The 139,132-nt window shown below is 38.6% G+C and overlaps 11 protein-coding genes and 1 long non-coding RNA gene across 15 annotated transcripts; 8 read left to right on the plus strand and 4 right to left on the minus strand.

The window, feature by feature from the left end:
* Positions 1-208: 208 nt before the first annotated feature.
* Positions 209-15,830, minus strand: LOC136256920 (uncharacterized). The gene is made up of 11 exons (XM_066049990.1): positions 15,707-15,830; positions 11,138-15,640; positions 5,641-6,032; positions 5,242-5,326; positions 4,948-5,097; positions 3,641-3,739; positions 2,654-2,764; positions 2,494-2,592; positions 2,281-2,382; positions 1,425-1,516; positions 209-402 (listed from the first exon to the last, which is right to left on the minus strand). The coding sequence occupies exons 2-10, from the start codon at positions 15,623-15,625 to the stop codon at positions 1,433-1,435; spliced, it is 5,610 nt and encodes a 1,869-aa protein (XP_065906062.1). The 5' UTR covers positions 15,626-15,640; positions 15,707-15,830; the 3' UTR covers positions 209-402; positions 1,425-1,432.
* Positions 15,831-16,066: 236 nt separating this feature from the next.
* On the minus strand, positions 16,067-17,949 carry LOC136256921 (N-sulphoglucosamine sulphohydrolase-like). Its single transcript, XM_066049992.1, has 2 exons — positions 17,837-17,949; positions 16,067-17,787 (listed from the first exon to the last, which is right to left on the minus strand). Exons 1-2 carry the CDS (start codon positions 17,862-17,864, stop codon positions 16,265-16,267), a joined length of 1,551 nt encoding a protein of 516 aa, XP_065906064.1. The 5' UTR covers positions 17,865-17,949; the 3' UTR covers positions 16,067-16,264.
* LOC136256922 (caspase activity and apoptosis inhibitor 1-like) lies at positions 17,927-19,267 on the plus strand. Its single transcript, XM_066049993.1, has 2 exons — positions 17,927-18,051; positions 18,105-19,267. The coding sequence occupies exons 1-2, from the start codon at positions 17,978-17,980 to the stop codon at positions 19,186-19,188; spliced, it is 1,158 nt and encodes a 385-aa protein (XP_065906065.1). The 5' UTR covers positions 17,927-17,977; the 3' UTR covers positions 19,189-19,267.
* LOC136256923 (uncharacterized) lies at positions 19,248-32,587 on the plus strand. The gene is made up of 10 exons (XM_066049994.1): positions 19,248-19,387; positions 19,433-19,544; positions 28,626-28,729; positions 28,808-28,850; positions 28,948-29,090; positions 29,143-29,178; positions 30,210-30,315; positions 31,026-31,172; positions 32,144-32,292; positions 32,349-32,587. The coding sequence occupies exons 1-10, from the start codon at positions 19,364-19,366 to the stop codon at positions 32,502-32,504; spliced, it is 1,020 nt and encodes a 339-aa protein (XP_065906066.1). The 5' UTR covers positions 19,248-19,363; the 3' UTR covers positions 32,505-32,587.
* Positions 32,588-33,887: 1,300 nt separating this feature from the next.
* On the plus strand, positions 33,888-58,625 carry LOC136256587 (uncharacterized). Of its 2 annotated transcripts, XM_066049561.1 has the most exons (19): positions 33,888-34,045; positions 34,100-34,211; positions 40,568-40,671; positions 40,982-41,024; positions 41,079-41,212; positions 53,522-53,557; positions 53,608-53,713; positions 55,014-55,160; positions 55,215-55,351; positions 55,406-55,456; positions 55,716-55,830; positions 56,585-56,685; positions 56,734-56,776; positions 56,956-57,089; positions 57,135-57,176; positions 57,921-58,035; positions 58,081-58,230; positions 58,318-58,445; positions 58,499-58,625. In XM_066049561.1, exons 1-19 carry the CDS (start codon positions 34,013-34,015, stop codon positions 58,502-58,504), a joined length of 1,737 nt encoding a protein of 578 aa, XP_065905633.1. In that variant the 5' UTR covers positions 33,888-34,012; the 3' UTR covers positions 58,505-58,625. The 2 variants fall into 2 exon arrangements, with proteins under 2 accessions (XP_065905633.1, XP_065905634.1); XM_066049562.1 differs by lacking the exons at positions 33,888-34,045; positions 34,100-34,211; positions 40,568-40,671; positions 40,982-41,024; positions 41,079-41,212 and adding exons at positions 53,240-53,277; positions 53,332-53,469.
* Positions 41,285-43,907, plus strand: LOC136255600 (uncharacterized). Its single transcript, XM_066048401.1, has 7 exons — positions 41,285-41,299; positions 41,350-41,465; positions 41,638-41,699; positions 43,072-43,218; positions 43,275-43,411; positions 43,466-43,678; positions 43,727-43,907. The coding sequence occupies exons 1-7, from the start codon at positions 41,285-41,287 to the stop codon at positions 43,835-43,837; spliced, it is 801 nt and encodes a 266-aa protein (XP_065904473.1). The 3' UTR covers positions 43,838-43,907.
* A 2,711-nt stretch (positions 58,626-61,336) lies between the features above and the next one.
* On the plus strand, positions 61,337-68,166 carry LOC136256490 (uncharacterized). The gene is made up of 4 exons (XM_066049464.1): positions 61,337-62,391; positions 65,746-67,678; positions 67,738-67,871; positions 67,919-68,166. Exons 1-2 carry the CDS (start codon positions 61,381-61,383, stop codon positions 66,652-66,654), a joined length of 1,920 nt encoding a protein of 639 aa, XP_065905536.1. The 5' UTR covers positions 61,337-61,380; the 3' UTR covers positions 66,655-67,678; positions 67,738-67,871; positions 67,919-68,166.
* Positions 68,167-70,078: 1,912 nt separating this feature from the next.
* Positions 70,079-73,266, plus strand: LOC136256885 (uncharacterized). 2 transcript variants are annotated; one of them, XR_010701707.1, is made up of 3 exons: positions 70,079-71,810; positions 71,854-71,895; positions 72,766-73,266. It is a non-coding gene; the product is annotated as an uncharacterized lncRNA (long non-coding RNA). The 2 variants fall into 2 exon arrangements; XR_010701708.1 differs by having other exon boundaries at positions 70,079-71,791.
* LOC136256884 (ATP-binding cassette sub-family D member 3-like) lies at positions 73,201-97,081 on the minus strand. Its single transcript, XM_066049941.1, has 27 exons — positions 96,929-97,081; positions 93,124-93,157; positions 93,018-93,070; positions 92,185-92,236; positions 92,048-92,136; positions 91,322-91,391; positions 91,246-91,272; positions 91,124-91,194; positions 90,438-90,561; positions 89,981-90,037; positions 89,592-89,644; positions 89,364-89,453; positions 87,857-87,926; positions 87,738-87,807; positions 87,593-87,690; positions 87,101-87,192; positions 86,943-87,049; positions 85,569-85,635; positions 85,458-85,521; positions 85,335-85,412; positions 85,218-85,283; positions 80,929-81,042; positions 80,831-80,881; positions 80,335-80,379; positions 80,183-80,287; positions 73,443-73,499; positions 73,201-73,395 (listed from the first exon to the last, which is right to left on the minus strand). Exons 1-27 carry the CDS (start codon positions 97,027-97,029, stop codon positions 73,318-73,320), a joined length of 1,983 nt encoding a protein of 660 aa, XP_065906013.1. The 5' UTR covers positions 97,030-97,081; the 3' UTR covers positions 73,201-73,317.
* LOC136256883 (NEDD4-binding protein 2-like) lies at positions 97,060-108,992 on the plus strand. The gene is made up of 21 exons (XM_066049940.1): positions 97,060-97,272; positions 97,728-98,096; positions 98,443-98,524; positions 98,748-98,810; positions 99,893-99,948; positions 100,002-100,090; positions 100,488-100,564; positions 100,674-100,796; positions 100,849-102,407; positions 102,465-102,550; positions 102,647-102,695; positions 102,742-102,899; positions 102,949-103,044; positions 103,100-103,221; positions 107,265-107,373; positions 107,591-107,636; positions 107,684-107,841; positions 108,225-108,292; positions 108,342-108,436; positions 108,483-108,582; positions 108,630-108,992. Exons 1-21 carry the CDS (start codon positions 97,176-97,178, stop codon positions 108,676-108,678), a joined length of 3,651 nt encoding a protein of 1,216 aa, XP_065906012.1. The 5' UTR covers positions 97,060-97,175; the 3' UTR covers positions 108,679-108,992.
* Positions 108,993-109,776: 784 nt separating this feature from the next.
* Positions 109,777-129,861, plus strand: LOC136256886 (leucine-rich repeat-containing protein 40-like). 2 transcript variants are annotated; one of them, XM_066049944.1, is made up of 17 exons: positions 109,777-109,876; positions 115,606-115,926; positions 116,365-116,438; positions 116,539-116,668; positions 116,760-116,865; positions 119,674-119,733; positions 119,783-119,871; positions 120,186-120,289; positions 122,459-122,527; positions 123,920-124,010; positions 125,274-125,322; positions 125,397-125,463; positions 125,633-125,740; positions 126,232-126,339; positions 126,751-126,898; positions 129,440-129,555; positions 129,669-129,861. In XM_066049944.1, exons 2-17 carry the CDS (start codon positions 115,612-115,614, stop codon positions 129,772-129,774), a joined length of 1,740 nt encoding a protein of 579 aa, XP_065906016.1. In that variant the 5' UTR covers positions 109,777-109,876; positions 115,606-115,611; the 3' UTR covers positions 129,775-129,861. The 2 variants fall into 2 exon arrangements, with proteins under 2 accessions (XP_065906016.1, XP_065906015.1); XM_066049943.1 differs by lacking the exon at positions 109,777-109,876 and adding an exon at positions 114,654-114,770.
* Positions 129,807-131,797, minus strand: LOC136256887 (uncharacterized). The gene is made up of 3 exons (XM_066049945.1): positions 130,605-131,797; positions 130,277-130,552; positions 129,807-130,211 (listed from the first exon to the last, which is right to left on the minus strand). Exons 1-3 carry the CDS (start codon positions 130,839-130,841, stop codon positions 129,978-129,980), a joined length of 747 nt encoding a protein of 248 aa, XP_065906017.1. The 5' UTR covers positions 130,842-131,797; the 3' UTR covers positions 129,807-129,977.
* Between the last annotated feature and the right edge of the window lie 7,335 nt (positions 131,798-139,132).

The following is a 139,132-nucleotide window of genomic DNA, read 5'->3' on the forward strand; positions in this document are numbered from 1 at the left end:
AGTCCCTCACATCATTGTTGTAATCCAACCGAAACCTTGGCCACTACATTACCATCAGTAGTACAGTCAGTTAGCACTAAATTGATGTAAATCCATATTTTTGTAAAGTTGCTCAAAATAGTGGATTATCCGATTCCATTTGACTTATTGGTATCATCAGACTTAGATGCACTGTATTGCATAAGAGCAGTGAACGGTCTAAGAACAGTTACTATTTCTGACAACAGATGAAAACACTACTACACTTAAGGGATAAGTACCAAACACATCAGATTGTGATCTTACACACAACAGAGAAAACAACATACACAATATATTTCAATTCTGTACATAAATATAGTAACTATTTCAGTAATTCTGGAGGAGCAGGGCAATGTCGTGGGATTAAAATGACGGTAACTCCTGTAACAAGAACAACAAGTAAATTCATCCACACCAACATGTGGCCCCAATAGTTGTAATACAAAACTACCAAACAATGAAATGAATAAACCAATGAGCCTTATCCAAAATTACGTCACAGACATAAAATGGCTGCTGTAGTGTGGGGACATTTGTAAAATTTATATTATGGGAAGAAAATTTTTGAACGGCGATATCTCAGCTAAGACGGAAGATATCAAGCTCTAACCAGCAGGTATGGTTATAAATTAGCTGAAAGAATAGGAATCTAGCGTTGTTTTGAAAATCAACCAAAAATTGCTTTTACGTACTTATCGTAATGTCTTATAGCCATACCTGCTAGTTAGAGTTCAATATCTTCCGTCTTAGCTGAGATATTGCTGTTCAAAATTTTTCTTCCCATAGTCACCCATACAAATTTTACGAATGTCCCCACACTACAGCGGCCATTTTTATGTCTGTGACGTGATTTCGGATAAAGCTCATTGTTGTTAATGTTACTATATCATGTGTATTGTCTGCAATCACTTCAGCCAACAGCAGATCTAGGAGAGGAGGGGCACACCCAGGCTAAGATGTCGGTGGTCATTGGAAAAGGTCTCTAGTTATAATATTAATGTACAGTCAGCTTTACAGTGAGACAGTTTACTGTTACTAAACCTCAGTGGTCTGAACGTGGCAACATATTATCAGTGACTTTAAAGATCTTGTTGAGCATATACTAACTTAAAACAAATATGTGGTAAAGTACTGACTGCATTACTAGAGTTATTCACTGACCTATCTTGGCTGTGTTTATGAGTAGCGGTTGTCTAGTTAAACTGGAGAGGAAGGCTATGATAAGTGTGTCCCTTTGAATCCACCTCGCATATAAACACAGCCTTTTTATTGGATAATGCAAACCTATCACATATATTGATGTTAGTGAAAGACATGTGACCCATGCATTGCCACATTACGGCAGAGCAGAGGAATAAGAGAGAAGGTATGATATAATACTCTAGTACCCTCCTACCACTCACCATCACGTTCATGTGTTATTGTGTGATTGTAGAAGAGTAACTATATCAGGGTGACCTGCTTCCTTGGCTATCTGTAGTGCCATCATGTCATCCTGTGGAGACAGTAATTACAACAATACAAAATAGTGAGCATTATTTGGGGGAGTGTTGACCAGTTAGGTATGGCACAGGGTAACTGCCTGCTGATGAAGGTAGACTGGGTCTTAAGAGAATACGCTTTCCATAATTTTTTAAGAACCCAACAACCTAGAGGTCTATTACTCTGATATAGTTACTAGTGCTTGGCGGTATTGAAATTTGAATACATCATATTAGTAACAGGACATTATTGCGGTATATCAGTATATAGTTAGCTTGTTACAGAGACTATTGCATCATTTCTTGGGCCTAACATGAAGTGGTATGCATCCCAAAAACCAAAGAATGTAGTTCATTACAAGTAAGCAGGTGCATGTAATGTGACAACCTCAGTGTTCGTTTAGGGTGTGGCTTGCCTAAACACTAAACGATCAATCCTATACCATTATTTTGATACACTGATTATCAAAGACTGTCATAGTATGATAACTTGTGTTAATTTATCACGATAAATGGTATTACTGGTATATCGACGAGCAGTAACACAACACAGTATATTTGGGCCCTCAGTAGAGCTAACTGTTTACTAGGGATGAGAGATGATGCTGGGCATCTAACATGTACACCACAAGCTATTGAAAATGGTTTATTACTAGGACTTGTTGTAATATCACACTACAACATCAAAACTACTAACAAATTGGGCAGATACTCTATTGTAAACATCATCACATCATACACAATGACATCATAATGACATCATGTACTGTTATCTCACATTGTCCTTAATGGTGACATCACAGTTGGGATGGGCCACAAGTGATCTGGTGATCTCTAGGTTGCCGTGCTCACATGCACACATCAGCGCTGTAGATCCATCCTAATAGAACAACCATCACATGAACACTTGTGTCCCCCCCCCCCCCCCTCCCCACTAGTGTATACTACACTATGACACACTACACTACACACACACACATTACACACTTACAGCGTCTTGTATATTAGGGTCGACATCAGTTTCCAGTAGCAGTTGTAGCATCACATGATCTCCAGTGCATGATACTAACATGAGAGCAGTCTGATTATCCTAAAGGATCACGTGATCTATGATATTACAACATGACACACACACACACACACACACACACCTTCCCCTGAAAGTTAACATCACTCTTTCTCAGCAATCTTCTCAAGGCAGCCTTATGACTGTCAGATTCTATCTTAGTAACCATTGCCAACATGGTCGGTGAGTAACCAGCCTGCAGGAAATATCACCATGGTAACCAGTATGTGTTGTTAGTATTTCAACTGATAAAAAAGATTTAGTTGGTGATTGTTCTATTAGAGTATTTGATCATTCTATTAGCGTATTATTAGAGTACTAGAACACAGCAGGAAATTTTGACGAAAGAAAAAGTTGAAGAATTTGACGAATCAATTAAATTGTCAACTATAATGTGTACTTTTATAGATCTGTAATTTCCGTCAACTTTTGAATTGTCAAAGTGGATTCACCAACTTTTCCTGTCATACCATACAGGCATCATCATATATTGCAAAGCTTTCATGGTTGCTGCTTCAGTTGTAAAGTTTTACTCGTAAATTGTTGCCTAATAGTTGTTAGGGACAATACTGTATCAGTGAAGGGTGAAGTTTTACCTCACAAAAATAACCTGTGTAGTATACCATTCTTAAAGTACGGTAACTTCAATTTCAATTATGCAAACATCAAGGTACAGTGTCCTGCACTAAACTCAAGATTTGATATTATTTTTTCATGACTGCTCACTAGTGAAGCTGAGCTATCTGACACAATCCTTGGAAATATCCCATCAGAAAGAAAACAACATATAAGATGGCAGACGGGATCACAGTTTGTTGCAGAGTTTGGAAAAACATTTAATATAGTTTATAAGTTTCTAGTCCATAACATACTAGTGCTACCTCAAGTAAAAATCAACCCTTTATTTTTTTATAGGCAAGCTACAGCTACTCTTGTTACTAACTACTGCAGTCAGTCACCATGGCAATAGAATAAGAAATCATTGATACGGAGAACTGAGTTAACGTGACTGAAGTTGAATTTGTTATTACAACACAACAGTACTCCAAACCACATACTCCAAACCACATACCTGGTTCTTAGAGTTGGTTTCAAGTCCCTCACAACTCAACAAGATATTCATCACTCCATGATTAGCTGATGACACAGCATGATGTAATGCTGTGTTACCCTACAGGTGGAAAATACATGTCTTCAGGGAATTGTACCACACAAGAAACTATGATGAAAAGCAGTTAATGAACTTGACAACATAACTCGTGTTTAACATGGCAAATATCAATATGCATCTTTAATGTCAGTGTTTAGGTATCAAAATTAATTTGTCAACACTGATGAGTTAGGATTCATTAACCTATCAAAGTTTAGTGTTTTACATAATATAGCAGTAACAACACATCTAATGATAACAAACTATTATCATTGGTGATCAAACTCTGCAGTGAATCATTTCCACTGCTAATACTTCATATTACACTGTGTTACATCAATTTGTATTACAACCCCTGAGGCTAACTGTATCTAGTTATCAGCCTGTAACATTTTGTTGATATTTAGAGTCTTGTATACCTATAGTTTGATTTTCAAGAATCCTGTACCACAAGAAAGTTAACTGTGCTTACACTTACCTCATATCATGCGCTGGCTTGGTCCAGCATCAGTTATCACTACAATATAAACAGCCACCTAACTGAGCCAAACGATACCGGGACAGCCCTCATAAATCTGCCTACCAGCACAACTCCATTTGGTTCAGTTTTCTACATTCAATATGTTCACTACACATCAAAATAAAGCTTTCAATGGATAAAAGAAACCCTACAATTCAACACTTCACAGCAAGAAGACCACAAGGTTACTGTAACAGCTAGTATAAGCTGACATAAGCCATTAACCATCTTTAGATAGAACACAACAGTGCTAACCACCTGTCAACAGGTTCTACTTTACGTCATTTTCCAGTCTGAGGTGAAGGCCTGGCAGTACTTCACTGCTACAAGCTAGTGTGATGTCTGTGACAGTTTTGTGAATTGTAAAAACAGCCAGTCAAACTGAACTAAGGGTTTTACAAGTGCCCTAAATTTTGATTACAGAAACACTTTTTTGGGTAGGAATTTTGTCTTCATGCAAGGATCAATCAGTTTCCTAAGTACCATGTGGCCAAAATATTTTGAAGAGGAAAATTTTTGCTGATTTCAAGGTTCTGTTAACAGCAAAAATTTTATCCTTGAAATATTTAGACCTCCCTATAGTCTAATACATTTTGGGGTTGTTTGTAAATCCATGAAAAACTAACAGCTCAACCATATTAGGCACCCCTAGTAAACCTCTATACATTAGGCACTCTTAAACATTAAGCACCATCTATACAATAAGCACCTCTCCATCAGCACAGTTCACTATTAAGGTCAACAGGTCTGGTGATAGTCGATGAAATGTCGTCATGTAAGACTCCACCTGGGTTGCTGTGACATTCTTCTGAGCCACACAGTTGAACCATGATGTTTTTACTGCTGAAAAGTGCTGTTGCTATGGTGATCAAAAATAGACATTCATACAAATGTTAGGACACCAAATCTTCATACTATGTAATATCTTTTAATCCCAACATACACACATAAACCTCCCTACAATTTCTAGTTATACACATAATAATAGTACAGGTCCACATACCATATTAGGAGAAGAGATGTCCTTATTGCCACTGCTCAGAGCATCAGCCAACAGTGAACATGGTAACAATACCTCCGTGGGGACACTAGGGTGGGGATGTGATGTCATGTTACATCATAATGAGAATATGCATTATACAAATGTGTATGAACATGTTTGTGATTTGTGCATAATAGAAACTGATTATCAAGGTATCTTGATTTGTCAGGTCAGTTTATGTAATAACTAAGTGTCTGGATTGTGTCCTCAAGTGTCCACATTAAAAGGTTCCAGTGTAATAAGCACTTATATACACATATACTATACTACACCCAAAAAGCCACAACAGTTGGGAAATTGCATCCCCTCTTAGGGCACACACAGACAAGCATGTACGCATGCACACACACACAGTCCTACCTATCCTCAGGGGTACCATTCTCCATATTATGCACAGATGACAAAGCAAACAACACTGATGGCTGTCTTAACACAAGAGGAACCTTCTCCTTGCCACTACCAACATGAGCCTCAAGAGAAGTCAATTTCTTCTTCAACATTTCATTCTCACTTAGAAGGACACTAATTTCTGCAGCAATGTCTGATTGGCCATTGGTGGTAGCCGGGGTAACACTTTTGCTACTACGATTACTCTTGCTCTCTGAACCGAGTCTCTTACGTCGGTTCCCCTTGCTGGTGGGAGCCCCTCCCCCTCCCATGTCCTGCAAGATCACATCGACAGATGGCTCTACCGGACCAGAGTGTTCCAACTGGCCGCCAAGTGAGATCACTTGTTTCTGCAGCTGTTGCACCTGTAATGTCACCCGATTGGTTAGATTGTTGAACCCCACACCACTCATAACATGCACACCTGCTAAGCAAAAGCCCGACTTGTTTGCATAATTCTGTTGAGATAAATGCCATCGGAATACATAAGGCTGAAACTTTAACATCTCATTTTGGTTTTTCCCTCTAGACAACAAAAAGAAGTCATAAAATGAAGTTTGAGGAAAATGCAAACAAGTTGGGTTTTCGCTCAGCAGGTCACGTATACTACTCAAGACATATTAAAAATGTCCTTATTCAATGTTTTGAGATAAATCAAACATCATGTAAATGCCAAAGTCTGCATCATACACAGTATCAACAAATGAGATCATTATATGTTGCAACATGTTGTTGGAGTGAAGACAAATGTTAAGAAATAAAGAACAGTCGTTTAGAACTAACCAGTATTAAAAACTGTCATACTACACCACACAGGCACACACTGCAAATGAGTGTGTATATATTTGAAGTATGAGTAGCTTGAGTTTGCTGGTAAGAATACCAGCCACCCCCTTATGGTCATGATTACAAGCCACACCTTGTATAAGCAGCCTCCCCATACAATGTACACACACACACTACACACACACACACACACACACACACACACACACCCACACACACACACACACACACACACACATCACCCAACCATCATCAACTTTTGTCTAACCATCACAAGAAGTAACAGTAGTTGTACGCTACACTAGAATCAGGTAGATGGTCCCTATCCTATTCTAGTTGAAAATTCCAAATTTTTTGTGTACTTGTCATACAATAAAGCAGTACTGTATATTAGGGATCATAGACTTCTGGGTTTTTCTGGCCAAAAAATTCACCCAAAAACTAGCTTTACAACTCCATCCTGGCACCTTGGCAGTATTGGTTAGGTATAACCAAGTCCTAAAATTGTAGCTACCAATTAGAGGCTTCGTTCCATATCTACTTTACGGAAAGTGCTGTACACCAATGGCGCATACACCACTGACTGAAGTCGAGTAGAAAAGAAACAAATGTTTTTCTAGAATGATGATATATGCCATGGAGGTTGACTGGAACAGGGAAAGAAGAGAAGGTCAAGTCATTGTAAAGTGTCACATGTATACCACACACTGTTTATGCTGTTACAAAATCTACACAAAGTGTACATTTGTTATAATCCTTTACTATACAACCTGCTGCATAAGGTGAACGCTAGGTTCATACATTAGCACCCCTGACTTTCATTTAAGGCACGACACTTATTTGAGTACACAGTGTATGTTGATTGTAGCTTGTAATTTAGATTATGACAAATTGGTTCTCGTCCCAGGTTCACATGATATTCAACTATGATAATTGTTGCCAATGGATACCGTACCTACCTGTGAAGAACTACAAGTTGTAGACCTCCTTGTGTGCATATACTTTTCCCTTTATAATGCCTCACATGAACATGAGCGTGCATACAAGCTATGCCCAACCATCACAAATTGGCTGGCTACTCCCCTGACACACACACACATAATCAAGTTACTCTTGTAAATGGTCTCATTTAAGACTCACTGCTGACCAACACTGGATGTTAATTGAGTCAGCTAATAGCTGAGGTATGCAACAATAACAGCTAGTGTGTGCAAACATGACATGAGAACTTGTATGGCTGTACAGTACACACACACACACTTGTCAGCAGCACAGAGCATACTGCATTAGGTATACAAATGATGTGATATTGTAATTAGTGAATTTGCTAACTGAACTGTGTGACATCATAGTATGTAGACTTTGAGCTGGATTCTCAAAAAATAGCACTGCTTGATCTGCTAAAATATTTCATTTTTCGTTCAAATACTTAACAGAATATTTAAAATTGATCAAAATTTCCACCATACATTTCCTATGGGAAGCCATAAAAGTGTAATATCTACTACAGTGCTTTCCCGACCTTGTAATGGAGCCAAACCACACATGTCTGTTGTTGGCACTTTTACTCACCACCAATTATCTCGTTGGCTGAAACGCTTTTGAGAGAAAAATCCAATTTTCATTTTAGCTGTTTTTCAGGATCCAGCTGAACTTGTACCTACTAGACAGGAAGCAATGGAGTTTGATCTGGCAGGATTTTAGTTTGGTGGGTATACACCTAATTTCATCAATCAACAAATTTTTAGCTTTCTTGTCAATTTTATTACCACATAAGCAGTAATAACACTATCGTATGAAGCAAAGTGACTTTGTTTATGAAAACGAAGAATCTATCACTTTCTCAAAAGGGAAGACCATCACTTTGGTGCTACAGGTATCAACCAGAAATATGTAGGTTGATCTTTTTAAAAAGAAGGGACATCATTGTAGCCTACAAATGGTTCATGTGTAACAAAGTGTTTATGGGGTCAGCCAAATACGCAGAGTCAGAACTTGGACAGTGATAAATGATTGTTCCATCCAAAATTCCACACCCTAGTAAGAGATCAAACGAGCCATCCGATAATCCCACAACAACCAACACTTGTAAGGCTGACATGAAATGGAATGAACAATTTAACTATTTCACAACTAGTACCGATGACATCTTAAGGGAGGGAGTTGTGTAGAGACAAATTATTTCTCACAAGCTACTAACCAGTTAATAGTGTTAGTACAGGAAACAGTTATCACAACAAATTGATCAGTTACAACTTGTACTCTGAGATGAGGTGCAGGGAATTACCACATGTAGCGTGAAGAAGTGTTCAAAGACTTTGAAAATCACACGGACACTTTGAAAACACTACAGTGAAGCCTTGGACCAAACAACATGCCACAATGTATTGAGTGATAAAGTCCAAATACTGACACAAGATTCAACACGTAATGAGGTGCGATTTTTTATACTATTTGGGAAGTGGACCTGCTACTAGAGGTGAATGATAAATTGTATATTTGAAAAAGAAGGAAAGGGTTGCTGCATAAACTGCTTCTTTCGAAACAAATTCTCTGAATAAATGAAACTGCATATAGACAACCTCTTTAACCCTTAAACCCGCATAATCCAGAAAACTGGATTTAAACTTAATCAATGCACGTGCCTTGCACAAAGTGCTGTAACTTTAGAAGTACCTGTCCTAAGGTTTAAAATGATACCTAGGGTTTTACTCTAACACTAAACGGCAAGGTCAACTAGCTGTGTAAGTAACTTTTCGGTAAAACAACACGTAAACCCTTTCCATACTTTTATAAAATGATCCATAACTTGGTGGTTGCTCCTATCACCTTGCAACAAGTTCCATTTTGATTTGCTGTTAAATTTCCATATATGACTCACGTGACTAAACCCACAATCGAAAGGCTAGAATTTTGAAACACAGAGATGCAACCTGCTGTTGTTTATCAAGTAAGCCGCTGTAGTTACAGCGTTCGTTTAACCTTCTCCAAGTAGCCCAGTGAACACAGACTTTTAATCAAAGTGTTGTGGGCTACAAGAATTAAGTTACCCCACCTGATGTCGCCATGCGTGCCCATATTGTGTTGAACACGCATTTTCCCCAAAGTTCTTTGTGGGTTTAAAGGTTAAATTCACAAGACTGCTCCAAGTCACTGATACAATACTGAGGGTAGAAGCAGTTTTCCCTTATTACCACAAAAGCTTGTAAAGGAAGCCACGTAGCTGCTCTGCTGGTCACATGTGACTGACCCACTAGACACAAGACACTGGTGTTTTCCAGGTGACTTGAAAGTAGAAACATTATCTTACAAAATGGAACACAAAATAAACATCTTGAGCTCCATGGTAGAAAATGTTCTTGCTTACATCAACACTGAAGATTTTGTGTGAATAGTTAAGGGCAAACAGCTAGTACATTAATATCAGATACTTTTCATTAGAACAACATTAACACAGGTTGGGTTTCATTATGTCTGTACTCTCAATATTTAAAACAACTTTACAAACATTTTGACCGATACAATTACACTGTCGATACTGGGCCACCACTCAAACCTCCTAAGACAAATTAGACAATATTCTAATACATTTTCTCTCAAACAACCCGAGCAGTTGTTTTGCAATGAAGTAAGGTGGTAACAGCAACAACCTTGGTATCATATATTGCCCAAAGCAAGAGAGAAATTTGTCAGTGTTCCCAAGGTGACAGAACAATAAAATGGAATTTGAAAAATGTGGCAAGAACCTCTACAAAAATAATTACATTGTAAGTGGGTATACAATTAATTTTCAAGTAGTTGTTGAGGATATGCACATCAATACATCATCTTCTATAGCTAATCATTGTACTGGGTACTGAGACACCTGTGAGTTAGCACAATTTAGGAATGGCCAAGCCACATAACAAGCCTGCAGGCTTTTTGTCAATATATGAAATAAACTTTGAGTTCAACTTTAGTTATAAAAATGGTGCAATGAGTTAATTGGTGGGCTAAGCTTTGGTGAATTGGTAGTGATCCATTAAAGTTCATCACCAGGTTCCCCATATATGGTCAACAGTTGTTTACTCATGTTAGTAATGGATAATGGTAGAATTAATTATCATATCAACAGTATTATTATGAACTCTTGATCATATTGATTACATCATAATATTGCCACCACAACAATGGTACTATGACATCACTAAGGTGATAGCAAGCAAGTTACAAGTGTGACAAGCAAATGACAATAACAACATTAAAATGATCAAACACCAAATAAGGGTAATAAGCTATACAAGAGAATACAATGTACACACAGACAGACAGACAAATCAACTAGTACTGAATGGACACATTGATGATGTTACAGCATGTCCCTGAATGTGCACACACATTGGCGTTAGGACATTCATAGATGATTTGACTAGGAAATTGTAATAATTTGATATCTGATATGATCTAGGTATAAGCCTTGAAGAAAGAGTTCAATTGCTGATAAACATTACCTGGCTTAGAAGGTTGAAAACCCCCTAGGACAGACGTACACAAAATCAAAGCCTTCAGCTTATGTATGCACAGTCATACCTACTCAGTTGCTGTAACAACCTGTACTACTCAGATGTTGTGAGTCAGTGAAGGCAAATACTTACACTGACTAAAGGTGAGACTTTAGCCACACACATATACACAGACTGCTCACCTGATCCTGTAGTGACTTGTTATGGTCATTAAACACAGCAACCAGTTGTAGTTGAGCTTGTAACTTCATCGATAACTCCTCTGAGTCTGTTTTGCTCTTCAACACTAAAACTTCCTGCTCAACCTCATGTAGCTCTTTCTTCAACTGTTTGTTTTCTTGTTCAAAATTCTCTTTCTTTAGGAGCTCAGCAAGGAGTTTCTGTTTCTGGTCGGTAACACGTGACAGTTTATTCTCTAAAGTTTCAAGTTCCTGTCTTTGTTTATCATTCCACTGGCTCAACACCGATATTTCCTTCTCTAATTTCTCATTTTCTTCCTGAATGGTTCTGGTTGCCTCGCTCTGTATTGACGGCATTTCTCCCTGTGCTGACTCCAATAATCTAAACAACTCCTTGTTATCAGCTTTTAATTGTGAGGACTGGCCGAGCTCCTGCTGCACACGATGTTTTAGTTGCTCGTATTCCATCTCCAAATTGTCGTAGCGGTCTACTAGACGATCACGGCTTGTTTGAGTAGCCAGAAATTCATCTTTAGACACTTGCAGTTTTGCTTTCAAGTCTGTTATTTCTTTACTAAACTCTACAGCCTTGTCTTCAGCAGATTTGAGCTTATCTGTTAGTGACTTAGACTGAGACTTTAAACTGTCAAGTTCTTGTGTTAGCTTATCATTCTTTAGTTTAGTCAGTGAAAGATTACTCTCAATATCTATGACTTTTGAGGTACTAGTGTCTCGTTCTTGTTTAAGAGTGGTCAATTCACTAGTAAATGATTCTGTTGTCAATGCTAACCTCTTCTCAAAGTCTTCAGATTTCAATAAAGCTTCTTTCTTAACTGAGTCAGTCTCAGAGAGCTGTTGTTGCATTTGAAACAACTCTGCTTCTAATTTCTTCTTGGAGGCAATTAATTCTTTATCTTTCTTTGTCAACTGTGACCGCAGCTCTTCAAGCTCGCTGCTTCCTTTAGACTTCTCTAATTCCAGGGAGGAATATTTTTCTTCCAATCCAGTCACTTGTAGTTGTAATTCAGCACATTTTGTTGAAGACTGATTCAGTTTGTCCTGTAAAGATGTCACTAGAGTCTCTTTCTCCTTAACAACCTGTTGACTGGCAGTCAATTGTTGTTGTATGGTCGACTGGTCAGTAGAATATCTTGACAGGTCATCTGTTGCCTTGGTGTGCTCCTTTTGGAGGTCCTCCAGCTGCTTAGTAATACGTTGTAACTCGTCTGTAAGTGACTTGGCGTGTTCTTTCTCTGATAAATGTAACTTCTCTGTCTCCTTCAGAGAAACAATGATAGTTGAATGTTCTTGTTTTGCCTCTCGGAGTTGTTCATCCAACTTATCACATTTCTCCTGCAGTGATTTCTTATCTTGTTCAAAGTTGTCAAGTCTTGTTTGCATGTTGCCAGTGGTGTTAGTTAGTGTTGCTTCCAGTTCAGTGACCTTACACGTCTTAACATGGAGGTCTTGCTTTAATTGATGTATAGTTGCCACAGATACCTCCTTGTCCGACTGTAGTGACGTGTGGTCCTGTTTAAAGTCTTGTATCTGTTGCTGTAGCAACTGGGACAGTTGCTTGGCTTCTGCTGTCTCCCGCTGAGCTTGTGAGAGTTTCTGGTTCAATTCTTCTTGCATGGTCTCGCCAGATGTCTTTGCCTTCTCCAGTTCCTGACACTTTGCTGCATACCCTTCTTCTAACTCAGTGACTTTCTTTGCCACCTTATCATGTTGGGATTGAGCCTGTGTTCTTAATGCTTCTTCAGTGGTCAACTGCTCTGTGAGAGCTTTAACCTTCTCTGACAACAGCCCCACTTCTGACTGGGTGTCTGACTGAAGCTTTTCTTTCTCTACAGAAAGTCCCTCCAATTGAACTTGTTTGGTAGACATTTGTCCTTGCAGCTCAATTAACTGTTGTTTGCTCACCTCTAACTCATTGTGCAGCTTGTTACACTCTGCCTTGCTGGTATTAAGTTCTGTTTTAGTTTGTGTTAGTGATTTGGTTCTTTCCTCTAATTCCCCTCTTAGTGATTGTCTCTCTTTATTCATCGTTGTCTTCTCTTCTTGCCAAGAAGCTGCTGATATTTTCCACTGAGACATTTGATTGTGGTATTCAGTTTCCTCAGCTTTCTTATTTGCTAGGTCCTGTTTAGCTGTCTCAAATTCCTGCTGCAATCTGTCCATCTTCTTGCTGGATTCTTTTACTTCATCTTCCAGTTTTTCTTTTCTAAATTTCAGCTCAATATTTTCTTGCAGTAAAGCAGGAGACTCGGCTGATAAGGTTTCCAGTTTCCTTTCAACAGCTCGCTTCTCACACAGCAGAGTTGAGATTTCGTCTGACAAAGATACTATCTTTTCTCGGAGCTTGTTTGTTTGTGACGCAAGGGATTCCTTCTCCGCATCGCTTGCAGCAATCCTCTCTTGAGCAACAGCAATCTCTGATTCATGGTCAACCTTTAACATAGCTAGTTCTTCTTCCAGCTGGTTCTTCTCAGAACAAAGGTCATCATACGAAGCCTGAAGGTCAGATAACTTAACCTCTGTCTCTTGTACTTGTTCACCGAGGGCTGTAACCTCAGCACTGGCGTTCTCAAAATCTTCTTTGTATTGTTGTAGTTCAGCGTTGCTGCTAGCTATTTGTTCCTTTGCCTTATCATAATTTTCCACCAGCTGGCAATATTCATTGCTAAGGGACTCATATTTAGAGGCAGTTTCTTTTAGTTGCGATATCTCCGAGTCCTTCACTGTTAACTGTTCTTCAATGGTTTCCAATTTCTTCTTTAATTTGTTGTGGTCTTTTTGAGAAGAGTGGAGTTCCCTTTGAAGTTTTTTACTGTCCTCATTTGCCTTGAGAGCTACCTTTGCCTTAGCTAGGCCATCCTCTAATTCTTTTATGCGTGCTTGGATCTTTTCTTGCTCCAAAGTTGGTCTAGTAATCACCCCACTAGTTAATAAGGCTTCACTATGAGTACCCTCTAGTTCAGTGACAATACTCTCCATCATACTAACACTGTTTCTGTTGCCTGAATCAGTTGCTGTGTCTGATTTCTTCTCCCGGAAAAGCTGTGTCATTTTCCGTTCCAGTTCCAGCCGCTGTGTCAGCAATGTTTGGATCAGAGATTGTGATTGCTTGTTTTGTATCTCAAGTTGTTGTAATCGTAACTGCTGTTTCTTCATTTCAGTAATCTCGTTCATCCCTGGATGACCATCAGATGATCCCTTCCCTTCTCCTCTCACAGTTTTTACCTGTCGCTCCACCTCGCACACACTAGCCTGTACAGTTATGGCTTCCATGTCAAATAATTTCAGTGTAAACTGCTCCTTCTGCTGACACATGTCACTTTCAACTTGCATCAGTTTATCCTTCAGTCTCAGCACCATGTTACGCAGGGAAACATTCTCCTTCATTACTTGACTATAGTTTGAGTCTTGTGTCACCTCTGGGGTTGTCTTCAGTTTGGCCACTTCTTGCACAAGTGACTGCTTCTCCTTTCCCAGTTCAGAAATGTGTTGTTTCATTGTTGTCATGGTACCATCCTCTTTTTCAAATTCTTCCACCTTGTACCGTAAACCGGAGATCATGTGATCCACTCTCTTTAGCTCCCCCTCAACACGCTTAAACTCGCCAGGTAACCTAGCAACTGATGGTACTAGCCTCGGGCTGGGTTGACTAGTATTAGCCAACTGTTTTTCTAGTTCAGTGATTTTGCTTTTCAGCAATGGAATTTGCTTGTTATCTTCTTCCACCTGTTTAAAACGGTTGATACTTGCAACAAGTGTGCTCCTGATCACATTCAGGTCAGATTCAGTAGTAATACTAGAACTATTGGTAGCTAGCTGCATGTTATCTGCTTGTAGCTTCTCAACTTCTTGTTTTAATTCTTCTTCTCTCTTTACCTCCAGCTTGAGCTGTCCTTGAAGGTCGGAGTTGACATTCCTTAGTTGTTTAATGGCTGACTTCAGTTCAGGAATTTTCTTCACCTTCTCTTCCAATTTCCTCATACGGGTCAGACTTGTCAACATTTGCTGGCGAATATCATGTAATGTTGAACTCTGGAGCTGTAGATTAACTGTTGACATTGAACTAATTGACTCACTCTGAGAGCTGATACTGCTTCGATTGCTGTGCAGTCCTGGAATCGGACTTGTAGATTTAGGACGACTGGAGGCGGTGGAATGGGGATCAGAGTTACTTGACAGCGAAGGGTGTAATGAATGATGTGTGAATGCAGGTCCTGACTTGGGTCTGGCCTCTTTATGATATGAAGTAGTACTACTGGCAGGTGGTGGTGATAGTGAGGAACCTTCTCCAGTCGCTTGTGAACTTGTTGGGCTGTCCGGTGGACTAGCAGTACCAGACTTGGTACCGCCTCCACCTGACTGGCGCAATTTACTGAACGCGCCATCCACTAACACCATCCCCCGCCTGTTCCTCTTAATAACACTAGGACTGGAGGTTGGCAGGGGACTACTGCCTTGTTGATTGTGGCTCATTATAGCTGTATACCCCTATAGGTGATAAACACGTGCCCAAGTGACGACTACCACCTTTACCACCATCCCCAAGTCACTCACTTGTTACGATATAACCTATCAAATCAGGTAACTGCGATATCGTCCAGGCATTGTTTATCCGCGTATTATTTTTCACTATGGTCGCAACGTCAATTAATTTATTCGAACACAAAATGAATCAAACGCCAGCGCTTATACTGATTAGCACCATTAACGCACGTGTGTCGGCATATAGCTAGTTACAGTAGAATAGAACTCTTACAACAGTTTTGTGTATACAGTTCTGAGTAAAAGAATTACAAAATTTTTCATATCTCATTTACTGTGTTATTCTATTCAGTAGACAAAACCTTTCAACACTTGACTGTGGAATGAATAGCACTACAGCCAAACAGGTGCTGTAGCTATACGAGGTGTGAATTCAAGAGAAAGCAGCCTGATTGTGATTACAAAACAAACACAACTAGCTACAGATCACACACTGCATATACAAATTATTACACATACCACGTATGTTGTGAGAGCAGCTACATTGTAATCCCATATGTGTAACTAAACAAATAAACATTTCAGTTTTCATTTGAAATTGCTTAAATCTTCGCCATGGCAAGTCTTGTGCTACAAGCCATTATCAAAAGGTAAACAAACCCCTGATTTAGGATAGATCCCAGAGTTCTCTAGGATACCATATGGTGAACATATCCAAGGGTCTTGTGTTGCATTCTGCCATTGTAGTAATGACTGCTTCATCTCTAGCAGTAGCTGTGAGTGTGAAGGGTCACCAGCTAAATTATTCAGCTCCATTGGGTCACTACGCAAGTCATACAGCTCCCACTGAGCTCTGTAGTAGTATTCATTCAAAGTCTTGTACCAGTGAGTAGCCTGGCCAGCCATTGTGTTCTTAAGAATATCCTGGAAGGTCGGAGATACGTAGAAATCTTGGTCTATGCTGAATGGCATTTTGAAGTTGATGTTGTGGATCAGTTTGTGTGTGCTAGTACGTACCACCCTCATAGGATAGTACATAGTGACCTCATGAAGGTTGTGACTAGCAAACACTTTATCCCATCCAGACTGTGGCTCATCTTCAAGAATGGGCAACAGGGATTTCCCCTGAAGTACCACAGGCCCAGGTCCAAATAAGGTATAATTAGGGTATGGTACTCCTAGCCAGTCAAGTATAGTTGGAACAATGTCAGTCAAACTGGGCATTGCATCACTGATCTCTCCCCATCTCTTTTTAGAATCTGGAGAAGACACAATCATTGGTTCAGCCATACCAGGGTCATAGAGGTTGGTACGTCCTGAAGGGAATGGTATTCCATTGTCAGAGCTATACATAACTAGTGTGTTATCAGAGAAGCCATAGTCATGAAGAGCTTCCAGAATCAGCCCCACCCCTTGATCAAGCCGACCAATGGTACGATACTGTGCAGCAATGTCTTGCCTTGCCTGAGGTGTATCAGGAATGAAGTAGGGTACAATGACATCATCAGGGTCATACTCGTCAGGATGCCAGTCAGGAATACTGCCCATATTAGGAGTGCTGTCTCCAAACTTCTCACAAAACACACCAAATTGAGGGTTGGTGTGTCCGCACCTGTGTGGGTCATGAAATGCTACATAAAGGAAGAAGGGTCGTGTATCATTGCTTTCCTCTGATAGAAACTTGTGCACTAAGTTCTTAATCAGAGTGATATTCCTGCCTATCTGGTTAATGGGATAATTTTCTTCGGTGTAAGAGAAGTCAAAGGGGTACACATAATCGGGACCGACATGTTTTTTGCCAATAATCCCAGTACGATATTTCCCAGCGTTATTCAGGATAAGTGGTAAGCTTTGCACAGCATCAAAAGAGTTGAAGTGATGTACTGTGTGGTGTAGCCCATACATGCCATTCTGGTGTTGTGGCAGTCCTGTTAAAATGGCAGACCTACTTGGCGAGCAGCTACTAACTGACGTGAAGCCACGTCTAAAGGTAACCCCACGTGTTGCTAGCTGGTCCAAGTGTGGTGTCTTACAAACTGTATTGTTGTAGGTACCCATCTCAAACCCTCCATCATCTGAAATAATAAGCAATACATTCCTGGCCTTATCTCCAGACACTGGTGATGGTATTGAGAAAATAATGATAGAGATTGCTGTGGACAGAATTTGTACACATCTTAGAATTACACCAACAATACTAACCTGCAATTGTTGTTAACACCACTGTCATATTTTACTCTTGCACAAGATCTTCAACTGCTAGCTACGGCTACGTAATCGCCTTTGTTTACATTCTAATTAATTCGCGACATGTGTATTCGTTTTAATGCGCACGTACGTTAGATGGGAAGGAAGCGGACAGCTTCGCCAGTTAGCAACGACACGAGAAAGAAGAAGAAGAAAAGAAGCTCAGAAAAGTGAGTGGTAATGGCGGCATAGTAAACAGCATGTTAATGTGCATACATTTCAGGGACCGCCATAGTCACAAACACAAGAAGCACGGTCACGTTACTAGTGGTAGCAGAAAACACGAGTCAGTTAGTGAGTCAACAACACACCACAAAACTATTGCACTAGATAGTATACCAGATAGTCTACTACCTCATCGGTCACTTGTAAACTACATCGATGACTGCCCCAAACTATTAGATGAAGTGTTCTCGATATTTTCTGAAGAAGAGATTTCCAGCATGTTGCCTGATATATTGAAGGGAATTGAACTTGATGAGGTGAAGAAGTTGTGCTATGATCAGCTGAATGGAATGGACACGTTAGCCATCAAGGACATTATCCAGTCACCTAGTGATGGAGTTGGTGAGAATAAGCATGGTGAGGTTAGCACTGGAGGTGATTATAAAGCAGCATCACGTGATCCCCATCATGAATCACATGAGCTGTGTAAGGAAGTGGGTGAGCATCTGCCAACAGAACTACTGTCACCTGTAAATGAAATGGACACTTCTTCTGTGGAAGTGGACACATTACTTGCTTCTTGTGATGAAGCTGTAACCAGCAATGCTACTGATATCTTGTCGTCCATGGTTGTTGCCTCAAGTGTGACAGAGGCCACTGGTCATGGTGAAGACAGCATCGAACTATCTGCCACTGTTGGTGATGATATTGACAGAGAACTGACGTTGAGTGTGTCATCACAAGGAAGTACTAGTAGTCATAACACAACAACAACAACAACAACAACAACAACAACAACAACATCACAAGTCTCTAAACCATTCACAGAACCAGATAAAGCAAAGACATTATTGCATAAGACTGTAGCAGCACAGCCGGTCGTCAGTGATAAAGACGTAATACCCTCACAAGAACCAACCTCACAGCCAGCTGTGCAGTCAGCAGTTGTAGATAATAATGATGTTAGTGAAGCTGCTGTGTTAACAGATCTTGAGCAACAGTTACGTCAGAAAGCTCTCCAGTCACAGCTGAAGAAACAACAGCAAGATAAGCTGTTGAATGAGTTACGAGCTAAAGAAGAACTCTTACTGAGGCAAAAGGCACTGCAGTCAATGCTGGCTGCTAAAAAGAAGAAAACATGATATTTATGTAATATAGTATGTATATAACCATAGATCTATGATATAACCATAGAATGATAGTAGTTGCGTAGTGACGTCACCAACCCGCAAATCTAATCTATCGGTAGTGAGCAAGATACTCTTTAGATAGCAAGGTATTTAGTGCTTGTCATTGTTTCGTTCTACTGTACCAAGCATGTCAAACTCTACCAAAGCATCGGTAAGCAATGTACTAGATGAAAAGGCTTATCAGTTTGGTTTGTAGGCGCTACTCTGTGATGGAGCTACGATATCGCTCTGGTCCAAGTCCCGCGGGATGTTCGTTATTCTGGACGAATCCGGCCATCTTAGCGCAAATGGAAAACGACAGAAAGCTGGTAAGTGATTTTATTAATCTGTATGACTAAAATATATCCGAGATTGTTATCCTTTTCTATTTAATATGAAATATTTCAGAAATACCTGCCGGCATTGCTAAAGGCACGAATTGGCTTATTTTTTTTAAAAGCAAGAAATATGCTGCAGCTAATTTGCTGATTTTTAAGAGTTATAACAATCAACTTTTTTATCACCAAGAAAATTGACATCAATATACTCTAATAGAACAGTCAGCCAGCAAATTATTAATACTGAGCAGTCATTTCATTGTTGCTGGGACTCCTCCCTTAATCTGAATATTTCATAGGACCACAATGTAATTACCAGTTGGAGTGGCCTCATAGGTGTGGTCACCTCAATGGTAAACACAAGGGCAAACCTACTAGCTAATTACAGCCACATGCATACAAAGAAGTTGTGGAGATTTACGAAGTTTTTGCAGATAGTTTTTATTGTATTGAAAATTTGTATTCACATATCTTTTCATTCAAAATACGTGTTTCAGATTCGTAATTATCATGAGAAGCAATTCTTGGTGATCAAGATGATACCAAATGAAACACTTGGTATATAGTTCCGGTGAAGCATTCTCGTGATCCCAATAAGTTATAGTTATATCTCATTACGAGGGTGATATCATTGTTATTACACGAGTCCGAGGCGGAGCCGAAGACGAGTGTAATAACTATGATATCCGAGTATACGGGATATAACTATTTTATATCCCAGTGCGCAGGAGTGTGCAGACGTTTACGGATAGTAAATTAAGTTCCAGTTTGAGTTCCTGTCACTGCTCAAGATTTCATCTGAATTGTGTGGAGATTCTACTTCGTAGCTACAAGAGAGACCTTACATACTGCCTACAAACTGTAGCGAAGGGTGGTGTTATGAAGCAGCGGTTCCAGGTACGATTCGCCTTTGTCAGAAGTTGGTATGGTGGTGTCGCGTAGTGTGCAAGAGAAAGTAAAGACCAACAAGTGGCTACTGTAGTCCGAGATAGAACGATGAAGCTAGAGGAAGTTAGTTCTTCACCATAGTGACCGTTGGGAGTGATTGCTGGAGCGAAAATCGTCACGGACTATTCTTGACATTTGTTAAACTATCGTATTGGTAACTTGTAGTGTTATTGTGTAAAGGATTAACAGTTTTCTTGTAAGATTTAGCTAGTTTAAATGCTGTATTAGTGTGTTTTGTATCAATATTTCCTTATTTGGCTCTTTGTTCCATTGGTAAACAATGCCATTCGTGGTTATTATGATGTCACGAACGAGACTGAGTGGCTCCGCAACAGGGTGATAAGTTAGTTATCACTGAGTGATAACTAATATATCGTACAGTAGCAGCGCCGCTCTGTCTAGCTGTAAGGTAGTTATAACCCAGCGCGGCGCTTTGATACTCCCACGCACTAGATTGATTTGTCATGACATGTTTGGAATGATTTCCCTGCTAGCCTATTGCTGAAGGATTCTAACAAGCCATAGTGAACATGTGTAAACTATTGCTAGTCAAAATGTTGCCAAATTTAGGGGGTTAAATTTCTGAGCAAAATAAATGCTGTGTTTTGGCATTGTCTCTGTTTGGCTAGGCCTGACAAGCGATGCACAGTGAAACTTTAACTCCCTAGAATCAATCCAGCGATTTGCAAAGATTTATTAAAGAAATTTTGTATGTGTGCTAAAGTTGAAATATTATCATGAGCTGCCGACAGCGTAGCCAGTCTGTGATGATACCTATTAGCAGAAATGTCCCAAAACCTACAAAATTAAAATAATCAATAAATATACAAGTTGCATTATTTGCAGCTGCTTAATTGCTTTGATCTTGATTAGACTTATCACCCTAATTTTGCCATTGCAGGCTTTGCAGTGGACCTCTATTCTCCACTTTGGAGCCAAACTTCTTGATAATATGGTTGTAAATTTACCAGCTAAGAGCACATCTCTGTGATCATACAGTACGGTAGTACTTTATATTAGGGATCATGGAGAGCGTAACCAAGCCCAAAAGTGCCTTCGGTATGATCCTAAAGGCTTCCAATAAATAGTTACGAAATTAAAAGCCTGCCTGTCTGTCTGTCTGCCTACCTGCCTGCCTGCCTGCCTGCCTGCCTGCCTGCCTGCCTGCCTGCCTGCCTGCCTGCCTGCCTGCCTGCCTGCCTGCCTGCCTGCCTGCCTGCCTGCCTGCCTGCCTGCCTGCCTGCCTGCCTGCCTGCCTGCCTGCCTGCCTGCCTGCCTGCCTGCCTGCCTGCCTGCCTGCCTGCCTGCCTGCCTGCCTGCCTGCCTGCCTGCCTGCCTGCCTGCCTGCCTGCCTGCCTGCCTGCCTGCCTGCCTGCCTGCCTGCCTGCCTGCCTGATTCCTACAGGCAAACGTAACTCGATAATGGCTAAGGCTATGGGCTTGATTTTTTCATCGTTCGACGTTGCTTTGTCCCGAGACGTGCCTTTTGGCACACCGCAGTACGTACAATGCACGCATCATGGACTTACCTTTGTCTTCCTTTGTGTCCCCATTTCTATTTGCTGACAGCTTAAGGTGTCGATTCGCAGTAGCATGATGCATGGCTTCCCTACAGTATGTTTGTAAATGGGAATCGTCTGTATTTTCCGTGGTGACTGGACTGATTGCAGAGACGATTCTAACACTGTTCTTCGTTTGTATCGTTGTGTAACATAGTTGAAAGTGAAGCGTAATGACTGCTGCACTTTTGAGGCAGTAATTATAGTTGGGGGCACACGAATCGTTGTATTTTTGAGGTGACTGGATTGTTGCAGAGGCACTTCTTCTGTTGTTTTTTTTGTCTGTAGCACTGTGTAACGGGCTGAACATAGCTGAAAGCGAAGCGTAATGGCCACTGCACTTTTGAAGCAGTTTTTGATAGCTGGGCGCACGTTTAGACGAAAACATTTCAGAAACATTAATTCAGGTACCATCCTTTCTTTTGATGCAGTATGCGTGGGTTCACCAGTCATAATAATGTTACAAAAAAAGTAAGCAAACAAGTTTAAGGAAAAATTAAGTTCGATTAGGGATCATAGAAAAAAAAGTAGGGAAACAAGGGAGGTCGCCTACACCTGCAGATATACTAGTGAACATTATTCAGTCTTGGTCTTGGGGTATATATATAGACTGAATTAGGGATTAAATGTTCGCTAGTATATCTGGAGGTGTAGGTAACCTCCCTTGTTTCCCTACTTTTTTTCTATGATTCCTAATTGAACTTAAATTTTTAAACTTGTATAGTTACAAACACATCTCCGTTGTAATATTGATTCATACTCCTTATAAAGCTAATAAACAATAGACCACTAACCACACAATATAGCTATAGTTGAGTCTTCTATAGTAGGCACACAGCTAAGCTGCTGCAAGTGATGTTGTACACCTGTAGCTATCTCTATATAATTAATATTTTACAAGGCTGCATGTACAAATCAAATTTATTACTTTTCCAACTGTCTAGCACTATAACTCCAACATAAAAGGCCGAAACCTTGGCTGTCCACTCTTTGTTACTATATATAGAAGCAATAAAATGAAAACAAACAGTCTGGTTTTGCTCAACTGATCACAATTGACACTTGTTTCAAATAGAATCATGATATAGATTTGTATTATAGTTGTAGTGCAAAGTTAGCAGAAGCTAAGTAGCATGGCCTGGGCCCTACCAACTGACTCTGGTGCCCTACCAGTAGTTTTGTACAATACTCCACTAGTACAGTCAAATGCTCTAATAGAACAGTCAAAACACTAGGACTTGTATATATTTGTTACATGTGGGGTTGCAACCCCTGACTACTGTTTCTTGAACCAAACTTCCACATTGCAACTTCCATACTAGTTCCTAGATCAACCACTGGAATAGTAAAGAGGGAAATATCTTATAGTAGGGACATATGGACAAGGTTTCTGAGCAGGAATTCCCCCCATAGTTTTAGCAGTAATCAAATATACCTTTTAATGACTTGGCAACACAAAGCTGTAGTGAATAACACCATGTAGCACAACTGCAACATACATGTAATAGTTGTAACACGGGCATGAGGGCTTTGCCTGATATGTATGCCCGACTGTTGAAGGGCTGGAGGGCATACATATCAGGTAAAGCCCTCATGCCCTGTGTTACAGCTAATAAGTAACACTTATCAGGCTGATAGCCTGTACAGGGCAATCAATCACTCTAGCCAATATGAGTACAGCCACTGGATGTATTATATATGCATACCTAAAATTTTAGATTATGGGTCAGCAACTAGTACATTCTGGTTATGTTCAGTTACGATGAACGGACATATCCTAGAGATATCACGGAGAATTTCGGTTACGCGAGTTTAAGGTTTTAATCAGTACTATTGAATCATTTTTGGAAAAAGTACAGAGTTGACTAAAGGCCTAGATAGATAACCTTACTTGTAGAGTGATTATTCCGTGCAAAGTGGTAGTTTCATGATGGGGGCATGTCCATATTCGAAAACATGCGGAAACGATCAGTGAATAAGCTATACCACTAGTTCTCACCTTAGCCCAACGTTTTTCAACTCGTAGGATGGTGAAGATAACAAAACGCTCTCTGTCTGAGTAGTTTTTATGGCAAAATCCAAACCATGCATCCTAATCACGTGAGTATTAATCGATCCCCACAATTGATTTCAGCCTCAACATCTATATAATCACTGCCCAGTTGTAGCCTGGCTACATTTCATATGTAGTCCGGCTAGCTGGGCTACATACGAAATGTAGCGGCTGTTTGATCTGAGGTGTGAAAGTGTTAACATTGTATAATGTATAATAGTAATTTGGAGTCCATTCCTCAGAAGGATCTAGAAAGTGAAGATGAGATTGAGCTCTCTTTTTGTATTTAAAAGATCGAGATACTCTAATAAAGCAGTCAGGAAGATTACACTATACCACATTTTTATGTGTTTAAACCATATGCTGTTCTTTTGTGATCCTATTTGCATGTGATCAGTGTAATTTTGCTATTGTTTTTTAGTGACAACATGATTCCTAACATGTTATTTTGCTACAAGGTGTCTCAAGTCTTTAACAACTACACATATTTGTGTTGTATCAATAGAACTGTGGAAATCTTTGTAGTTAGAAAACTAAACCATCTGATGATGTACTTTTTTATATTTATGGGATGTTCCGGACCATACTAGATTGGGCTTCTTTAATACTGTTATGTGTATATACAAATTTTCGAGGTGCATAGTTTTTGCAGATTAAGGATTTTCACAGTATGGATCACTTGCTTTTCACTATTATAAGAGTTGACTTGATAATTTTTTTTAGGATGAAAATTTTACAGACGGCTAAACAACCATGAAATCCACGAAAATTACATCCGTAAAAATTTGTGTGCATACAGTAGCAGGCAATAACCAATTTGCCATATCAGATCATCTATATATGTCGCTGTGAATTAGAGGGATTTAACATCTCTGTATGCAGATAGCATCCAGCAACTGGGGAGTAATGTTCTTGTTATCGTAATACAGTTATGTGCAGTATAGTTAAATGAGTAATGTTCTTGTTATCGTAATACAGTTATGTGCAGTATAGTTAAATATTGTTGACTCTTTATCATTGCTAAAGGTTGAGCCGGTGTTTTGTGTTATTAGATCAACTGTCATGTTAGTGTTGCTGTTCTGCAAGTCTTGTAGGAAATTTTAGATAGTTACTAATTACAGTTCTCTCTCTTTTTGAATAATACAGTAGAGGTATAATTCAAGGGATCCACAACTCCCTTGAATCTCGTACAGCCCTCTTTGAATCTTGTTGAAATCTCTGGTTTTGAAATATGAAATCTCAGAAAATTGTGCATATTTCTTGTATACTTCTGTATTTGCAGCATCACGTGCTCTGATTTACATGCTATGAAATCTTAAAATCTTGTCGTAAATTGCTTGAAATCACAAAGATTTGAAATCTTGTACAGAGTTGCAGACCCCTGGTATAATTGTGCAGATCTTCTGGTCAACTTTTAAAGTACTAGCTGACCGAATTGCTCCTCCAGCCTGAATTAAAGAATTAATAAAAATGTCACAACCCATGTTAGTGATCATTAATTTTGTGTACTGTTACGTTGTTTAGCTTTATAGTGGCTATACTGTTACTGTCAAGTCTGATATGAACTTGTTCCAACAGTTATTTACCATCTAATCCATAAAGCTCAAGAAAGTCACCAGATGGTATTAATGACTATATAACATTACATGTAACCATAATGTTATTATAACTACCTGACAATTGATAGATTAATTGGGTTGTTGTAAATTAAATTTTACTGACCAGTAACTACCTCAATAATGATAGTGCTGGCTTCCCACATATAACTATATAGACCAAACCAAGAGTTCATAATATGTGACCTAATTTTAGAAAACCGTCGATATCCGCACAATTTTCAAAATGCTTTTTATTTGTTCTTTGTTTTCTACAGGGACAGAGGAATGGACTAGCTAAGTTTCAGCTTCATAAGTTAAGCAGCATTGAAAGTACAGCACTAGACAGTCGGACAAGCAAATAAATTGATATGTACAGAAGCTATCGAGAAAAGAATCTACAGGTGCTTACATAAACCATCATAACTTACTGATACAACGACATACGGAATTGAATCTTTGCTCATTGTGTTCGCCATGAATTTGTGCATCCACCAAGGTATAGTTTTTGCCCCAGGCATGCTTCTGTATTTGAGAAGGAAGGCAAATTCACTGAAAAACGATCGTCGGTAAATTCTTTCGTCACCGCAACATAAACAAACCTCTGTAACTTTGAAATCCGTTCATGTATGGAGATGAAACAAAGATTTTTGTACTCCCTATGAACAGGTGAACACGATGATGCCCAGGATTTATCCATTGGAGGCTTAATTTGCCCACCATTGAAGCGATAAAAACTTGCATAATTTTTTTTCTGGAGCTGCATTTTTTACCCCTAGTTTTTAAATGCGTTTTATTACAAAAGTACCATTGTGCGTATATCGACGGTTTTCCAAAATTCGGTCATATATATTATGAACTCTTGACCAAACCAATAAATCAATATTAAGGACAAACATGCAGTAGTTAATGACCACTGTCTACCAAATTTGTGATAATCAAAAACTCTTTTCTAGTGTGGGAAAAGTTTGATATTATTGTTATGACAACATCATTATAAAGCCATGGCTGGAATAGGTGGGGATTAAAATTAATATCCACTTGCATATCTGCAGGTGTAGACAACCTTCCTTGTTTATTATCTATCAAGCTTAAAATTCCTAATTTCTTCTTGTACTTTTTTGTTTACCTTTTCACAACATAATTATAACTGATGAACCTGTGGCTGCATATATACTGCATCATAAGATGGTGCCTGATTTATCGTGAAATTAATTGCGTCTACACGCTCTCCAACTATTACAGAAAAATAAGGTGTTTCAGCTATGTTCAGCCCATTAACCAGCATTACCAGCAAAGAACAGTGCCCTTGCAATCAATCCATTCAGTATGTAAAACATGGATGAGATAGTCAACACCAGGAAGACATTACAGAGTATTGGAAATTGACACCTTTTGCTGTTAGTGAAAAAGAATGGGACACAAAGGTTGCATACTGTGGTATACTAAAAGACACTTAATTGTCGGTCTGAAGTAATGTCTTACAAATCAAGCCATTAGCCTTGGCTGTTATTGAGTTTCACTTGTATGGAGGTATTAGGAAGCAATTACGTCAGTCAGGTCAGTCAGTAGAAAATTCCACTGGATAAAAAAGAAATTCGTAACAATCAAATGGAAGCAATTCAGGTCACATACTTTTGGGCTTGGTTTTGCCTAGCCAAAATGCAAAGGTCAGGCTGTTTTCTAAGATTGTATATAAAGCTGGCAACATTTTTATGAGATTTGTGCATATTTCCATGATCCCTACCTGCTATGGGCCATGTATGATCGGTGATCACTAGCATACAGGGTTCTGCCCACACTGGTCGGCTGTGGTTCAAAGCAACCAGTACCTTTAAAAACCGACCAGTACCCTCTTAAATCCGACCAGTACAATTACACTGATACATGTGCAATATACCCTAATATAACACACAGCATTAGGGCTGTACCGACACCGATATTATATCGATATCGGTACCAATATTACGAGTATCGGTATTGGTCAATTGCAAGTCTACAGTACAGATACTTAACTTGAGTACTGTCAGTACTAGTAAAAGTACAATAAGTACTATTAAAAGAACATAATTAGCATAAGTGACTTTGTGTACAAGTGGTAAGATCCTGGACTATACTGTGAGTTGTCCTGGGTTCAATTTTCCAAGTGGTTATGCATTTTTTTTCGTTTTGGAGGGTTTTTTGTACCACTTTTTTGGTAATACATTTTTGTTGTATGACACTACTCTGACGTTATACTGGCCAAGTTTGGTTTGTGAACAATGTTTAGTAAATTCAACACAGCCATAGTGATTACAATGTAATCTTATTATGCTATATCTCACAATATTACATATCGGTTACAATTATTAATTATCGGCTGAATATCTAATATCGGTTTATTAGAAAACCTGTATCGGAAATAGACAATAAATATCGGATATTGGTATTGGCTGTAAAATGTGGTATCGGTACAGCCTTACACAACACAGTTCATGCTAACTTTGGCCACTGCTCAGGAATTTCTGGGAAGAACCCTGAACATAGGAGCGTTGAGGCAGGAAATTTTATTTTAAAAACCTTTAGATACTATTTCATAGTTTTAAACTCTAATAGTTACAGTCAACCTCAAGAAATAATATATCTAAAATGGTGGCTATATGTTTGATCAGACAGTCATGATCACATATGACAATCTAGTAGTTGCTTTAAAACCACAAGAAAGTTGTAATTCTTTAGGTAATGAGCTATAGTTTTTATAGTGCAAAGATCACCTCTAGTGAGGTAATGAGCTATAGTTTTTATAGTGCAAAGATCACCTCTAGTGTATACAATGTGTGCATTCTTGTAGTTGTAATGTTAACAGAATAAGATTGATATTTTGTGTATAATATGTTAATGTAATGTCGTGACCGCCATACGCCATACCTTTGTGTAGCTGACTGGACAGTGCATATCAGAACAGATGGGACGGTAGCATTTCAAAATCAGGAACATCAGAGGAAGTGGCTACGTATTAAAGATGACATTACTGACTGTGAGGTAAGTTGATCACATGATCTGATCATGTGATTTGAATTAATTTCATTAGTGACTTGTATTCAACATGTACACATGTAGGGTGTTGGGGGAAACTACTGTTATTTCTCTGCTGTTGACCATGGTAAATATGTATGTATTTTAGTGTTGTTGTAGTTGTTGGTGTCATTGTGTTTACATTGTCAAAGATTAGTTTGTTATAGTGTCACGTGCACTTGTAGACAACAACTACATCTCACTACAATCAGATACAGCCCCAGGTCAACATATCGGATTTCTCCCACACACTGGTGAACTCAAGCCAGCCTCTAAAACACCTAGAGATGACGAGGATGGACAGTTTGTGGTGATTGTTGAACAAAATGTAAAGATAATATATGATGAAGTTGTTTATAATTATTATGTATGTTTTGCAGGCACCTGTACAAGTGCCCATCCCTTCTGGTGTTGAGGTGAGTAATTGATAACCAGGTGCATGCCCTAAAGGCCAACCATGGCTACACAACTGGTTTCCTATAATTGTTTGGGAAAATTGTGATTCAGTGTGTGAGGCATGTCTGTCCAGCGTATCCACATGAAGTTTTTATGTGATATACAGCCAGTGTGTGAAAGGCTGTATTAATTAAGCCTCTATTAAAATTCTGGGATCGTAACTTTGTTCTTCTTTATGCAGGTTTGAACACAGGTTTCTGAGTACACCGTTTCTAATGGCTTGATACACCATTTCAGCAACTGAATGAGGTCAAAATGGGTCTTATGTTTTACTAGGAATGATGACATCCCTTTAAGATGAAAGGATGTGTGTCCCTTTTGTGCATGCACAAAGACAAAGGGATTTTTGTCTAACATATTACGGTGGAACCTTAGTTATCTGGACCCCACTCATCCGGATTCTCAGTTAACCGAACTACAGAAATAACTGCTCTATTAGAGTAGTGACTGTTCTATTAGGGTAGTTGAAAATACTGATATTTAAAAAGATCTTTATGCTATTTTAAGGTTATTTATACACAATTTCAGAGTTACGGACTTATCAGACTTATGGACCACCCCTGGTCCAAAGGGATTCAGATAACTGAGGTTCCACTGTACAAGACAGTTCAAATATTTTTGTAGTGTGACGTTAGTCAATTTGACTGGAAATTTTCATAGAAGAAAATGTGTTAATAAATTTGACAAATCAACTAAATTTGTCATCTTTGTCTGGTACCTTTAACAGTGGGTGTTTAGATCAAATATTACTTCATCAAAGCTAATGGAGTATAGATTGATCGGTTTTTCTTCCCGTCAAAATTTCCTGTCTCAAGGTATTCCATAATAAACTTTATGGTAGATCAACTCCCTAACTGCTATACTTAGAAAAGAGTCATATTAATTGGGCACCTGAGTTAACACATCAACTTTGTTGTTTATAACCACTCCGTAATTGTGCCAAGTTTCTTCTGTCAATTATTATTTGTTTTTTTTGCTGTATATCCCATAGTTACTAACAGATGGGGCTCATGTGATGTTGCTTAGCAGGAATGCTGGTTGTACAATAGTCAATGACAATGGTGTGGTCACCGGAGCAGGGGGTAGTGATGATTCAGGTGAGATATCCCTTATTAGGTATCACAGAAAGAATCAAATAATATTCTGGAATTGATCATAGAGTAGCAGAGCAAATCTGTCATAACTAATAAATATTTTGTGATTCAATTGGAAAAAAGGTGCCCACCAATACCTATACAATATGAAGATGTAGTGGTTTAAACTATTCTATTGCTTGCTGCTTTCTGGTGGCTAAATTTTCATCACAGTATACACTGGCTTTTATTGTATTGGTAGAGTCAAGAGTTGGTAATATACGTAGTAGAGAGAGTGTCATAATTATATTCCTGTAGATGGGCATATTGTAATGATGCATCACTTGTAACATTTCTCTTTGTATATATTGTATACATGTCTAACAACATTACTGACAACTGAAGTAATATGAACTCTCAATGCTTCTCACTGAAGCTCTATGGGTTTAGACAAACAACATAAACATTTCTTGCTAGGTTATAGTCACAAATAAAAGTTATTTTGAGTTTGTGTGTGTGGCAGAATGCCAATTATATTTCACAAAGCAAATCACAACACCTTGTCGTGACGTTTTACGATATACCCTTATATGGGATAACAGTTTAGTGACATAAAATACTTTTTTTTTAAATTTTGTGCAAAAGGGTATAGCTACACTTTTGAAAACCTGGTGATGTTTTTTCCTGCACCAAGTCTTATCCACAGTTTATCAGATAACTGTAATTTTCTATAGCCACATTTGTTGTGGTCGACAAGGGAGACGGAAAATTTTCTCTTCAGAGTAAGAGTAATCCGAGCCAGTTCCTGTGCATCAAGGATGATGAGGTCACCTTCACTGGTGTAGGGGGTAAATACTGCATCTTTACCGTAGTTGAAATTGGTAAGTGTAATAATGATCAGTGTATGTACATAACTGCAGGCAATTAATTGGATTGAGAGCTTGAGGCAAAAACACCCACACTGACATACTATATCCTACACTATACACAATGTGCACACACACACACTACACACACACACACACACACACACACACTACACTATACTACACACACACACACACTACACTACACACTACACTACACACACACACACACACTACACACACACACTACACTACACACACACACACTACACACACACACACACACTACACACACACACACACTACACTACACACACACACAAGACACCACAGTTATACACTACACTACACACACACATACACACACACACACACACACACACACACTACACTACACACACACACACACACACATACACACACACACACATACAAGACACCACAGTTATACACTACACACACACATACACACACACACTACACACACACACACACTACACTACACACACACACACACACAAGACACCACAGTTATACACTACACTACACACACTACACTACACACACACACACACACACACAAGACACCACAGTTATACACTACACTACACACACACACACACACACACACACACACACACACTACACACACACTACACACACTACACACACTACACACACACTACACACATACACACACACACATACAAGACACCACAGTTATACACTACACTACACACACACATACACACACACACACACACTACACACACACACACACTACACACACACACTACACTACACACACACACACACACTACACACACACACACACACACACACACACACACACACACACACACACACACATACAAGACACCACAGTTATACACTACACACAGTGCAGTTGTACACATGCTTCACTACGTACTTGTATGCACATACACACTACATACCTCACTATACTTGTATGAATATGTTTACAGTAGGTAAAGGCTATGTGGCTTTAGAGTCAGTGGAGTATCCAGACTATTATGTTGGCATTAACAAAGATGGCACCTCTAGATCACCTAGTGACACTCGTCGTGGACGAAATGGCCAATTTTATGTAATTGTCAATCAGGAAGGAGCAGTAGTAAGTCACAACACAGTGTAATAGTCAGTGATAACAGTGTTACCATGGTTGTTTAGCCTAAACCTGCAAGAACTATTACTCCTGACACTAAAGATGTTACTTCCAACAATAGGGGAGATAACCCTACCGACTACTGGCTCTGGGTGTTGATAGCTGTTTCCACCGGTTACTGCTGTTATATTCTCTATGATAAGATCAGTGACCAGCAATAGTTCAACTGTAGGAGATTCTGTAGTTCAATTAACTCTTCATGAATATTGAAAGAATGAATTATATCACTAATGCTATGCTGTGATTGGAAAGTGCTTGAGTATGGAAGCATCCCTTAAAAATTTTAGCTAGCTATACATTTCAATAATAATTTTATCTTATAAATGCAAAAGGTAGGGGAAAGTGTAACCTGTTTAATGAGAGAAGGCCAATCACATTTGTAAGAGAACATCCATCACTATAATTGTCACTATAATTGTCATGAAGTATAATATCATACACCTCCAGCACTCATATAATATTGGCCATGCACTTGTATTGATCATGATTGTTCAGGTGACCTGCTTAAGTTGATTTGTGTAGCTATGGCATGCATGTTTAGGTATAAACAAACATGATCAATCACCATCTTGACTGTACAAGTATAACTGTAGTATTGGCATCATGAAGATGCATGTTAGCTATTATGGAGTTATGCACATGTAGATCCATGCATTGAAACTTTTAAAGTACTAGCTATAATAATAGTTATAATACACAATGTTTAGTCAAGCCACTTGACTAACTGTTATGGTGTTGCGTATACTGTACTTAGTGAGTATTCTGCAAAGTAAACCATGTACATTACCCTGTATACTGCTACATAGCAAACTGTGAATTACAGTGAGTATAGGGGTGCATGGTGATGTATAGTCAATGTCCTTCTTCAGTCATATTACTTGGCAATAGCTACTGAAAACTATTGTGATGAATTTTGTACTTCACATAACTATCAAGTGTGTGATGTGTTTAAATTTGTGGTCTATATAATATTATTTGATGGAACCTAGCTATATTACAATTGTCAATTAACCTTTCAGTTTAGTTTTTCAGTATGGGGTATACCACAGCTAAAATATACTAGCCAGAGTGACAGAGCAGATGAAGACCTAAGAGGATAAAGCTCAATTGTGATATATGTTTACTGGGCTGTGGAATGCCAACATATACTAGACTTTACCAGTCAATCTTATCCACCCATACTGGTATGGTATGTACCAGTCAGAGCCGCATGTCAGTGTGGAATGTGCATGGTGCCTCCTCAAGATAGCTTTGAAAAGATGAACTTTCACCCTCTAGGTAGATTGTTCTATAATCAAATTTAATTATAAGCGGGATACTTGTATGCGCTGTGTCTTCTTCCAATAATACTGGCTGTTTAGCCTTTTGTGTTAGCTACCTTTGAATACTGCATGTGCATGGAGGGTACAGTGTTTAAGCTATCTCGACTGTGCTCCACATGAAACACCTGCAGCCAATACAGAGTCCAGTGTTTGCATTAACCCCATCATGCACCCTCGATACGCGCCTATTACCGCGGAAACCCTGACCAATCAACAGAGCTTTGATTGTATAAATCACGTGAACGGCGCAACCTCGGACGTACAGTCAGAGGGCATAGATTATATATTCCCTACAATCCGAGATATAATCTAAGCGTTCTAGCCCGCGATCGTTGTTGAGAAGAATTATGGCTGATTTTGGACCTTATCACTCTGCAACAGTAAGTGAATGTCTGGTATTAATATCGCACTGTTTAATCGTTGTTTTGTTTCAGAGTTTACTATGCGACGGAGCCGTAGTCTCTCTGTGGTCGAGGGCACGCGGTCTACATGTCTTCATCAACGACGAAGGAAATGTTCACGGAGACGGGCAGCTTCACAAGTCAGGTTAACAGGTTGTGTGTTGTGGCGACCTCGTATAATCGGAAACCGCGCGAACCCTATAAAATTGCTTTTGCTTGCAGTCCCCAGCAGTTTTCAGGTTTTCTGTGTGGTTATAGTCAATTTTTTGAGTTTACCTGATCATGGCCCACCACAAAAATGCATAAAACCATTGGGTATAGTTGAGTCGGTTTGATCTACGTCCACAGTTCATGTTGTACACGAGTGATTAGCTCAGAGACGAGGGCTACACATGCTATACTACTAACACCATTGTTACTATAATGATCACATATAAATAGTTCAGTGTCCGCTACCAGTCTGCGACATCCTAGGGGGGGGGGGGGGGCAATGAGTTCATCACACCACAACTTCGTCTGAACTCTTGCACATCTTGCTGAATCTCTCTGTACTTTGTTTACAGCAATGATTTCAGGGTCACCAATATTGATAGGTTCATCCTCATGAGTATCGCGGTCAGTAGTGTCATTATGGTCAGTGGTATCTGCTGTTATCTCTAAAGGGTAAAGTCTTGTTACGGCTCGATTAGTTGGGCCTTTTGCTGTCCGTATGTTCGCAGCTCTCACCAAATTGTCCTTCCCATAAATCAAGCTCTCAACGATAACTAGTTTCCAGTAAATCCTCTTACAGTCATCATGAACCAGAACAATGTCCCCCATTGCTATTCCTGTGTGTTGGTTCCTGTAATCTTGTGGAACTTACGTAATGAAATAAGGTACTCATGTTTCCAATTTGAACAGAAGCGCTGCATCCTTGTCCAGGAAAGGCCTAAGCTGTCGCACTAGTGATAATCGGTTGGTTGATGATTGTGAGGTAAGACTTCCAATAGACTTTCAGTTGACAAGCTTTCAACCAATGCATCTTAGCATTGTACAATTCATCACAAGTAAGCGGTCCAAACTGCTTGTTATTGGGATTCTTCAAATTGGCCAGAAATCTATTGACATATGCAGTGACAGCAACAAGCTTACTAAGTCTACTGTAGTTGGCTGGATTATTGATATGGTTTATCCCAGACTGGTGAGGAGGAGATTCTGCAAGGTTAAAGTCTTCGGCAATTGCTGCAGCTGCAAGCAGTACGGTATTCAATGATAGTGTCCATGTAGGCCATTCTTCTTGTATCCATAACCATGGTGGCCCCTTTCTCCAAAATGTGGATGATTGTAATGTCTTAGCATTTATTCCTCTGATCAAGAGGTCTGCTGGGTTCTCCTCTGTTGGGCAATAGCCCCATATGGCTGATGAAGCAAACTGGTGGATCTCTCTGACATGGTTGGATACAAAGGGAGTCAGTTTCTTCTTCTACTGTATCCACAATTTGGCTGTCAGACCAAAGAAAAAGTTGTTTGTCCTGCAATGATAGGGATGCGATAATGAACACACTTACTCTAGTAGCAACCACTGCAGCCATCAGTTCTAGGCATGGTAGAGTTAACTCTTTCAGTGGTGCGACTCCATGATGAAAGCTGTATGATTGCCAGATATGAAGTAAGCAACAGCACCATAGGCCTTTGTGCTGGCATCTGCAATAATATGTAGTTGATCAACTGTGACTGGGTCTTCGGTGAAGTATTGTCTGTGAATTGGTACTGTTGTGGCATGTTGTATTTCAGGAGATCCACTGTTTTTGGAGAGATTGTGGCAGTAGTTCGTCCCACTGTACATTCCTTTGCCAGAGTTGTTGCAAGAGGAGCTTTGCCTGGATTGTCACTGGGGATAAGTAACCAAGGGGATCAAATATCTTGGAGGATTGCTGCAGGATTTCTCTTTTTGTGATGGTTTTCTGGAATCTTTGTTTTGACTGCAAAATGTAAGGTGTCGTTTCAATGTTCCACAGTAAGCCAAGGACATTGACTGTAGTACTGCTGTCAGCTACGTTGTCTACTTTTGCAAGCGATTGGAGTTTGTAGCAGTTTGCTCTAAGGTTAAAATTTGCTTGTTTCATGGTGTTCCTAGTTTCCTTGTAGTACTGGACAGGTTGTTCTGAGCTGTGACAACCACTGATGATGTTGTCCACATGGATATTTCAGCAGCTACAGGTGAGTTGATGTTCTGGAGGTGGCAACGCAAAACGGTGTGGAGCATGAAAGGTGAACTGGTAGCACCGAAAAGGACAACCTTGAAACGAAGACTACTATTAAGATTGTTGATGTCTGATGGCCATAAAAAAATGTGTAAAATTTCTGTCATTGGAATGTAATTTGACATGTAGAAAAGCCTTTTCTATGTCAGTTGAGATGGCAACTTTATGAGATCTGAAGCGTAAGATAATTGAACATATGGTACCGCCCAAGCGCAATGTTGCACTCACTCGCACACACAACTTTGTTCGAGATTTTAAAAATCGCTAATTAAGGGGCGTGGCAACTGTTTTGCTCACGATTTTCATGTACAAAACAGCTGCCACGTTGTCCTGCGAGCGAAACAGTTGCCACGCCCCTCAATTAGCAATTTTTAAAATCTCGAGCAAAGTTGCGTGTGCGAGCGAGTGCGACGTTGCACCATTCATGAATGGTGGGCCAGCCTCTAAATAGTCATTGAGACTTGGTATGTTCTGTGAGCTGTGACTACTGCTATTCTAATAGGGGTTGTAGGAGAGTCTTTCTTCACAGCATGGTGTGGAATGTAGTGACAGTTGGTTGTTGGAAATGGACTTTTCAATGAAACCTTGTGCTGTCTGCTCACTGAGAATATTGTCATAAGTGGTAAGGAGTTCAGGAGTTTGTGACAATTTCTTAACTAGTGACCGTGTTCTTCTTTCACACAAAGCAAAATTAGTTGGCAATGGTGTGCGGTTAGGTTTCCATGGAAACTTAGCAGTATAGGATCCATCTGGTGAGCGAGTGATGTTTGAACCAATGTACATCTGAGCTGCAGAGTCATTGTCACAGTTGAATGGGATTGGAGATGTACCTGTAGATTCAATCATCCAAAACTTCTGTAAATCATACTTGGTGGTCTCTAGAACATTAGTATTAAGAATAACGGTGGAAGAATCTGATATGTTTGGCATGGGTTCAGAAAGTAAGTACCCTACTTTGGATTTTACAGTTGTTGGTCTATTTCCTCGGACTATGTGATTCTCAATAATGCTCCAGTAGTAATCTGCACCAAATCAATAGTGAAATCTGAAATTGTTGATTGGTGGATGTGCTAGAGGATGGTCATGCACTTAGATATGGTAGTTGGGAAATGTCACTTGCCGCTATGCTCTGTATATGAGTAGCAATTGTTGGCACAATCAATACTGACAGTGGTAGGTGTTCTCCTGAATTGGTCATTAAATGGATCTGTGCCACATTCAAGGTGCAGATGGGAGCAGTATGAGTTCCAAATGTTAGTAAGAAAACTTGACCTGTTTGGTAAGGTTGAAGGTACATTTCATCTGCTAGTGATTGTAGTATGAAGGAACGCTGTGAGCCTTCATCAAACAAAATGTGGGCAGTTGCTTGGTGAGTAGGAGTGGCAATGGTGGTAACTGCAGTTTTGAGGAGGCACTTACTATTTCCTGTAGGAAGGGATTCAGTGTTCTTCTTGCTTGTAGAGATGGTTGTTAGTGAGCTTGTTGGAGTAGCTTCAATAGAGGTGTCTTGAGCAACTGATGTAGCTGGATTACTGCGGGGTAAAATCTGATGACTTTGAGGTGGTACAATACTGGTAATGGGTTTCTCAGTGCAGATGATGTTATGGTGTTTGTGTATACAATTTTGACAATGGTGTTTAGATGTGCACTGGGATATCTTGTGGCGGGCAAGGCAGTCTGTTGCTTAACAATTTCTAGATGTTTTGTAGGGTCTGAGATGGTATTGCAAGTAGATGGAGCATGATTTCCTGCACAGTAGACACAACTCTTCTTTTTAATGCCACTTGCGTGATGTGATGGCTGAAGATTCTTAGTACCGGCCAGTATGGAAGGAGGCAGTAGGGAGTTGGTAAATGGAATGACCACTACTAGATCCAGACTCAAAAACATGTATTTCTGCTTGTATAGCAGCTTGTAACTCTTTGATCTCCCATTTGGTTCCTTGCCAAATTCTTCTTGGTTTCAGTGGGAAGCTTGCTAAGAATGATTGGTACAAGTAATGCTCCATGTGATAAACTGTGTACATGTGACTTTAATTTAATGATTTAATGATTTGAAGGAAGACTACATCAGTTCTAAGAACTGCTTTTCAGCATGCAGTGCCCTATACAAAGTACACAATATTATACAACAACAAAAAATACTTACACAAGACAAAACAAAATTTACAAAACATAAATATGTACAACAGAATAATTCTTTAACAAACAATTGTTTGTAGGTAGCCTTAAAATTTGACAAGCGGTCAGTACCACACAAATTGGGAGACAAGCTATTCCAAATAAGTACTCCACAATAGTAAAAACTACTCTTCCCAATTGATGAACGGATTTGCGGTACATACAATCGATGTTTATTTCTTCCAGTACGCCCTGTATATGCTTCAGTTAAAACAAACCAGTCTTTTAAATACCTGGGAGACAGATGATGTAAAACTTTAAATACCCGCACAGCAGTGTGAAAACATCGCTTCTCTGCTAGTGTTAACTTGACATAAGAAGAGCAAGCTGAGATACCTTTCAAAAAAGGAGAATATTATGGGGTTAGGTTAGGTATTATTGCAGACTTTCTATGGTGTCATGAAATTGTTGAAGACTTGCAAGGAATTAGTGGGATGCGGTACATCTAGTAAAGCTTGCATATGTGCATTAACCAGCTTGTAAGCTTGGCCGAAGTGATTTTGGAGTAGTGAGATGGACTGTTCATAGTTAGCATTTGTTAGAGGAAAACCTGCAATTGCTGTTGATGCATCTCCCTGCAGTTGGGCTCTTAGGTAGCTCAATATCTGCACACCAGTTAAGGTAGGGTTAGAGTAGACTGCTGCATCAAAACAGTCCCAAAATGACTGCCATGCTAAAGGGTCACCATTAAATATTGGTATGGTGAGCTTGGGAAGATGGCTGACTGTGTAACTTGGGGAAACACTGTGGGTAGAAGGAGTGACATGTGCTGTAACTGTTAGGTGTACTATATGTGAGTGTGCTGTGTCACTGGCTACTGATAATGCATCACTCACTACTGGAGGTGTGTCACTCACAACTGTTGCTTGCCTTATAGGGTATCGTTATGAGTTTGCCACGGTACCACGACTTCTGAATGGCTGGTTAGTATACGGAGTGATAAGGCTAGCAACTGGTCACAGCACCAAAAATATAGTTGAGTCGGTTTGATCTATGTCCACAGTTCACGTTGTACACGAGTGATTAGCTCAGAGACGAGGGATACACATGCTACATTATGAACGCCATTGTTACTAATGATCACATAGCTATTACATACATTACGTAATCGAAAATTGGCCTAAATGACGTAATCTACAATAGTAGTCTATAAATAGTTCAGTGTCCATTACCAGTCTGCGACATTGTGAGTGAACATATGTTCACTTCTTTGATGTTTTCATGTTAAACGTGTTTATGTACCTGAATTTTGTGGTAGTTGGAAAAGGCGGATGTGGTCGGACACGGACATTTTCAAAATACATTTTTACATTTATACAACGGTTGTTTTCATACCTAACATTGTTCTTTACAGTAGTCTTGGCTTCCAGACACGGAGATTGTCTTTGAGTAGCGCTTATCCATTAATAAGCGCATGTGCAGATTATAAGCTAGCATGCTACAGAGTACCATACATCATATACATACGCTATAAAATCTAATGCATACTCCCAGGGATTCAGCTGGCATTCCCCAACTTAGCCTCGTGAGCCAGGACCTTAGTAGGTATAAGTGCCTGCACCTTATACTGAAAGCTGTGAGCTCCTGGATCTGGCCTACGACAGTAAATTAGGGTGGTTACATAACTGCTTTAGATTTCTAGAGTACTTGTACAGCATTACATTGTTTATAATACTTGTAGCATGCTAACCAATCCTTGCTTATAAATGGATAAGCGCTATGCGAAGACCATATCTGGGCTTAGAAGTGAAGACAACTGTACTGAACAGCGTTAGATATGATGAAAATTATATGATGAAAATTAACTGTTGTACAGATGAAAAAGTATATTTTGAAAATGTCCATGTCTACCCATATCCACCTTTTCCAACTATATACCCACTTCTACACTTATGAAAGAGAGGAGTCAGTTTACAACATAACTGTGGCTTCTTCACCTGATAATTGTATCACCAATAAGCACTAACCCTATTATGGTAAAGTGTAAAGGTCCATGCCTTCCCATAGGGTGGCCTGATATTCCACCTCACCTTTGAGATTGTGTAATAATCCTTTGTTAATGAGAATTTGTGTTGTAGCTGAATGGAAAGTACATGAACGAGGAGATGGAATGGTGGCCTTCCAGAATGAACAACACCCTGGCAAGTGGCTGCGTATCAAAGACGACGATACCAATGTTGGGGTAAGTAGCAAACCAAGATGTGTGTCCAGTCTGAGGTAGTCTCGTGTTCCTGTGTGGAGGTGGCAAATATACCGTCTGGTCACACTTTCCGCACATGTATGGTATGTGAGACTACCTATGAGGTCATTAGTCTTATAGCCTTTCTAACTGATGTAATGTGACAGTCATAACTTGACTTTTGAATGAAATAATTTATCATGCTATTGTAGTTTGAGCAAATAGGTCAATTACATTTGAGTCAAACTTGAAACTTTAAAAGGCTAGATAAGACTGGTTTTCTCAGACAACCATAACAGTCTATTTCAAATAGGGTGATGGAGGCCCCTGGTGCGACTTCAAAGTCCATGAAATTGGTGAGTGAACTGGTAGCTTTTCTGTCTTGTAGTTTAGTCATTCATGCCATACAGAGGGGTTTATTGCACTGGAGTCAACCAAGAACCATGGTCAACATCTTGGTATCCGTCCTGATGGGTCACTCAAGCCACCGACAGAGACAGGCAAAGGTGAACATGGTCAATTTGCAGTGATAGTCAAATCAAAGGTAATTACTCACTGATGGTTGACACTTAACTAGCTCTTCAATTTAATTTAGGGTCCACATCATCGGCCAATGATGCCATCCACTAATGTGAGTAGTCATACTGTGGTCTATATAGTGCTCACCATCGGATCCTTTAGCTACTGAAGCAAGGAGCACATGTCCACTTGATCAGCAAGAGTGCTGGACGAGGCATTCAGAATAAGGAAGATACTCCAACTGCAAAAGCTAATAGTGGACCATGGAGTATGACTGTGTGTGTGTGTGTGTGTGTGTGTGTGTGTGTGTGTGTGTGTGTGTGTGTGTGTGTGTGTGTGTGTGTGTGTGTGTGTGTGTGTGTGTGTGTGTGTGTGTGTGTGTGTGTGTGTGTGTGTGTGTGTGTGTGTGTGTGTGTTATGTGTGTGTGTGTTATGTGTTATGTGTTGTAGCTCTTGGGTTGGGTTGAATAAGGAAGATACTCCAACTGCAAAAGCTAATAGTGGACCATGGAGTATGACTGTGTGTGTGTGTGTGTGTGTGTGTGTGTGTGTGTGTGTGTGTGTGTGTGTGTGTGTGTGTGTGTGTGTGTGTGTGTGTGTGTGTGTGTGTTATGTGTGTGTGTGTTATGTGTTATGTGTTGTAGCTCTTGGGTTGGGTTGAGAGCTACACTACACTTGTAATGTATACAGTTAGGGTTGAAACTTGGTCAGGTCATTCAGGTATATTTTGTCCTGGTTCAGCGAGTCCATTAGCTTTATAGAATATCCAAGTCAAATATATTGTTCTCACCAAGGTGGTACTTATATACGTTATAAGTGCTGTCTCATAGATTAAACTTCCTGTTATCTATAGTGATAAAGGAATGGTTTCAGCCAGTCTTGAACAGCATGGTACAAATTACTGTCTAATAATGATATAGTTTATTTGTAAGGTTTTCTAAGATGTCTAATTAAAATCCTTAGCTGCCTTACACACATTAAAAACATATGTCCAACTTCTGTTAGCCATGTTTAGCTGGTCAACACTTCAAACCAACAGGAAACGGTAACTAATTAAGATAGTGTCTTGATGACAGTAATGACTGTAGCAAGGACATTTGTTGTAGTTAGAAGGCAAGTTATTAATTCGTTACAGTACAATGTAATATTGTTTCATGCAGTAATGTTAAAAGTAACAACCCATTACATATTACTGGCCCATGAAAAGTGATGTGTTAATATTACTTTTTGCTACAAAAATGATAGGATATTACATAATGCGTTGCCCCCAATAATTGCAGGCACTAATTATTTTATCCAATCATATTTTTTCATTGTCAGTACAGTACACATGAAATATCTTCTGGGTGCATTGCATATATCAGTTCACGTTTCCCTTGGTGCAGGTTTAGCCCAGCTGGTGCACAAATGTGTGTAGGCTTATATGGAGAAATGCCCACTTATTGATTGGTATCTACAAGCAAGCTTGACAGTATTATAGTACAAAAGGTTTCATATTACTCCACTCTAGTTTTCTTCCCCAGTTAACACCAGGTCCTTGTAATGGGGACCTGGGGAAGCAAACATCATGTCTCACAAAATGGGCAGAGGTTTGAGTACCCACACCTTCACCTGTGAGACATAGTGCAGCCTCCTGTGGGTTATTAGTCCTGCCCCAGAGAATTTGCCAGCTCTGCCCCATAGCATCAAGTAGTCCAGTCAACTGTGGAGGTGTGACTATGTATACGGTAGCTGAAGGTTTTGCATGCATATGTGCGAATGTGTTGTGTGTGCAGTGTTGTGTGTGCAGTGTTGTGTGTGCAGTGTTGTGTGTGCAGTGTTGTGTTGATTGTTGTAGAGTCATGTGTAGTGTAGAAGTTCCTAATATGTTGTGTGTTTCTTCAGGTGTTTTTACTGTTGAGTTGAGGGGACCAGGCAGGATAGCCATCCACAGTGTAAAGGAGCACGAAAAGTACATGCGTATTAAGGATGGAAAGTTAGACCATGGTGGTGATGGAGGAGAGTGGTGTGATTTTTACGTACACGATGTCGGTAAGTGATAAAATGTGAACATGTAGCTGTAATTACTACTTCTTTATACACCACAGAAAATGGATATGTAGTGTTTGAGTCTTATCAACATCAAGGGACACATGTGGGCATCTTACCTGATGGTTCTTGTAAGAATCCCAACGAGACTGGTGTGGGAGAACATGGACAATTCTGGGTGATTGTTGATGAAATGGTAAGTGATGTTATTAAAGATGTCTACTGTGATGTCTCCTGTCTTGTGTTCCAGCCTGATCCTAATGCTGAGAGTGCTTCTGTACCTGTAAAAAAACCTACACCTGTAAAACAACCTACACCTGTAAAACAACCTACACCTGTAAAACAACCTTCACCTGTAAAACAACCTTCACCTGTAGAACAACCTTCACCTGTAGAACAAGCTGCACCTGTAGAACAAGCTGCACCTGTAGAACAAACTGCACCTGTAGAACAAGCTGCACCAGTAAGTGTCACCTTGCCTACAACAGCCCCTATTTATTTCTTGAGATAGGTCAACAACAAGGAAGATAAGTCTGCGACCTCTACCAACTACTGGCTCTGGTTGTTGATAGCTATTGTCACTAGTTACTGCTGTTATGTTCTCTATGATAAGATCAAGTGACCAGCAATATAGTTCAACTGTAGGAAATTCTGTAGTTCAATTAACTTTTCATGAATATTGAAAGAATGAATTATATCATCCTTGGGTACTGAAGTACCAGGGCCGGAGCCCAATGCCGGACCACTTTTCAGCCACTTGAATTTGCAAAAAGATCGAGATACTCTAATAGAGCAGTCATCACATTATACTCTAATACAACAGTCATCGTGATAATAGAGCATTCAGTATACAATATCATACTCTTATTACACTGGTTCAGTCTGGTTGATCTAAGCCATTATGTCCATTTTAATTGTCTTCACATTACTTTCCAGTGAGCCATCTGCATAGAATTGCACAATAGGCTATTGATAATGCATGTTATGCATTATCAATTACAATCAAAATTGCTTCTGTATCTCAAAAGAACTAAACTGACTTTGTATAATGAAAGTAAAATTAGCTAATAGCTATATTAAATTGAATTAATTGGTATACAGTAGCTCAAAATTACCTGGATACATTCTTGATGTTAAAAAGCAGAAAGGGACCGTGTATGTAAAATAGCTTCCAGATGCCATTTCAGAACATGTATTTTCAAAAAATTTCCCAGGGAGCATGCCCCAGACTTCCTTAGCTTAGCATGTTAATACATGCTGTAGCTAGCACCACAAAAAAATTACAGTAGCTAATCTGATTTAAATTTCAAATCAATAAAATGTAGTGTGCATGACTATGACCTCCATTGCAGTCCATGAATGGCCTGACCACTCAAAATCTCTGAGCTCCGGCTCTGAGTACCTCTTCAAAATTGTGTCTTATACAATGCAAAGGTTGGGGAAGAGTAACCTTATTAATGAGAAAGGGCTGGACAAATTCACATTTGTAAGAGAACACCCATCACTGTCATATACCTCCAAGCACTCATACCTGCTAATGTGTGTAGCCATAGCATTCTAGGTGTAAACAATCAGAGTGTACAAGCGGCCCACTGCGCAAAAAGATATGTTTCCATGATGGTTCTGTAATGAAACTTAAATAAAATTTTCAGGAAATGCATAAGTTTATCACATCACAAAATCGCCATAATTCATATTTCTTGAAAGGAATTAGGCACATTCGTGTATATAATTACCGAAAGATAAATTAATTGGGACTTTCTTACACAATTCCACATACATTTCCTTTAATTCAGGAATTAGCTACACACATTTGGGTGTTTCTGACTCGAGTCAAGCCGGGAATTGTCATAATTCGTTATGCATGAAACTAGTGATGTGCGATACGCCTGAAATGGTGTATCTGTATCCATAGGCGATTCTAAGGGGGGGCCAAGGCTCCCCCTGTTAAAAAATAACTTTTAAAAAATCTTGGGGAAAAGTTGCTGTATAGATTGGCATTGTTATTTTTAACATTTTTCATGTTTTTAGAACAAATTTTAGGCTGTTTTCAAGCCTTTAAATTGCAAAAATCCTGCAGCTTCTGGGGGTTGCACCCCCAGACCCCCCTGAAAATTCTACTTTATGCTATAGCCAAACAACAATAGTTATGCTGTTCCCTACTGGGCCCCCCCTGTAGGTCAGGTCTAGAATCACCACTGTCTGTATCTAACAGCTGTGTAGTCACGATACGATATCGATATGCGATACAGTGCATCCTTTGTACAAAGAAGCCAGGTTTAATTAAGTGCGTGGGCGGCCGATAATTTTTTATTGTTTAGTATACCAGCCATTACACCATTGCACTATTATATAACAAGCTTAAGGAGTCTAGGAAACAGGTTAAAAACCCAGCTACACTTTTAAATTGAAGAAAGCCAGACCTTCATATTTCCGTGATTGCGCAATCAAAATATGTGTACGTGTGTATCGGTATCGCGATACAGCTGGAGTATCGCGATATTCCGATATATCGATAAGTATCGCACATCACTACATGAAACGTCAGGAAACATTTTTTTTGCGCAGTTCGGTGGCATCATCAAGATTCTAAAGCTAGCTATTATTATGGAGTCATGCTGTATAATTGTATAAACACACAGATCCATTTGGAAAACTTTTAAAGTACTATAGCTAATATGGTACACAATGTTCAGTCAAGCCACTTGACCAACCATTACAGTGTTGTGTATACACTGTAGTCTTAGCGAGTATTCTGCAAAGTACATTGTGTACTGATGTCACATATTATATACTATTAGTGAGTAGTACATGTATGGTGCTAGCTACTTGGCAACAGTTATAGAGCAAAACATTTCAAAAATATTGTGATGAATTTCACACTTCCACATAACTATCAGGTAACATTTTTAATGGTATTGAATTCTGCAATAATTGTTCATTGCCATGTATAGCTATAATTATATGGACACACACACTTGAACATTTCTTAGTATGTGGTGTGATGTGATGTGTTTAAACTTGTGGTCTATATAATATTATTTGATGGAACCTAATTATTATAATCGCCAGTTAACCTTTCAGTTTAGTTTTTCCTCCGGACTCAATAAGCTCCTGGGTATATCACAGCTAAAATATACTAGCCAGAGTGACAGAGCGTGTGTGATGAAGAAGACCTTAGAGAATGAAGCTATAGAGTGACTCCAGACAATTCTGATATAATAACACATTATGCATGCAGGTCCATCCTGCTACCAACCTTGACCACTGGTGTGCCAAGATGTTCATGTGTATAACAATTATTTTAGTAAGTTCATCATCCCAGCTCATTGTAATGTAATTCACAGCCTTTGCTGTGTGACAGTATAGCTGATGATGCAGAATGCATGCGGGCTAAGACTATAAACAGTTGTTGTCAAACATGTGTATGGTTACATGACTCCATAGTTAATTATAAGCATTTAGCATCATGATCAGGGGTGGATCCAGACTTTTAAAAAGGAGGGTTCCACTCTCGAATTGCAACTTTAGCCTAGTCGTGGCTAGCTAAGTCAAAGACCAAAAAAAAAAAAAAAAGTCACCACCTGCTGACAATGCTGTGACTGCTCTATCTTGAATATGAGGCACTTCCAAAAGGGTCGGGGGGTTCCATGGAACCCTTTGAATCCCCCCTGGATCTGATGATAATGTCACACTGCAATGAGATAGTTAACAAACTATGCAATTTCAGGTAAATTTAAGTAAATCATGACATTGGTGAAGGATGTTTAACAGATTTTGCTTCAATCATTACCAGGGCATATATTAAAATTAAGCTGTGATTAACATGCAGGCTCTATAGCTCTGACCTGTGCCATTGTGCTGCTGCTGAACTGAGGTGTAATTATAAAAGCAGCCCATCCACTTTACAACCTTAGCAGCTAGCAGTAACAGCAACCGTATGTGTAAGCCTTATACCTGTGACAAGTGTGCACTGTGTATATGTTGTGGGTACTGTAGCTAGCTAGCTAGCCGTGATTGTTCAATCGCTCTTATCATATGATGGCTGTGGCATGCCAACATATATACTATAGACACAGTATATTTTACCAGTCCATCCACCCATGGTGATAAGTACCAGCCATGCAGAGCCACATGTACACATCCTTGGACTACTGTGGAATGTGGTGCTTTCTTAGGCTGAGTATCTGGAGCACTGGTCATGCATGGTAACTTCCAATAGCTATACTGTGGCAGGACCTCAAAGGGTGTAAAGCTCTGCTATGTCCACTCAAAGGTGTATAGTCAGCTCCACTAAACACTCAAACACCTGCAGCCAATGCAGAGTCCAGTGTTTGCATTAACCCATGCACAAAAAAGCACCCTACTACCAGTAACCTGACCATTCAGCAGAGTGTTTACCTTATTTCTGCTGACTTATCCTTCTTGTGAGCGAGATTGATTATATAAATCACGTGAATGACGTAATACTCAGAGGGTATAAAAAGCACGCTTCCTTGCTCACCTGCCTATTGCTGTTTTGCAGATTTTGCTGAGCGTTGTTGAGAAGAACCATGGCTGGTTTTGGACCTTATCACTCTGGAGCAGCAAGACGATATGCATGGTCTAAAAACGCGAAGGAATTATTTTACAAAAAAAACTTGACGGTGAACGGCTATCGAAGCCATTATTTGCAACTCGGAAACTAGAGAAACCACACAGGATATCTAACCGACAGTGTTGTATTTGGGGCTGTTACAACAGGAAAGGCAGGTGCGTGGAGGATATTTCCGGAAATCGGCTCTGTGGATGCCATGAATTACAGTTCAGTTGTTGCCCTAAGCCCTAATTATTAACCCTGCACACAATCAGCAAGATGCCTGTGCCAACCAAGCGAGCTGTTATACAAGAATTAACACTACTAGGCAAGGTCCAGAACAATCCAGGTGGAATGCATCTCCAGGAGCGGTTATTTGCAGCGTGCATTATATGGACTTCGTAGGACCTAGCAGGGGAAACAAATCTTGTTCCTGTGCACTTTAAGAAGCCCAATACCCCTGCTGCTCCTCCAGAATCAAAGAAAAGGAGAGTAAGTATAAGAGATACGAGTGCAGAAGAAGACATACAGGAAACAACCATTGATGAAGACGATGTTTTGCTGCAAACTGATCCAAGTGTTGATTTGTTAAGAGAAGGTAATTCTGGTTATCAAGCTAGTTTGCCTACTGGAGACATGGATACTCAGCTAGATACTGCTGGTTTAAGCTCTATAGCTAGTGATCTGCACCCTGTACAGCCACAGTGTGATACTGAAGACACAGGTACAACTTCAAGTAGTACTCAGCTACGTAATGCTGAGCTGTGCCTTGAGCCTGCTGTGATTGGAAGTAATTCTACTGATCAACCTACTGGAGACTTGGATACTCCGCCAGATACAATTGGTGTAAGCTCTACTGATCTGGACCCTGCACGTCCACAATTGTATAGTCTTGGTATTGAAGATTCTAGTACAGCCTCAAGTAGTGTTGCTCAACTGGATATTGCTGATGAACCTACTGTGAGAGTAAGCTTGTCAGTTATGCAGCCACCTAATCATACCTCACTTGATGTTGCAAGTATTGTTGCTAGGTGTGCTCAGCTAGAGCAAGAAAACAATGAGCTACATGCAGAGAACGCGGTATTAAAACAAAAGATTGAGACTTTTAACAGCAGTGTACAGCGACTAAATTTGAGTCTACTTACTGACTATCAAGTAACAATGTATACTGGGCTTCCTCGGAAGGTATTTGAATGTCTGTTGACTTGGATGAATCCTATAGTAAGGAAAAAAGGAGCAGTTGATGAACTCGCTCCATCTCAAAAGTTGCTTTTAGTGATGATGAGACTTCGTTGCAATTTTCCACAAAATGATTTAGCTTGTCGCTTTAAGGTTGAGCAAAGTTCAGTGTCCCGTATTCTGAATCAGTGGATACCAATGCTAAAAGCTCAGCTGAAATTACTTATTAAATGGCCACAAACAACTATTGGCCCGACTGATCACCCCTACAATTTCTTGCCAACGCTGTAGCCATTATTGATGGAACTGAAATTTTTATACAAAGACCAAGTAACTTAGCAACACAAAAGTCATCATACAGTGATTATAAAAGTCATACCACTGTAAAGTATTTAGTTGGCATAGACACTTTTACTGGAGTGTTTGTGTATATTTCACCAGGGTTTTCTGGCAACAGCAGTGATCGGTTTACTGTACAGCATAGTGGATTACTGGATGAACTGAAACCAGGCCAGAGAATTCTTGCTGATAAAGGCTACAATGTGCGGGATCTTTTTGCTCAGAAACGATGTTTTTTGACTATTCCAAGTTTCTTAAGTGAAGGCCGTCTTACAGCACAGGAAGGTATGCAATCTCGGACAATTTCCAGTGCACGAATTAGAGTAGAGATGCCATCAGAAGGTTAAAAGAATACAAAATTTTATCTGAAACATTAAGTAATCGCGTCAACAAGAAGATTGTGGATGATATGGTAATTGTAGCTGGTGCATTGTGTAATCTAATGCAAAAGCTGATCAAGTAACTTATAATTATAGCTATTAATATTTTTTATTGTCATGACTATAGGTACTGTTACATATTGTTAGAGTGGATACTTTAATAGAATAGTGTATTACTGACACAAAATAATTTTATTGTACTTTCATGACAACAGTTTGATAATGTTACATAAGACACACTACATATTACATAACCTGTCTAAAGCTTCTACACCCAGTGTAGTCAAGTAAAAATGTGACAGTTTATCCTTCATCTCTGCCCACAGTTCAACATCAAGCTTAACCCGTTCAATGTGAATGTCTGTTTCTGTCCACACTACAAAGTCGCAAAACTCTGCACTTGTCAGAGCAAGTTGGCCTGTTACTTGATAGTAATAGTCATGTCGATGATCAAGAGTTATTTGACCATCTTTGTTGAACAAACAGAGGCTAGGGTCCTTGCAGGCCTCTTCGATCGAATTTTTGCGATGTTTGTAAGGGCACTTGACTTCTACCACACCAAACTTTCCATTTCCAAAAGAAATTATGCCATCAGGAGATGTAGCCAGGTATGGAAACTGTTCACTAAGAAACACTCCACATTCCTCAACTTGTGAACCACTCAGTAGCATGTACTGCTGAATAGCATCTGTCTCGTGGTCACATCCCTATTGCAAAGCAGCAGTATGGGGAATACCATAATCTCCTAGCAGAGATTTCGCCAATGTAGGTGGATATAGTGTTGCACCGATAATCGGTTCAATAATCGGTATCGGCCGATATTGGCTACTAGCCGATTAATCGGTTTTGATTAAATCAAGGCCGATATTAATCTCCACTGCACTGTGTAGTATAATGATGTGGGGGAGGCTAGACATAAGTTATTTGGCATTTTAATTAAGTTATGTGTTAATGGTTTAGTGGTGACTACAAGCCATGCCCATAATAAACTGTCAGGGTTTAGGCCATGCCCAACAATAAACTGAGGTTTTTAGGTTTCTATGTAGTACCAGCCACTTATCTCAACTGTATAGCAGTAGTAAAATGTACTTAAAACCTGTTTACCATGAGTAACTTTTACTTGTGGTATACATCTAACTTTACATTTTAGCCTAGAATGAGCTGTATATCAATGGTTGTGTCACTAATATGAGCCATTTAATAATGATGAGGATGAGTATTAGTGTATATCGGATCGGTTATCGGTATCGGCTAATTCTGTTGCTTAATATCGGTTATCGGAATAATCGGCTAATTTGGATATCGGTGCAACACTAGGTGGATACAACTGCCTGAAAGCTCTATTACAAACCCTTCCAAAATTGCTGGATGTTATTCTCCATTGTCTCGCATCAAACCACAGTGGGTTGTGTCGCTGGCCAACGCTCATAGACTGAATCAACTCCACTTCTTCAGCTGTTGGCCTTAAGGCCTCAACAAGGTCATCAACAGAAACCTCCCTGGTGGCAGCGATATCAAGTAACTTGTCGAGTGGATCAATTAACACCGGATTGGAGCTAGGTAGAGGAACGGACTGTAATGACCTATCTTCTTCTTGCTTATAGTAATGTTGAATGCCTGTATTACATCCAGTACTCTCCAGTTGTTGTAGCAAGTCATTCACGTCTAGCACAGGACCAGTGTACATAACATAGCCAACCACTGACGATTTTCCAAAATCCAAGTCAACAGCAAAAGATGGCTTTCCACCTTGTGTAGGCCTGGACCAAGCACACCTCATGCTTGTGCATGTTTGTGGAGTTATTTCAGTCAGTGTGATCAGCAAAGCAGCAACATGAACACAGGTCTGGGTTTCACCGGCAGGACACTTACAGTTGGCAGCAACAGGTTTTCCGTCCATTATCTTTGTGAATAAACAGTAAAATGGGGGGTCCTTACGCATGGTGGGTCGACATTTGGCCTTGATGTAACTAAAGCTACCAGACCTCACCATTTGTAAGTCAAACAAATGGCTACACTGGCACAAACGCACACCAGTTCTGAAGTTCTTTGTGTACCCTCCCCTTGCCCTTAAGGTATCCAGTAACACCACTTTCACTCACCAATGGGAAATCATCACTAGTCCACCCATCACTTGGTAATTGTTCAAAGTTGGGTGGAGGAGCGTACTGAACACATTGAAACGAAGTGGCTCCGATTTCCTCCTCTATTAACGAATCAGTATAAACAATATCAGCCACTTTTTTAACCAGTTCTGCCTTATTTCCAGCTAAGGGTATTCGCCGTTCTCTCAAAAAGGCCTTCAGCTGATCCACAGTCCAGGACCGGTACGATTGTTCGCCTTCCGCCATTCAGTGAAGTAAAGCTATGACGTCACTAAAGTCACGAGAGAATTAGGAATATTACGGTTGTCTAATTGTTGAACTTGTTTCAGAGTTTACTATGCGACGGAGCCGTAGTCTCCCTGTGGTCTAAGGCACGCGGTCTACATGTCTTCATCAACGACGAAGGAAATGTCCACGGAGACGGGCAGCGTCACAAGTCAGGTTAGCATTGGCGACCTCGTATTGTCACCTGATAGGAAACCGGATCCTTTAAAAGGTCACAGGTGTATAAAATTATTTTCGTTTGCAGTCCCTAGCAGTTTCCTGCCCACCGTCACTTGTGGTTACGAAGTTTAGTCAATTGAGTTTACTTGATCATGACTGATGACCCACCACATAAAGAAGAGGTTATGTTCTTTGCCAACATGAGGTCTTGTACTAAACATGCTTGTTTACATTGGGATTGAACACATGTTCACTTCTTTGATGTTAGTATGTCATGACTGTGTGCCTGAATGTTGTCTAGTAAATCAATGGGGGGTGTTTTTAATGCCTCTTCCGGCTATCCTGCAATACAGTTGAAAGTTGAGCTGTATGAAAACAGCTGACTTATCCCCCCTTAGCAACCTCTAGTAACAAAAAGAGGGGTCAGTTTACAACATAACTGTGGCTTCTTCACCTGATAATTGTATCATCAATTAGCACTAACCCTATTATGGTAAAGTATAAAAGTGCATGCCTGCCCATAAGGTGGCCTGATATTCCACCTGACCTTTGATATCTTGCAAGTTTAAAATAGTTCTTTGTTAATGAGAGTTCGTGTTGTTGTAGCTGAGTGGAAAGTACATGACCGAGGAGATGGAATAGTGGCCTTCCAGAATGAACAACACCCTGGCAAGTGGCTGCGTATCAAAGATGACGATACCAATGTTGGGGTAAGCAGCAAACCAAGATGTTTGTCCAGTCTGAGGTAGTCTTGTATGCCTGTGTGGAGGTAGTGAATGTACCGTCTGGTCACACTTTCCTCACATGTATGGTATGTGAGACTACCTGAAGTCTTATAGCCTTTCTGATTGATTCATCCATAACTTGGCTTATAAATTTATCGTACTATTGTAGTTTGAACAAATAGGTCAATTACATTTGAGAAAACTTTAAAAGGCTATAGATATATAAGACTGGTTTTCTCAGAGACAGCCACATACAGTCTATTTCAAATAGGGCGATGGAGGCCCCTGGTGCAACCTCAAAATCCATGAAATCAGTGAGTGAACTGGTAGCTTTTCTGTCTTGCATTTCAATCCTCTATATCATACAGAGGGTTTGGTTTATTGCACTGGAGTCAACTAAGAACCATGGTCAACATCTTGGTATCCATCCTGATGGTTCACTCAAGCCACCAACAGAGACAGGCAAAGGTGAACATGGACAATTTGCAGTGGTAGTCAAATCAAAGGTAATTACTCACTGACGGTTAACACATAACTAGCTCTTCCAATTTAATTTAGGGTCCACATCATCGGCCAATGATGCCATCTGCTAATGTGAGTAGTCATACTGTGGTCTATATAGTGCTCACCATCAGATCCTTTAGCTAATGAAGCAAGGAGCACATGTCCATGTGATCAGCAAGAGTGCTGGACGAGGCATTCAGAATAAGGAAGATACTCCGGCTGCAAAAGCTAATAGTGGACCATGGAGTATGCCATATGTGTCTGTTGAGTGAGCTCTTTGGGTGGGCACGTATTGGGTTGATCAAGATCTAAATGACTGCAATACTACACTTGTAATGTATACAGTATTCAGGGTTGAAACTTGTTTGGGTCATCCAACTTATTATGGTCACATGGGCATTATCCTGGTTTAGTGATTCTCATTGATCATGATTCATTTCACCAAGGTGGTGGTACTATTACGTTATAAGTGCCTTCTTAGGGGCAAAGGAACAGTTTTCAATCACAGCTGGCTAAGCTAGCAAAAAACCTGCCATGCATGTTCACATTTCAAATTCCATTTCGTTAGCTGTTATATGTAGTGGCAAAGAGTGGGCTGATAAAGATTATAAGATGTCTAATTAAAATCCTCAGAAATATAGCTGCTTTGTCTTCCAGCTGTATCTAGCTCTAGAATTTGTTCTTGTTAAACTTGAAAACATGTCCAAGGATTGAATGGGATTGAACAGGGGTGGTGGAGCAGGCCAAAGAGTGAGGGGGCCAGGCCAGCTGTAAGTTGGAAGACCAAAAGAAAAAGTCTCAGCCTGCTGACAATAGCTGCTCTCCACCAATTATATCTCCTTATTTATATACACATACGTAGCTAAGTAGCTTGATACACTTCTTCTCCTCTGAATACTGTGACTGCTCTATTAGAGCATCCAGATCCTGACTGTTCTATTAAGAGTATCTCGATCTTTTCTTGCAAACAGTGACCACCGCCTATGGGATTGAATGTAGTTAAGAGTGTATGTAGTGTTACAGTAAGGATAAACTATGTTAGAAAGTGATTTGTTGTAGTGAGAAGGCAAGTTAATACTTCATTACAATACAAAGGGTAATATTATTACAGCAATGCGTTTCTTTTATTTCTGGCCCGTGAAAAGTAATTTGTTGATATTACAATTTGCTGTAAAAGTCGTAATTATGCTTTGCTTATGTAACACGTTAACTCCAATATGGCAAATAAATTGGCCGGAACTAAAATTTATCAATCATGTTACCTCGTCATGACTGATGAAACAGCTAGCTAAAAAGATGGATTGGGCTTGGCTCAGTCAGTTCACTATGAACAGGTAAATCCATCAAGATATATTGTAAATGACGTAAGTAAAGTGTGGTGAATCGCCAGACTTCATTTGCCAATGTGCACAGTTGGCCCAGTCAACTGTGCAGTTAACTGTGTATATGGTAGCTGAAGGTTTTGTGTGTGTGTGTGTGTGTGTGTGTGTTGTATCATATGTACTGTTTAGTTCCACTGATCTAAAATGTTATACGTTTTCTTCAGGTGTTTTTAATGTCGAGTTGAGGGGACCAGGCAGGATAGCCCTCCACAGTGTGAAGGAACACAAAAAGTACATGCGTATTAAGGATGGAAAGTTAGACCATGGTGGTGATGGAGGAAAGTGGTGTGACCTTTACGTACACGATGTCGGTAAGTGATAAAATGTGAACATAGCTGTAATTACTACTTCTTTATACACCACAGAAAATGGATATGTAGTGTTCGAGTCTTGTCAAAATCGGGGGACACATGTGGGCATCTTACCTGATGGTTCTTGTAAGAATCCCAACGAGACTGGTGTGGGAGAACATGGACAATTCTGGGTGATTGTCGATGAAATGGTAAGTGATGTTATTAAAGATGTCTGCTGTAATGTCTCCTGTCTTGTGTTCCAGCCTGATCCTAATGCTGATAGTGCTTGTGTACCTATAAAACAAGCTGGACCAGTAAGTGTCACATTGTCTACAAGTTGATGTGTGTAATGAGCCCCTGTTTATTTCCTGAGGTGTGAGGTTGTTGTCTCGAAGTTAGAACAGGTTTCAATACACACTTATGCACACATGAGATTCACTATCAGTTAGTATTATATCAATGGTGGGATAGTCTATAGGGTAGATGTTGTGTAGTTTCAATATATACTGAACTGTATAGTAAACACTAGTGGTAGGTGGCTCTATACTGTTCTTGTTTTGTTTCACTATACAGTGTGCTCTATCAGAGGGAGCTGTGGTACACTTGTTTTCAAGGGACAGTGGTGCTTACCTCCATCTTGGTGATGATGGTACCTTGACTGCTAAGCAAGGAACCACAGACAAGAGAAGTGAGTTGTGTGTGTACACATCAGTGTGTGTATTGCTAAGCTAGTCTGGTTATGTGTTTCAGTGTGGAGTATCTAATTCTGTACAGTACTATAATCATTGAGTAGCGGCTAACTTTTCGTGTACTGTTCTAGTTACAAAGATTATCCGATACACCAGTTGATGCATTCAGACATACTTAATACTCACAGCAAAATCAATACTGTTGTAAAGAGCATGGCCAAGGATAATTTCATGAAAGCTGAGAACCACATCATATAATTAAGACTCCATCTTGGTATTTTACTGGTTCAGTAGGATAAGCTTTCTAACATTCAGCTAACTTTGCTATTTTAGTATACGGATGAACTTAGCATGTGCTACAGGGAAGAGAGCCATTTATCCTTACACAATCATTCATTACAGAAACTAACAGCAATTAGATACTTTTTCTATCAAATTATTAACTGTCGGTGATGACATGTGATGAGTTAGATTACTGACACCTCTTGTCTGAATATGATAATGATTATGTTCATTATGTTACTCTGATGTCATGACAACCACCCATTGTACTCTCATAAGCGATGCTGGTCCTCATCTGTTTGGTTCAATGTGATATTGAGGTGGTCCCTTTTTAGAGCTAACATTGTTTGGCATTTTTCAGCTACAGTGAGACTTGTGGCTGGGCTGGGTTGTGTACAGGTTTATTGTGTACATATTATAGCAGGGGTACAGTTTATTGTATTGTCAGTGAAATGACATGATGTGTTGTAGCTGAATGGAAGGTACATCATCGTGGTGAGAATGTAGCATTCCAGAACGAGGAACACAAAGGAAAGTGGCTACGCATCAAGGACAACAGCACCGATTGTGGGGTTAGTTGTACTCCACTAGTTCTACTGATCACATGATCCTGTTTACAGGGAGACGGAGGACCGTGGTGTTACTTGCATGTACACACTCATGGTAGGTGTGGTCATTGTTACCATAGTGATGGTTGGGGGACAGTTTTTTGAGATTTTGTAGTATATTTTAATTTTGGGATTTGATACTAAGACTTTTTATGAAGGCTGGGTTTTTGTGGATGTAGAAGAGCAAGTGACCATATTAAAGCAGCCCTGACTAACAAATGTGTTCTATTACAGATAATGGTTTCGTCTCATTGGAGTCTACCAAGGACCCTGGTCAACATGTTGGTGCTAATGATGGCAACATAAAGCCACCTAACCACACTGGCACTGGTCGCCATGGACAATGGCATGTGGTCCTTGATGAAAAGGTATAGTGGTCTTTAATCAGAGTTGTTGTTGATTGTCTCTCTTAGGCTGATCGTACACACCAACTACCAACAACTCCTGGTACCTCAGTGAGTACTAATTATTTTGATGTGTCATGTAAAATGTGTATAAACTGTAATTGTTATTGGAGGCTGTTTTGTGAATAGATAAAAGTTTCTCATAGTACGCATGGATACGTGCTATCTCTTCATTTACTATATAACCTGGTCAGCTTGAAAACCACTCAACCCAGCAGTGGGGTTGACCTGTACTAGAATATGATGCAAATACTGCAAGTTAATGGGTTACATGAAGTTGCAGTACGTACTATGCATGGCATAGCTATAACCTATTAGTTCAATGATTCCTTTGCTGTCAGTCGCTTTATCTACCTTGCATAGGCTGTGGGAAATGGGAGCTAAGGGGGTGAATGAAGCCCCCTCAGTCTGCCCCGGGGGGGGGTACTCCCCCAGAATGAGATCTTACTGAAATGATGCTTTTTAAGAGTGGGGCAAAATATGTTGTAAATTATACCGTACAGCGTAATAATTCGACGGAGGGAAATTTTGACGAATTCATCATTGTCAAATATTTCCAAGGAAAATTTTGACAAATGTACTGACTTCAGTATTCTAATTAACCAGTCACGTGAGCTTTGATGAGGAAAAATTTGCAACAATTTGCCAATTTCGTCTAAATTCCCTCCCATTAAATTATTACGCTATACGGTATGTCCTATCAGAAGTGTGCATTGTAAAATTTGTGGTTAAGACATCCTTCCCTGTTGTATTAATCACATGTTAATCATGTGATACATTATTATTGTGTATTAGTTCTTGAGGAACGGTGCCATTATTGTGTTGTGCTCTCGTGCTAATGGTCGCACACTGATGGCTTGTGGTGACGATCGCAACTCCGTGAAGGGTAATGGAGGCACAGGACATTGGGGTAAGTGTTATGATACACTACAGCTGTAGTGAAATGTGTTTGTAGCCCAATTCAAGGTGGTTGTTAAAGAACCCGGTAGGATTGCTCTTCAGTTTGAGAAGAATCATGATAAGTTTCTGCGCATCAAAGGAAACCACACTGACCTTCGTGGACAGTCAGGTGGTCCATTCACCTACTTTTATGTCCATAACAATAGTGAGCTGTTGTCAGTGTAATAGTGATTGAGTTATTGTAATGGGGTATACACCCATACACCTGATATGTATTATCTCATCTCATCAGATAATGGTACTATCAGTCTTGAGTCAGTAGAAAATCGTTCACAACATATTGGGATCACAGGTGATGGACAGTTGAAGCCGGCTAATGAAACTGGTACCGGAAAACATGGTCAATTCTATCCCATACTGGTAAGATATGGTGTGCTCTAACTGGAGTGTAATTATTGTAATGTGTTCAACAGCTGTAAACAAGACTTGAATATGGCCAATTGGAATTGGACTGAATTGGAACTTTCTTAGCTTTTTTTCTATAGTGTAAAATGCTATTGTCCTGTGATAATTATAATAGTAATTTCTGTTCTTTGAGAAGGTGATTTGTGTTCGATGATGTAACTTCAAAGATACAGCTAGCTACAAGCAGGGGTGGTGGAGAAGGGCATCATTTGAGATAACTAATAGAGCAGTCAAGATCAAATACTCTAATAGAGCAGTCACACTATTCTTTTAAGAGCAGTGTAGCAAGCTACCTATGTAGTTATAAATACGGAGATACAGTCTAGTTGGTAGAGGCCAACCTTTGCCAGCAGGTAATGACCTTTTGTTTTTTGACTTGCAACTATAGGCTATGGCATCACCAAGCTAGACTCCCAGCCCCCCCCCCCCTAAATATAGGTGTCTCCGCTGCCTCTGGCTACAAGGAGAATAAACATTAACTTTCAGTGTTGGCGATACAATAATAGTTCAAGGTATTGTATTGTGGAAAGCTATAATACATAATTGCAGCAAATGTTGAAAGGTCAATGTTGCTAGCTATAGTGTGCCAGCGTGAAGTGTGAAGTAGACTGTGTGCATGGTAATGGTAGATTTGTCTTGCACAAAATCATTTTCCACGCACATTGTCTAAAGGAAAGCATGTGCACCTGCACAATGGCTATACCTCCTGAGGAAGGTATGGCATATTAGTGATCATCATTGATACTGCACTGAAACAGCCAATTAAAGTTGTGATAAAATGGTGCAGCCTTAAAAAGTCTGGATGAAAAGTTGCAAAGTCAACAGTGGCAGCCAACAAAATTAATGTGGGCTGTTAATGCTAACAAATACACATGTACACAGCCATTATTAAAATTTATTATAGCATTAACATAGTTCCAATAATTTCTTGGCCACCACCTTTGATTTGACAACTTTTCACTTGGGCTTTTAAAGCCAGTGGCGGATCCAGGGGGGTTTCATTCCCTTTGAAAAATGATTGCGTAACAATTAAATGTTTTAATTATCGCGGCGTGCGTCTCGATCGAGATACTGTAATTAGAGCAGTCACAGTAGCTACTAAAGTAGTGTGTAGGAAGTTTTTAATATATTTTATGTACTATTACTAGGCTGTGACCTTTTTTTTTTTTTTTTTTTTGGTCTCACCTTACCAAACCAGACGATGTAGTGCAAACGTTTGCGTATCTCATGTCAATATATATCTCCACCTTCTAAACTGGAAACCCCCTTTATAAATTCCTAGATCCGCCACTGAAAGCTGTACCATTTTTTTCACAGCTTTTCTATACAGACACAATGATGATTATTGAAGACTTATTAATTGTATTGCATGCTTTACTTGGGTATTAATTTAGGTAATTTATTAATTGTAATACTTTAATGGAGTGCATATTTTTGACGACTTCAAAAAGAACATACATAAAATGTTCTAGAGCAATATAGAACTTCCATTGGTAGATTTATTGTTAAATTTGTTAATATTATTCTGCTAGATACTCTATGACTGCACATTTTTTGAGGACTTCTAATAGAACTTGAATCTGTGAGAGACCACAAACAGAATATCTCCAAATCTTAATTGTCAGAATTTGATCACTTAGGAATCCCATCACATTATGACATTATTGAGTTAATTAGTGTTTTGGGCCACTATCATCATTAACAGCAGTGTGTAACACCATGATCAAGGATCATGGAGGTCTTGATCATCAAGGTTTGCACTTTCTCAAAAAAAATGTTGACCATGCACAATCCAGTTGCCTCACAATAGTTACCAAACCAATTCAGGATGACCCAAAATGCTTCCAATTTGTTGTTGTGAAATTTTAATTATTTAATGGAATTTTCTAATGCGACTGACTGACTGACTGACTGACTGACGAATGTCTTCAGACAAGTGTATCTCAATAACAGTTAAGGCTATGGGCTAGCTTGATTGTTTCACTGCTATACATCACTTCATGGACAGGTGCTTTTTGGGGCATACCACTGCACACATCATGGATTTATTTATGTCCTCTTTTTGTGTCCCATTTCTTTTTGTTGACAGCACAAGGTGTTGATTTGTGGTATAGGACATGATGGCTTACACGCCACATTTCCATATTTTTTGTAGTACCTAAATTGATTACAGAGATGCTTCTTGTGTTGTGCTTCACTTATAACACTGTTTGACAGGCTGAACATAGTTGAAAATGAAGTGTAATGGCTACTTCATATTCAGCACTTGCTTGTTAGGTGGATCCACTGATTATGCTGTCATATTTAGGTACCTGAAAGCATTGCTGCGATGATGAGCATTAGCCGGTACCTGACTGTTCTATTAGAGTATTTCAATCTGTTCTGTGAAATGTTATACCGTACGCAAGGAAATTTTGACGTCAAAAAATTTGACGAATAGGTTTAATTCGTCAAATTTAAATTCGTCAAATGTTTATAAGCGCCCAGTACAGTTTTTGTACAGGTTTTGCCTACAATTTCTTGATTTTCGTCAACATTTTATTCGTCAAATCTGCTGAAGTCTGAATTCGTCAAATTTTTTTGACGTCAAAATTTCCTTGCGTACGGTAGTCTGTGCTACTGATCTTGTGAATGACATTCACTTGGAATCACTTTATGAATAAGATGTATAAAACAACCAGCTAATTATTCTGAACATCTTGATGGGAGCTGGGATGAGCTGGGATTATTGTTCTGCATGGAGTCCAGAGTTTCGAGTAGTGATCATGACCACCTACCAGCTGCAGGGTGTACTCTTTTCAAAGGTGTGACGTGCACGTGTTTACTACACTATAAACTAATGCGAAGAATTTTAAAAGACACACCCTTTTTATTTCCGGTCACATTTTAAATGGCTTCTTTTCTAGCAGCAGCTGAAGTACTACGTCACCTTAAGATTCCCAGTTCTCGGGTGAGACCAACTGGAGTGGAACTAGGTCGAGGGTCGTATGGGAAAGTTTTCGAGGTGAAATACGATGGAAAGTCGTGCGCCAGTAAAGAGGTTCATCGTTGGATGATGGAACTTCCCACTGCCGAAGAACAATCCAAAATAAAAGATGACTTCTTGCGAGAATGCCACCTCTGGAGTACTCTACGTCATCCTAACGTTGTACAATTCCTAGGAATTTACTATCCTTCTAGTGACGAGTCCGTACTGCCTGTTATGGTGATGGAGAAGATGCAGGAGAGTGTAACATCACTGGTAGATAAACATGATAATATTCCCTTACTGGTGAAACTGTCAATACTACATGATGTGTCTCTAGGACTGAGGTATCTTCATGGTCACAATCCTCCAATTGTCCACCGAGACTTGTCTCCTAATAACATCCTGGTGACCCCTCATCTTGAAGCAAAGATCACAGATCTTGGTGTGGCAAAGACAATGACGATGGGCCCAAACAGCAAGACGATGACTAAAACTCCAGGAACTGGTGTGTTTATGCCCCCAGAGGCATTGGATGATAAGCCAGTATATGGACCACCATTAGATGTGTTCTCTTTTGGAGGTGTGATCCTCTACGTCACTAGCCGACAATGGCCTACTCCAAAATCATGGTCACAGATTGATCCCAAGACAAGGAAACGGATAATGTTGTCAGAGGTAGAGCGACGTCAACAGTACATAGATATGATGATCGGAAGTGATGCAGATTTGAAGCCATTGGTTGTGTCATGTTTAGAAGATGATCCAGAGTTACGTCCTCCAGCAGCAGACATGTCTGAGAGGATTGAGGTGATGAAGGAAGAGTACAGCAAGAAGACAACTCATGATGGTATGGACCCCATCTCATGGTTGGGTGAGATCAAACAAACGTCAACACAGTTACCAGCTGAGATCAAACAAATGTCAACACAGCTATAGGTTTGTTAGTAATAACACTATGTAAATAGTGTTAGTATATGTGACCAGATCTGCAAAAACAGGACATGATTATACATTTTTTTCGAATTCCTGTTTATTAAATATTTATAATCTACTTAGCCAAGTGTACCCACTGGCAAAGTTTCAGATTCATATGCCAATAACTTTGGGGGTTACAACCCTACAAAGTAGCAATAACAGAAAATCGATTTGTACAGCAAGTATAGGGAAAATAAAGTACAGGTGCTTACAAAAACTTACCAACAGATTGAGGTACGGAGCTATAATTTTCACCATGGTGTTCACCATGAACAGGGGAATCAGTTACTGGGTAAGTTTTTCTTTTATTCGCCCTTCTTCACTGCATACAAAAACGAAATTTGTAAAGAAAATCGATCGCGTACGATCGCTTCAACATGACGTAAACAAACGCTCATAACTTACATATCATTGGGTCTACTGCAACAAAGATTTTCCAACTCCTTTTGAGCAGGCGAATAAGATGGTATCCAGGCTTTTATTGTTAGTCCCTTTCTTCACTAAGAAAGAGGGGTTTAGAAATTTACGGTTTTTTTTTCAATAATACACAAGTATTTTGCCCATTGTATTCAATGTTTTATACTGTAAATTTCGGCTTGTGCGATTATGTCCCTTTTTTACAGATCCGGTCACATATATCAAACAGTAATGTAGTATATTTTAGTAGGGATCGAACAGTGCCCACCATAATGTCACCTCAAAAACCGCCATAGAAATATCTTAAGTGTTGGATTATAAAAACCGAGGTCTCTGAGCTTTTTAAAATCCACGAAGATCCAAGGGAATAATCTCTAACTGACTTAGAAAATAGAAGTGTTTTGTATGGGCATATTGGTGGTGTCATTGTGGGATTGGATTAGATGCCATTTTAAAATCGTCACATGATCTTAACATGAGTGCGGAAGACTGAACATGTGTTCATTGAAGAACTGAAGAGAAATTGAAGTTCTCAACTTATTGCTGCTCCGTGAAGTGAGATGCTAGTGAAGATAATTGTGTCGACAAGGAAACTGACCAGCCATTGCACATGCCATGGTATCACAGCGGTGTGAAGAACAGGTGTATTAATATAAAAGATTGAAAGTACGGCTTGAGTAATTACGACGATGACGAGTTGTCACAAATTTCATTGGCGTATTAGGTATATAATAGTTGTTGCTTTACATATATTATGATGCAACAGCAGTATAGTTTTGCATATGGACCACACCCACATTACGAGTAATGAAGAATAACAATTCTGCACATCTAGTAAAATCCATCAGCTCTAGAAAACAGATGGATACTAAGCTGTGATGTTACTGGACTTCTCCATTCATCCTGACAAACGTAGCTACAACATTGAACGGTACCTCACATAATGGAATTGCTTAGGTATGCTTATAGAGTGGTTACACTGATGTTGGCCTGGATGACTTTTGGGAATTTGAAAGACCTCGTTATCTCCCAAAGATCAAAGTATCAAACAGTACGACATTACGGTAGTACTGTTTAAGTAGGGATCCCCCCAAAAGTGATGTGTGCCACCTAAAATTCCACCTTTAAAAATCATCCTAGAGACATCTTACACCATGAAAATCACCTTTACGGAATAATATTAGTCCATCTAACATGAAATACAGCATTAAAAACACTTACTGGTGACTGGATATAGAATTTTAAATAGATCTCCAAAACTTGAAATTTTGTCTCACTCACTCACTCACTCACTCACTCACTCACTCACTCACTCACTCACTCACTGACCGCAGTCGCAAGCCTAGAGCCCAAACGAAGCAGTACATGGTCCCCGTTTTGCGCCACAACAACGAACTCACCAGGTGGGATGTGCCTTTTGGGGTTCCGACGATTGTCCATCTTGTGCGCATTGTCTTACCTTTTATCTTCAATCAGGTTGGTTGTCTTCTCCTTCAAGCATCAAAACCATACCGAGGCGTTAATTTTCTGTATCAACACTTTTCTGTAGACATCACAAAATTATTTCAGAAAGCGCTTGTGTTGCTGAAAGAGCAGGGCGCTTATGATTTCAAGCGTTGTACTTGAAATGTTAAGGCTGCTGAGTTGTCACTTTGATTTTTGCCAACGCCTGGACTACAATCGATGAAGAGATTTGTTACTTAATAGACAGACTGATACTCGACTGCTTGTTCCTCTGAACACACTGACTCAGCCACCAGCTAGACCGACAGGAACACACCTCTTTACAATCTAATAGCAGTGATCAAGGGACACGCCTCTTAATGATCTATAGTGATTGACCATTAATACATGCTGTAGCATGACAAGGTATGCCACGACCACATCTCATTTAGTCCAGTTGTGCGTTATGCTACCTATTAGTATTTCTGGAAATTCCTATTTTATTCACCTATTATTCCCACAATATTCTCAAATACTTCCTGGAGTACATCCTGGAATAGTAGAAGTTATATAAATTGTTTTCTACAGCTCAAAATAAAATTACTTGCATGCATAAAAACAAGAGTACATAATAAAAATATTAAGGGTACTCTTGATAACAACAATGCATAAAAATTGAGATACTCTAATAGAGCAGTCACAAAACCTGGGTGACTGTTTTACTAGGGTAAGTGACTGCTCTATTAGAGTATCTTGATTTTTATGGTTTTCTAACAATATTTGAGGATGTGCCTTAACAAAATTCTCTGTAATACTGCAAGAAAACTTAATTATTGCTGAAAATACCTATTATTGTGGCATAATGTACACATACCTATCCAGTGGGCTTGAGATACTCTAATAAAGCAGTCACCATAATACAACACCCACGTTCAATATTCTAATAAAATAGTCACAATGTGCGTATCATAGTTGTAGTTATAACAAAAACAAACTAAACCAGCTAAAATGTTAATTTAAAAATGAAGTAGGCGATAAGAGAAAAAATTAGACAGCTAGGCGATGTACGACTACACTTTTTTTTTTCATTTTTTGATTATTGAAGGAAGCCACCCAAAATCACATGTTATCTGTCACTACAAGGGTTATCAAAACCTTCTTAAACCTTATGATTACACTTTACCACCTTTCTGGATCATTTTCTTAGCAGAAAATGATGGCTAGTTTGTCTAAACATCAAAATTCCAGCACACATGATCAATTGTAGCAGTAATGAATTTAGAGGCAGTACGGTGGAAGGTGAACAAAGCAAATAATTGAACAAAATAAACTGTTATGACATGTCAATGTAGGGATTTTCCCACAGGGCTATGTGTAATACCCTCAATCATTCTCACTAGTTTTATCACTTATATCCCTACTTCATTTTAAAACTATTGTGATATTGTTTAGCAACAACTGGTTGTGAAGGAGTCCACCATACCTGACTTGTTCAGTGGACCAGTGAACATCAAGTGGGAGGAGGGAGCCCCTGCACCAGTGAGTAGATGTTACCACACTGCAGTGTTGTATAATGGAGTGATTTATGTGGGAGGTGCCATGACCAAAAGTGATGATGGTACAATACAATTCCCCCACACACTAGACATGTATCATCCAGACACTAACACATGGGACATTATTGATACTCCACATCGATCATTTGCCATAACAGTGTTGACTGGTAAAGTTGTTATTGTTGGTGGGGGAATTAGAACAAGTGGTGAGATCACTAACAAGGTACTTGTACTGGAGAGTGGCCAGTGGAAAGACTATACAGAAATGCCTACAGCAAGATGTGCTGTCACTGCTATTAGCCACCTGTCAATATTGATAGTGGTGGGTGGTATTGGTGGTAAGGGCACAATCAGTACAACAGAACTATTTGATGCTACTACTGGCCAGTGGTTCAAATGTGATGATCTCCCTCAACCACTTTTCTGTTCACAATCAGTCATAGTAGGTGACACAGTGTATGTGTTAGGTGGGGCCACTAAAGATTGCAAATTCTCTACAGCAGTGTATGCTGCTCCTCTTGATACTTTGTCTAGTCACCAAGTAAAGTGGCAACATCTTGTAGATACTCCATGTGGTGATCCAGCTGCTGTTGGTCTGAATAACAAATACTTGTTAGCAGTAGGTGGAGATGATATTTACAACCTCAACTCTACAGCTACTACATGGATGACCATTGCAACTCTTCCAGTATGGACAAATTCCACTTCTGTTGTGTGTGATGAAGAATCCCGGCTAATAATGATCGGAGGACTGATCAAGGGTGGAAGAGCTACCAATAAAGTATGGATTGGATCATTCCAGTAGTGAGACAAACACAATTTGTTATTGTTATCATTAGTTGTATTTTAATATTTTCATGCAGCACACACAATTAAATGTACATTACATTTTAAGTGTGATCTAGGTATGTTGTGTGTACATGCTTTGAACAGAAATGTGTTTCTTTGGGAATTTCCAAACAAATTAATTTATACACACAGTGAAGCTGATGGTTTATTCACACACCTCAACTAAGTGTTATATGTATTGTATTGTATACTAGAACATGTCAAGTTGTGAAGGAGGTGATCACATGTTATATCAAAGAAATTAAAGTTACATAATATTTCCTTATGTTTTCACCAATTATTATTTGATGTGTTATGTTAGACAAGTAGACTATATGGCTACTATTCGACGACACTTCAGCCTGACAAGTGTCTTTTGGCATACCACAATAAGTACAATGAAGACTTACCTGTGTCCTCCTTTGTGTCCCATTTATTTTTACTGACAAAAACTCAATTCCTAGTAGCGCCACAGATAGTTTCCCTGTGTTTGTAATGGGAATCATAAGAGTCTGTGACTGGATTACTTGCAAAGGTCCTTCTCATAGTGTTCCTTCTCATAGTATTCCTTGTTTGTAACACTGTGTAATGGACTGCACATGGACTGCACATGGACTGCACATGGACTGTAGTTGAAAACAAAACATAATGGTCACTTTGTTATTTCAGTAATTAATAGTTGGGGTGTGTTTTCAGATGAAAACAATAAGCCCAGTGGAATTCTTATAATGCAGGCTCACCAGTCATACTAATAATTATTACAAAAAAGTAAGCAAACAAGTGTAAGGAAAAAATCAGGACTTTTTAAGTGTCATCAGGGATCTTATATACATACAAGCAAAAAAACTTTGCACAAAATTGTATGCACAATTTAAAAACCATAAGAAGAATATTTTCACAAATCAATCCAAAGTACGGGGAAACATGTTGACTGGAAATATCAAGCTACTTCAAACAGTACAATGACAGGGACTGATACAACTTCAGAGTACATGACTTCAGTGAGTAGCATATAGTGTGGTAGCTTGTCTGATATGTTTTAATTGTCTATGTCATACAGAGGGATTTGTTGTACTGGAGTCAAACAATCTACGTGGTCAACATGTTGGTATCCATCCTGATGGTACAGTCAAGCCACTGACAGAGACTGTCACAGGAGAACATGACCAATTTGTAGTGATAGTCAAATCAAAGGTAACTACTCACTGATGGTTGACACACTACTAGCACTTCTACTCTAGGGTAACCATCATATGATGTCATCTGTTGATATGACTCCCAGTACCACGAAAACATAACTAGCTCTACCATCAACTGGAACATGAAACCACAACTGAGACCACACTCACATCTACAACAACATAACTAGCCATGTCCAACGTGACTCCCAACTGCAACAGGAAACTCGACACAAGACCACACTAGTAAACAATTTCAATGTACAATAACTGCAAACTGCATTCTTTAATCAATTAATGTCTTATCCTCATTCTTTTCAACAAACCATCTATTTTAAGAACTACTCTCCCCAGCTTAATCCTTTATATTTTTGCCTTTCCAGTTTTTGTCTTCTCATTTCAATAGCGTATTTGTTCCCCTACAAAAATAAACAGATATACAATTCACCAGCAAACAAACCCCTCTATTTCAAGAACTGTTCTCTCCAGCTTTATCTTTCATTGAGCCTTGCACTACTGGCTTTCCAATTTTTTGTCTCTTCATTTCAACAGCATATTTGTTTCCCTATAAAAGTGAACAAATAAACACACACACACACACTACACAGAGACAAACAACAATGCACATGCATACACACACACAAGTGCCTCCATACTCTAGGCATTGCCCCACACTTCTAAGTGATCTCCCTACGCCCACACTGTTGGGTGATTTCCCTTCTATTGGTACTGTTACCTGAAGAGATCCTATAAGGACAAAACACAGAAGTACCAATATACAAAGGCATAGGAACGATTCTCAGAGGGGGGGGGGGGGGGGGCAAAGATACAGCCATAACCAGTTAACCATAAACTGATCAACACCCATGCAGACACACAGGGTCTCATTGATTTGGCTCCTCTGTACCCAGTTCATACGTGTGTTTATATAAAGGTGTTGTGGTGTGTGTTATCACTAGCTAATAGCCCTACACCTATACTGCATAGCTATCTCTTCACTCCCTATCCTGCTAATGGCTGCTGGTGTTCCTCTACACCTACTGCATGTGCTCGATGCATGTATATATGATGTGAGAAATCATGGTCATGTGAAGGTCTTCTCTTTATGCGAGCTTTACATACTTCACACTACAAGAATTACAGCATTAATAGTTGTTATCTGCAAAGTGAAACATCGTTACCTTGAAGGAACTACAAGTTGGGATGCCTGGTGTTCCCAAAGTGAGTGTAATCACGTGAATTCCACACTGTGTTCATGATTGGCCACTTTCATTCTCAGCATCCTGGTTTGTTCCTCTTGATAAATCAACTTCACCACAAGTCTTAATAATTTCTAGTTTAATCACATAGTGGTTTAATTTGCCATACATTAGTCTCAATAGTAGGAGTGCAATTAATCCCAAATCGCATGGCCTTGTTTCTGTAATTGCACTGTAAAGTAGCCAATAAAATAGCAGAAGCCTTTTAAGTGCAACAAGAAAGTGATATAATGAATAGCCAATCAAAGAAGCTGACAATAGAAGCCTTTTAAGTGCAACATATGTAGACATTTTGAGTAGCCAATCAGAATTGCTGACATGCAAAGCCTTTAAAGTGCAACAACAAATGATGTAATATAAAGAAGAATGATGCAATCACCTGGTAGAAGTTAATGGCCACATAGAACTGGATAGATGTGTACTACAAACCATGAAGGGTGGTCACTATGTGATTAGTAGGCAATCACACGCATTTTAGTGCAATTATGGAATAATTGTACTCGTAACAGCCAAAATTGCACTCAAATGTGTGTGATTACCTATACTAATTGTCAGTAATCAGCAACTCCCATACACTTGCACACTACAATGTGACTGCCCTCTTAGACTTAGATCTGTTACCAACCTCAATTTGAGTTAAATCTTTCCTACATATAATGCCACGGATGTGGCACTCTTTCTACTGTTTAAACTTCTCACTGCATGGGATCCAGGAAATATTTAAAACAAGAAAACCATAATGGAAGCCATATATAGAACTTTAAAATTTTTTTTGCTAAAATTTGGATTTTAGTCTCACTGCCTGCCTGCCTGCCTGCCTGCCTGCCTGCCTGCCTGCCTGCCTGCCTGCCTGCCTGCCTGCCTGCCTGCCTGCCTGCCTGCCTGCCTGCCTGCCTGCCTGCCTGCCTGCCTGCCTGCCTGCCTGCCTGCCTGCCTGATCACAGTTGCAAGACTGAAGGCCAAATGAAGCAGCGCACATCACCATTTTATGCCACAATTACAAACTCGTGGGATCTTCTCTTCTTCCTTCTCCATGCAATGAAACCATATTGAGGCATTAATTTTTCCCATCAACATTTTCTCGAGCAGCATATTTAGATGCCACAAACTCATTGAAGTGTTTACACTTGGTAGATTCCTGTAACTTCACAATAGGTTTAATGCCATGCCTATTAATTAACTACATCTGGTTGATCAATAACGATCGAGCACCGAGACCATACTCCTTAACACAGTCTGTCACGATGACACACCCTGTTATTATTAGCTTATCTATATGCTACCACAATTAAATAGCGACACACACCCTGGTAAGAAAGACAGACTTGAGATACTCTAATGCAGCAGTCACCCTAATAGAACAGTCACAGGAATATAGCTGTATGCTATAACAAAAACAAAACCAAACAAATTAGAATATAATTAATTTTAAAATGGAGTAGGGATCCAAGAAATAAATATAACAAAACTGACAGCAATTAGATACTCTCCTATCAAATTATTGACTCTTGGTGATGACATACGATGAGTTAGTAATTGACACCTCTTGTCGGAATATAATGATTATGTTCATTATTTTACTCTGATGTCATGACAACCACCCATTTTACTCGTATAAGCAACACTGATCCTCATCTGTTTGGTTCACATATAGAGGTGGCCCCTTTTCAGAAGTAACATTGTTTGGCATTTTTCAGCTCCAGTGAGACTGGTCTTGTCTGATAAGGAGCTATGGACAAACGAGCATGTAACTCCATAAACAGTGATATTTAAACATAGCTGCCATATACTATATATAAAAAGTAGCCTATTATATTCCTTATTAGTACATTATACAGAGACGCATGCTTAAGTACGTCACATTACTGATCACTGAAATGAAGCTATGGAGACAAAGTCAAATGTCATGACAGAAGAATAGTAGCACAGGTATAACAGGCCAGCCTTTCTGTATTCACAATCAATGTGATATAACTTAACTCGACCATTGTAGAATTATCGGATGGTTACCTATCAAAGCCAGCCTTCACAGAATACAATTTCATTCTGCACATCCCAGGTGCACGTAAGGATCCAATGATATACATAGAAAGACTGGAGTCCATGTTTGAATTTTGCCCATTGTATAGTTAGTGTATGGAGGTACAAGTTCACTTGTCTATAGGGTTCGATACAAAGTTCATTGTATTGTCAGTGAAATGATATGATGTGTTGTAGCTGAATGGAAGGTACATCATCGTGATGAGAACATTGTAGCATTCCAGAATGAGTAACATAAGGGAAAGTGGCTACACATCAAGGACGACAGCACCAATTGTGGGATTAGTTGTACTCCACTTGTTCTACTGATCACATGATCTTGTTTACAGGGAGACGGAGGACCATGGAGTAACATGTGTGTACACACTTGTGGTAGGTGTGGTCATCACTGTTGCCATAGTGATGGTTGGGGGACAGTTATTGAGTAAATTTTTATATTAGGATTTGTTTGGTACTTTAAACGTATTTTTTTGATGGCAAAAGTTTCATGGAAGTAGAAGAGCTATTTTAAGTAACCCTTTTTGGCTTCATCTCATTGGAGTCCACCAAGGTCCCTGGTAAACATGTTGGTACTAATGATGGGAACATAAAGCCACCTAACCACACTGGCACTGGTCTCCATGGACAATGGCATGTGGTACGTCCTTGATGAAAAGGTGTGGTGGTCATTAATCAGAGTTGTTGTTTATTGTGTCTTAGGCTGATCGTACACACCAACTACCAACAACTCCTGGTACCTCAGTGAGTACTAATTGTGTCATGTAAAATGTTTAAACTGTAATTGTTATTGGAGGCTGTTTTGTGAATAGAAAAGGTTTCTCATAGTACATCCTCATGGTAAATTCACCATGACCTGGGTAGTTTACTGAAACTACTCAAACCCTGGCTAACCCATCAACAAGTGGAGTTGACTTGTACTAGAATATATGTACTGGGGAGTTGCAAGTCATGGTATATATTCCCTTCTCTTCTATCAGTCACTTCATCTACCTTGTATAGGGTACAGAAAAAAAGGAACTAGAGCTAGGGAGCTGAAGCCCCCTAAGGGGTGACTTGGCCGTCCCTCAGAATGAGATCTCACTGAAATTATGCTTCTTGAGAGTGGAGCTAAATCATGATATAAGATCAATATATTTCAATAGAACATTTCCTTGTCCATGGTAATGTTATCAGTTGCCATAGTGAAAATTTGAATTTTGCTGTTAGAGTCAGCCAGTAGTTAAGGGGTTTGATTTTGCTGGCTGCTTTAGTGGAGAGGTGTCGTATGAGCTGTCTGGAGCCTTGATGGAAACTGGTAATGGCTAGTGTATATTCACCAGTTTCTGACTGTTGATGCCATTTTCCAGCTGGTACAAGAATATGGCTAACGATTATGTTACCATGGATATACAATGCTAAATGTACAAGTACAAATACCCTAATAGAGCAGTCAAGTGCTTCATTACACTGTGTTACTAAGTCAGAAAATGTCTTGCTCTTAACAGGAATTGAACCACATACCACTTAATTAGTTTGAGAGGTTCCAATGTATAACGGCTGTTTTTTGTACTGCTTATATATGTATGATTGTGACTGGATCTGATTCTATTTTATTACATTTTCTTTATCCAGATAGCCAAAGGAATGGCCAACCGAAGTTGCAGCTCTAGAAGCCAAGAACTTTTGAAGCTATAGTGCTGCAAAGTGGCAACAGAGAAAAATCGATCTGATGCTACCAGTGGGTAGGCGTGGACACAATACAATGTTGTATAATGGAGTGGATTTATGTGGAAGGTGGTGCGACCACAGGTGATGATGGTACAATACAATTCCCTCACACACTAGACATGTATCATCCAGACACTAACACATGGGACACTATTGATACTCCACATGATGCATTTGCCATAACAGTGTTGACTGGTAATGATTGGAGGAATGGGTAAAACCTACCGATTGGATCATTCCTGAAGTGGGACAATGTGTTCAATTGTATTTTAAAACTAGTTTATGGAAAGTTTCCCACATGTATGAGTATTGACTTGCTATACATTTATCCATGATCAATACTGTATTAGTAGTTTTCATATTATTGTGTATGAATTAGAAAAGATTTGTTCATTATATAAATTAACATAACATTTATAACACATCGTTAACACATCGTAATCTCCATATCTCATACTAAGACCCAAACTCTTCTTCACTGGGATCAATTTTCTTGAACTGGTATGATCCTCTGCCGTCAAACTGGAGTACGTACTGTGGGTGTGGTGTTGTCATGGCAACACATTACATGCTAGCTTTACCTCATGATGTTTCCATAGTGACTTTCTGTGAGACACTGTAAACAATGCTATCTCTTTCTGTAACACAATTATAATATTATTATAAACAACATTAAAATTTGATATAGCAATAGTGTTAATGAAACAGTCAACAGAGCTTGAAAAATTGTTGAACTAAACTCTGCCAGATGTTTACAATATAAATCTGCTCTAGCAGGAGCCGATAAGCACCACAATGTGTATTGCTGTGCTTATGGGCTCTGACTTGGCAGTATTGGTTAGATATAATCAAGCTCACAACGTGCCTTAAAATCTATGTATATATAATAGAGGTTTACTGACTGACTGACTGATACCTTCAGCTAAGCATAACTGGCCTCGGTGTCTTTCAAGACATGCCTTTCACCCACCACATCAGCTACAATGCATGCACCATGAATTATCTTTGCTTTCTCCACTACCACGTCAGTGTTGATTAGTCACATTCACGGGTAGCACATCGATGTCTCCTTATCACATTAATTGAAATCATTTAATTCCACAAACTGAAGAAAAATGCCATTTCAACTAATGATGTTGGTAAATTTTATTACAGAAACAAATATTGTCTTACTCTCCATGAACAGGCAAATTCAATGGCATACACATTTTATTGATTTGAGGTTTGCTACTCAAAAGCAATTAAAATTTGTTATGTAGCACACACTTATCTTTACAAACGCTTTTATAGCAAAATAGAATTTTGTGAAAATGGCCAGTTTTTGCTCAGCTGGTCACAAATTCCTGGTGTCATGTAAACACAAACAAAGTCAAGGAAAAATAAATATCAGAAGTGAAACAAGGGGTGTCACCCATGTGTGCAGCTATACTAGTGGACATTTCAATCTCACTTCAGTCACGGCTATACCAAACTTTAGAAACTCCACACATTTTTCAAAATTCATTTTATTGGTCAGGACTGGCAAAGTTTCAGCTCCTTAAGTTGAGAGATACATACAGTACTGGATAGCTGGACAAGGAGATAATATCAGAAACTATAATCTACTGGGGTGTACAATATATTGTGTATTATCTATATAATTTTGGAAAACCATATTTGTTAATCTAATGTACCAAGGTAGGAAAACTGAATTTTGGAAAACCATCGATATGCGTACAATAGTATTTTTGTAATAAGACGCATTTAAAAACTGGTAAAATACACAAGTTCCTGAAAAAAATTTAAGCAAGTTTTTATTGCCTCACTGGTGGGCAAATTAAGCTTCCAGTGGATAAATACTGGGCATCATCGTGTTCACCTGTTCATAGGAAGTACGAAAATCTTTGTTTCAGCTCCATACACTAAAGGATTTTTCAAAGTTACAGACGTTTGTTTACATTGCAGCGATGAAAGAATTTACTGACAATCATTTTTCAGTGAATTTGCCTTCCTTCTCGAACACAGAAGCATGCCTGGGGCAAAAACTATACCTTGGTGGATGCACCAATTCATGGCGAACACAATGAGCAAAGATTCAATTCCGTACGCCGTTGTATCAGTAAGTTATGATGGTTTATGTAAGCGCCTGTAGATTCATTTCTCGGTAGCTTCAGTACATATCAATTTATTTGCTCGTCCGGCTGTCTAGTGCTGTATTTCCAATGCTGCTTAACTTAGGAAGCTGAAACTTAGCTAGTCCATTCCTCTGTCCCTGTAGAAAACAAAGAACAAATAAAGCATTTTGAAAATTGTGCACATATTGACGGTTTTCTAAAATTAGGTCACATATCATGATTATGACAATTGTTTTCAAATTGTGATATTATCGTGACACATAATTGTGTGGTACTTTACACAAGTTTACTGGAAATGATTACAAACTTAATAGAGACTTCCAGTAGGTTAGGTGGTGTTGTAATGTTACTTTTTATATGTAAGTGCTACATTAGTCAGTACTATATTACCATGGTTTCATTATTACAATGGTTTCATGTTGATTCTATGAAATTATCTATATCACACAACACCAGACTGCACTATCAAATGGTACGGTAGTTCCGTTTAAGTAGGGACTGCCTTAAAAATGTTGTGCGCCGCCCAATTCTGCCTTTATCATCCTAGAGACATTTTACGCAACGAAAATCACCTTTATGGAATAGCACTAGTCCATATAAAACAGCATTAAATATAACAAAACACTTACAGGTGGCCGGATATAGAATTATAAAAAAATTGCTAAAACTCAAATTTTAGTCTCACTGCCTCACTCACTGACCACAGTCGCACAGCTAGAGGCAAAACAAAGCAGCGCATGGCCACCATTTTATGCCACAATAACAAACTCACCAGTGGGATGTGCCTTTTTGGGATTCTGACGAGTGTAGGCCCTCTTAGTAAGAGAGCTAAGCCTTTAAAAAAGGCCTTTTTGTGCACTTTTGGATAAAAGCATGCAACTTGGCACATAGTTAGTTTTCATCATAAAGGTCAATTTTCAGTAGGGAGCCACCTCAGATTTGACCTTTTACGACCTCTACAGGTCAATTAAGTATGCGAAAATACATTATCGTACAATAACACCAGTTCCACAAATAATGAACCTTAAGTGTTGGGTATCAAATGATAGCTGACACTTCAGGGAGTGTAATGAGACCAAAATTACACCTGTAGCATGTATTTCATATTAACATATGTATATTAAAGTTAAAAAAGTTAAAAATGTTTAATCATTGCTACAGAATGAGCACTGTCTAAGAACAAGGGTAACAGTACATTGATTACAGCTGGTGGAATCACTGCAGTTTGCATGTTGGAATGATAGGCAGACCAGGTTATCTAATCAGATTTCTGTAATGGGCTCTTCTTGAGATTTTCTTTCACTACTTCAAGCCATTTCCATTCTGCCTTTGTTCCCTCATCAGTAGCATTGAAATTAGTAGGTTGTACAGAGCCATTGACAGGAGGAACGTTAAATTCTTTGGTTTTAAAAGCAGCTGGAAGTACACTAGTATATTTCTGAGGAAGCGAAGTAATTCTTTTTCCATGAGAAACGGTTTGATCAATGATTAGCACACCTCGATCATGACCTCCGAATGTGTGGGAAGGATGTTGCATGAGTGAAATGCCTGTGCCATGAAATGAGTCTTTTGCTGTTGTAGCACTAGGGTTGTAATCAAGGTTGTCAACTGCTGCTACTGTGAAAAGTCCACTACGCATCTTTGGAGGACACACAACACCATCTAACTCAAATCGCTCACACACTCCATTGCCTAAATCAGATGTCAACTGCAGAAGGCGGTCATATGAAATACAGATACCCAGATTGAAAAATGCATCAATAAGAGATTTTTTTCTAGTAGCAACATGGAGCTTAAATGCCACATACAAAGTTAGTGGCGTTTCACGATCACGATTATGTCGTTCACGACTGTGATTAACAGAATCTGTGCCTCGACAATATTTCACACTGTTGAACATAAGGATTTGAGATATGGAAAGAGCAGCCCTCGAGGTGGACATGCCAGTGTCAGACTGATGCTTGATGCTAGGGCCATCTAGAATCATTCTAACAAGGGCCATTAGTTATGGTGCTACAGCTTCTTGTTCAGTTGAGTGCTTGAAAGATCCATCGAACAAATTTTTCTTTACAAACACTTCTTTGCGCACTATTTGCACTGCATGTACTAAGTGCATTGCATCATCATCAAAATCACAAGCTTTTGTAAGAGCTACAATAAAATCTTCATTAAAACTGAGAATGACACTATTGCCTTGTAGATGTGCCTGAAGATCTGGAAGTGCTGACAGCAACCTGTCTTTGAGCCTTGAAGAATGTATGCGACCATCAACAACAGCACCAAGCTGTTCAAGTCGATTCTTGTACATCTGTGTAAGATCTGTCAATTTGAAAACTGGTGCATTCCGAAGGTCTTCCATAAATGCAACTAATTCTGCTAAAGCAATTCCATGTAAATGAGCCTCACAATCTTTTTCTTGACCTGCTCTGTCCAGTGCCCTAGCTCTGTTGTATAGATCCACAAGACATTACTTGGCTTCTAGAGCAATCATGTCCCCAGGTTCAAGCTTGGCTAGAAGGGTAGTGTCTTTCAAAGCTATGGCACATTTGCGTACTTTTGCATCAATGTTGTATGTTGAAGCATTGTGTAGACCTTCAGATCCACCTGGATTATCGCAAAGAAAACACTTGTCATCTTTAAGGTCAATAGATCTGTGACTTGAACGTGTGTGTATAGATGGAGGCGTACTAACTTTCTCATTATTTTGTTGTTTCTTTAGTCGTTCTAACTTTGTCTGGTTAAATTTCAGATGACAGGACTTATGCCATCCAGCGCAGTTCCTTGCCAATGTGGCTTCAATACCACCACCATCATCCAGCTGTTTGATATCAACATTGATTGGCATGTGACCAAGCTCATTAAAGCTAATTAGCTGTTCCACTAAAGACCTATGGCCACTACCAGTAATCATCTTCTTATTTTTAACTGCATATGGACACTGCAGTCCTGTCCCATTCTCTTGGCACAGTATACAAAACTCCCAATTAATGCCCCCTGTATCAATTCTTTTTGGTGTGGGAGTCTCAATATCCACTAACACATGGCGCTTTGCCATTACAGAGCGTTATTAATACTTTTTAGAGGCCATATCCTGTATTAAGAGTGTAGTTGCAATATTGTTAACTTACATACAATACATGCCTTACCTGAGCACAACTTTACAGAATCCACTCTTAAAATTTTTGAAGACTATGGTGTTGGAATGTTTAGAATGACAGGCATGAAAAAATCAGGCAGGCATGAAAAAATCAGGCAGGCATGAAAAATCAAGTCAAGAGAAGGTTGTGCTATTGAAATACCTTCACACAGGTCATGTTTAAAACTAAAAAAATAGGCAGTAAAAAACATATCTATGATTTGGTACGTGCTACAGGTGTAATTTGGTTTCATTACACTCCCTGAAGTCTCAGCTTTCATTTGATACCCAACACTTAAGGTTTATTATTTGTGGAACTGGTGTTAATGCAAGATAATGTATTTTCGTGGGCTTAATTGACCTGTAGAGGTCACAAAAGGTCAAATCTGAGGTGGCTCCCTACTGAAAATTGACCTTTATGATGAATACAAACTATGTGCCAAGTTTCATGCTTTTATCCAAAAGTGCACAAAAAAAGGTCTTAGCTGCCTATCTCTGCCTAGTCTTCTTTTATCTTCAATCAGGCTGCTTATCTTCTTCATCCAACAAAACCATATTGAGGTGTTAATTTTCTGTATCAACACTTTCTTTCAGCAGCATATATAGATGGCACAGAATTATTTCAGAGCTGGACTTCAGAAGCGCTTCAGTCCTGGCGCTACTATAAGATTAGATATGGACAAGTTCGTGATTGGGATCTCATTTGCGATTGCGATCCTGTTCGCGATAGGTTCGTTACCACGCCCATCAATTAAAGATCTAGGTGGACTAATAGTGTTAGAGTATGGAGACCACACCTCTTAACAATCTAGCTGTTAACAGTAAACAAAATGACCTCACCTCTTATTGGTCTAGCTAGTTGCACACCTCTTGGCTGATTCGAGATATACTCTAATACAACAGTGATGTATGATATTCTAATAGAATACCGTATAGTAAAAAACTTTGGCGGTAAAAAAGTGTGGTGAAACCCCTCTGTTAAAAAATTGGCGGAAAAAACTTTGGTGATTGAAATAATATTCACCAAAGTTTTTACTGTGCGGTACGTAAGGATCTCAGTAGGGATAAAACGACAAGGTGTCAACTCATCAGTTAAGTGTATAGGTAGCTAGCGTTGTTGTTGTAGCAGTACTTTTGTAGCTACTGATCTAACGACGTGTTAGCAAAGGTGTGCTTCTCTATCTCCTGCGATGCCGAGAGCGACCGTATTTGCTTCTCAGTGAACTCCAGTAGCAGAGGTCATCACGTATATCAAAGTACTTGGCCAAATCCATCACGAGACGACAAACTAACTGATGTGCAAACGGGAAGCTGGTTGGAAATGTTATCCCAAGGAGTGCTTACAACTGTGGGACACATTCCTAGGAAGATCAAGATCTCCAAAGTCAGCTCGATCTTTATTACGTAGTGGTACGAGCTGACTTTCACCTCAAGTTCTAGTTACTCAATGCGAGACTCAATGTGCTCGTGTGATAATCTAAAATAATTGGCGAAATTTTTTTTGGCAAATTGAACGCTATTCGCTAAATTCGTCAAAGTTTTTTTACCGCAAAAGTTTTTTACTATACGGTAGTCACAAGTTACATTGTAGCTAGCTATGCTACACAAAACAAACTAGTATTTTGTAAAAATTGTAAACTTAAAAATGGCAAGGTAGGGACTTTCCCACTGAGCTATGCTGTAATACCATCATTTATCTCTTGTTTCACTACTTTTTGTTGCATAGATCCCTACTTCATTTTAAAATTATGTATTGGAGTGTTTTGACCTCAAGAGCTTTGAATCTTGTGAAACAAAAGTAGAAAGATTCCAACCCCATAGTTACCCCACTGTGTACACAGTTAAAGCATTTATTTTAACACTTGGACATTCATTGTCTTCCTCTATCATACAATAGTGTGTTTATTTGATCAATAGTCAAATAATCAAATTCAAAGCGGCTACTTTACCCGTATAATTAATAATCAAATTCAAAGCGGCTACTTTACCCTTACAATTGATGCAGGCAGTGATGGGACACAAACAATAAACTAATGATGGTCTAATGCACATCACCACAAGCACTACCCACCTCTCTACAGTGAGAATATATAAACCCCTCAACATCAACACTGACTGCACTAGTACACTCATCCAGGATGGCATATTGTGGTTGATGGTAGAACAGTCTTGCCATCTAACATGTGCAGATCATGTGATGTGATATGATCGCTACCAACTCACGGCCATTCTCTGCTTCTCTCCACCACTCAACACATCCATCCAATCCTATAGGATAAGAAACATGCATAGGCAATCCTAAGGGGGCCAGGACCCCTCTGCTGAAAATAAGTTTGGGGAAAAAGTTGCAGTATAGATTGGCATTGTTATTTTCATAAAATTACTGATCTTAACATGACACTGGATTTGTATAAAGGGTTTAAGCTAATAGACGGTAACTCAAATCTACAAAGTGTAAGAATTAAACTAGTTTATTTGATATTCACCGAGTTACTCACTACTAATTTATATAAATGTGGCAGTAGTCTTGTGGAATATATTACAGAAGTGGATTCATTTGAGATAAAGACTTTTCACAATTCTGGTAAAATATATGTTCAAGCAGAGTTCATCATTTATGCAGGGGACTCAAGAACATTACAACATAACACAATCTCATGTGACATAATAACAGTGACACACATTAGCCGGCAAAGAATATGTTTTACAATTCACTAACCTGTACAGCATCCCAGCCATTTTCCCTTTCCAACAGATAAGATAATTGAACCTAAATGATGTAATGAATATGTTAAGTATGGGAATGTGTCTGATCACCTGATCCAGATACTGCCTCAGGGCATGATCTGATATGTGTTTCCTCTGCTGTTCCTGTATTGAGTCAGGATAGATCACCTGATCCCGTAGCGTGCCGATTGTCATGTATGGACGCTACACAATTATAGTCATAACTATTAAGCAGGTGCACACTATTATAGCAAAAACAGTCAACCTACAAAAAAGACGTGATAAACCAAAGATGGTTGCAAATACACAATGTTAATGCCAATCATGACAGCATTGTCATCTCATCACTTTTGTTTCCACACCTATTAAAACCCTGGCCTTTTTGAAGACTGTACTTCTTTGGCATGGATAGCATCTCTTTTGTAAGTGCTATACTAATACCAAGAGTGAATAATAAAAGAAGAGAGTGTCTAACTTCAGTATGGCCTATCAAAAATGAGGGCTCTCCCTCAAATTTACAGGAGAGGTGTTAATTTGCTTTGTTTAATCTGTCAAAGTAGCTAACTTGAGTTCCACTGCTGAGCATTAACTTGGTCCATCAACACTTTCATCATAAAGATGGATTTACTATAATAACCAGAAAGACTTGAAGCCCTCATTTTTGATAGACCATAGATATTCTCCTCTTTTACAAGTACACAAAAAGATTGGAATTTTTAACTAGAGTAGGGACCATAGAACATTGATAAAAAGTACTGAAACAAGATGGAGTAGTGCACGATATTAAATCACAGAAAAACAATAAGAAGTGTTATATCCCTACTGTGCATTTCCATTATGGTATCTTGAGCACAGTATGGATATAACACTTCTTATTGTTTTACTGTGATTTACTATCATGCACTACTCCAGCTTGTTTCAGTACTTTTTGTCTATGTGCTATGGTCCCTACTCTAGTTTAAAATTCCAATTCTTTGCATACTAGTTTGTTAAATTTTTTTGGGGAGTGTATAAACAGTGGAATGGACTACTGGAATGGTGGAATACTGGAATGAAAATTTTTAAATTTCAATATCATTTTTTGCATCTAAGTAAGTACAACTCCTCCCCTTAAGTAAGCAAATAAATAGTATTCCCCTTGAAGTCAGCTCTTTTAGCATACTTCTCCTCACCACAACACTTGTATGACTTATAACTCAATACTTGTCTGAAACTAACTGTCTCAATGAAGGTTCAGTTCAGTGTGCAATGTGGCACTGCCACAACAAATTAAATTTTGTTTTCTGACATAATTGTGGAATTGTAAATGCTTACAAGATAATCCCATTTCACTTTACCCAAAGATTTTTGCTTAGGCTCCTAGGTTAGGCCCCTAGGTTAGTGGTAAACACCTCTGCCTTTTGTGTTCACCCTCCAGTGCCTAACTGGTGAAGCTGATAATAAATAAATGAATACTTCATTATATAGTGAATGTACTTTTACAATGCAATACATGTAGTCAACTAGCTAGCTAACTTTTTATCATTTGGGAAAGTCAGCAGTCTTCTTGGTATTCCCAATAAACAACCATTACATTGATAAATTTTGTCAATGGTGAGGTGAATTATGCTAAAAAAGTTGACTTCAAGGGGAATCCTATTATTTGGATATAAAAACTTGATATTGAACTTTAAAAAAATCCATTCCACCATTCCAGTATTCCACCATTTCAGTAGTCTATTCCACTATTTATACACTCCCATTTTTTTTGTAAATAATTATTATGATTGGTGAACCCATGTATACCACATCTGAAATGGTGTTGTGCATCCCATTTATATCAATTATCATCTGAAAAGTGAAGTATCCATTACGTTTTGTTGTCAGCTATGTTCAACTCGTTACACAGCAGTACGAATCAAGAACTGTTTGAAAAATACCTCTGCAATCAAAATAGCTACTATGAAAACTACAGACAATTTCTGTTATGAAGGGAAGCCATCATGTGCTACTGCCAAATCGACACTTTTTGTTGTCAACAAAGATGAATGGGACACAAAGGAGAACACTGGTAAGTCCATGAAAAATGCATTGTATGTACTGTGGTATGCCAAAAGACACCTCTAGGGCCGAAGCGACACTGAACAGTGAAAAAATCAAGCCCATAGCCTTAGCTATTATTGAGTTACGCTTGTCTAAAGACATCAGTCAGTCGGTCAGTCAGGCGGTCAGGCAGTCAGTCAGTCAGGCAGTCAGTCAGTCAGTCAGTCAGGTGGTCAGTCAGTCAGAAAATAGCCCATTTTCACACAAGGGATAAGGAATGTGGTGGTTAATAATTGCAATTGCACAATATCTGGTGTCCTTTTAATGTATTGAAGCCTATGGGAGTGAGGTAAGAAATCTTCACGGGAGCCTAAAATGTACTGTTATTCTTATTATGAGAACGAAATTGTAAAACTTCGGGTTGTTAGCATTACGACGGTGTATAGTTTGTGAAGATTTGCTGTGTTGTAAAGTGGAAAGAAGTGACTTTAGCATGGCAGAGGACTCTAGTGACTTTATTTTCAGCATCTAGAAAGTCTACTTAGTGAGATAGACCTTGTCACTACGTTTCTACAAGGCTGGGAACAACGCTATGCAAAATTTTATTGCAGAAATAGGCAATCTTTCATCGCTTTGATTCTATCAATACTAGGCGACTGTTTCACCTGTTACAGTAGGTTTAGTGGCCATGTTTTGTTGCCTAACAATCCTCTATACTTATAAGAGTAAAAATACCTCACTTTAGGAAAGATGCAGCCTTTAAATCTTAAGATATCACTACCATTTGACACAAGATCGCTGATTTCTCGATCACAACACAACATATCTTTCCAATTTTCACGTCATCGTTGTAGTATAGTGGCTGTTTTAAAAGTACGTTCTTATAATAAGAATAAACAGTATGGTTTGGGCTCCCGTTAAGTGTAAAGATCTTAGTCCCAATAGGTTTCAATACATTTTAAGGTCTCCCAAAGGACACCGGATGTTGCGCAATGTGTAATAAATTAGTATTCATTATCATACCGTGAATACTTTAGCTTGCGTGGAAATGGACTATTCTGTTAAATAAATTATTTTTAAATATAATCTGTTGAAAACATTTCAGATTGATCTGAAAGCTTGTTTGGGCTTAGTTTTACCTAACCAATACTGCCTCATCGTCGTCAGGGAAAATTGAGGGTGGTTTTTGGGTGATGCTTTTTCATGGGCCACGCCTACTCCTTTGTTATCCCTACTATACAGTACGATAAGTACTGTATGATTTTTCACTCTTGCTAATACTGTATTTAACAGGATTAAGCAGAGCTCAAATACACTCAATCCAAACTATAGGATACCACTATAAATGCCAGGTGCTAACAAACACTAGGCTATAATTCTAATACACAGTCAAGTGCTATACAAGAGTCCACACACTGGACAAACATGTTTGTTGTTGTAGCAAGTGAAGACTCAGCATTCTTAACACCACTGTCAAGGTATGAGTGAGTCCGAATCAGCTACTGGCACATTGGTTGCTTGAATTAGTTCACTTCTTCACAGTATGGTAATAAAACTGATCAACTAGTTGTTATGTCATCCACTCATGGTGTACTGTGTCTATCCATACAAAATCTGTTAGGAATTAACTTTATAGACTTTAATTGAACCCAGCAGGCCCAGGTGTTTAAAGTGGACAATTCACAGGTGGATAACAGGCCAGGTTTACTTGCTACATTGTGAAGGTAGAGTGGTCGGCAAATCAAAATCTTACCCAGCAAATGTGCAGACATTTTGCTTAGTTACATACATGTCATGTCCAGTGTCAGTAATAAAATGGGGTCACTCTGAAGCATAGAGATAATAGCCTAGCTATCCAGTTGTAGTAGTACATAGCAAATACTCAATCCTCGGAAATGTGTTGCATTGCTGAACCTTAGGGCTTTAAGCAGTCTCAACATTAACATGATAATTATTTTTAGAGGCACTTAAAGCATGTATGGAAGTACTCACAGTTTTGCAGGTAGAGTGACTACTACATGGTGTGAATAACTTTTTTGAGTTTAAAAAATGACTTTGATTTCCAATCACAAAATTGTGAGACTATTCCAAAACAGGTTCCACAGAATCCACAACTGCATGGAATGATTATTAGTGAAGATGTTCCTATATATAAGTTAGGCAGAGATAGCCACATCAAAGCCTGTCATACAACACAGTGGTAATACTTCAATCACTAAAGGGAAATACAGACTTCTTGTATTTGAGCCTATTGCATGCTACACTAATAGAGGAATGCTCTAAAAGATGAAGAGATGAGAACAATTATTAGAAAGCTACTACTGCAAATGTACACAGAAGACAATCATATGGCTTACCTGTGGAACATAGAATAACTTGCTTTTGTGAGGTTTTGTTAGTCTTCCACCAAACAGTGGCCAAAGCTATGACAGTGTTACTCTAATAAATTAACACTCAAATATTACAATACTCACTTCTCCTAATATTCTAAATAATGAGCTCTTTCCACACCCATTGGGGCCACATACTAGTACATTCATGCCAGCTTGGACCTGTTGTCATAGTGACAATAATAAACAAAAAAAATATTAGATTACCTCAAATGACAGTCCCTTCACTAGCACATCTCCATTAGGTGTAACCAGTGGGACATGTTCAAACCTACCAATCAGATCACAGGAACACATAGCCATACAGTCAATACATACTTGATCAGTCGATCTTGTTCAACAATTTCACCACTTCCAGGGATCAGTGGCACACTAGGCTGGGATACTGTACGGGGATATGAAACATCTTATAAGTGACTATGTACATGAACACTATAAAGTTCTCATGTGTAACATAACAGTTGCAGCTGAAGTGTTTGTATGTTTAGCTATTGTATTCCTTGAAACTGCTGTCATTACTAATTTCTACCTGAGATAGTAACTTTATTATTGGTGGACCATATATCACTGGATGATACAAGCAGCAGCAGCAGCACGAAGGAATTACTAAGAGATACGTAGAATTCTAGGAGAAAACAGGAAAGGGATGGATACGGAAAGGGGGAGCAGGAATGTGCGACCAATGAAAATGCCTAACAAAGTGGTCATCATGTAGATTGAATTATAATATTTCTTTGCAGCATTGATGGATCCTAAATGATCTAAACACTCTAATAGAGCAGTCAAAAAGTTTTGTTAACCACCTGTTAAGTTGTCAATACTGAAAGCTGGCTACTTCCTTGAAATCATAAGTATTTAAAAATATTTAACTATAAGCATGCAGACAGTTCTAGCTAACTGACATTGACTATTGTAGGCATTGGAAATTTCACCTGCAATTTCTGGATGTGATAGGGCCAGGGTATGCAGTCACGCTTGAGGAGCTCCCGGTTCTATGACTGTTTATATGGGATGTGGCTCCTTATATTGGACTCCAGCTTGATAAATGTACCCAGCTGCCACGCTACCACCATGTGATGGGAACTGCAGGTATCACTTTTGTGGAGGCATTGTCAGTCAACTATTAGACTACTTCGTAAACCTCTTCATATTTATTTAGTTGAATATGGTTTTAAGGGAGTAGCTATTTCCAGGATTTCTTTAGCTTTTGGTGTTGACAACTTATATACCTAATATAGTCCATCAAATTCACAGACTTCCAATGAAAGTTCCTGGTGAGGTAATAATTAACAAACTATTTTTGACTGTTCTATTAGGGTATTTTAATGCAGGTGACTGCTCTATTAGAGTGTTTTGGTGGAAGGATCCAACAAAGAAGCACTATGCTATAAAATCGACGTGATGACCTTTATAAAGCATTTTCTGCTGGTCATTCTCGTCTCCATTTTCCTAGAATTCTACTTATTCATTACTAAGCAACCTTTTGTTTTAAGGTAGTGGTGTATCATTCTAGTGTTAATATCATTACGCTATGGCAGGTTGTATACAGGCATGGGTAAAACTGATACATTGACATTTACGTTTAAACTTCATTTTATTCCAGGCAAAAGCTTTGTGTCAGTATATGCTGAATGGAAAAATGCTGAGAACCAGATGATGCAAACTGGTACCTAAGAATACAACATGTTTCACCTTCTCCATCAGTCTCCTTCTGATCAGGGGCCACCATAGTTCTCTGATATACACCCTTATCAAGGTCTGCTAGTACCACTAATAGTTCAGTGATACGAGCTGTATACCTGTTTAGAGGTATGATGTCATCAATTATTGCATCATAAATACTTGCTCACCCTGATAATCTGGTTAGTTCTCTCCCAGCTAGTACAACTCGTCCAACAGCCTCAGCCAATCTAATCAACATCCTTCCATTACGATAGTAATCCTGTGTCATAGTAAGATTTAATGAGAGACTGAATACTAAAGGTCATACAAATGGACAGTTCTAGAATCACAACTGCACTTGATTGGAGAGACATTATTGTAGTGTATGTGCTTCTATGGCTGGTCTGGTGCCTAATTTTCAAACTGGCCAGTTTAAACAAGTAACCCAGGTCTCATTGTGTGTTGAACGAGAGTGGCTCTAATCAGGTCACTTGTCAAACAGGTACAGCACAACAGATTTCATCATGCTTTACACAATGGGACCTGCTCTAATCATGTGGATGGCTAAACTAAAGATCTAATTACAAAGTGAATCCATTATATGGATGCTCAATAGATTGTGTCCCACTATTGCTAAACTAGGCAATTTTATACATCATGAATCAAGTGAACTCACTAACCAACAATATTTCATTTTGGGTAGCATTAAGGAAGCGAGGGTGTGACAAGTCCAGAAATGGTTGACACAAAACTACAAACCCGACCACTGTAGCAAAGTCTACAAGAACACATCAAATGACATCACATGACATAGAGTCCTCATACATTTGGCGATGATACTGTCTAACATTCCAACTGAAAATCTGAACTGTACAGAATTACGTAAGTGACTAGCCTGCAGGGGACACAAGTACAAGAGCTATCAACACAAGTCTGTACATTACCAATCTTGAAAGGGTCTGGAATACTGTCAGTCGTTCCCTCACTCCTCCTTGATAGAATGCTATCTCTTCCCTATACAATAATAACGTAATGTTACATGTTACTCCACAAGTTACTAGCTGAGTCCATGACATCCTTTTGGTTACAGCTTTCTATAACCAATGAATGACCACTAGTAAAACAGTCTGAAACTGGTCTTGTTAATAAGGGTAGAGCTGAGCGATGGTTGTGATCTATCGATTATCATGATAGTGAGTAACAATCGTGATTATGATAGTATGCAATCATACTATCGTGATAATTGATGCCATATCTGTGCTTAGTCAAAATAAAGTAAACATGATAATAGCTAAGGTAACTGTGAAAGTCCAGTAGAGCACACACAACAAAGATTACAACTGGAACACTTAACAATTTTTACCAATGGAGTGTTAGAAAAGCAGATACATGGTGTAATTGGATTAGTCATGGTGAAGTTGAGTGTCTTTGATAACTGCTAGTAATATTGTGATACTATCGCTATCGTGATATAAAAGTTACTATCAATCATGAATAGTGATAGTTGTACTATCGCTCAGCTCTAAATAAGGATAATCTAAGTGTGTACTAAAATGGATAACTGCTACTGCATAATGATGAGTCATTCCAACCCTGGGGGGTATAATTATTACATTACTGGAGAGTGGTAATCAACACTGTATCCATAGAGAAAATCAAAAGGAGCAACAGACTTACTGGTCAAAGCTTAACACCCATTTATGGAGAACACCTAGTCATCTATTATTTACAAATCCTTCTCCAGTGGAGAGACCGGATGGTCAAAACAGACTTTTACTTGATCTGTCTTAATATTCAATGCTGTTTGTTATAATAAGTTTTCAATTCAATACTTGTGCCTATAATTTTATAGCCTTACAAATTGTCTGTCCAGTAATCAACCAAGGAAACATGAACCCTCGTTATCTGAACCGCTTTGTTCTCAGGCAATGAGAAAAGTGTTTAGATACCTGAAGCCCATACATTATATACAAAGCTCTGTTGAAATACTTTAATAGAACATACACCTCTTAAATACTCTAGTCATTCCTAAATGAGGGTACAGATAATCAAGGATCTATTGTACTCGAAATAAGTGTCAATACAAGTGACAATAATAAACTACTTGGAACTCCCTACAGCATTCTAGTAGTACTGTTTCATGCATGTACAAAACAGGTGGGTTTGCAGCTGATCCGACAGTAAACTTGGGCTGATCCATTTGACTCTTGTTCAGTACAGTAAACATTTTATAGTTGGACACCAGTAGGCTTAGAAAACAAACCCTCTTGCAAAAGTGGTAGAGATGTCTTGTACATAATAACTATACTAGTATTTCCCAACATCACCAGAGAGACTCCCAGTACACTAATATGGACACTGCGGTGCACTGTATATTCCAACAGAACAACATTCAGCAAAGAGCTTGACGAGTGGTACACAGAATTATACACTTGTCCTTTAGTAACTAACCCATTTGTAGTAATTCTTGAACTAACATAACGTAACTCTCCCTCGAGGCGCTGTTCTTTAGCTGTCATCTTGCCAACAGGAGAACGTAACCTGGGCAACAGTACATGTATATGTGCAAAACACTTCATTAATGTTAACAGAACACATGTTATAACAGCAAGCACACAGCCCTAGTTAAGTATCTATACAGGTACAATAAAAAAGATAATTATTCTGATCAATGCTGACCTTGTTAATACCACTCCAGACAGTAGGAGATAAAGCAACATGGACAATGGACCCTGTGAATGAAACAATAAGAATATCTATAATGACATATTTAGAACTATATAAAGCCATGAGAACTAATGATAAAGTGTCTAGTGTCTTAGTTTACACACATTCGATAGAGCTCTTGAAATGTGTATGGTGATAAGGTTTTATCAAATTTAAATATTCTTTTAAACTTCCTGTTGCATGATACTGTTCATGAATCAGAAAATATGTTACATTCAAAGTATTTAGCGTACGCATAACATTAGAGGAAAGTTCTAGTTTTTGGACTTGAGTTGATGAATTTAACTGGTTCACCCCAAATTGGTCATTAAACAAGACAATAAGTTGTTACAGACAATCACCTGAGGTCCGATGGATCCAGCCAACCATGTTGAGTACAGACATATGTCCAGTAATGGCTACAGTAAAAGTATACAATGTACGTTACAGAACCTGCGGCAATACAAGTTCACCCATAAAGCACCCACTCTTGGTCAATTTTCTAAGCATCTACCGATAATAAGCATCTACCGATAATAAGCATCTACCGATAATAAGCATCCACCGTTTACCCTTAATAGGAGGTTGAGCATTGTTACAATTAATCTTTTTACGGATTCGCAAACAATCCCAAAATGTATTATACTAGACTATATGGAGGTCTAAATATTTCAAGGATAAAATTTTCACTGTTTACCCCCAAAACCTTGAAATCAGCAAAACTTTTCTCCCTCGAAATATTTAGGCTATACATACGCACTCCATATAGCCTAAAGCAGCCACCCCTACTAAGCCCCACCCCCCACCCACAATAAGTACCTTGCTGAGGTTAGAGTAGAGCTCTACTAGACTATCACACAATTTGTCCACATCTTGGGTCAACACTTGGTCTGGGTTCTGCATTCTGTTGTCCAAGTTGGTCATCTGATAGTATACTACTCGACTAGCAATGGAGAACAAGAAGTGAGGATCACAATAGAGAAGTATAATATATTGTTGGGACAATATCAATGGTTGCTACAATGAGGTTTTACTGATCATCATATCCTACACTTTCCCACTTGCTATATGTCCCCCAACAAATCACACACAAATGTTGTGAAGTACAAATCTCTTCATGTTATGCTGGGTCAGCAAATGAACAGTTATTAATACCAACCAGTTTGTTACAAAAATAAAGCACTAAATAACACCAGCATGAAGTGGCTACACTAGCTGGCTAAACAGATTCACATTAACTTTGCCATAAAACTAGTTTATAGAGATGCACTTATCCACCACCAAGACTTGGTAGGCTCTGTACTGGGTGAGACCTAGGATAATTAGCCTGCAAACAAATCCTACAAATATAGCGTCAAGAGTCAATTGTCCAGTCTAACAAAATCAACTACTCTATTAGAACATACATCAGTGTTATTTGTTATTATGGGGTAGTTGTCAAGTGAAGAAAAACACATTTTGAGTATGGTTGTGTCAGCAGCATCACCACTCATACTATTTCTCACCTCATGTATTTATCATACAGTGCTCTTGTTAATCTGATACGGAATCGTAACTTGAGTTCACCAAGACCAAACTAGATCATACAAGAGAATGAGGCCAGTCAACTCACAGTACACATACTTACCTTTAACAAGTTAGTGATCAGTGAAATCTGTCATGACAACATGGTTACTATGGTAATAATAACATTACACACGTACCATTGGCATTGCCATGAACAACTGCTTTAGGTGATAAAGAAACTTCCCTGAGTTCCTGCCGATAATGGCCCTGCAGTATGGAGAATGGGAATAGAGGTACAGAATGGGAATAGAGGTACAGATTTAAAACAACATTCTGAAGGAATCAGAAAATACCTCATCAAAAATTGAAGTATTAATTCGAGGCCTGAAATACTATTGATACAATATCTAGTAGAGATCAATACTAGGATCATGCTAAACTGTGTGTTCATAGTAGAGGGACTACCTCTTTTTCCATATATTTATGATCATAGGGGCTGGTTACAAGTATTAGATTAACACATCTTAATATACCACTAATGAAACAGGCTGTATTTGGATTAGATTGATAATATTAATAGTTGACTAGTAATCTACATGGTTACTTGTTGCAATCTACCATGAGTACATTTATCATGTACTCTTGAATCTATGTAGCATATTTAGCTGTATTTATCTGTATAGACACCCAGATGTATAATGATCCATTACAAATCAAGTTATTGTATCTAGTACAAGGACTCATATTAGGTAGCGCCTCCTAGCTGGTCTTCATTTAGGGCCTGGTGTTTATTTGAACCAATATGTTGAAACACCATATTGTTCAGCCTCAGGAAGTATTTTAAAAACTTAAACTAGCTTGTCTATAATTGCAACTCAGTAAGCTGAGACAGTATCACAAGCTACATCACCATGACAACATACGCTTCAGTAGCTGTGTTGTTCTTAATCATCCATAGGTCACAATACGTCCTTCCTAGCAACGCCACAGCCACCAGCAACATGTAACCAACCTGTAAGGTAACCATAGTAACATTAGAGACAGTCACAAAACACATCACCTCAGGTGTTATCAGTCCAGGTAGTACTATCTTCAGAATTCTCCATATTTGTCTATAGTATGGAAACAAGTTGGAATGAAGTCCTACAATAATTACAGCTATGTATTGCTATCAAAAGTGACGGTTCCCTGATTTTACAGCTGATCACTTCTTGTTCAGTGCTTCTATCAAAACTAGCATGAAAGTCAAACAATTAGAGATCATAAAGATTTCTACTGAACTGATGGAAGAGGTCATCTTACATAGTGGCTGTACTAGTTGGTGGTATGACTACACCTTAACCTATTATACAGCTCCATTGCTATGTGTGTAGTATATAGATGAGTTGCTTGTGGTCATTTAATGATAACCATTCTGTGATACTCCCTGGGTCTTGTACATAGGGCAAAAAATGTATTATGGCCTATATATGGTGGTGACAAAACATTTCAGTTAGTTTTAGTATGCTAGTGTTAGTCAGCTCTTACTTAGGACAGCAAGTATATGGGTTAAGCAATATCATATCCATCGTGTAAGGAAAGGGATGATTCCTACCCTACAACTCATGAATCTTGAGGACAGTAAAACTCAATGAAAATTCTTTGCTAGACCTCACCACTACAATAGGTTTTAAACTGTTATGTATATTAGAATATTCCGTATCATTTACTGAAATGTTTTTAAAACAAATTTTCTGCTGATATCTTGATCAACAATATAATAGTACATGAAATGGAAGCACACATTACACGGAGGACATGCCCAAGTTGTCTGTATATATACATGTATGTAATGTGATTGAAGAATGGCATGCCAGGGTATATATAACACTAGATACAAAGCTATTCACATACCTAAAGAACCTCAAATCGACAGATGCCTTCGGTTGCTTGGAATTTTGTTGTGTCTGTAACACAAAGATCATGTGATCTGGTACAGTGGATCATGTGATCTCCTTACCCCTGAACTGTACACTATCCCAGTAGATGATGACCTGTGATGAGATCATGTGATATGTTATAACAAAACACAGATACATTCATGTATGACAAGAGTACATATGCTATATTGTATTATGAACTCTTGATTACGACATATGAACAACTTAATAAGTTCACTGGTTACCTTTAGTGAATTAATACATAATCATGAATACACCATATATGAGATATTACTGTACAATATCAAGCAGTCAACTCAACCAGGTGTACTGTATGTTTCTGACAAACAGAAGTAAAGCAATTTAATACAACATTGAATCAAACACTTCATGTATTCATGAATACATCATGTGAGATGGCAAGAAGTGATCTTAATGACCATTTGAGCACCAGTGTTACTAATCAAACACCGATGTGTGCTGACCTAGTATTTGTTTCAGCTCTATTGTGGCTCCGTTGGATTAGTAACTGACTATACTATTACTACATACACACTTGAGATCTTCTGATTGGTGATCTTGTGAGGTCAAACACACATAATGTAATATGCGAATGAAACTCACGTCACAGTTTTACCAAACAGAATTTCATGCTAACTAGAGTTACAATATCTCACCCCCAACCATCAGGCTTTGGCAGCCAACTGACGCAAAGTAAAATCCCCAATTAAGTTATCAGGAGGAGAGGGATATGGTGGGAATTTGAAAAATCTATCCTCCTACATTGCCCCATTCAAACAAAAAGAGGGGGGTAAGCCATGACATTGACAGCTGCATTATAGGTCACACAATTCAATGCTTACTGCACAGCTGTAATAATACCAAGCAGCACCTGTGGTTCCACAGATAGCTTACCAGCAAGTTGGTTGGTTACATGTATACATACACACGCACAGAGGTGAGAAAACACAACCAATACATTTCTCTGACTTGATGGACTATTGAACACTTGAGTGGAAGTGACATGTGTTTAAATCATGTTTTGTGGGATCACGTTTTGTGAGATCACGTTTTGTGGGATCACGTTTTGTGGGATCATGCATGTGTTTTAAACATGAAACACACATCATACACTTCTTGATATAGGTGCAATTCTTTAGTGAAGCAGTTAAAACAGCCCCAAACATAAATTTCTGCGATTGGAAACTCTGCATGACAGTTTGTCTGTAATTTTTAGGGTACTGATAGAAATTTTGAAAAAAAACCATCGGCTCAAAGTTTAGTCTACCAACAGAAATTTGTCATTCTTGATTTACAAATTTCGTATTTCACATGCTGTATGGTACATACAAAGTGGCTAAAGATACACCAACCAAATTTTGAATACACAAAAACCATATCTGCGTTTATTAGAGTACAGCTGTACTGGTAAAATGTAAAACAGTTTTGGCAAGTCTTTCAGTCCAGTATTAATGGCTACATGTACATATCTACACACAACAATGTCCCCTGCACACAATACACAATGAAATCAAAAACATGACATGAACTGGAATGAAAATGTACAACACAGTATGAATGGCAGATCATATGGTGATAACACTAGAAGGGGATTTCGTACAACCATGATTTTATATTGTACGCTATGTCAAGGATAACTAGGGGGTTTCCCATACTCCAGATTCTTCTTTAATTACCTGCAATTAACGGATGGATGAATGAAAAGCATGTAAAATGCAGGCTATGGTTTGAGTACCATAATTGTGTGATGTAATACTAAGGTTAATTATGCCTCAACAATTTCAGAATACTTGATGAGATGCTTCACTATTTGCTTGTGCCTGTAGAACATTATACACAATTATCCGTACATGTGTTAAACAGGAGATTGAAGGCATCATCCCACTAGTTCATCATATAGCATCATCATACTGCACAGTGAGGAGTTGGATGTAAAACTTAAATATAACCTGTGTCTTTTGATAATAAAACAGTGTGGAGAAACCCTGCCAGCTACAATCCACAGAACCACATTGCTTATAAATACTGTTTCAGAAACCGCAGCCTCATAAATTCTCAACATTGTGAGTCAAATTGCAAGATTGGACCACTCTTTCTCCAAGCACTGTATAGTGGCCACAATTTGGCACCAAACATCATACTTCTCTCACAGATTAATAAGTCAATTTCTAATGCACATGTTACTATCCGGAACACAGCCATCCTACCCCTTGGTATACAGCCTTCTTGTAGGTCCATTCCACTACTGACGTTTGCATCTGTTTGAATCACGTGGCGTAGGCCGTGAAAGCGTAGTGTCATACGTAGTGGTTAGCGTGATGCAAACTCAACCTCTTGCAGTTATGATCAAAGACTACACTCACATTCACGTCCCCATGTGGGTGTTACAAGATTTGATCACTGCTGCAAATGTCAGTACCTGCAAGAAGGAGTTAACTCTGACCACATCAACTAGGTGGTGATGGTCCCCCAGACTTGCAACATACCAACTCAGATAACAGTTATAGGTGACAGACAGCTGCTTCTTGGTCTGCTCTTGGCAACTCCAGCCATGTCTTAAGCCAGCACCATTTTCTTGTTGCGATACACGGTATCACATCAGAAGGATTGCATGACACAAACTGTGCGCAGATAAAAATACATTTATCTAAAAATAAGAGCATTTGTTAGAAGTTTAAGCTTCATTGCTTGTACAAGTTGTAGGTGTGATATTTCAATGCCTTGAATGTGAGAGTTGCAATTGTACCTTAAATTGTAAGAATCATGCCAGAGGTGTGACAGTTGAGAGTGAAGGACTTTAAAGGATAAAAATACAATACCGGAAATTTATGATATGCCAAGTTTCACAAGTAATTCTAGTACATGGCAGCATAGCTGATGATAGTAGAATGTACAAAGATACAATAACACAGATCAAGCTGCATAAACAGCAGTAAATAGATGGGTTTAACAAGAAGGCGTGGCACTATATTACATCACTTTTGCATAATGCAATCCAGATTCCGGGAAAATCAATGTAGGGCAAACATTTTCTAAGTGTTTCTAAGCACTGTAATACTGCATCAAGTAATCACTACCTGAAATACAAACCTGATAGTCATACTTTATCAACACTCGGGGTTTGCCGAAAAAGAATAATGGGATGACTTTTCTGTACAGTTGGTTTATGTACATGAAATTTAAACTACTGTAACATCTGAAAGGTAACTTATTTTACCATGCCTGAGTTTATTAATGGTTTTAGTCCTCAAACTACCCGTTTTTACTATTGCTTGAGTGATAAGTTCCAGTTGACATTGCATTTCTTTAGCCCTACAAAAATGACTGGTAATTTGCGCATGTGACGACCATGTGACGACCACACCTCTTCGTTAAACACATCTATAGGTGACTAGATAGTGAGTGAAGGTACACAACTACACAGCAATTATCAGATGTGTGGTTCTTAGCGTAATTTTTGTATCTATGGTCCAAAAGGCCTTGGAAATCTCTCTGTGAAACTTATTAGAAATCTTGGCTAATAAACAGAATCTTGTAAGTGATTTTGGGTGCTAAGTAGTTGGCTGCTGATCCTTTGGGCAGTAGATTTGTAGCATGTTGGTCTCACTTCTGGCAAAGGCTTCCTACTGAGAGCTATGTAGAATAAAAATTTGCAAATATCAAAAGCATTCTCCAAATGCCATTGTCTAATCAAGGTAAGTGCCACACAGTCAAGAGTAAGGGCAGGAATTTAACAGTTATGTAGGGAATTCACTAACACTTGATCCTGTGGTGGTACATGTCACACTAACTTGAGGGCGTGTACCACGTGAGTAAAAGGTCATGTGAGCTTGTATTAGAACACTACACACACATCGTTCTCACTTTCTGCCTTGTCCTTTCGAGTAGTAGTAGACTACCAGTGCGCCTGCAATGACTGCGGAGATCGCCCTCGGATCGGTAACTTTAGATAACACGGAGGGCATCCTTCTTCACGTGCCTAACCGCGCGCCGCCAAATAATTGGCGGAAGTTTCCAAGGTAGTCGATCGTGCAGCCGTAAAAGCTGTCGCACCCTTCCTTTATTGCCTCGTGCGGTGTGATATATAGGAGTTGTAGTGTTTTGTTAGAAGATGGAGGCTGAGAGCAAAGTTTCCCAGTTGAGGGCTATGTTTCCTGCCATTGATGAGGACTCAATTCACAGCGTGTTGACACACTGCAAAAATGACCGTAAGAGACTAGTGATGTCTTGCGCGATACTTGATAGCATGTAAACAACAACGCTAAGGTTGGGTGTGACTTTCTTTATATATCAGTGTAATTTTTGTACAGCGATCAAGTGCTGTGCTACTAAGTTGCTAGTATGGCCCAAGCTTTCTTTGTAGTTTATCTTTGACCCAAAGTTTTAATCTAAACCTCGTGCACTTATAATTAATTAACTGGCGGTTTTCGATTGTTGGCAAAAATATTAAAACTACGGCTTAGGATACAGCGCCTGTCATTGTTTTAAACAACTATCCGCAGTTTTTGCGTGGAGGACCGGGCTACTTTAGTGTTTATTACTTGTAGTGCTAATTCGCATGATAAAGATGTGTTCTATATTCATGTGAGCATGTACTGTTGCCCACATATTAACCACAATGAGCAGTTGTGTGTTTTCAATTTAAATATTGTTTACTTTATAGTTAATGGAGCTATAGAGAAACTGTTGACATTCTCTGATGATAAGTGTACAAAAGAAGTTACCTCTCCCTCAACATTTCAAAGTGTCCCCTCTCCAACTCCTGTCAAGGAAGACAGTGTGCGGTCTGGTGGTAGTGACTACAGCATGCACCAGTGGGTGGACTTACCACCATTGTTCCCTAAACAAGACAGTCTCAATTCAATGCCTTACATCAGCCCTTCACCCCAGTGGGTCTACCCTTATCCCTATTCTATTTATGGCCCACCACAACCAGTCACTGGTGGTTACCAGATTGCGGCAATGCCGTCTACATCACCAGCTCAAGAAGGATCTGGTCAGAATGCAATGCCTCAGCACCACACCAGTGAAGGTACATAAGCTAGCTATTGCTAACATAAAACAGCTGTTATAAAATAATTAAAAATATATCTCAAGTGGGGTATCTTAGGTGATTACCCTGTGGTTGGTACTTTTTCCATTTTAAGTATTAGGTAATACTATAGTTTACATAGATACTAGCTGAACACAATGGTATCCAATTATAGCAGCAGAAATCTTACAGATAATTATGCATTATGGTAAGGTTTCAGATTTGATCAAAAGTCTAATTCAACCGAATATTTAATTATGTGTCTAAAAGTATCCCATAGTTATTTTATTAATGTATTAGGTGTATGTTTAATAACTGTATCTTGTGTTATTCTGTGATATTTTAGCAAGATGTACTGATAATGTGTCCATCAAGAGACTCATTATAATGAGGGGGTTACCAGGAAGTGGCAAGTCCACATTGGCGAGGTAAGAAGCTGCTATCACCTGTGGGTAACAGATAGTGAAAGTACCACTCCACTTAAAAAAGGCGAAGAGGGTTCTGTTTAATATTAATAGAGACCTTGTTCTATTGAAATCATAGCTCCAGTGATTCAATACTTTGACAAGTAGCTGTTTAGAAAACTAATTGTTATATAATATGTTGTATGTATGTACTGGCTGTTTTGTTAATATTCATTTTGTACTATAGGAAGTTAAAAGGTCGTTCTGGAGTCATTTATTCTACTGATGATTTCTTTATGGTTCATGGAGTGTAAGTGTGGTGTGGGTGTGGTTGGCTCACAATGAAATATACCTCTAGCACTCAGGCCTAGCGTCCCTTGTGCTTGTGTGTATATTTCAGGCAACATCGTTGAACTAGAGCTGAAACAAATATTTGAATTGTTTGGATATCTGCTCGGTTATGCACTAGTATTTAAATTTCAGGTAGTAAAACTACCGTGTAATGTTATCATGTGATAAGTTATGCATGAGTCGTGCATTGAGGAAATGGCTTCAGTATTTAGTCTTGATGCTAGTGCTATTTGCTACAGTACTACTTGGTTCTGACACACATTTGCAATTTGTTTGGTGCTTGAAGGAAAAAATAATAATCCAGACCTTTCATATCGTGTGGCCGAGGACAAAAATCTTTGAATTGAGCAACAGTGATCATAACTTGAATCCTGGGCTAAGAGACATTCATGAATGCTAAAATCCTAACAAAGTGCATAACCATGAAATATATATATATATATATATATACTTATGACGAAAGTTTCCATATGCGTATGCAGTACCTCATACAACCAAGTTTTTAATGATTATTTGTTGTTGGATTTGAGAAGTTGTTGTTTTCAGTTGCACTTGTAGTTAAGTGTGTTTCTGTATATATTTGCAGGGAAAGGTAATTCTAATTTGTTTAAAGTAGAATTTTAAATGGAGAATTGCATAGCAAATCACATAAACTCAAAAAAATAACATGCTCAAACAGTTCTAATTATTTGCTAATATTTACTGAATACTGACTTGTAGTTTTATAATGAAATACAGAGTATCATGTTGCTTGCCTGCTACACAAGTTTCATAAACATGACACTGTATATATGGGATTGTTAGACAACCACTTCCATGAGGTGTGTACACACAAAATTGTTTGATGGTGGTCACATGACCATTCTTAGCAGTTTACACTACACATACCTACACAAAGCTGTTAACACCAACACATCCTGAACTGCTTTTGTGTTAAATATCTTCAGACTGTTTGATGATCTGTAGAGAGTTCACAGGTCACATGTGTCAAAAGATGTTACAAGAAGGATTTACGAATGTTTTAACTGCATCTCTGAATAGGTACCAATTTGATGTTACCAAGATACAGGAAAATCATGTTCTAAACCAGAATAGAGGTATATATTTATATTACTTGTGATGGTGCAATGTCATGTGTTCACTCTTGTAGCGAGGGATGCCATACGTCGTGGGGTCACTCCGATCATCATTGACAACACAAACACTAGAGCTTTTGAAATGAAGCCATATGTTGCTGCTGTAAGCATTATGAAATGACATTTTGTTGATAATTGTGTTATGGTGGCTAGTCAACAAGGCTATTCCATCAGTAATTAACTTGTCATCAACTCATCAGAGACAAGTTTTATTGTGAAATTTCTGCAATATAATCAAGAAAGCAGGGTTTGACATTTTGTAGTAGAGATACGGTTGTTTCTACGGCAAGTGTATAGCTCGTATGGCTTCAGATTTCTCATCAACACAGTGGGATCTCCTATTGCTAGAGATTTATTAGTTAGGTTATTTTGATGCAGTAATTTGCAAAGTTCTATCTATGAAAATGACAGAAGTGGAAGCTATCAACTTGTTAAGTATATAGCTTTGTATTAAAGTACCCAAGAGGGTGTCTATGAAGAATATTTCATTGTATCTATAGGCACTTCAGTTCAACTACAAGGTGGAATTTCGAGAACCTGATACTCCTTGGAAATTTAATGTCAACAAACTGCACCGGTTGGTATTGTAGACGCACAGCGCACACACGTACCTGCATGTATACACACACTGTACATACACAAAGACATACACTACACACTGACATTATTCCAACGTTCATTTACAGTAAGAACTCACATGGAGTACCCAGGAACACCCTTGAGAGGATGATGGACCAGTATGAGCACCATGTCTCTGTAGAATCAGTGATGGGCTATAATAAAACCAACTCATCGTCAACAGTTAAACGGTTTGTTTTAATTTACAATTTCAGTTAAAATTTTAATATAATTGTTACCTAGGGCTAGTTCATCAACGGTACCCACTACTACTAATAAAGGTGGCAACTTTCTGGTAGCCCGCAGTGCTCCTGTTACTTCATCAACAGCACCCCAACGTACCAGCCCACATTGCAAGATGAAGGGATACTCACATTATAGTAGTTGGCATGGTAACTATGGTAGTGCTAATTGGAATGGCAACCACCAAGTAAGACAGGTGACATCATCATCACAAAGTGATAGGAACTTGTGGTGGAGAAGTGACAATGATTCTCCTTCAAAGAATAAACCACATTTCTCTGATCAATCCACTGTGGATTCATACAATTGGGGGAATCCCCCACCAATTAATAAACCTTATTATAATAACACTACTCCATCACTTACTAGTAATAATAATAGTACTAAATACAACAGTGATCACTCCCCAGCTACTGATAATCTATCTATAGACACTAACTTATCCAGTACAATGCCAACACAACCAAAGGGCTCACCATATTCTGATACAATACAATTGAACAGTGGTGATTCTTCTTGTCCAGTAGACGACTTTGTGCATCATCCTACTGCTAGTCATTGTCTTCACAGCAGTTATAGTGACTCCGTCCTTCCTCCTTATGGTCAGTGTGATATGGGTGCACACTATTCATATGAGCCCCTACACTTGGTCCCCAGGGAAAACACCTTAACGAGTACATGCCTGCCCAACCACTCTGTGATTGAAGCTCTGCCGACAGCACACAGTGAACATAAACCAGTTAATAATAGTGATGGTATGAAATGGACGAGTCCTGAGTTATTGGACTGTGACAATCAAGTGAAGTATAACGTAATGAAAAACAATAATACCGACATCACTTCTACAGACAGGTATATTGAACAAAATAGTTCTGTTGTTGACTGTCACAGTACTGAGGACAGTGATACAAGTAGCCATAGTGCAGCCATTGAAATGGAAAGCTCTTGTAAGGATGAAGATGAAAAAATAGTGGATATCAGTGATAGTGGCACAGTGACTTCTGATAGTATGTCAGCTACAGAAGATAGTAATGACGTTGTGTTCCTCGAGGGTTGTTTTCCCAATGTCTCAGCAGAACATGTACAGCAGGTGTACAGTAGTTTAGACAACATGCTTGATAGAGCTGTAACTGCTCTATTGGAGCTGCCTACCACACCAGTGAAGACAATGTCAAGTTGGTTAGACGTTTTTCAGCTAGCTGACTTGCAACAGGAGCAATCCAATCATGATGTTGATGAGGAATCATCCTCAGCACCAGCAGATCATCAAGATTCTCTTGATGTGTCTGTTGATGATGATGAAAAGATAGCACGTGCCTTGCAAGAGCAATTTGACAGAGAGATGGTTGAGGATAAGTCAGTTAGTGCTGAAGTTGTCGGTGAAGATGTGGAGAGTCTGAGTGAGTCACACCCACCAGATAGCAGCTCTACCCACACACCTGCAGCACAGTCAGTATGCACTGATAGTGATGATGAGCTTATCTTGCGGTTGTCACCATCACTGGCCAGCACATTGCAGAACATGTTTGGATCTGTTCAAAAACATTTGGTCAATGAAGGTAAATAATTTTGCATGTGTGTTTTGTGATCCATCGTGTGGTACGTATGATCATCAGGTGATGCCAGTGGGGATGACTTGGTAGTGCTGCTATCAGAGAGAGTTGCCAAGGAGATCCACAAAAAATGGGTGGACACTTTAGAGGTTAGTGGCATATTACACATAAGATACAAAGTTCTTCAGTTGTATTACAACAGTTTGCTGTCATGAATCACAGTATAGTGCCTGTTGTCTTTATAGGCTAAAAAAATAGAAGCATCCTTTAACACTCATGTACAGTTGAAAAAAGGTACTGGTGTTGCATTCAGCTTGCTGTAAATAACTACACTACTCAGATAATCAACTGGCTCGACAGCTACAACGTGAAGATGATCTAAGGGACAGTGTTGTACTGACCCGAGATGAAGGTCCCAAAGAAGAGAAGTGGAAGAAGCAACAGAGCAAATCTCGCAAGCAACATCAACCACTTATAAGCCTTCACGACACATCAAAAGTAAATTAATTAAGTTAAATTAATATGATTATTGTTTGGTGTTTTGTAGATCCCTTCTGTATCAGCTACACCTTCCAGTGCAGTACCTTGTTTAAAGGATATCATCCTTCAACAGGGAATGGTGGAACAAGAGTCTCAACAGTTGGTGTGTACTGAGCCACAACCACATATCATATTCAACTATGTTGTATTCTCTTTAGAGTGAGATTGTGTCTGATGCTTGCAAGAATTCAACAGCAACAAATATCAAAGTAAAGGAATTGTACCACAACTTCTCATCCTTCAATCAGCATTACATCGATCAACTACTGCTGGAACATCAGTACGTGTATACTATTCTGCAATGATTTGGGAGTGGGAACAGCTAGGGTCAAGCTGTACAAAGACCGGGAGTATATATAATAGTTATACGGGCACAATGTGGAGTCTATGAAATTTATAACCTGAATGCCCGAATCTGTAGCACACAAGCGAAGCGAGGGCGTTACTAAGGTCCTGATGGTTTCATAAACTCCACATTGTGCCCGTATAACTGCTTTAGACTCTATTTTACATTACACTCAGATTACTTACTTCTCAGCAAAAGCGGGAGGTTTTCTTGCAATAATACTAGCGCCATGGCAACTATGCATGCTCATGTGACAAAATAAGCATCCTTGTTACATCACTGCACGTCAAAAATGTATAGCGATTGGATAAACGTTTATGTTATATTGTGCCTGAAGGTGTGGAGTATATTAGAAAACAAGGTGAAGTATATGAGGTTTATTACCCACCCAAAGGGCCTAAAGTAAACTAATATACTCCACGCCTTCAGGCCAATATAACATATGCTCAAAATCTAGGTTTATCCAATCAGTATACATTTTTCATGTGCAGTGATGTAATGTGGATGCTTATTTTGTCACATGAGCACGTATAGTTGCCATGGAGTTAGTATTATCACAATAAAACCAGCTGCTTTTGCTGAGCCTACAGCAGAGAAGCAGCTGTGGATGAGGTAAGTGTAATGTGAAATAGAGTCTAAAGCAGTTATATGGGCACAATGTGGAGTCTATGAAATATATAAACCCTCAGACCCTTAGTAGCGCCCTTGCTTCACTCGTGCACTACAGATTCGGACCTTTGGGTTTATAAATTTCATAAATTCCACATTGTGCCTGTATAACTGTTATTTAATATGTTTGGTAGCCAAATTCATTGTTTCCCCATTTCCTGCTGCACAGTTTTCTATAGTCTGTACATATGTATGTACCTTATCATGAGGGACAAAATTTGCAAATGATGACAGCTCTGTAAAAATATAATCGTAGGTTACATGTGTACTATTATTGATCGTTCCATGGATCTTGTGAATAAAACTGCAAAATTTGCAAAAATTTCTACCTATACAGTGTATTGTGTATGGGCAATTGGAAGCAGTGGAAATGGAAATTGGAAATGGAAAACAAATGGTCAAATTGTCATATAAAGTAAATCACCTTCTTACAAAGACCACCTCTACTTAATGACCTTATAAATACGACCACTTCATGTTCACCTTTTATAAAGACCACCCTGTTTACAAAGACCACTTCCATACAAATACCACATTGTAATTACATCTCAAAGATGGTTAAGGCATACTTACATGTAATGACCCTATAAATACGACCACTTCTTGGTCACCTTTATAAAGACCACCTCTTCACATTGTAACAATACTGTAGCTAAGTTCCAAACATCTATTTCATGGCTTTATCAAAATCTGATCCTAGAGTAAAACCCTCACTTAGAGATAACCTTTTGCAAAGACTACCTCTGTACAAAGACCAAATGTGATTAGGTTTTAAAGATAGCTAAGGCATACTTGATGATCTAATTGATTAGACCACTTCATGGTCACCTCTTATAAGGCACACCTATTTACAAAGACCACCTCTTTAAATGATAATATTGATAAGCTCCAAACATGTATTTCATAACTCATACAAAGGGGTGAATGTCATCTTCCATACTGTGGTACACACTTCACTCAAGTAATCTGGCTATCTGTTTTGCTTTGTTTGTACCAGAATGATGATGACCTTAAGGTTATGGTATAGTCACGGGCAATCATTCAAAATTTTGAATGCCTATCGATACTTTTTGAGAAGCCCATAAAACCAGTCTAGCAGCGTGAAAAGTTTTAATTGAAGATAAAGCCCTTCATATTAGTGGTGTGCGATATCAGGATTTTTATTTCGATATGTTATCGATACGATATTGGGGTAAATATCGAAATTTCGATACGATTTTTGATAATTTTTAATTGTGTGGGTGGTGTAATTGCGTGGGCGGCCGATACTTATAAATATGCTTGAAATACACTTTACACACAAACTATTGCATAAAACTAATAATAAGCCTAGGAAACTGGTAGACAAGTTTTTAAAGTGGCTAGATAGTACAGAACCAGCCTTCATTTCTAGTGTGATTGCACAATCACACACTAAATGCTGTAGATTTATCGAAATATTCTTCAATATTTCGATAATTATCGCAAAATATTACCTTTTTGATAAATATCGAAATCTGCTAAAGCAGTATCGAAAATCGATACGATAACGATATCGACAAAATTATCGCGAAATCGATATTTTTTCGATATATCACACATCACTACTTCATATTTAATGTTTTTATGTAGCTACAATGTAGTTTGAGGCAGGTGGAACACTACAATTTGTTGTAGTAACACAAGTAAGCCAGCCTGTACATCGCTCAGCTCCAGCTATCACTACCATGTTTTTCCACCAAATACAGCAAAAGGTGTAGGCTCTATTGGAATTTCTGGGGCATAGTGATACTGTATATTAAATTTATTAGGTCCTGTGGAAGCGTTTTTGGCGTGTTTCTTCCCAGTGACTCAGATACAAGCTTGTTTCACTTGAAAAAACTACTAAAAGTTCAATAAAATGTCTATACAACCAGTAACTTAAAAAATCGCTTCCACAGGACCTAGATATTTTAGTTGTTTAGTCACTTGTGTTGAAATTATAAGGATTCAGTGATCTGTTAGTCTGTTTTTTGGCAGCGCATAAAACATCGCTCTATAGAGCGTATTCACGTGACGTCACAAATGCGGCGTTTATTTGAGACGTGTGGATAAAGCCCCAATGGTGCAATAGAAAATAATTGCGTCTTCGTTCTTTCTAACAGACCTTGTACAGGAGCAGCTAATTCGTGATTATGTGGTAACCACCTATGAATGGGTAGCAACATACTAGAAGCATGAACTCATAGCTGGTCTACTTCCTGATGTAGCAGTGGAACGCTTCATCTTGTGTAGCGACTTGGCGGGCTCCATGGTCATTTTTTCAGAAACTATACTAATTACACTCATATCCTTGTAGTACTTTATTCTCCATTGATAGGTGACTACCAAACTGCCATTAAGTGACTGTTCAATGCATTTGTGATGGTGTAAAAACGCGCGGAAAAATTGTTTCATTTTGGCCCGTAGTTTGTTGACACCAGAGGTAGAGAGAAAATCAATTCGTGGCAGTATGGCAATGGTCTGTTAATGGATAATGACATGCTAGAAGCACAATGGAGTAGCTGGTCTGCTTTTTGAAATATTCACCACAGTACCCGCCATATCGTGACATGCGTTGGCGAGCAGATGGGGCGTTCTATTGTGATATCAGAAAGTAGACCAGCTACGAGGTTGTACTTCTAGTATTCTATTACCCATCTATTGGTGATTACCACACAGCCACGAATTGGCTGCTGCTGTACCGGGTCTGGTGGAAAGAACAAAAACGTGATATTTTTGTATTGTAGCATTGGGCTTCTTACCACACGTATTTTAATCGCCTCGTCTGTAATTTCTTCGTGAATACGCTCTATTGTGGACCACACACCCAATAGCAGTCTTTCTGTACTAAAGACAAACAAGCACAATTAGTTGTATTGCTAACACTACACAGTTGTTGAAATTATTTATCCCTGCTTGGGTTAAAGCAGGTTTTGTAATTTGTTCCGCCCACTCATTTTAAACTATTCCGTAACCTTAAGAGCCTAGCATTTTAGCTGATCTAGCTGTTTTGGTAAAGCCTTAAAATAGATGTTTGGAACTTTACTATTATTACACTGTGAAGAGGTGGTCTTTGTAAAGAGGGTGGTCTTTATAAAAGGTTACCATGGTCATTAAGTATGTTTGAGATGTTATTACAATGTGGTCTTTGTAAAAAGGTGGTCTTTAAGAGGTGGCCACTAAGCAAGAGATTTACTCTGGGTACTTTTATGTGACAATTTGACCATTTCTGTTTCCAGTTTCCATTTCCACTGTTTCCAATTGCCCATTGTGTATGGCCATTAAATGAGGTGTGTGTGTTTTGTTAGGTTTGACTATGACCAGGTGGTGTTGGAGTTGCGGAGACGACAAGCACACAAACCAATCAGTGTTATGGCTAATCCTTCAGCTGTGATTGGTCAAAGTAGACCAGCAAAGGTTAGCAGTAGAGATTGGACACTATCCGATAAGATTCTACTTGGCTGGGTCATTTATTGTTATGAATATACAAAATTAGGAGTGCTTTGAATTCTTTGGACAAGGAAGGCAGATTGTCCAAAGGACATGATGTACTCCTAATCAATAAAATGATGACTTGTCAAGTAGTCACTCTCCATACCTACCATGTAATCAGTTGTTATTCTGTCCTCTCTAGCTCTCCTTGCAGAAACAGGAAGTGAACGCTGTCCATGAGGATCCAGGTAATTATGTAATAACAGATATTTAACCATGTGATGTCCCATGACAGCCAAAGCTGGTGACCAACAATCGTGGACCAACCTGTCTTATGAAGATATCAGAGCTGAGGCTGCTCTGCATGCCAAGTTGAGGGCGGAGTGCTTTCAGAAGGCAGCTAAAGCTCACAGCAACAGACAAGGAGAACTAGCTGTGTTTTATGCTCAACAGGTAACCACGTAATTAGAATAAACTGGTCTCTTTATTACTACTATTAATGGCAAATGCTGTATAATGTATATATGAAGTATGGGGAAGTGTATGTATGGTATGGGGATATTGTATGGTATGGGGATATTGTATGGTATGGGGATATTGTATGGTATGGGGATATTGTATGGTATGGGGGTATTGTATGGTATGGGGATATTGTATGGTATGGGGATATTGTATGGTATGGGGATATTGTATGGTATGGGGATATTGTATGGTATGGGGATATTGTATGGTATGGGGATATTGTATGGTATGGGGGTATTGTATTCAGGTCATTATACTTTTAATCTGGGGTGATGGTATGAAGCAGTCCAATTACTAGTCTGACTACCTTATAGGGTCATCTTCACACTAGTAAGATGAATGATGCAAATGAGAGGGCAGCTGAAATAATATTAGCTAAAAGGTTGTTAGTATAGTTACACATACACTGTTGTTACAATTACTGGTTATAGTAATGAATCAAAGAAAGATGTTCTAGATCTGCATGGGCTGTTTGTCAAAGAAGCACTAGAGGTGCTGGAGGAAGCACTATCCTCTACTAACAAAAGTGAGTACATCTGTTACGATATAGTGGAATCATTTGATCATAACAGAGACCATTTGTGTGGTCACTGGGAAGGGTAGCCACAGTAGTGGTGGTGTGGCTAAGATAAAACCTGCTGTTTTGGAGTATTTAAACAGGAAAGGATATCGGTATGACAATGACGTGTAGTTAGTGTTAATCATTTGATGTGTTTTAGTCATGAGATTGTTAATGAAGGTCAAATCAAGATCATCATTAGCTGCTAATGATGGTGAAGAAAGCTAGTTTTATACTAATTTTTTGTATTTCTTTTATTTAGAAAAGTGTTTATTGTACAATACTTTGTATTCCCTGTTTAGTCACTGGCTTGTGCCCAGTTGTTTTCCCCAATTAGTTTACAAAGTCATTTTTGACTGCTATACACATACATCTACCACTTTGAATATTATACATGTGTTATATCCCTGTATACCACTATCACTAGGTGACTGCACGTATAGTTAGCTATTTACGAACCTCACAATTGTTGTATTCTTGATATTTCCTTGTTTATTAACACTCTTTTATTGTGTGAAGATAATTATTGTGAAATGTGGTTAGATAATACATGCCATCTCTGTACATACTTAGTGTAGCAGTTGATCTGTTAATCAGTTAGGTAACTAAGCTTCCTATATAGAAACTATACAATGATTATAATCCTGTATATATGTAATTTCATGCTGTGTAAACAAGTAAACACTGGCTATTATATAGTTGTATCTGTAGATAAGAACCAATAATTTGTGTGGTTTGCTTTGGATATTTAAAATACAATAAAAGTGAACAATAGCCAATCTGTATAAAAAGGGTGTGGCCTTCAAAAGCCTGGGCGAAAAAAGTTGTGAATAATGGCTTTGTGTGTTATTAAAATGTGTTACCACTAACATCATTGCAACCATTTCATGGCCGCCACCTATGATTCACAACAGGCTTTTAAAGGCCACACCCTTTTAGAGCGGTTGCACAAATAATTACATTAGACGCGCTTTAAAAAACGTAGCAAGAACCCATTGCCACAATGCATGAAAATTGCGTATTCAATTCTACTGCCACAACGCAAGTACGGATAGCTTAGATACTACAGTGTTACATTCACCTATTATAAGGTATTAATATACTAGAAGGACGAGAGCGTAGCTGGTCTGGTTTCTGGAATTACGATAAAATTCTACTTTTTGCTAGCACGCTCACAAAGCCAGATGCCTATTCACGTTTACCAATGTGTTACAAGAGTTCTTCTGACACAATTATGAAGAAAGAAAGCAGTTTAGCCTCGCCATTTCAACTTACGGGTGGACCTGTTTCAAAAGTGCGTGGGCGAATATACACTATTTTGTGGAGGTACAATGCAAAAATGATACTCCGCCAGTATTCGCTTACTGCTGAGGACGAATTTCCTGACTTTGACATTGGTTAAGTTAAGTACGTATAGGTAGTAATAAGTATATAGTTAGGTAATAAGTAGTAGTATGTTGTAGTTTTCAGTATGTAGCTACGTGTGTTATGATCATCAATATACACTATTTTCGCCATGTAGCCACAAAGCAGACCGGCTATGCTCTCACTACTCTAGTATGTTAGTACCTGATAGCAGACGATTTTCAACACCGACGTAGTTTGGCTGTTAGTCACTCGACAATAACATGAAAATGAAACACGCAATTTTCCCAGCACCTGGCTGTACAAATGCCACACATTTTGCCACACGTTTCAGTTGAACGCCGCACCTGTGACGTCACATGCAATTTCAAAGTTGCAGGGTCTGGGCCTACTAGCTAGCAGTACTTAAAATAGACCCAAAATTCTAGTGTAGGGTCAGAACAAAACTGTACTTGATATGTTTGTAAAATTTGTTCAGATAATGAATATGTTTTCACTTTGAAACACTTCTGTCCAAATTGGAATATGTTCAGACAAATTAAACATGTCAGAATGATGTCCAACCGTTAATTTAAGCACTGTATTAGGACTGTTGCGTATAATATGTAGGTTTAAGCTATAGTAGCATCCTGAGAATATTTATTATACCAATGTGTGTCTACATCAGTTGCAATTGGTTTGTAATATATATCAACTTATGATAGCAATCCGGAATTCCGTAAATTTTGCATAAAATTTTCTCTGTGAATCTTCCATTGGAGAGTTGGCACAATCAATTCGTTGCCGTACAAGTAATTGATCATACAATTGGATCGTTTCTAGGGTTTCTGGGGGCAAGGAATACGATGGTGCAGTTAGTTTTCTGCTACAAATATGTTTGTGTGGAGTTTTATGCCAATTAGCTATAGAGATTATTTTGCAATATAGCCACCACAATGTTATGTTCTCTTTGCAAGAAACGACCCAGCACATGTTAGGTGAGCATAATTTTGTCCGTGTAGTTTTCAATATTACTATGCTAAAAGTCAGCAAATTTGCACCACCAATAGCTCATCTCTTTGATGCACCATTTTGGTAGCTGTCAAGGAGCTGTACATTAAGAGAAAAAATAATCATATAAGCAGCTATAAATCAACAGTACAACTCCTTGCTTTGCATGCACATTGTATTTTTGTGACTGGTACAGAGTGGTTGCACTTCACCATGTGTATGCTGTTTTGCCATCCGCAAGATACTACATGCACGCAACTATTTAGTGGCTTTCTATTGAGGTGACCTTTATTCAGAGGGTCTTACAAGTAAGGTTACACTGCGGTCCATGTATTAAGGTATTTATAACAGAAAACAGAAGTTCAAAATGTTATTGCAAAGCTCAATTATAAGCATTTGTTCAATTGTGCCATTTTTGGGACTTTGAGAAAATGTTGCCTGCTTTAAAGGACAAAATTGCTTATAACTCCACCATCCTATATGATGAATTTTTAAGCACTAAGTGTTTATGAGATCCTCAGGGAGTATTGCACAAGGCTATGCTAAATAAAAACTATTTCCATTAATTTTAAAATTCTCCCGGAATCACTACTTATCAGAATGACTGAAGCTATAGCCTCAGTGCACATGCATACACTATTGGAAGAGTTCCCATGAAAACCCAATAAAAAGTACCTCTTGTGAACATGATCAAGTTTTCATTGGATGATTTGTGCAATCACATTTTGTGGAGCAAACCTTAATGGATTGGGTTTTCATCGGGACTCCAGTAGTCCATCATAGAAGTACTTTTGGTAGTTTACAAGAGCAGCTGCAAAATGCTTTAATAGAACAGTCATCAATTCGGCACATTTCACTTGGTTAAATACTGCACCCTCGATGCTGCAAAATTAATTAAGTGGTGTCACGATTAATTTTGAGCATCGAGTGGTAGTTAAATTTGAATAGTTTCCACATCAATTTTGTAATAAACATCACAGTGTTTAACCAAGTAAATATGGTATTTTCCCGAGGTGGGTTTGGGTGTAATTTTAGTATGTTGATGTATTTTAGTACATTGATCTATAGGCATTGGTATTTTTCATAGGTTTAATGACTGGAGAAAAACACTGTATAGCCTAAATAATTATTTCTAGGGGGAAAATTTATGCTGGTTTTTGCGGTTTTGGGGGTTATCAGCAAAAATTTTATCCTTAAAATATTTAGACCATATTGGGAGTGTTTGCAAATCTACAAAAAAAATTTTTTTAGTACAACCTTGAAATATTTAGGCTGTAAGGTATAAAGAGGATATGCTTACTGAAAATGTCAGTTCTAATACGTATAGGCCAGTCAATCTATGTAATTCCCTCTACCCACCACAAATATTGCATGATTTGTACAGCTATAGATATAGCAATTTTTGGAATAATAACATTTTGGGAATAATAATAAAAACAGCAAGTTAACTTTTTAGAACATACTTGAAATAGAAAAATAATCCCACCAGCCTATTATCATATTTTGTGTAGTACATTGAAACCTTTTGTATAATAATTTCAGTGGTCACCTCTATAAAGTACCTATAGGGCCAGGCAAAGTTATAAAGCCAGTTTGTCATGCATCGCTGCTACCTATTTAACTTTTTTTTCCACCAATATTTCTTTCCAGTAATTCTTTTATTTCTTACCTATTTTGCTCAAAAATTTTCTATTTTGCTAAGCCGGCATTAATAAAAATTAATTTACAAGCATGTTTGGCTGCTATATTAGAATATTTCGTACATAGTGACTACTCTATTAGAGTATCTTGATCTTTAGTCACCATTTCCTATGAGCATATGTGTAGTCCTAATACTATGCATGACTGTTCTATATTAGAGTATCTCAATCTTTATCATACAAAATGTGCAAAATTGCCATTCCTTGGTTCCCATTTTTCCAATTTTCTACCTATTTTTCCAGCATTTTGCTCTGCTTTACCAACTTATTTTTTCAAAAATTTTGCCAGCAAAATCGGCTCATCCCTAATCACTGCCTGTATGTTATTGCAAGTGCTCCAATTTTTATTATTTTATCTGTCACGTGATATCTGCAGAGTGTACAGTTTCACAATTATAGAGCTAGAATATAGCTGATATTATGGAGCAGTATGAAAAGTTGTTATGTATAGGCTGAAGCCCCTTTGCAGCCATGCATGATTTTCAGTTCTTTCACTTCATGAGATCAAGATACTCTAGCTAATATAGCAGTTAAATGTTTTAATAAACACAACTACTGCTACTTGTACTTCCTTCAGATACATGTACGTAACTAACCAAACACTATAGTTACGTAGCTAACTACAACACAATTACAAAACAAAGCTATACACACTCATAGAAGTGGAATATATTATAGCTAGAATATCCTTTACAATTACGTAAAATGTACATGCAGCTATATTATACTGTACAGAGGAAAATTTTGGTGATTTTCTACAAATTCACCACATATAGGTTTAACCAGCCAATTACTCGTACTGCCTCAGATTAGCACCTTTATAGCTAAACATTGAGCTTGAATTCAAAATGCAATTTAGCTATATAGCTATTCACCAAAGTTTACCCCCGCCAAAGTTTCCCTCTATTATATGCACAGCTATGATGCAGTGGATGCTCACTGGAAGTAGCAAAGGGACGTCCATACCATGCTACTTAATACTGGAATCCAAGGCTTGATACTACAATGGATTAATTATTTTCTCACTAACAGAACACTGCAAGTTGTACCAGTAGTTCAGCTTATGTATTGTCAGGTGTGCCCATGCAGCTATAGGGTTCTGTCCTATAGAGCTCAATGATCTTCTTTCCTCTGCTGTTAATCTGTAAGCAGAAAAGCAGATGACACTTTATATATTATTACAGAATTATTGACACACCTGAAGATATAGCAACGTTACAAAGAGACTTGATACTTTATCTGAATGGACTATGATGAGTTAACCCTTATTACACATCTATCACCCACAAGACATCTCAGTTATAATTCAACAAAGCAAAATAGTGTCAAATACTTCGGAGTTACTATTAATAAGTGGTCTGAGCACATCAACAAGATAACCAGCAAAATCCAGGGGCAGGCCAAAGAGCGAGGGGGCCAACTTTGACAGTGAAAAGTACACAGTACAATTTGAAGTATACAATTGCAGGTTGTGTTATTCATGGGGGTCTGGGCCAGGAATTTTAGAAGCACTGGCAACTAGCATTAGACTTTTACTAGTAAGTACTTACAGAAATGTAAAGGCGACTGTTCTATTAGAGTGGTTGATCGCTTCCATAAGAGTATCCCTATCTTTCCTTGTCTCCACCACCTATGAACAAGCCTATTAATTCCACCAGCAAAGAAAAACCTTAAGCATCTAGTCAACTAATTGTTATACGACTTGTACATCCATCCCACCTGAGTACAACTATCTGGTCTCCATATCAAGTCGGACTCGAGATATACACAGAATTGAAACGGTCCAATGTTGCTCTGCATAACAACTTTAACAGTACAACTAGTGTTAGCTACAACAATGTTAAACCATCTGAACTGGCCTGCAACTTTAGAGTTTCTCAGTATCACATGACCATCACCAGTCATTCACCCGGGGTCACAACATGAGCTGGAAGCTGAAATGAACACACACCTGCACTGCACAGTTTCCTTCTACCCATTAAGACTACCAGAAGAAAAATTGTTTATTAATACTCCACCAGACCATGATCACTTCAATACAATTCATTAGTTGAAATGTATGTTCAATTCGTAGTTCTGTACTACATTACAAATAAAACATAATACCATACAGCCTAGTGACATTATACGTGTGCTTTGTACGCATGTGCCTCCCATTGAATAGCCCCGCCCACGTACAACGAACATTTATTCTAAATAGCACCCAGCGAAATTGGACAGTAGGCGTCTTGATTTGTTCATTACTAGTGAGTCTATGTTGAACATGCTGTAGTGTTGTGAGCACTAAGTTGCACGTGTTATAGACCGATTGAGCGAGTGTGCCATCCACTTCAGGTTTTCGAGGCGTGAATGTTTTTGTAGCCAATTTACTTGCGATTTATGGAGTTATAGTCTTTTAAGTTACAATGGGGGATCAATAATATGAGAGAGAACCATCATAAGTAATAAGATGATACATACAATACATTGTTAGTCCTTGGTCTCGTGCGACCACAGTCAGATCAAGCAAAATGAGATTTTGTGGGCACAGCAAGGAGTGTGTACATGTAAAAAAACAAACAAAGACTAACAACAATAACAACAACAACAAACAGACTAGCAACAACAACAGCAACAACAATAATTACAAGACAAAATTAAGTTAAGTGCTCGGTTGACCAGTCACTACAATTCCTGGCCAAGAAAATCTTTTGCGAACATGTCATACATTCATGTTAGCCGTAATTACATAAATGTGACCGGATTTGCGAAAAGGTACCTTTTCCACACATTTTACATACCAGCAAACAAAATGATCCAACACTTGACACCTTATACTGATTAACTTACTCTTAGTATCAAAATGTAGCTGGATACTGTAGCTACACTCATGGAAACCGTTAGGCATTTATGTTACATGATAAAAAAGTTATGAAGTTTCAAAGTTCAAAAAATATGTCAAATTTTGTGTGTGAAAAAGGTACCTTTTCGCAAGTCCAGTCTCAAATGACCTTTACTCAGTTTGATTTGCTGTACTTGTAAATGCTCCTTTGATGTCATTTTGACTTGTTGATATTACCTTGATTCTATTGATCGGTACAGGAAAGGATGCAGTCTGGTAACAAACGACCAACAAAATTTGGTCAATCATCACATGTTGTCAGTGCTGATGTCATTCCGGCAGCCGTACTCCGACAAGCACGCAAGAGTGGTCAACTAAACCTGTCCAGCAGGGGCCTCAAAACTGTCCCAGACGTAGTATGGAAGGTGAACGCAGAGCCAGTTGGCAGTAAAGAAGTGTCATTTGACACTGAAGATCGATGGTGGGACCAAACTGTTTTGGTGAAATTAATTTTAGCATCTAATGAGCTCACTGAGCTGTCTGAAGATATTTCATTACTTCCAGCATTGACAGTTTTGGATGTGAGTGCATATTATCAGAAAAGTAAAAGTTGTCAAGTTTGTTGTGTAGCAAAAGTATCATAGTGGTCTCCACAATAATATATTTAATTAGTTCTCACCATACTCATGTATGCATGTAATTAGTTAAACCACCTATGTAATTAATTTAATGTGCTCTTTACATCTACCATGTACACAATGCTGAGTTCTGAACATGTGTTAACCTCTCAGGTGTTTGTGTTCTCTCAGGTGTTTGTGTTCAATAGATATCAGATTTCTTACCATAGATTGATTTCTTCTTTTGTAATGGCATATTATAAGTAAGCATATTTGACCATCTGTCATCTGCTGTTTGACTTGCTAAGTGTGTGCAACATGACTGCTCTGTTAGAGTATATCAACCACAACATACTGTGTAGAACGTGACTGCTCTGTTAGAGTAATAATGTGATCAATTAGGCTCACAATAACCAGTTGAGGAAACTTCCTTTAGCAATTGGTGAACTGAAGCAACTAACAAGATTAATGTTAAGGTGTGTGGTGTGTGTGTGCGCACGCGTGTAAAGTAGTGTGTGTGCGTGTGTGTGTTTTAATTATTTGACAATATTATATTCCTGTGCTTGTCTTTTGTAGCCACAATCAACTTGCAGACTTGGGGGAGGGGCTAGGTGCTCTGGAAAATTTGCAGTGTCTACGGGTAGACCACAACCAATTCCGTCATCTCCATGACGACATCACAATGCTTAGCCATCTTGAACAACTGGTGAGAAATTTTGATATTTCTGCAGTCAACAGCATTCAGTTGTACTGTACTCCTGAAATATTTAGTATTTCTTTGGTGTGTTTCATATTAGGATATATCACATAATCAGCTCTCAAAGTTGCCAGCTGCCATGGGAGAGCTCCAGTCATTACGGCATCTCAGTCTGGATCATAATCAACTGACTGCATTACCAGTTGGTAGGCTACCATCTTGAATTGTCTAACTGTTGTTGAAGGGTATGCAGGGGTGGATTAAAGGTTTGACAAGGAGGGGTACACTATGACCAGGGTAGTGGCATCTTGGTGGTAGGTAGTAGGGATCAGTGATAGTCATGAGTTAAACCATATAAATTGTCATAATTATAAGAACAACGCACAAAGAATTTAATTTGCAAAAAAAAAGGATAATAATCCTAGCAGGCCAAGTGTGTCCATGGGTTGGTGTTCTCATTGGAGGAGTGTTACATATGATGACTGTTTTATTAGAATATCTGACTTGCTGTTCTATTTGAGTATGTGACTGACTGTTCTATTAGAGTATCTCAATCCTCCACTGGTATGTGCATGAGTTTTACAGTCCTCAAAATTGGGTGTATCCATTCACTGGACTGGACTACTGGACTCCAACTTTTTTTGTTTCATAGCTAGACTTAAGGCCCCACAAAATTAATTATGTTTCTGGTCCTACCAATTCCCCGAAATTGACCAGGTGACCAGGCTTTTTTTTTCTTTTTCTTTTTTTTTTTTCTTTTTTGATGTGGTACACTACATTAATATAGCAGTACATGGGATTGTAGTTAATGTATAAAGTCAGTGCATCTTTTAGGAAACATGAAAACCTTTTAACAGATATAAAATGTTATATATAGTATTGTATGGATTCATTCAGCAAATAAATAACCAGGAAGGGAACCAGGAAGGGAACCAGAAACATATAATTGACTTTTTGTAGCCTAACCACATGTAGTATTTTAGATATCACAACATTTCATCACAAGCCACAAAACTTGCACACAAGACATAATAAACTTGTACATTATTCACAAAAATACAATAAAAATACAGTGTGGCTCATTATCAAAATTGATTTGCGTACCGCTATGTAGCAATGATACAAGCATTGTTAACACTACTGTATGACATCTGTCTGTCTTCTCCAGCCTTCTTATGTAAAATAGCACGTATTGACATAAAATTCAGTCAGTTTTACACCTGCAATTATATTGAAATAATATGTAGCCTTTCAGCAGTCTGAGTATTCACTACTATAAATTGGCTAGCTCCTTAAGTGTGCAGTGCTCAGTTAGCCAGAGAAACACTTCCCAATGCACACACTATCTAACAGGCAGGTAAGGTTGCATCTTTGTGAAAAACTACATGTAGTGTACAATTTTTTAAGAAGAATTCAGCCTATTGATTACGAACTTATCATACACCACTAAAACTATACTACAATTAGCTGTACCGTGTGTGCCTCTAAATTGCAAGACACTGAGAACAACCCTGAGTGTGTGGTGTACACAGCAATGATCATCTGGTTAATCACTTTTAGTGGTTGGAAAAGGTGATTGATCAAATTTTATGTGAGTCCAGTAGTCAGTCCAGTGAATGGATACACCCCTCAAAATCTTTATCAGACATGTGGAAAATGTCTCTAAAAATTTACCTTTGGAACTTTTGGATGTACCTGCAAAATTAAATACCTCTGAAATTTGTGCATAGGAAATATGTTTAAAGTTACGGTGGTAAATTATAGCAAACTTTGAACCATCCATAAACATGTTTTAGTTTATACATGTTAAATAAATAAACTAGTGTCCATTTGGTTCTACTTGGGGTACTTAGAGATAATGAGTTACTCTCTAGAATTCCTATAGACATAATTACATGAAAATAACAAGGAGAAAACATCCTGACCACCTGGTATACTCCTATAAGCGTTCGAGCGTAAATCGGATGGCTGCAGGTTAGAGGCCACCTAGTTCCAGTCATGGATTTTTTCTCCTTTCTCCAACTTTTCAAACACACCTTCTGTAGCTAAAGTCTTTGAGCAGGCTGTCTTACAGACCTTCAGCACTTGTGCTGTATAGCATTAAAAAAAATTATTGTTTACAAGGAGCTGTTGAGGTATAGCAACTAGTTGTAGTTTAAATTAATTATAGACTTCGAAACATAGGGGCTCTACAAAATCTGCTAACCCTTAGGCATTGTAGTAGTACCCATCAGGCACCACATCACAGGGCCTTCAGGTTGCTACATTCCAAACAACCTCATGTTTTTGTAGTCTAAATTTCATTTGAATGTTTTAATATAACTGTTGTAAAATACCTACAATATTGGTCTCAATAGTAGCCCTATTAAAGAGTACTGATTTGACCATGGAACATCTTGTCTGCTGACTGTACATGTGGCTCAAATGATAGCCACGCATGGCACAAGTTTTTGATACATCGCTAATACTCCAGACAGTGATACAAATCTTACTGTAATGGATTCACAATACATCAAGTGCATCAACACTGCTGTGTGGTGTGTTGGGTGAAATACAGATGCCAGTTTGTTGATTGCCACTTAGTTATGGAAAACAGAATCTTCTGTCAGTTTAATCTGACGCTGCTATGCTATATCATGACATATTTTTGGGGCAATGTGTTATCAATACTTTCATATCCTGTATCGTCGTATCTCTACACATTGTTGAGGTTCTACTGTACTTTTAATTAGGCATAAAGTGTCTGTATTAGAGTAGTATAGTGTCGTATGCCTGTACTTATAAGGTATGCCTGATTGTCTGTGTGTGTTTGTTAGGTGTGTACAGTGTAACCTCTCTTAACAAACTCTCTAAATTAAGAATGCTTTATGGAAACCTCTCTCAATGAAGACAAATAGTTTGATCCTAACTTTATACACTTTTACTTCTGAAAGTGGAAAACATCCTATAATTGTTGTGGTTCCAAAGTGTTCGTTACAGAGAAGTAGTTTTACTGCACGTTTCTTGTGTGTTAGGAATGAAGTACCTTCAAGAGCTAACAGCAAGCTATAATAAGATATCAGACACTCCACAGTGTAAGTCATACATTATAACATACACTTTGTGTACACATGTGGTGTGTAGTGGAACAGTGCCCTAACCTTGAACGAGTCGATCTGAGGAACAATTCCATTCCAGAATTCCCTTCCATTCTACCTGGAACAAAACTTAAAGTAAGATTGTCTTTGTACCATTTGTTGCAACCTACTATATGGATGTAGCGATAGTAGTGGCATGTGATGTATCATGACATTAAAATATACATCACAGCCTTGTGATGGCATGCAAATTTGGTTGCAGTCTACTCTAACATGATGTAAAATTGGAACTGTATTGTTAGCACTAGCTGTTTTGATAAATGTAGTCGTAGAACCAAATCACACAGAGTATTATGTTGGCCACTTCTTTGTTTGACTTTAGTAGTGGCAAAGCAAGATAGCAAGCAGGGATATACTGTGTACAGTTTACTTGTTTGTTGTCCCCTCAGGAGTTGTTACTTGGTGGTAACAAGATTACTATCATCCCTGGTAATCGGTTACTACCACTGGTTGTTATGGTGATGTTGGATTTGAGAGACAACAAAATAACAAGGTAGAAATGTGTTAGTATGGTTGGTCATAACTTGTGTATGTATAGCTTGAACAAAATACCATTTAAGCAAAATTTTTGGCATAGAATTGAAATTAAAATCTCAGCTAGTTGTCATAATTGATAGCAAATAATCACTCCCCAACTGTTAAATCATATTTAAACTTTTGAAAATGAAAAAGCTACCAATAATAATAATAATATTATTGTTAGAGGCTTATCGTGTATGATGGCACTGTGGTAGCAGTTTTGAGGGATTTTGTAGCTAAAAGATAAAGTGAGTATTTTTGCCTCTACCAGTTGTAAAGTTCATACAATAATATTTCTTTGAGTGTTAAACTTCAGTCAAGAAAAATCTTGTCAGCAGCTCATCATAAATGGGGACTCATTAGAACCCTTCCATGGATTTGCTGCTAATTGTATGAGTGGCAAACATGTTGTTATCTGCTATTACAAGTATTGTGATGATGTGGAAGTTTACTGAAAGAGAATTGTGACAATACAAAACTTGTTATAGCTCCTTCATGTGTATGAGTGGCACAGTCTGTGCATTTTTTCCATCAACGCCATGATGCTTCTCTTCATATAAAAACTTCTGAAATCAGTCCTAAAGTGACAGAGAAGTAATTATGATTTTCACTACATAATTTTAAGGTTCTACTTATTTCAAGAAATACCTAGCAGAGATCTTGTGCTAGAAATATGCCCAATGACTTCTTTATAGCTACTGCATGTTAGTAGGATTTCTGTCCAAGGAAGGAACAGGCATCACACACATGTATTTGTAAGTAGCTTCTACTCTTGGTGTCTAAATGTGACCATGGACAAGTGTCCTGATTATCAAGGTGTCCTTATTAGTGAGGTGTCCTGATTATCAAGGTGTCCTGATTATCAAGGTGTCCTTGTTAGTGAGGTGTCCTGATTATCAAGGTATCCTTGTTAGTGAGGTGTCCTGATTATCAAGGTGTCCTTGTTAGTGAGGTGTCCTGATTATCAGGGTGTCTTTGTTAGTGAGGTGTCCTGATTATCAAGGTGTCCTTGTTAGTGAGGTGTCCTGATTATCAAGGTGTCCTTGTTAGTGAGGTGTCCTGATTATCAAGGTGTCCTTGTTAGTGAGGTGTCCTGATTATCAAGGTGTCCTTGTTAGTGAGGTGTCCTGATTATCAGGGTGTCTTTGTTAGTGAGGTGTCCTGATTATCAAGGTGTCCTTGTTAGTGAGGTGTCCTGATTATCAAGGTGTCCACATTTCAAGTTACTTCCTAGTATTGAAACTAACATTGTAATCATTACAAGATGTGGTGGTATGTCCCATTTAACACATCCAGTCACATTTGTAAATAGAAAATCATGTTTGGTGACAAGTTCTTTATAAGTAATGCCAATGTTGAAAAAATGCTGACTTCAAAAATATTTGTGTGGTTCATGGTTGAAAGTGTATTGGGTCTATTTTAGGTATAATTGGGTGTTTATTTTCATTATCGTATATTTTCATTATGTATCAAAATAGTTCAACAGGTTGTTTATGAACTTAAGGACACACATACTACACACACACACGCACACACACACACACACACACACGCACTACACACACACACACACACACACACACACACTACACACACACACTACACACACACACTACACACACACACACACACACACACACACACACACACACACACACACACACATACACTACACACACACGCACACTACACACACACACACACACTACACACACACACTACATACATACACTACACACTACACACACTACACATACACACACACACACACACACACACACACATACACACACACACACACATACACTACACACACACACACACACACACACACACACACACACACACACACACTACACACTACACACACACACACACACTACACACACACACTACATACATACACTACACACTACACACACTATACATACACACACACACACACACACACACACACACACACACACACACACACACACACACACACACACACACACACACATACACACACACACACACACACACACACACATACACTACACACACACACACACACACACACACACACACTACACACACACTACATACATACACTACATACACACACACACACTCATGTGGTCATGTATTTATTATGTTGTAGTGTTCCTGACCAATTGTCAACCATGACAAGTTTAGAGAGACTGGACTTGAGCAATAATGATATCACAAGGTGTGTACATATCTCTGTCCATACATCTGTGTGTTGCTGCACTAGTGTGTTGTGTTGTGTGTCGCCACACTAGTGTGTTGTGTGTCGCCACACTACTGTGTTGTGTGTCGCCACACTACTGTGTTGTGTGTCGCCACACTACTGTGTTGTGTGTTGCCACACTGGTGTGTTGTGTGTCGCCACACTGGTGTGTTGTGTGTCGCCACACTGGTGTGTTGTGTGTCGCCACACTGGTGTGTTGTGTGTTGCCACGCTAGTGTGTTGTGTGTCGCCACGCTAGTGTGTTGTGTCGCCACCCTAGTATGTTGTGTCGCCACCCTAGTATGTTGTGTCGCCACCCTAGTATGTTGTGTGTCGCCACACTAGTGTGTTGTGTGTCGCCATGCTAGTGTGTTGTGTGTCGCCACGCTAGTGTGTTGTGTCGCCACCCTAGTATGTTGTGTGTCGCCACGCTAGTGTGTTGTGTGTCGCCACGCTAGTGTGTTGTGTGTCGCCACCCTAGTGTGTTGTGTGTCGCCACCCTAGTGTGTTGTGTGTCGCCACCCTAGTGTGTTGTGTGTCGCCACACTACTGTGTTGTGTGTCGCCACGCTAGTGTGTTGTGTGTCGCCACACTGGTGTGTTGTGTGTCGCCACGCTAGTGTGTTGTGTCGCCACCCTAGTGTGTTGTGTGTCGCCACGCTAGTGTGTTGTGTGTCGCCACGCTAGTGTGTTGTGTGTCGCCACCCTAGTGTGTTGTGTGTCGCCACACTACTGTGTTGTGTGTCGCCACGCTAGTGTGTTGTGTGTCGCCACGCTAGTGTGTTGTGTGTCGCCACGCTAGTGTGTTGTGTGTCGCCACCCTAGTGTGTTGTGTGTCGCCACCCTAGTGTGTTGTGTGTCGCCACACTACTGTGTTGTGTGTCGCCACGCTAGTGTGTTGTGTGTCGCCACGCTAGTGTGTTGTGTGTCGCCACGCTAGTGTGTTGTGTGTCGCCACGCTAGTGTGTTGTGTGTCGCCACGCTAGTGTGTTGTGTGTCGCCACGCTAGTGTGTTGTGTGTCGCCACCCTAGTGTGTTGTGTGTCGCCACACTAGTGTGTTGTGTGTCGCCACACTAGTGTGTTGTTCCATTGTAATCAAGTCCATACTTTTAATTTGTTGGTTGTAAAGTAATAATATAATTTTATAAGAAGTATGATGAATGATGACAACATTGCTAGTCCCATATGTACTGAAACATTTTATTTGTACTGGTTCAAAGAGGTTCTACTTGTGTGAAAATGAAGAATGAAAATGAATGTGTATTAATGGAATGTTTAATGAATAGCAATTCATTTCCTATTAGACAGGATTGACCTCCTTTTGATTTATGTTTCATTAATAGAAAGGTTAATTGTTGTATGTTTCAATAGGATACCATATTCCATTGGGAAGTTAAACAACCTCAAGTCACTTGGATTGGATGGTAACCCATTGAAGTCAATCAGAAGAGACATCGCAAATGTGTGTAAAATGTGTGTGGTGTGTTGTTGTAGTCTGTGGTTATGTTAATTTATACAAACTTCACCCATGGAATTTGGTTACCAAAACAACTTGTAATACCCTCCAGCATCATTGTGCCTGTCAACTGCACATCACATGATTATTAGCTGTCTGACCTTTCTTCTTAACTGTCTTGTCACTTCCAAATGTTTACAGACTAAAATTAGAAACTGGTGTTTTGGTACATGAGAAAAAGACTGCTAATAATAGATCTGAGGGTAATGACACTAATCCATTTTGTGTAGTTGTGTACATTTTAGCAATTAAACTTGAGAATTGCAGCAATTTGATTGAATTTCTTGGCAGAACTCTGCAATAGAAATTGGAAATGTAATTTTGAGAGTACCAAATCCAACACCAAATCCAACACCAAATCCAACACCAAATCCAACACCAAATCCAACACCAAATCCAACACCAAATCCAACACCAAATCCAACACCAAATCCAACACCAAATCCAACACCAAATCCAACACCAAATCCAACACCAAATCCAACACCAAATCCAGTGATCTATACTGATAACTGAATTATCAATAGACTTATGTATTTAATAATGGTGTCATTAAAAAAATGTAAGAAAGAGCCACTTGTATTTTGACTCTGTTGAAATGTACTGTTCATTAAAGGGACCATTATGAGAGTGATGATGTATTTTATAATCAAGTCATTGCTGTTAATTTAGAAGCTTTCATCATACCAATAAGTGATAGGCATGGCGATATGTAAATAAATGATTGTTGTGTTACATTTTAATCTCTTACGATTTAATACATTTCCTCAACACCACAAGCTTTTAGTGGTTAGCCACTTATGTGTTCTTGGTTAGTATTGTGTGTGTTCTTGTTGTGCTCTATGTGACGACTTCCTGTGTAGCTATCATACGTAATTTTTGTTTGTTGACAACAGGATGGTTTATTTTATTACACACACAATAGGGACAACCCCAAGGTTAATGGATTTGATGAGATAATGTTCTTTTAAAAGGTTGTCTCAGTTTCTATCACCTTGAATTTTATGAAAAGTCTCACATTTGCCACTTCTGAGACATCTTCCTGTTGGATGTACATCTGTAACAGGTTTTCCTCCTGGTCTTCCTATTAGAACATTTTGTGGTTTTATTGATTAATAACATCAAGAGTAAATAATGGAATTATTTACTCTTGATAACATTAATAAACAGTTTTATTAAGTGTGTTTCATTGTTATTGGAATTCAATAGAAGGGAACGCTGGAGATATTAAAGCACCTTCGAAGTAGAATGGATGAAGGTGAATTGCTGTGTGCGATTCATAGTGATGTCGATGTCATCTGTTTGTCTGTGTGTCATGACCTTTGTACACAGGTGATGACAATACTAATGACAATGCTCCTGCCACCCTTCCCTCTTCGGGTGATAAACTAATTTACAGGTCTGTATGTACAATTGGCTGGAACCTGTTAATATGGACACTTGAGGACACCCAGGCCATAATATCCCTTAGTACATAAATTGGTCTGGACACCTTGACTGTTGATCTCCCAAAGTGTCCATATTACAGAGTTGGCTTTACTGTATCAATGTTTACTAATGCTTTGTAGTGGCAAGAAGAGTGCATCCATCGATGACCAATTCTGGGAACATCCCAACGCGCCGTCTGTCACCACAATTGATGTTAGCCGCAACCAACTAACTTCTTTTCCAGAAAAGTAATAAATTGTTCACATAACACCCATGGCATGTTTAGTAGCAGATACCAACTAATTCTATATACAAAGCTTTGGAGAAAAGGAGCTGATAAAATTATCAACCAAAAATAGTACTTTGAACAAGGCAGTTGATGAATTTGTAATAAGTCTAATATGTTATGTTTTGCAAACTAAGAGATTGAGTTTATCAAGAATGACTTCTTATAAGACTTCTTATTGAGTAGTTTCCAGATGTTGTGTAATGAGTCTGGGTATAGTATATTAGTCAGGATGATATCTCATCTTTCTTAAACACTCGGCTAATTTCAGTAGCGTTGTATATTAGTCAGGATGATATCTCATCTTTCTTAAACACTCAGCTAATTTTAGTAGCGTTCCTTAATATGAATCCTTATAAGGATAGTTGGTTTAGTGTTTGTGGCAAAAACATGTTATTTGTGTAAACACCTCAAACCATTTTCCTGTAATCTGACACCTTGTTTTTTTGTCAGGTTGTTGATGTTCACATGTGTCAGCGAGCTGCAACTGTCCTTCAACAAGCTAACTTTGATACCTGAAGAGATCAGTCACCTTGTCCACTTGACCAGTCTTGATTTAAGGTGTGTTAGATCATAACTGGGGATTTCCCATAGGTATAATTTGTTATCATATTGTGGTTTTCATACATTCCTACCTGAAGTTCTGTAATAGAAGCTTTTGCTGAGTACATGATAACTTGTTACCAGATATTGAGTACCAATATGTGTTATCACTAATGATCAAGTGTTAATAAAAGGAGATAAAATTCAAATTGTATATAACCACATAATAGTAAAGCACATCCATATATGGGCAGCAATTAATTTAGAAGTGAGTGTTCATTCATAGCAATAACCATACCCTGTGATGGACCAGTTTAGTTCCAATAGTAATAGTGTAGGAACCATTTCCTAAAAGTGAACTCCATGTTGTCTGGTATGAGGGTATTCCCCTACAACTTCCTGTATAAACAATGTTAATTATTATGTCAGGTCAAATCAGCTCACAGATCTACCCAATGGACTTGCTAGCTGCCACAAACTGAGAGAGATTTGCTTGTCAATGAACCGACTCAAAGCCTTACCAAGAGTGCTCTACAGTATTAACAGTTTGGAGAATGTGTTCGCCAGTGATAATCAGGTTGCGATATTGTGTAATCTTGTTATAGTGTGGGGATTAGAATTTGAGAAATTACGTAGTCATTGACAAAAATATAGAAAAAAATCTTCAAGGATAACGTGAGCTGGTTATCATTTCAGGATTTTTTGAAGAATAATATTATTTGTAGTGGAGCTGAAGATACTTTTTTGCATTATTACAGTGTTCCATCCATTGCTTGTAACACATAGCCAAAAATTCCTTTGTACCAACCAAGACATGACTATATGCTTCACAATAGTTTATATTTCTAGTATATGTATTAGAAGGGTACAAACACATTCTAATCTGATACCCAACGGTCCCATCAGATGTGTTTGTGGTGTTTTTGTGAGTAACACTCGTCACACAATCGGTATAGTCTGTCATGGTTTGCATCTGGGTAACAACATCAGTTCTGATTAGAATATTATAGGTAATCTGTAATATAATATACTCCACTGTGTAATAACATGTATGTTTGAGCTAGGGAATATGAATAACTTTTACACAGAGGATTTTAATTTTTTACACAAAGTATTTTAAATTTTACAAGCCTTTGTTATAGCTACCTGTTGCTAACACTACTGCTTACAAACTTCATGCTATTACAAGGTGTACTGCTACTGCCAGCCATAGCTGGTCATCAATAGGCAGGTTACCTTTTGTTCGCCAATTTTTTTATGCAAATGATTCAATCAGACAATAATGATGTATGTAATAGTTGATGTATCACAAGGGCACGTGATACAACTGATATGTACCATGCCAATTGTAGGATAAGAGCCTGCGGGTTATTAATCACCCAAACCTATACGAGACCGACCACTGAATTTATTATATAGACCAACTTGTGAAATTTGATTATGGGACACCAACAACTAACGTTGTGACTGCGTTTGTTAACATGAACGGGCAAGTCCTAAGAGTATCACAGAAAGTTCAATTATGCAATTTTACAAGTATTTAAAAGCTACTGCATTGTTTCAACTGTTTACAACATTTACTAAACATCTGTAGGGGTAAGCTTTACTGTAGAGTGTTTATCTCGTGTTACTCGCTAGGCCAATATTCGAAAATCACTTTATGCTATAACACTAGTTCTCACCTTAAACCAATGTTTCTTAACACATAGGATGGCAAGGGTGACAAATCGCTTCCGTCTGAGTGCTGTAGGATGCAAAATTGGACGCATGGTTTTTATCATGAAATTCCCACAATCGATTTTGGCTTGAGTTTTTATATAAAGAAATGCTCCCACATCAAGGCCATGGTTTATAAGATATGTACCCTGAAATTTTCCTTTGAAGTTAGGTGACTTCATGGTACAAATGTATGTGGGCTCTGTAGATGATTATTTGTTGCTGTGTTGTGAAAATCATTGCTCATGTGTTCCATGCATGATGTATGCACAGCAACAGTATGGGTGTTAGTGTTGCACTGATAATCAGTTCAATAGTTGGTATCGGGCCGATATTGGCCAGTAGCCAATTAATTTGTTTTGAGTAGATCAATACAATCTTCACTGCGCTGTGTAGTATAATGAGGTGTTGGATAAGTTTTAATGTGTTGGTGGTTTAGTGGTTACTACAAGCAGTAAACGGTGAGGTTTTTAAGAATATGTAGTGTCTCAATTGTATAGCACTAATTAATAGTAGTAGTAAAATGTACTTAAAACATGGCTACCATAAGTAACTTTTGCTTGTGCTAACCATGAGCACTATACAGAGAAATGTATGTATATGAAAGAGTAGGTACGTATATAGAGTTGAGACACTGTATATTTATCTCGAGATCTCTTTAAGAGTTATATTGTTTTTTGTAGCAAGAGCAAAGCAACATTTTTCTGATTTAGAAATTTGAGTTGATAAAAATCATACGAGAAACTATTCTAACTTAACAAATAGCCATAAAACAATCAACATCGCTCTGGGTAATGATCTAATATATCATGGAGACCCTCTGGAGTGGTTTCTCCCCAAGATAAATCATCACTGCTCAGGTGCATGCACGCATGTGCGCACACACACACACACGCACACACACACGCAAAAACGTGCACACACACACACGTGCACACACAAACACGCACACACACACACGTAGTTGCACATATAGTATTGTGGTTCCATGCATAGCACCGCAGTTGTGTAAGCTGTTGCAAATATAGTTTTCACTTTGAAGTTTCACTCTCTAAGTCTTTAAATGTGTACCTGTTGTGTATGCATAAGAACAAGTTGAACATCATGTAGATTTTGTATATGTTTACATCCCGTGCATGTAACATGTTTCTGCTTTGCAAAAGTGATGTAGTAAATGTCACTATCAGTCAGTGACATTTACTTACAATAAACACAAAAGTAGTGACGGTCACTAAGTTGTTATGGTACTACTGGTTCATTCAGTGCATGGTACTACTGGTTCATTCAGTGCATGGTACTACTGGTTCATTCAGTGCATGGTACTACTGGTTCATTCAGTGCATGGTACTACTGGTTCATTCAGTGCATGAGCAGTTTAGTTGTACACGTTATGTCTCTACAGATCACTGATATTAATGTGGATGGCCTGCTGCAGCTACCAATGATTTCTTGTCTTGATCTACAAAATAATGACATCTCTCAAGTCCCTCCTCAGTTGGGCAATGTATCAACACTGAGGTAAGGCAGTTTTTATTTTAATTGATTTTATGCATGCATGACCATGTGTGTTTGCTTGTGATTAGAAAGATGGTACATGTACATGTACATCTCTTGTTTATATCTACATACAGGAGTCTCATGTTAAGTGGGAATCCATTTCGCCAGCCCAGGGCAAATATATTGGCCAAAGGTACCACTACCCTACTGGAATACCTTAGAGATAGGATCCCCCAGTAATCTTATCCATCTGTAATGTGATTTAAAGAGTCTTGTATATAATATGTAATAAATTATTGAGAAGAAAATTCAATTAAATGTATTGTACATGATTGAAATAAATAGATAAATTAAATAAGTGATAGCGAAATTTAACAACTGACTGGATTAGGTGAATGAATAAGTTAGTGAATACACACACACGCACACTTGACACTCATGATTCACAAGGCTAGACACCATTGCTTGGTGCTGTCTGGTATTTGTGCTTCATACTTAGTAGTGTAGTCAATGTGTTTCTCATGAGCAGACTTCAGCTTTTCATTCAGGCTGAGCGTAATCTGGCCGAGGAACATGTTTGATGTTTGGACAGCTGTACAGTTGGCATACTGCAATATTATCCTGTTGGCTAATGTTTCTGTGGTAGAGCAATCTGTGTAAGTGGAGCCCAGCTGTAACTATATGTAGAAAATGATGTCAGATAAATCAGTTGTACAAATTATGGCCATCAGTTGCAACTTACCATAAATTCAAGGGCTGGCAAGATGCTTTCGTTTAATATTTTGATGACAACTGCTTCATTGTCCAACGCGGCTTTCGTGTAATTCTGTTTGATCTCCTTTGCGATACTTACGTTGTAGTTTTGTTCCGCGAGTTTTAGTTGAATAACCAATTCGTTGTAGTATTTGATTAAATGTGCTCGGCTAAGAGTGGAATGGCCTCGGCCTTTGCATGTGTCAACTACAGCCTCGCCGTTGAAGATGCGACCTCTGCATATTTTGCGTTCCATTTGTTGATACTAAAAAAAAACGTAAAATATACGCATGCGCATTAAGGATTATGTTTCGTACCTCTGCGATCAACCAGGTTTCTTCTGTAAGACCCCGTGCTTTCCTCCACAGTTGTAGCAAACCATAAGAACCATCATAAATATCTGTGAGTTGATCGATTGCTTCCCGCGACACCTTAAACGTTGTACGAGCCGTCCGCAGGGGTGGTGTTTGCCCTCTGTGTATTGGTAAGGACCCCACGATAGTGGTACCAGCCAGAAAGGCTGCAGTGATAAGTTGTAGAGTTAAGGAGTACATTGTCTTGATTGTCACAGCAATAGCTAGCTACTAAGAAATAGTTGTCAGCTAAACGATTTTCAATGGCTTGTAGCTTGTGTTGTCATTTTTGCTGATTTTTCGAGTCTATTTATAGCTGGCATTGTTTACAAGCATTTCCTACAACATGGTACAGTAACTACGTAACATCGATGCGCTAAAATCTATTACCGGTTTTCCACGTATATCATTTAATATCATCATCGTTCTTTACGTAGTAGGGTAGTCCCCTTTACGATGTATCATAGATGTATCATGTAGTAGAGTACGGTAGTACTGTATATACTTATCAGTTATGGCACTTATAGGGATCATGCATGGAGGTCACTTGGGAGCTGCCTTGGGTTCAAGTAGTTTTATTGAAGACCTCGATTGAAGCTTGAGATTACATCACTGCTAAAGTTCAGTCCTGGTCTAAGGAATTGTCCTCTCTGGCAAACATTACTTGACCCATCCACATGCTGCTTATGCAGTTTACCCACAGACTGCAGGGTAGTTGGAACTATGTTTTTCGGACTGTCCCAGGTATTTCTCATCGCTATCAGTCAGAGAGTTTTATTCCAGCTTTAACAGGACGACCCCCTCCATCTGATGTTGAACGCGCCGCTCGGTTGAGCGTGCCCTTCTGGCTTCCTGGGTACATTTGGGTAGCCTGGGACTTACTAATCCAGCCACCATTTCTGATTGTTACTACCAGTCTTCCCGTAAGCTGACTGCTCCATTAGTACTTCCCAGGATGTTGAATGCTTTGATCCTGCTCAGACTGTTGATTGCCGGATTGATTAGGCTCCATGCAACCGGTGCAGGAGAAACATTACAACACAAACATACATAGGCTACAAAAGCAATGCACAACAACAACAACACACACTACAACTACTTAGCTAAAGCACAATAACTACTATTCAGCTTCGGAGGGAAATCCATGTAGCCAAAACCGTGTCCATCAAATCAAGAAAGCTGATTTCCTGTTCTAACTAGCTATACATTTGTAATCACGTATATCCATTGCCACCCCTCCCACCTAATATCTACTAAGAGAGTTTTGCAGTAAACAAGTATCGTTAGAGTGCTTGTTCCTGTTACCAACTGTTGGGGAAGTTATATAGTTTGATATAAACATCTATATCCCAGCTTCCTTTATCAACAACACTGTTCCCCCAGTACCAGCTGAGTTCTGGAATGTCTCTATATGGTACAAACCAATTATGCAACCATTATTGTTGCATGCTCTAATGAGATTCATTGGTGACCAATAACAATAACTACTCTCCCACCTAACTATATACAGGTCTACTAATACTGGCAACAAGCAGACTAATTTAGATGATATGATGAAGGATGCTGAGAGATTATTGTTCATTGAAGTCTCTATATACCACAGTATAAACTCCAATGTGCTAATATTCTATATATTCTTGCATGCATGTTATTCATCTATCCCATCCAGTCTGTAAGCAATATACAACTGCCTAAATACATATAAATGTTTCAGAGTGAAAATATATAGCAAAACTTGAGTGGCTAATGCAAATGGCTTGCAACCAACTATAAGCTTCATGGGTCATGTACACCAATATTATGGGACCCATGCGCTTAATGTACTAAAGGCCACCTTAGCGTTTCTCTTTGTGGATTATGTTGCAGGTGTCCTCTCTATTACATATGCACCAATGGGTTGCACTAATGAGAATATTACATGAGCATGTTAACCTGGAATCATGTTTGTACTAATACATTATTAACCCTCCCTCATGCTGCATTGTTTAGACCATGTAAAATAGGATCCAGACATGTCAAAAGTGAAGATTCTAGATCCGCTCTGTTTGGTAGTATACTGCAATTAAATTTATGTCAGCTTTGCACACAATTTTTAATACTGATAGAAGGTGTTAATATACATGACATGCTTGAAATACTGTTCAACAGACAACATAATGAGTTGGCAAGCAAAGGCAAAGAGCAACTGGGGCACCAGGTTCCACTCTGTTGGGGAAGACCACCAATCAGCAATACTTATCTCATGCTGAAAGGCCCTACTTATATTTTGCCCTGAAAGTCTCTAGACAGCCCCAGAAATGCCTCAAGTCAGCATACCATTGCTGACACTGAAGCTAAAAATATATATGTTATTACATTTTAAAAATAAGTTGCCTCTTTCGCTTTTCACATGGTACAATTATCTGCCCTAAGGGAAACTATTTGACTATTCATGGTCCATCTCAAACACTTGTAAACATGTATAAGTGACCTCAATATTGTGGTCACTTTCAGTATAGTCTATAATTGAAAGCGCTGCTTACAATTGTCGAATTTCATCACTGATAGATATGTAGCCAGTATGTTTTGTTATAATATTCTTTTAACAAACCTCTGATTATGACAACCAAAGTCATTATGGCATATGCTACAATCATAACATGAACCTTGTTTTCAATAGCACATGCAGTTGGAACTCTCCAGCTGAAACTGACATAAGAACAGTCTTTAAATATTACGTATGCAAGTATGCTAACAACAGTGTATGTGACAAAGTGTCAAAGAGATTGTCATTGTAATTTGATACTGAGAAGTGTAATGAGGGAACTTCCCTGTAGTTTCAAGTTACCTTCCTATGACCATATACAGGAAGTCATTCCCTCCTTCATATTGAAATTGTTTGCATTCATATACTTTTCACTTTTCAATGACCAAATATGTAAAATGTAGAATAGTTTTGCGTTTATGTTGTTTTCCTTTCAAATACACAACATTTTCACAATATTACATGCAGGACTTTGGATACTTGTGAATGGGTAGCTATGTGATGTTTGTCTGTGTGTGCATTCTTGACTCCATCTTTTTCTCTTTCCTACATTTTCCTACACAGTATAGTATGAAAAATACCAACTTTTTTCTGCAATCGTAGTTCAGTTTAATGGCAATGGAAAAGGATCATCATTTGTGATCACTGTCTACCTAGCCAATCCTATCTGATTTTTCTCAGATAACGAACAGCCATTTTTGCTGATTTTGTAGGAGAACATGCAGTCATGCGTGCATGTATGTATGTAGCCATGTTTATAGTAGTAGTAATACATTAATATAGCACACCTTAGCTTGTTTATCGTATGTGCTATATCGCTAATGATATTATGATAAAGACTAAATGAGAATGTAATAGTGATTATAATTTTGAAATGCTGGAATATTAAACTTCCATATGTGGGAAGCAGTTATTTTACAATTTAGAAGTAAATGCTCAATTATTTATAATAACAAGTATACTCTGAGACAAGATTGGAGGAAAAGCATGCACTTTAGTTCCCATAGCAGTAGTCTACTAGGAACCATTTCCTGTTTGTAGTCTAGTGTGAGGGTATTTCCCTCAAATTCCTGTATAAACAATGTTAATTATTATTTCAGTTCAAATCAGTCCACAGACCTAACAAACGGCTGCTATAAACTGATATTTCCTTATCAATGACTAACTCAAAACCTTAGCAAGAGTACTAGCAATAATTAGGTTGCATTGAGGTGTAATCGTGTTTTGTTATACTCTGTAGACCAGGTTTGCTGCAGTGAAGAATAGCAAATTTTTCAGATTTTTAAAAAAATAGGATGAGCCAGTACAAAAATTGTCCTAGCTGACAAAGCTCTTTTTGTAAACTCAGCTGGTATAGCAATAAGATAGCCAAATATCACTTTTTGTTAAACCATGTTGAAAACCAATGATAGTGACACCTAAACAATCACCATATTGAATGTTACCAAAACTATTCCAGCCACTGCAAAAGTAACACATAGTTCTAGAATACAGAATTAAAATCCCTTTACATCAACCAGGACATGATTATGTTTCACCATACATGTACTATACACAACCATATAGTTTCTAAATACTCAAGTATAGTTAGAATTCTTGTTTCCACATTTTTTGGGGAAGTTATATAGACATCTACCCCAGCTTCCTTCATCAAACACTGTTCCCCAGTACCATTCTGGAATGTCATGTTACTATCAATATGTACTAGCCAATGATTATTATTGCTGTAATGGGATTCACTGGTGACCAGTACAATAACTACTCTCCCACCTACACATCTGAAGTTGGCAACATCATGCATGCCATACCAGACTAATAATTTATGATAAGGGGAGTACTGCGAAGAAATTCATTGTTCACCAGCAACCATTGAAGTGTGGTCTGTCTGCATGAGCTGCATCTTCATAACATTCAACGAGCCAACCAGGAGCCTTCGGCACTGATAAGCTCCTGCTACAACCGTGCAATTCATATTATCAGTGCATGGTTTATAATACACTATTATTATATCTAGCCATCACATCCGGTTACTCGGTCTGTATTATACTGTAGCTGGCTATGCCTCAGAGTGATATATGTTTACAGCACAATCCAAGTGGCTAGCTAATGCTGGCAATTGAAATGGCTTGCATCCAACTAAGCCTCACATAAAATTATACCTAGCTACTTCTAGGTGTTTAAAGAAATGTCATCTGTTTTTTCATTGAAAACTAAAAGTATGAACCCAATATGAAACACCGTTGCATTGGGAAGTGACTAAAAAATGAATAAATAAATTGAACTCACCTGTGTGATCATAGGACAGTAAATATACAGGAAATTTTCCTCAACACTTTCAAATAACTTGATTACATTAACACTTTGTCACCTTACACTGAGCACTACTAGACAACACAGGATACCTATAGCTGTCTCCTACACCAAACATTGTAAGGTAGATCATCTGTTTAAAACTGGTGAGAAACTTCTATATAATCCAACTGCATTTTACTGGACAGCCTTTACCATACTGAATGCAGCCTTACTGTTGTAGAGAAATTGTTCTCGTGATAACTACAAGTGTCAGCTTGGTCTGGAGAGATGTAACACAAGAACAGTCTCTCTATACATTACGCATGTATTGCGGCTAACAGCAGTATAATTATATAAGGTGACAAAAAGATTGTCATTGTAGTTTGATATATACTGAGAAGGGAAATGAGGGAACTTCCACCTTCCTATATGACCATACAGGAAGTCACTGCCTATTAGTATACTACCTGCATTCATATACTTTCACTTTTCAATGACCAAATATGTAAACATCTAGATAAACTGGGTTCATGTTGTCTCTTTCCTAAATACACAACATTTTCACAAAATATTACATAGTTACAGGACTTTGGATACTTGTGAATGGGCATCTGGTGTTTGTCTGTGTGTGCGTTCCTGACCCCAACATTTTCTCTTCACTACATTTTCCTACACAGTACGTAAAATGCCAACAGGTTTAATGGCAATCCAAATTCAAAAGGATCGTCATTAATTTTGGGATCACTGTCCACCTAACCAATCCTAGGATAATGAACAGCCATTATCACTGATGTGTGTAAGTAGACATTTGTATAGTAGTAGTTATTCATTAATACACTGGACCATATAGCTTAACCTCCATATATGGGAAGCAGCTAATTTATGATTTAGAAGTAAATGTTCATTTACAATAACAAGTATACTCTGAGACAAGATTGGTTAGTTCTATTTCCTGTTTTTAGTCTGGTGTGAGGGTATTTCCTTAACTTCCTGTTATAAACAATGTCAATTGCTAGGTAAGGTCAAATCAGCTCACAGATCTAACAAACGGCTGCTATAAACTGATATTTCCTTATCAATGATCAACTCAAAATATCACCAGTTTACTAGCAATAATCAAGTTGCACTGAGGTGTTGTTATGTTATTATTTTTTCTCGCTCTTTCTCCACCTCTTCAAACATAATTTATGTAACAACTTTAAACAGGCTGTAGGACCAGGTGTCCTACAGACCTTCAGCATTTGTGTTGTACATAGTTTGAATGACTATATATAGGCTTTAATTAAGGTTTGAAGAATAACACATTTTTCAGGGTTTAAAAAGGACCAGCCACAACAAAATGGTCCTGGTTAACAAAGCTCTAAACTATGTTGGAAAACAATTATAGTGATGCTGAAACAATTAACATTTTAATATTTTATCAACACTATTCCAGCCACTGCAAGTAGTACATACCTGCAGTAGAAGGTAGAATCAGGACATGCATGATTATGTTTCACCATACATGTACACAACAACATAGTTTCTAAATACTCAATCATTGTAGTATCTATGTGTACAAGAGTGCACATTCCAATGAGCTACCCAGCACTCCACCAGATGTGTTTGTGTTGCTTTTGTGATTGTAAAGACAACACATGTCACACAATCAGTGTACATGTCCTGTTTTGCATCAGGACACAGAGTTCTGATTAACTGTTAGATATGTAATTTATATATGTAGCTACAGTATATAGTTGTTGCACACTGTAGCTGGGGTATAATATACACTACCAGATACAGTGCATGAAATACCCATGAAAATATCTATGGTTTATCCCATGAATTTTAATGTTTCATGGGTACTGCACCAATGAAATCTCTGCAATGCCATGAAATTACCATGATAATCTGATCAATAGATGTATTTCATGGCCCATGAAACAACCAATGGTATAACATAATCAACTTTCATGGTACATTTCATAGGGGAGATTTAACACTTCATGGAAAAATCATAGACGTTTCATGGCATACTTCTCTGGTAGTGTATATAGTGCTGTATTCCTGTAGTGTACATGAGCTGGATAATGAAAAGTCTTTTTTCACAATTTTTGAAATATTTTGACTATATCACTTTTTGTATTTTGCATGCTTGTGTTATTGTTTTTTCTCTACCCACACATGACGATACTTCAAGGTATGCATTAATTGTTCACACATGTACATGTTCTACATATGACATAATAGCAAATCCTATCATGTTCATCAATATTATTTTTGTATAGTATGGCTAAGTACATAATGATTTATGGAAATTGACAGTGAGATGTTATGTTTAATATTCTAAACCTTGTCATCACCATAATATGCATTATTACTGTGTAGTGTTATGTGATGCTTTCCTCTTAAACAAATGTCCCCTTATACCTGTAAAATATAGTATGGTGTATCATGCTCCAAATTCAGTTTTGTGTATATATTTAAAAATCTTTCTGTGCACGACACAGCTGGCTAGTACAGCACTGGCTACATTTAATATTGTATAGTTACCATTGCAAATGTGATATTTGATGGTATTAAAGTGGGTGGTTTGCTGCAGCCAGCATTGATTTCTGGTCTTAAATTTCAATCTACTGAGACCCCAGCATTACAATATTATTCAGGAAACTGTCCAATGCAATTCTTTGTATTTTATAAGTATGGCTATATAGCTAGTTATAAGTTATTCACAGCTTGAGTATATAGATGGATATCTAGTTATGAGTACATGTACAGTTAAAAACGTCAAAAATTGCTTTTCATGTTGTGAAGATGTACAGCTTAGTTACATATAATGTTACAGGAAATTTCCTTCTTTCTATATTATGATTTATGCTTGGAATTGGTACTTATTTTAGAGGGAATGCTAATGAATTTTATAGTTTGCAAGCTCACACTTTAACATTAGTTTTATGAGACATCACTTAGAGAAGATCTATTTCTATGCTGTCATAGGTGATGTACATGTGATCACAGGCATTCGTAATGCTCATAGATGGTCAATAAAATAATTATATTATGGGATGTCTAGGTATGTATGGAGAGTTGTGATAGGGCCAAGTCTGAGTTATAAACTGTTGTTGTAACTTACTAAATTATCCATTGCCAGGTATAATGTTAGTATACTTTAATAGGATTATTCCTTCCACCTGCATAAGAGAGTTGTGCAGTAAACAAGTATCATTAGAGTGCCTGTTCTTATGTGCCAACTGTTGGGGAAGTTGTATAGTTTGATACACTGTACCCAACTATCCCATCCAGTTACTCAGTCTGTTACATAGCTGTCTATGCAATCTATAAACATCACAGAGTAAAAAAATGTAACTGAGTTTACGGCACAACATAGTAGCTAATGCAAATGGCTTGCAATCAATTAAGCCTCACCTACATAGCTACTATTAGGTGTTTACAATGTCATACGTATGTTTGGTCACTGAAAGACTAATAATTTCAAACACCTAGTGCGTAGTGTTGCATTAGGAAGTGACAACCTGTGTGTTCATAGGATGGTAAAACTACAAGAAAAATTTTAATATCTAATTACATTGACACTTCGTCACCTTACACTGCACGCTATAATATTATTGAGAATATGTTATAATGATATGTTGTAATAATATAACTGCCTCATATACAAAACATTCCATAAGATAGG

The sequence above is a fragment of the Dysidea avara genome, chromosome 5 (assembly GCF_963678975.1).
Source record: "Dysidea avara chromosome 5, odDysAvar1.4, whole genome shotgun sequence".
Taxonomy (NCBI): Eukaryota; Metazoa; Porifera; class Demospongiae; order Dictyoceratida; family Dysideidae; genus Dysidea; species Dysidea avara.

Coding starts and splice junctions, on each gene's coding strand:
- LOC136256923 (XM_066049994.1), top strand. CDS start 19,364: ATGTCAAACTCTACCAAAGCATCG. Junction 29,179..30,209: donor CCATCCCTTCTGGTGTTGAG/GTGAGTAATTGA, acceptor TATATCCCATAG/TTACTAACAGATGGGGCTCA. Junction 31,173..32,143: donor CTTTACCGTAGTTGAAATTG/GTAAGTGTAATA, acceptor ATATGTTTACAG/TAGGTAAAGGCTATGTGGCT.
- LOC136256587 (XM_066049561.1), top strand. CDS start 34,013: ATGGCTGATTTTGGACCTTATCACTCTGCAACA. Junction 55,457..55,715: donor CTATAAAACAAGCTGGACCA/GTAAGTGTCACA, acceptor TTCACTATACAG/TGTGCTCTATCAGAGGGAGC. Junction 58,231..58,317: donor CTTTTATGTCCATAACAATA/GTGAGCTGTTGT, acceptor TCATCTCATCAG/ATAATGGTACTATCAGTCTT.
- LOC136256886 (XM_066049943.1), top strand. CDS start 114,669: ATGTGCCTCCCATTGAATAGCCCCGCCCACGTACAACGAACATTTATT. Junction 114,771..115,605: donor TCTTGATTTGTTCATTACTA/GTGAGTCTATGT, acceptor TGATCGGTACAG/GAAAGGATGCAGTCTGGTAA. Junction 124,011..125,273: donor TCAGAAGAGACATCGCAAAT/GTGTGTAAAATG, acceptor GGAATTCAATAG/AAGGGAACGCTGGAGATATT.
- LOC136256922 (XM_066049993.1), top strand. CDS start 17,978: ATGGGAAGGAAGCGGACAGCTTCGCCAGTTAGCAACGACACGAGAAAG. Junction 18,052..18,104: donor AAGAAAAGAAGCTCAGAAAA/GTGAGTGGTAAT, acceptor CATACATTTCAG/GGACCGCCATAGTCACAAAC.
- LOC136256883 (XM_066049940.1), top strand. CDS start 97,176: ATGGAGGCTGAGAGCAAAGTTTCCCAGTTGAGGGCTATGTTTCCTGCC. Junction 97,273..97,727: donor GACACACTGCAAAAATGACC/GTAAGAGACTAG, acceptor TTTACTTTATAG/TTAATGGAGCTATAGAGAAA. Junction 100,565..100,673: donor AATGTCAACAAACTGCACCG/GTTGGTATTGTA, acceptor GTTCATTTACAG/TAAGAACTCACATGGAGTAC.
- LOC136256884 (XM_066049941.1), bottom strand. CDS start 97,029: ATGCCCTCCGTGTTATCTAAAGTTACCGATCCGAGGGCGATCTCCGCA. Junction 85,522..85,568: donor GAACAAGATCGACTGATCAA/GTATGTATTGAC, acceptor TCTGATTGGTAG/GTTTGAACATGTCCCACTGG. Junction 85,413..85,457: donor TGAAGGGACTGTCATTTGAG/GTAATCTAATAT, acceptor CTATGACAACAG/GTCCAAGCTGGCATGAATGT.
- LOC136256921 (XM_066049992.1), bottom strand. CDS start 17,864: ATGACAGTGGTGTTAACAACAATTGCAG. Junction 17,788..17,836: donor GGTGTTAACAACAATTGCAG/GTTAGTATTGTT, acceptor TTCTGTCCACAG/CAATCTCTATCATTATTTTC.
- LOC136255600 (XM_066048401.1), top strand. Junction 41,700..43,071: donor AGCTAATAGTGGACCATGGA/GTATGACTGTGT, acceptor GTGTTTCTTCAG/GTGTTTTTACTGTTGAGTTG. Junction 43,679..43,726: donor CTGTAGAACAAGCTGCACCA/GTAAGTGTCACC, acceptor TTCTTGAGATAG/GTCAACAACAAGGAAGATAA.
- LOC136256887 (XM_066049945.1), bottom strand. CDS start 130,841: ATGTACTCCTTAACTCTACAACTTATCACTGCAGCCTTTCTGGCTGGT. Junction 130,553..130,604: donor AAACCTGGTTGATCGCAGAG/GTACGAAACATA, acceptor GTTTTTTTTTAG/TATCAACAAATGGAACGCAA. Junction 130,212..130,276: donor TGCCAGCCCTTGAATTTATG/GTAAGTTGCAAC, acceptor TTCTACATATAG/TTACAGCTGGGCTCCACTTA.
- LOC136256490 (XM_066049464.1), top strand. CDS start 61,381: ATGGCTTCTTTTCTAGCAGCAGCTGAAGTACTACGTCACCTTAAGATT. Junction 62,392..65,745: donor AACAAATGTCAACACAGCTA/TAGGTTTGTTAG, acceptor GATATTGTTTAG/CAACAACTGGTTGTGAAGGA.
- LOC136256920 (XM_066049990.1), bottom strand. CDS start 15,625: ATGAGCCACAATCAACAAGGCAGTAGTCCCCTGCCAACCTCCAGTCCT. Junction 5,098..5,241: donor ACATCTCTTCTCCTAATATG/GTATGTGGACCT, acceptor TGATCACCATAG/CAACAGCACTTTTCAGCAGT. Junction 2,593..2,653: donor ATGTTAACTTTCAGGGGAAG/GTGTGTGTGTGT, acceptor GTGATCCTTTAG/GATAATCAGACTGCTCTCAT.